General features: G+C 38.4%; 5 protein-coding genes and 1 long non-coding RNA gene across 9 annotated transcripts; 3 read left to right on the plus strand and 3 right to left on the minus strand.

Moving 5' to 3' along the window:
• Positions 1-23,518: 23,518 nt before the first annotated feature.
• Positions 23,519-29,796, minus strand: LOC135081659 (pseudouridylate synthase 1 homolog). 4 transcript variants are annotated; one of them, XM_063976427.1, is made up of 8 exons: positions 29,667-29,796; positions 28,948-29,203; positions 27,050-27,216; positions 26,669-26,942; positions 26,457-26,556; positions 25,732-25,887; positions 24,687-24,807; positions 23,519-24,230 (listed from the first exon to the last, which is right to left on the minus strand). In XM_063976427.1, the coding sequence occupies exons 2-8, from the start codon at positions 29,178-29,180 to the stop codon at positions 23,878-23,880; spliced, it is 1,404 nt and encodes a 467-aa protein (XP_063832497.1). In that variant the 5' UTR covers positions 29,181-29,203; positions 29,667-29,796; the 3' UTR covers positions 23,519-23,877. The 4 variants fall into 4 exon arrangements, with proteins under 4 accessions (XP_063832497.1, XP_063832496.1, XP_063832499.1 ...); XM_063976426.1 differs by having other exon boundaries at positions 29,592-29,796; XM_063976429.1 differs by lacking the exon at positions 29,667-29,796 and having other exon boundaries at positions 27,069-27,216; positions 28,958-29,041.
• Positions 29,797-38,525: 8,729 nt separating this feature from the next.
• LOC135081788 (uncharacterized) lies at positions 38,526-39,109 on the plus strand. The gene is made up of 2 exons (XR_010259268.1): positions 38,526-38,794; positions 38,905-39,109. It is a non-coding gene; the product is annotated as an uncharacterized LOC135081788 (long non-coding RNA).
• Positions 39,110-41,375: 2,266 nt separating this feature from the next.
• Positions 41,376-42,441, plus strand: LOC135081789 (protein tipE). Its single transcript, XM_063976577.1, has one exon. The coding sequence runs from the start codon at positions 41,681-41,683 to the stop codon at positions 42,359-42,361; it is 681 nt and encodes a 226-aa protein (XP_063832647.1). The 5' UTR covers positions 41,376-41,680; the 3' UTR covers positions 42,362-42,441.
• A 1,905-nt stretch (positions 42,442-44,346) lies between these two features.
• On the minus strand, positions 44,347-65,052 carry LOC135081655 (cyclin-J-like). Its single transcript, XM_063976417.1, has 6 exons — positions 64,672-65,052; positions 64,244-64,354; positions 62,709-62,880; positions 61,611-61,892; positions 49,344-49,500; positions 44,347-48,374 (listed from the first exon to the last, which is right to left on the minus strand). The coding sequence occupies exons 1-6, from the start codon at positions 64,777-64,779 to the stop codon at positions 47,882-47,884; spliced, it is 1,323 nt and encodes a 440-aa protein (XP_063832487.1). The 5' UTR covers positions 64,780-65,052; the 3' UTR covers positions 44,347-47,881.
• Positions 65,053-65,541: 489 nt separating this feature from the next.
• On the plus strand, positions 65,542-88,730 carry LOC135081663 (actin-interacting protein 1). Its single transcript, XM_063976434.1, has 13 exons — positions 65,542-65,702; positions 65,835-66,047; positions 70,461-70,608; positions 71,098-71,278; positions 73,048-73,167; positions 74,578-74,742; positions 75,544-75,751; positions 77,462-77,590; positions 78,470-78,576; positions 80,014-80,116; positions 84,762-84,934; positions 86,013-86,163; positions 88,310-88,730. Exons 1-13 carry the CDS (start codon positions 65,687-65,689, stop codon positions 88,417-88,419), a joined length of 1,824 nt encoding a protein of 607 aa, XP_063832504.1. The 5' UTR covers positions 65,542-65,686; the 3' UTR covers positions 88,420-88,730.
• A 9,742-nt stretch (positions 88,731-98,472) lies between these two features.
• Positions 98,473-105,611, minus strand: LOC135081902 (zinc finger and BTB domain-containing protein 24). The gene is made up of 7 exons (XM_063976682.1): positions 105,002-105,611; positions 103,015-103,155; positions 102,157-102,333; positions 101,214-101,535; positions 99,920-100,110; positions 99,252-99,415; positions 98,473-98,656 (listed from the first exon to the last, which is right to left on the minus strand). Exons 1-7 carry the CDS (start codon positions 105,050-105,052, stop codon positions 98,473-98,475), a joined length of 1,230 nt encoding a protein of 409 aa, XP_063832752.1. The 5' UTR covers positions 105,053-105,611.
• Positions 105,612-144,179: the final 38,568 nt, after the last annotated feature.

A 144,179-nucleotide genomic window follows, 5' to 3' on the forward strand; every position in this document is an offset into this window, starting at 1 on the left:
CTGAATTGAAAAAATCCATGTGGTTGCCTTTTTGCGCGAAAACTAACCATTTCTTTGTGAACTCTTATTGCGACTATACGAGTCTGGATGTTTTCTTCAAAAGACCCACTAGAATTTGCGGCTGAAGTATTAAAGCTTCAGGAAAAAGTTCAAATTCTGAGATAGCAGGAACCTATAACTGAAGAGGTTCGTAAAAAATATGAAGAACTAAAGATCGCTCGATATTAATATGAAAAAAAAAAATTAAGAGCTGTGGATTTAAAACGCTCTGCATTGAAAAAATCCATGTGGTTGGCTTTTTTGCGCGAAAATTAACTAACCATTTCTTTGTAAACTCTTAATACGACTATACGAGTCTGAATGTTTTCTCCAGAAGACCGACTAGAATTAGCGGCTGAAGTATTAAAGCTTCAAGAAAAAGTTCAAATTCTGAGATAGCAGGAACCTATAACTGAAGTGGATCGTAAAAAAATATGAAGAACTTTAGTTCTTTAGAACGCTCAATACAAATATGAAAAAAAATTACGAGCTACAAATCTAACACGCTCCGCACTCGAAAAATCCAAGTAGTGGGTCTTATCGCGCGAAAACTAAGTAATCATTTCTTTGTAAAGTCTTAATACGTGTCTGGATGTTTTCTTCAAAAGACCGACTAGAATTAGCGGCTTAAGTATTAAAGCTTCAGGAACAAGTTCAAATTCTGAGATAACAGGAACCTATAACTTAACGAGGTTCGTAAAAAATATGAAGAACTAAAGATCGCTCAATACAAATATGAAAAAAAAATTACATGCAACAGATTTAACAAGCTCCGCAGTCGAAAATCCATGTAGTTGGTTTTTTCGCGCGAAAACTAACCATTTCTTCGTGAACTCTTATTACGACTATACGAGTCAGGATGTTTTCTCCAAAAGACCGATTAGAATTAGCGACTGAAGTATTAAAGCTTCAGGAAAAAGTTCAAATTCTGAAGCAGAATACTAGAACTGAAGAGGATCGTAGAAAAAACGAAGAACTAAAAATTACGAGCTATAGATTTACCACGCTCTGCGGTCGAAAAATCCAAGTGGTGGGTTTTATCGCGCGAAAACAAAGTAACCGTTTCTTTGTAGTCTTAATACGACCATACGTGTCTGGATGTTTTCTTCAAAAGACCGATTAGAATTAGCGACTGAAGTATTAAAGCTTCAGGAAAAAGTTCAAATTCTGAGATAGCAGGAACCAATAACTGAAGAGGGTCGTAAAAAATGTTAAGAACTAAAGAACGATCAATGCAAATATGAAGAAAAAATTACATGCTATAGATTTAACACGCTCCGCGGTCGAAAAGTCCAAGTGGTGGATTTTTTCGCGCGAAAACTAACTGACCATTTCTTTGTAAACTCTTAATACGTCTACGAGTCTGGATGTTTTCTCCAAAAGACCGATTAGAATTAGCGACTGAAGTATTAAAGCTTCAGGAAAAGTTCAAATTCTGAGATGGCAGGAACCTATAACTGAAGAGGATCGTAAAAAAATAAGAACTAACGATCGCTCAATACAAATATGAAGAAAAAATTACGAGCTACAAATCTAACACGCTCCGCGGTCTATTTCATTAAAACTATTTCTTTGTGAACTCTTAATACGACTATACGTGTCTGGATGTTTTCTCCGAAAGACCGATTAGAATTAGCGACTAAAGTATTAAAGCTTCAGGACAAAGTTTAAATTCTGAAGCAGAAACCTATAACTGAAGAGAATCGTAAATAAAATGAAGAACTGAAGATAGCTCAATACAAATATAAAAAAAAAATTACGAGCTGTGGATTTAAAACACTTTGCATCGAAAAAATCCATGTGGTTGGTTTTTTCGCGCGAAAACTAACCATTTCTTCGTGAACTCTTTATACGACTATACGAGTCAGGATGTTTTCTCCAGAAGACCGATTAGAATTAGCGACTAAAGTATTAAAGCTTCAGGAAAAAGTTCAAATTCTGAGATAGCAGGAACCTATAACTGAAGAGGATCGTAAAAAAATATGAAGAACTTTAGTTCTTTAGAACCCTCAATACAAATATGAAAAAAAATTACGAGCTACAAATCTAACACGCTCCGCACTCGAAAAATCCAAGTAGTGGGTTTTATCGCGCGAAAACTAAGTAATCATTTCTTTGTAAAGTCTTAATACGTGTCTGGATGTTTTCTTCAAAAGACCGACTAGAATTAGCGGCTTAAGTATTAAAGCTTCAGGACAAAGTTCAAATTCTGAGATAGCAGGAACCTATAACTGAAGAGGTTCGTAAAAAATATGAAGAACTAAAGATCGCTCAATACATATTATATGAAAAAAAAATTACGAGCTGTGGGTTTAAAACGCTCTGAATTATAAAATCCATGTGGTTTGCTTTTTAGCGCGAAAACTATCTAACCATTTTATTGAAAACTCTTATTACGACTATACAAGTCTGGATGTATTCTTCAAAAGACCGACTAGAATTAGCGGCTGAAGTATTAAAGCTTCAGGAAAAAGTTCAAATTCTGAGATAGCAGGAACCTATAACTGAAGAGGATCGTAAAAAAAAATGAAGAACTAAAGATAGCTCAATGCAAATATGAAGAAAAAATTACATGCTATAGATTTACCACGCTCTGCGGTCGAAAAATCCAAGTGGCGGGTTTTATCGCGCGAAAACTAACTATTTCGTTGTGAACTCTTATTACGACTATACGAGTCTGGATGTTTTTTCCAAAAGACCGATTAGAATTAGCGACTAAAGTATTAAAGCTTCAGGACTAAGTTCAAATTCTGAAGCAGAAACCTAAAACTGAAGAGGATCGTAAAAAAAATGAAGAACTAAAGATCAGTCAATACAAATACAAAGAAAAAATTACATGCTAACACGCTCCGCGGTCTATTTCATAAAACTATTTCTTTGTGAACTCTTAATACGACTATACGAGTCTGGATGTTTTCTTCAAAAGACCGACTAGAATTAGCGGCTTAAGTATTAAAGCTTCAGGACAAAGTTCAAATTCTGAAGCAGAAACCTAAAACTGAAGAGGATCGTAAAAAAAATGAAGAACTAAAGATCACTCAATACAAATATAAAGAAAAAATTACATGCTAACACGCTCCGCGGTCTATTTCATAAAACTATTTCTTTGTGAACTCTTAATACGACTATACGAGTCTGGATGTTTTCTCCAGAAGACCGATTAGAATTAGCGACTAAAGTATTATAGCTTCAGGAAAAAGTTCAAATTCTGAGATAGCAGGAACCTATAACTGAAGAGGGTCGTAAAAAATATGAAGAACTAAAGATCGCTCAATACAAATATGAAAAAAAATTACGAGCTGTGGGTTTAAAACGCTCTGAATTAAAAAAATCCATGGGGTTTGCTTTTTAGCGCGAAAACTATCTAACCATTTCATTGTGAACTCTTAATACGACTATACGAGTCTGGATGTTTTCTCCAGAAGACCGATTAGAAATAGCGACTAAAGTATTAAAGCTTCAGGAAAACGTTCAAATTCTGAGATAGCAGGAACCTATAACTGAAGAGGTTCGTAAAAAATATGAAGAATTACTAAAGATCGCTCAATACAAATATGAAAAAAAATTACGAGCTGTGGGTTTAAAACGCTCTGAATGAAAAAAATCCATGTGGTTTACTTTTTAGCGCGAAAACTATCTAACCATTTCATTGTAAACTCTTGTTACGACTATACGAGTCTGGATGTTTTCTTCAAAAGACCGACTAGAATTAGCGGCTGAAGTATTAAAGCTTCAGGAAAAAGTTCTAATTCTGAGATAGCAGGAATCTATAACTGAAGAGGATCGTAAAAAAATATGAAGAACTTTAGTTCTTTAAAACGCTCAATACAAATATGAAAAAAATTACGAGCTACAAATCTAACACGCTCCGCACTCGAAAAATCCAAGTAGTGGGTTTTATCGCGCGAAAACTAAGTAATCATTTCTTTGTAAAGTCTTAATACGTGTCTGGATGTTTTCTTCAAAATACCGACTAGAATTAGCGGCTTAAGTATTAAAGCTTCAGGACAAAGTTCAAATTCTGAAGCAGAAACCTAAAACTGAAGAGGATCGTAAAAAAAATGAAGAACTAAAGATCACTCAATACAAATATAAAGACAAAATTACATGCTAACACGCTCCGCGGTCTATTTCATAAAACTATTTCTTTGTGAACTCTTAATACGACTATACGAGTCTGGATGTTTTCTTCAAAAGACCGACTAGAATTAGCGGCTTAAGTATTAAAGCTTCAGGACAAAGTTCAAATTCTGAAGCAGAAACCTAAAACTGAAGAGGATCGTAAAAAAAATGAAGAACTAAAGATCACTCAATACAAATATAAAGAAAAAATTACATGCTAACACGCTCCGCGGTCTATTTCATAAAACTATTTCTTTGTGAACTCTTAATACGACTATACGAGTCTGGATGTTTTCTCCAGAAGACCGATTAGAATTAGCGACTAAAGTATTATAGCTTCAGGAAAAAGTTCAAATTCTGAGATAGCAGGAACCTATAACTGAAGAGGGTCGTAAAAAATATGAAGAACTAAAGATCGCTCAATACAAATATGAAAAAAAAATTACGAGCTGTGGGTTTAAAACGCTCTGAATTAAAAAAATCCATGGGGTTTGCTTTTTAGCGCGAAAACTATCTAACCATTTCATTGTAAACTCTTATTACGACTATACGAGTCTGGATGTTTTCTTCAAAAGACAGACTAGAATTAGCGGCTGAAGTATTAAAGCTTCAGGACAAAGTTCAAATTCTGAAGCAGAAACCTAAAACTGAAGAGGATCGTAAAAAAATGAAGAACTAAAGATCACTCAATACAAATATAAAGAAAAAATTACATGCTAACACGCTCCGCGGTCTATTTCATAAAACTATTTCTTTGTGAACTCTTAATACGACTATACGAGTCTGGATGTTTTCTCCAGAAGACCGATTAGAAATAGCGACTAAAGTATTAAAGCTTCAGGAAAAAGTTCAAATTCTGAGATAGCAGGAACCTATAACTGAAGAGGTTCGTAAAAAATATGAAGAATTACTAAAGATCGCTCAATACAAATATGAAAAAAAATTACGAGCTGTGGGTTTAAAACGCTCTGAATGAAAAAAATCCATGTGGTTTACTTTTTAGCGCGAAAACTATCTAACCATTTCATTGTAAACTCTTATTACGACTATACGAGTCTGGATGTTTTCTTCAAAAGACCGACTAGAATTAGCGGCTGAAGTATTAAAGCTTCAGGAAAAAGTTCAAATTCTGAGATAGCAGGAACCTATAACTGAAGAGGATCGTAAAAAAAATGAAGAACTAAAGATCGCTCAATGCAAATATGAAGAAAAAATTACATGCTATAGATTTACCACGCTCTGCGGTCGAAAAATCCAAGTGGTGGGTTTTATCGCGCGAAAACAAAGTAACCGTTCTTTGTAAAGTCTTAATACGACTATACGAGTCTGGATGTTTTCTTCAAAAGACCGACTAGAATTAGCGGCTTAAGTATTAAAGCTTCAGGAAAACGTTCAAATTCTGAGATAGCAGGAACCTATAACTGAAGAGGGTCGTAAAAAATGTTAAGAACTAAAGAACGCTCAATACAAATATGAAAAAAAAATTACGAGCTGTGGATTTAAAACACTCTGCATTGAAAAAATCCATGTGGTTGGCTTTTTTGCGCGAAAACTATCTAACGGCGCGAAAATTGCGTACGTTCTTTCTACAATCCACAACCATTGAGGCGAAAAGAATACTTACCTCCTTAATTGCAAACGGGGATACACATGTTCCTGTAGAGCGTGTAGAGTCACAAAAAAAGCAAGATGAGACTTTCTCAGGTATCTGGAGTGCTTGTGACAGTTTGATTAAAGAAGCAGAAGAGGAGGAACCTTTATCAAACATGTCTAGTCATCCTGAGCAAGAAGAGGTGGAATCTTATACGAGATGTCCAAATATTTCAATGAAACAAGATCCAAAGAACTATTGGAGCAATGAAGATAAATACCCAAAATTGAAAATGTTTGCACAAAAATATTTATCTTACCCAATGAGCTCAGTTGCCTCAGAACGTCTTTTTTCAACTGCAGGCCTCATACAAAATGATTTGCGCAACAGATTGTCTGCTAGTAATTTGAATAAACTTTGTTTCCTTAACAAAAATCTTCCTAAAGTGAACTTTGATTATTAATATTGATTTACTTTTGATTTGATTCATTGATAAATATTACCCAAATAAATGTTGATTAGATATTTCACCTTTTTTTCATTATTTTTAATTTCCATTTTTGCCACACTTTACAGATGGAGTGTCTATTTATTCTATGTAACATAAGTAAGTTTTATGCATAGAAAGTACATCATTCATTATTTACTGGGTGTATTTTCTACTAAGCCATCGATATCGGTATCGGTATCGCCGATTATTTTCCTCGATAATCGGTATCGGTATCGTATCGGCAAATTCATGTATCGTTACATCCCTAATCTAACCATTTCATTGTAAACTCTTATTACGACAATACGTGCCTAAATGTTTTCTCCAGAAGACCGACTAGAATTAGCGGCTGAAGTATAAAACCTTCAAGAAAACGTTCAAATTCTGAGATAGTAGGAACCTATAACTGAAGAGGATCGTAAAAAATATGAAGAACTAAAGATCGCTCAATACAAATATGTAGAAAAATTACCAGCTACAAATCTAACACGCTCTGCGGTTGAAAAATCCAAGTGATGGGTTTTTCGCGCGAAAACTAATTAACCATTTCTTTGTGAACTCTTAATACGACTATACAAGTCTGGATGTGTTCTCCAAAAGACCGACTAGAATTAGCGACTGAAGTATTAAAGCTTCAGGAAAAAGTTCAAATTCTGCGATAGCAGGAACCTATAACTAAAGAGGATCGTAAAAAATATGAAGAACTAAAGATCGCTCAATGCAAATATGAAGAAAAAATTACATGCTATAGATTTACCACGCTCCGCGGTCCAAACATCCAAATGGCGGGTTTTATCGCGCGAAAACTAACCATTTCGTTGTGAACTCTATACGAGTCTGGATGTTTTCTCCAGAAGACCGACTAGAATTAGCAGCAGTTGTCAAGAAAAGTAGTCCTTCACAGAACAAAAACAACAACCAACATTTCTAGCGGCAAAAGGTATATTATTTTAAAGGACGGTTTTATGCCGAACTCATTACTCAGCAGTAGAACTAAATCTGCTGATTATCATGCATGATGACATGAATTTAGAACACTTTATGAAAAGGCTAAGAAAAGGTTACTTCCAAATGTAACTAGGTCAAGTGTAATTGTAATATTCCCTGACATTCATCTCACATGATAAAGTTAGTAAGGATTGGGAGACAAACAACAAGGAGTGTTACTGACGAATGCTGAAGGTAAAACCGCTCACATTCAGTATACAACAATGAAAGTAAAATTGGCAACCCAGACATTATTAAATGAATCTGTGGCAGACGCCCTTGACTTTCGTTATAAGGATCTCGGCCTTAAATAATTTTAATCCACCAAAGGGACTTGAATTTTGTCGGTACATGCCGAATGCTGATGCGGAAGACGTTTGTCTCTATTAAAGAGTCAAAATTTGATAAAGAAAGACGGAATAACGTCATTTTATGAAAAAATTGAAGCGCCAAAGGCTATTAATGGTACACAGCTACAAATTATAAAAGCAACAATCATGACTGGAATGGCGAAAGGAGAAAATGTTTTGATTCCCCGTATTTTGTGGGATGTAATCCCTTCGAGATTTCATCGTGCGATGCAAAATGCATCCATGAATGTTTTGTGATTAGTAAATAATTAAACACATGAGGGATTCAATAATCGTCGTTTTGGCTGAGGGTGTCTCTTAGCAGAAGCGAAAGTGGAAAGAAAGTATTGGCTAGAAATAATTAAAGCAGCCGCTTATCTTAAAAACCGAACATTGACAAACACTTTAGAAAAGAAAACGCCGCATGAAATATTCTTTGGAAATAAACCAACATGTAAATATCTAAAAATTTATAGAAGTTTGTAGTGGCAATAATATTCACCAAACCGAACCTAATTTTAACGACCCTGAGTCCCTCGAGATTGGCTTGGTTATAGTTTCTTAAGTTTTGTTGTTGAAGTCTTAATCTGGATTAGTTTAATAAATTTGTTGTTACAACTTACTAGAATTGTGCATTTATACAACGGAAGAAGAAATAAATTGTGTCCATTGAGAGGGAACTGTTTTATTTATTCTTTATAACTTATCAAGGAACGGCACAATATAAATTTCTGCAAGCCGGACACTATTATTTATCTCGTGCAGACCACTAACCACCTTGTTCGTCTGCACCGGTGGCGGTTCAACTTCAGTCACCAAGCGGCCAGATAAAAAAAAAACAACCCTGCAGCACCTCTATGTGGCATGCTCAAAATGTATAAAATCTGCAAAATATTTAATTATGTCTTGGCAAAAGATGGGAAAACAAATAACGCAGTTCATAAAAACAGGGTGTTCAGTTCAGACGAAACTGGAACAAGCACCGTTCAAAAGCCAAAGAAAGAATTTGCGTCAATATCATCAAGGCAGTTAAAATAAAGTCACCAGTGCTGAGAGAGGCACTTTAGTTACCACCTGTTTCAGCCAGTGGTTGGCTAGTGGTTCAGATTGCAACAGTAACTGCCGAATTTTAAATACTAACGCAAAATATGGGAGAGCTACACACGATGCTTTTATATGGGAAAACAATATAGCAAATAATTACATGCAAGAACTATATCGGCATAATGAACAAGTTTGATAATACGACTGCACCTACGAAGTGAAAATAATTTTATTCATTCGTCAGTCCCTTTAATCATAGTTGTATGTTAATTATGGGTGATTCTGGATATTCTCAGCGGCCCTGGCTAATGACTCCTATGCCTGACGCTGTTGAAGGAAGCCCTGAAGCAAAATATACCCATGTACACGGAAAAGCCAGGGTTACGATCAAAAACACTTTCGGGCGATTAGAAAATCGTTGGCGATGTTTATGTAAGGACCATACACTAGATTACACAAAAAAAGTGTGCGAAAATAATTTTATTCATTCGTCAGTCGCTTTAATCATAGTCGTATGTTAATTATGGGTGATTCTGGATATCCTCAGTGACCCTGGCTGATGACTCCTATACCTGACGCTGAAGAATGCCCCGCCCGCCCCATTTTCGAAAATATTACGTTGGATTTTGTTAACATTGTTCTATCTTTGGAAACAGGTACCTGTTTGTACCAACTAATATAAAAAGTGGATTTAAAAAGATCTGAATAAGTCCATTTGATCTAAACGTTTTCACCGAAGAATATTTCCTTACAAGCGAAATAACTAACAGACCAATAACAGATGAAGACCTGCAACTGCAATCCAGGGATCTTATGACACCAAGTATTCAAAATCGAGGAGCTTAAAAGCTGTGCACTTGGAAGAAAACGATAATCCTCAAAAGTTGCCCTGCTCTACGCACTGTCATGGGATCGCAACTTCCAATTTACAAAATGGAAAAACTGTTAAGGTTAGTGATCTTATGGACATAAACAATTTATCCCAAGAAAAATTTCACAAAATTATCCCAGAGGCTATTTAATTAAATTTATTTCAAAATAAGCCACATTTAAATTGTGATTGTGTATTTACAAACTTAACTCTAAGTTCTAAACCTATACCTAAACTAATTTATATTTATTTTATTACTGTACAACAATGTAATTACTTAAAAGTTAAAGTAATACTTATCTAAAAATTTGCCTACAGCGATTCTTTCCCGTTCGTCATAAATGTATAAAACATTAGAATCGGATGTATCCATGTAACTTTATGTGCTATTTGTTAACTCACGCATTTGGTCACGATTTGAAAAATGGTCACACTCCGATTCTTGCCTGAAATACTCACTAATTGCAATGTTATAACTTCAACATCGCCCAAATAGATCAAAACAATAATAATAATAAACATCTTTGGACAATTTCACACAGCGCCATCTAGCCCCAAAGTAACTAAATAACTCTAACAATCCTTAAGACCTGATTTTACTTTACAGAATCTATCTTCTCATCAAGGACATTTCGATGGAGATACCCTTCAAGATCCCAATACAATCAGTATGCTGAGCTACAACACTGATGGAACACATGAATCTCAAGGTAATCATGATTAGGAAGAACAAGTTGGAAATACAAAGATCTTACGCACAATTTCTACAGTGACGAATCACTGAAATGATAACTAGAAGATTTTAATAAAATTGTATACTTCATCACACTCGTTCTTCAGAAATCCTACAAAACATTATCTACTATCCATCCTATACTCGCAATAATTCTTCATACTTAAGAATTTGTACCGACAAGGTGATATGCGGCTGTTAGCCTTTCTATCCGACCAGCGGGGTTACTCCGAAAAACATGCGAAGTTTCGAATGTTTCCATCCCTCTCACGCAAAGCGAGATGGCAGCATGAGGGACGGTGACAAATAGATAGACCGGAAACTACGTAAACAGCGTTTCGGATTAGCCCTGCTGATGTGCCAGGTTTAAAACTTTTGCCCAAGCTATAAGTTGCCGAATCGAAAATTAATATCTGGTATCAAAATACCAGCAACTAAGATCGCTGGGCCAGAAAGACCCTGGAGTGGAGACCCCGCAACAACACCCGCGGCAGGGGAAGGCCGCCTAAACGGTGGACAGACGACATACGGCAGCAGGCTGGAGTAAACTGGATGCAAGTGGCCAAGGACGGAAGTCGGTTGGAAGGTCATGTTCGAAGGCTAACCTCCTAAAGGCTGATATAGAGTGATAGATAGATCAAAATACCAGGAAAATGTTTATATGGCAAGTCAGATAATGATTTGGTACAACAACGGACTGCTCGACTTCCCTAGCAATGGATGGACATAAGCTGTAACAGCTACTTTTCTTGTAGAATTCGAAATACAACAGTTTTGCTTCATTGTGAACATTTCAATGGGTCACACACAGCTGATGCAATAGTAGCCGTTTTAAAGCGTATCGCAGCTGAATACAAAATCGAAAATAAAATAACCGAGTTTCCGATGGTGATGCCAACGTCACCAGAGCTATTCAAAATACCGGGTGGCCCGGGTTCAAATGATGCTGTCTACATAGTGAACCTTGTGGTAGAAAAGTCAATTAAAGTGATTGGAATTACGGTGTGCCGGTTTGAATGGGGTAGTCATACAACCTGGAAGAAACAGACAGCGAAAACGATAAAAACCCAGATCCTCAGAATCGATGAAATAGTCAAAAGTGCGTATTAAGAGAAAGTTTTACACAATTTAATTTCCAACCACTTCAAGAACTACAACTGTTTTTAATTTGTCATCGATTAATTTTGCTCACCCGATGTAGCTACCTAAAATCGTATGTTAACCGTATATTTTCAGTGAACAAATTAATAACTATACCAATTACCGACTGCCAGAAAATGTCCGACTGACTTACCGACTAAGTATAAAGACTAACTTACCGACTAAGTAAAAACTTCATTTCCTAAAATATTAATTAATTGCAATGTGACAACCTCAACATCGCCCAGAAAATACAAGTTACTCATTTTACTGCCTAATAATCCTATAAAAACCGTATAATTCTTCCCAATGAATAAATAACTACACGAATAATAATATACCATTACCAGAAAACGACCTACTGACTTACGGACTAAGTAAAAACTTCATTTCCTAAAATATTAATTAATTGCAATGTGGCAACCTCAACATCGTCCAGAAAATACAAGTTACTCATTTTACTGCCTAATAATCCTACAAAAATCGTATAATTCTTCTAACTATATTTTATACGAATATATTATACCATGATAATTTTTTAAGACTGATTTACCGACTAAGTAAAAAATTTTTTCCTAAAAATATTAATTAATTGCAGTAGTTAGGTACAACCTCAACATCGCCCAGAAAATTAAGTTACTCATTTCACTGCCTAAAAATCCTATAAAAACCATATAATTATTCCCACTGAATAAATAACTATATTTTATACGAATATATACCAATTACAGACTACCAAAAAACGACCGACTGATTTACCGACTAAGAAAAAATGTATTTCCTAAAAATATTAATTAATTGCAATGTGGCAACCTCAACATCGTCCAGAAAATACAAGTTATTCATTTTACTGCCTAATAATCCTATAAAAATCGTACAATTCTACTAACTATATTTTATACGAATATATTATACCAAGATAATTTGTTTCTCCAGACAATGCCTTGGAGACGGCATTATGTGTACAAAGAAACAGTGGGTACGCTTCAGGCATATAGTGAATTAATGGAAGGCAGACGTGCTCGGGGCAGGGCACCGACGAGATGGTCGGACGCGGTGAGGAAGACGGTGGGCGGGAGTTTGCATCGTGCGGTCCACACAGCTTATGATTGCAGTTTGTGGAGAAACATTATTTGTGATACCGATCCTCATCAGTGAGGGACCGAGGAAAAATACACCAAAACAGACTACCAAAAAACGCCCGACTGATTTACCGACTAAGTAAAAAATTTTTTCCTAAAAATATTAATTAATTACAATAGTTACAACCTCAACATCGCCCAGAAAATATAAGTTACTCATTTCACTGCCTAAAAAATCCTATAAAAACCATATAATTATTTCAACTACATTTTATACGAATATATTATACCAATTACAGACTACCAAAAAACGACCGACTGACTTACCGACTCAGTAAAAATGTTATTTCCTAAAATATTAATTAATTGCAATGTTACAACCTCAACATCGGCCAGAAAATTTATGTATGTATGTACTCATTTAATGGTGCGTCCACACTGGGCGAACGGGCTCGCGCGGCAAACTCGACATCCTGCTCACTCAAAAGCAGGGTGAGCAGGATAACCAGCGTGCCGCGCGAGCCCGTTCGCCCAATGTAGACGCACCATTACAGTTTCCAAGCACGTAACTATTGATATTTGAATTACTGCAGCATTAATTACCAAGTTTCCACAACATAATTTCGGACAAAATGATGAAAAATCTACAACTAAATCCTAAGTAACAATGAAACAATGAAAACATTATGTAGTTAAGAATGTACTATTTAGTATACATTGTCATGACATGACAACTGTAGTGTCCTTATTTTGAGCTCTGGTGAGAAATAAAACGCTGGATAGTTTCTACTCCGCTTCACGTCCGCTCGACTCGGCGGTCGATCAAGTAATGAAGGCCGCCCGCCTTGCGTCCTAACTTATTATTTTTTATTGATACCATTATCTGGCTTCAGGATTTGTCACAACTGATTTCTTTGGATGCTCAATTCTTGGCCATCGTCATGCTCAGCAGGGCCAAATAACTACGATCAGCTCACAATGAACTTTGAATATTCAAGTTGAACACAGTGAATTAAAAAAGATGAAAATTTTATAGTAATGTGGTCAAAAGAAAACAAATTCACAATAAAGTGAATTATTCACAAATCGACCGAATTCAAGAACGACGCAGAACTTTACCCAAATTATCATCTGTACAATATCTTGGCATAGCTACTTCATGCCCACCGATCGAGTGCAGATTGCAACTCAGTGCGTGATTGGGCATGAGATAGATTGCACGCGAAATTCTTCGTCTAGCAGCGCCTGCCTCTGTATAGCTAGCTTTGTTAATGTAGCTGGCAAGCAAAGCGGCGTTATGAATAAATTTAAGTTGCTATAGAAACAATGTTCTGTTGATTGTCACTTGTGTCATAGAAAATAAAAAGAGCTATCCATTGTGTATTCCTACTGTTGTAATAAATTAATTTCGTGGACAAATCTATCTTCTATTTTTCTACTATAAAATCACACTTGCTAATAGCAAGGAAGAAGTCAGTGCTGGGGCGTTTGCTTTGAAATCCAAGAAAAAGGATTTGAGGAAAGAGCAAAGTCAGGAACAGGGTACAGACTTCAAAGGAAGCAAATTGAAATGCTTCAAGTGCAAGCAAATAAGACTTGGACTTAGTTGAATTACCTAAAAATAGAAAAGCAATTCCAAGTAAATGGGTTTTTAAAATTAAACAGAATGCTGACGGTTCAGTAGATAAGTACAAGGCCAGGTTAGTGATCAAGGGATTTGCTCAGAAAAAGGGTGTGGAGTATGATCAGACATTCAGTCCAGTTGCTAAAATGGGAACAATTCGAGCTGTGTTAAGTGCAGCAGCTAGTGAAGGTCTGTCACTGTTACAGTTTGATGTTTCTACAGCATTTTTATATGGCGACCTGGAAGAAGAAATCTTCATGAAGCAGCCAGAAGGTTTTGAAGATGGTACGAATCGAGTCTTTTTACTGAATAAGAGCCTCTACGGCTTAAAACAAGCACCTCGATGCTGGAATAAACGCATCGTAGATGTTCTGAGAAAAATGGGATTCCGTAATAGTGAAGCGGACACTTGTCTTATCTTGAGGAACATGAGTAATGGAGAAAGGATTATACTTGCCCTGTACGTCGATGATGGTCTTGTTGCTGGTACAAATGAAAAGGTCATTAGCGAGTTTATGCGTGACTTAAGAGGTTATTTTAAGATAACTACGAAACCAGCGTCATTTTTCCTTGGTTTAGAGATTGAAACCAGAGAAGATTGTATTAAGATTTCTCAGGCATCTTATACAAAGAAAGTGTTAAACAGTACCGGCGTTAGGGTAGGGCGCGGTTGGGCGACCGCCCAGGGGCGCCGGACTTTGAGGGGCGCCGTTAAGCGGCGCCCCTTTATATTCCCATCTCTGTAAGCGAAAAAAAAAAACGATGTGTTGGCAACACTAGAATGGAACGCAGTGCTCAATCCGTTCGGTCGTAGCACTACATACATACAGTTTATTTTACTGGGAATCCCCGACCACAGAGAAACACATTATCTATCTCTTTTTAACATTTTAGTTCAAAATAGTTGGCGTTATTTTTGATGGAGCGGAACACAGCTCATTCTTATTCATTCAATCGGTGCACGCACTTAAAAACAGTTATCGCAATTACATATTTTAAAACAAACAGACACAGTAATCTGGCGGTCCACGCTAAGTTACGAAGTGCATGTTTTTTTCTTTTTGTCGCCGACTACAGAGTGACATAGGTTTTATCCAAAAAGTTGAAATACAAATAGTGTTTAAGTAGGTAGGTATTTGCTTTATGACGGATTATTTCACTAATTAGGTAAGTACAATTTTATTTTAACTATCTTTACTTATTATACTAAAGAGGTAACATTTGTTTGTTTGTTTATGTTATGTTTGGAGTGGGGTAATCTATTTAAAGTAAATTATATATTATAAAATATCTCTGGAACTGACTATATAATGTTGATGAAATTTTAACACGGAGATAATAAATGAATGTCGAGGAGGTACGGTCAAGTGTAAAAGTGGATGAACACTGTTCATTCGTAAGCCTTTGTGTTAAAGGTGAAGTGTCCACCGACTTTTGCATCTGACTGTACATAGAAGTCATTTTTTCGGGAACGAGTGGATGATCGTGATTTTTTTCATACAAATCTAAGCACTATCACGTAACACAAGCTTTTAAATATAACATTTCACAATTATTCCGCTGCCATGACAATATTACCTTACCTAGATTTTTCGATCGTAGTTCACGTGTATGCTAACGCTTTCCTGAATATAAAGCGTTTTTGGTCGTCCTCACTCAATAGCGTTATATTTAATTAATTTATAGAAATGATCGGACTTACGCAGATTTAATTTGTTGCAGATTTGATTAGTACAAAATGTCTGAACACGTTGATCCTTTCAAAAGCAAACCATCTGGGTCCAAATATAGAAAACGAAAAGCAGAAAAAGAAAAGGAATTTGAAAAAACAAAAAAGTTTATGAATATAGGCAAATATATTATCACAACAAAAAATCAAGACCTTAATGTGGCATCTACATCATCTGAAATACAAGCGAATGCATCGGTAGTGGAGTCTCTGTCTGACAAGTCAGATCAGTTAGCTGTTGAAGAGATTGTGGACGAAGTTTCCCGAAGTGAGGAGACAAGTTGTGTTACAATTACAGATGCTGCTCAGGATGACACTATTGGTGATGTACAACAAATACAAATTCTAGATGACGTTAGTTCTCTTGTTCCAAATATATCGGATCCAGCCACTTGGCCACTCACTCGAAATAGCAAAATTATTGATCATATAATAACTAATGGCCCAGTGCAAACTCACATTGATAATTATCCAAAGAATGATACAGGGCGACATTTCTCAAATTCTCATTTTACCAAAAAACTTGCAAACAATGAAATAATTCAGCGTCGTTGGTTAATATACTCAGTTTCTAAAAATCGAGTTTACTGTTTTTGTTGCCGGCTATTTGATAGCAGCTCAACGTCGAATTTAGTATCTGAAGGATATAACGACTGGAAACACTTATCAGAAATGTTAAAAGTTCATGAAAGTAGCACTTTTCATAAGAAGTTTTACGTACTTCCGACAAACTATATACGCCAAATAATGGCGTTTAGAGGTACTTCCGACAAACTATATACGCCAAATAATGGAAAGTTCTTGGGTTTAGTACAACTACTAGCCAAATTTGATCCAGTTATGGAGGAGCACTTGCGATTAGCTGTAAAGGGTGATGTTTCTGACCACTACTGCGGAAAAGACATTCAAAATGAATTAATAGAGCTGATGGGTGAAAAAGTGAAGTCAGAAATCATATCACGTGCAAAGAAATCGAAATATTATTCTATTATAGCTGACTGTACTCCGGACATTAGTCATATAGAACAGCTTTCACTGACAATACGATTTGTTGATTTATCATCAGATGTCGATAAAATATCAGTAAAAGAGCATTTCATAGAATTTATACCTGTTAATGAGTCGACTGGTGAAAGGCTGACTGAAGTTATTATTGATATTTTAAATAAATACGGACTGGAATTGAACGATTGTAGAGGTCAGGGCTATGACAACGGAGCAAATATGAAAGGAAAAAATATTGGAGTTCAAAGGAGAATTCTGGACATAAATCCTTTAGCTGTATATGTACCGTGTGGCTGTCATAGCTACAATCTCGTACTATGCGATGCCGCTAAGTCATCTGTAAAATCTGTCACTTTGTTTGGAGTACTTCAGAGGTTGTTTACGTTGTTTTCAGCTTCTGTTCATCGATGGAAAATTCTGACCGATCACTTGGGATTGTACACTATAAAAAAACTCAGTGACACACGTTGGGAAGCAAGAATTGGCAGTGTTAAAGCAGTCCGTTATCAAATTAGCGCCGTCCATGACGCTTTAATCACTTTGGCTATTGAAACTCAGAAAACTGATGTTCAAGTCTCTCATGAGGCTACTACTCTAGCCGAACAGCTAAAAGATTTCGGCTTCATAGTTTCATTGGTTGTCTGGTATGACATACTTTTTCAAATTAATGTCGTTAGTAAATCTCTACAATCAACAGACATGGATCTCGGTAAATGCACAGACATGTTGAAAAAATGCTGCAATTTCTTGGAAGAATATAGAAATACAGGCTTTAAAAGCGCCATTTCAACTGCGAAGGAATTGGCTGAAGAGTTAGAAATAGAACCTGTGTTTAGAGCGACAACAAGAATTCGACGTGTTAAGCGCCAAGCTGGTGAAACTGCCCAAGATGAGCCTATAACTTCTCCAGAAAAAAAAATTGAGGTTGAATTTTTCAACTGTCTTTTGGACACGACGTTAACTTCACTCAACGAAAGATTTGAACAGTTATGTGAGTACTCGGAATCTTGGTCTTTTTTGTACAATTTAAAACAGATTCCAGAAAAACACGACCTTATCAAACTCTGTAGTGATCTTCAATTGAAATTAAATGTAAATTCCAAATCAGATATAGATGGATGTATGTTGTGCGATGAACTCGTAAGTCTGAAATCGTTTTTGCCTGATCAGAAAGTGGTTACTCCTGTTTTTGTTTTAAATTTTATCAAAGACCGCAACTTACAAGAACTATATCCAAATGTTTGGATAGCATTACGAATATTATTAACTATTCCCGTAACGGTTGCTAGTGGAGAGAGGAGTTTTTCTAAGCTCAAGCTGATAAAAACCTATCTGCGATCGACAATATCTCAATCTAGATTGACAAACTTGGCAACTTTGTCAATCGAAAATGAAATTGCTGAAAACATCGACTTTGATAACTTAATAAAAGAGTTCGCCGATAGAAAGGCTAGAAAAGTAAAATTTATTAGTTTTATTAGTTTTTTTAATAAATGTTTATTTCTTTTCATAAATGGTTATTTCATTATTATCCTTCGCCTTTTTTCGTATGGGTTTGAATTGCAGTTAGGGGGCGCCGTAGAAATCTCGCCCAGGGCGCTGGTAGTACTAAAACCGGCACTGGTGTTAAAGCGGTTTGGTATGGAAGACTGCCGACCAGTGATGACTCCTACAGTAAAGGATACTGATAACACACAGAAGGATGTAGATGCTATTCTGAAGAACTACAGACAGATAGTTGGAGCATTAGCTTACTTAATGGTTGGGACCAGATCTGATATTGCATATGCTGTTAGTGTCGTATCTAGGAACCTTGAGAATCCAAAAGTGGAAGACTGCAAGCGAGTTAAGCTGATCATGCGATACTTGCAGTATGCTCCTGATACTGGAATAATCTACAAACGAGATTATAAGAAGGTATGATAGAAAGTTATTCTGATGCAGACCATGGCGGTTGTATGATTACTGGAAGGTCAAATTCAGGAGTATTGTGCATCTATGCAGGAGGTGCTGTATCATGGATGAGTAAGCGACAATCCAGCGTGGCTATATCAACCACAGAAGCCGAAACCGTGGCAGCAAGTGAAGCAGCTAAAGAGTGCATTATGGCTGACACGACTTATGAAGGACATCACGAATGGGGATGTTTCAACACCAGTACTTAAGGTGGATAATGAGGCGGCTATAAGGTTAGCAGAGAACCCAGAGTTCCATAAAAGAACAAAGCATATCAGGATTCGACATTTCTTTGTTCGTGAACTCGTGACAAATGGGGAGCTAAAAATAAAGAAGGTAACCAGTACTCTGCAGTTGGCAGATATGTTTACGAAGGCAATTGCTAGACCGGCATTAGTGAAGACCTTGCAACTTATAGGCATACACGCCGAGAGAAGATGTTAATGTAGCTGGCAAGCAAAGCGGCGTTATGAATAAATTTAAGTTGCTATAGAAACAATGTTCTGTTGATTGTCACTTGTGTCATAGAAAATAAAAAGAGCTATCCATTGTGTATTCCTACTGTTGTAATAAATTAATTTCGTGGACAAATCTATCTTCTATTTTTCTACTGTAAAATCACACTCGGCCACACGCTCACACAGTCGTAGTCATAGCCACGGCCCTTGACTTACTGCGTGTTTCCATATTTTGATTCTGTTTTTGCTCGAAGGACCACTTGAACCGTCGTCGTCGTGACGGTTTAAGAAAAAGTCAAGGCTTCGTCGGACTGGTTTATTGTCTTAAACCAATATTAATTGTATTTCACAATTTCCTGATAAAATTACCGTCCATTGTTCGTCGTCTGTCAAATGTCAAGTCCGAGAAAAACGTCGTCTCGTTTGTCGTCAGCCAGTCCTAGTCTATGTCTTTGACCATGCAGGCTGGACGCCGCGACACATATAATAACTTACTTAGCACTTAAGGACCATGTCTCCACACATGGTTTTTCTCCTAAATAAAATATCTTCAGCGCGCTATGGTACATACAGTCAGCGTCATATGGTTCGTGACACTCAAAGTGGCCAAGAAGTTGACAACACAACTTATTCAAATTTTATTGTAACAAAGACGTGTTGCGAACTTTTTGGTTACTTTGGGTGTCACGAACTATGTAACGCTGACTGTATAAAAGAGCTTTAGGGCACGGTAATAATATCATACAGTATTATAACTTCATATAAACCGACGAAACGCGAGCTTTCCTTCGAATTTCAAATCTCGGGACGCGGTTGAAATCCAAAAGTTAGGGTTAGGGGTGTCGCGAATGTGCCGAACGGACGTCGATGGCCTAGCTAGTGTTGAAAATGACTAAGGTGATTGAATTTGACTACCGTCATTTATGGTCAAATTTGTCAAAAACAAGTTATTAACAGTCAAAAATGGTCATTTTCAGCCAGTTTGATTTGAAATAAAAATTATATTGTATTAAACCAGCTTTTGCCCACGACTTCATCCGCCTGAAATTAAAGTAACAGGTCATTAAGTACTCATTATGATTAGTAGATTCAAAATTATTTTAGTATATTTTTTAAAATTAAATCTACTAAGCATGTGAAAAAGTATTCAAAAATTTTTAAGAAAGTTTGCTTCATGGCTAAGTCTTTTAATATTCGGGACAAGATAGGAAACGCCAGTAATAAAATAAAAGAAACTTGGAATGAACCGAGAGACTGGTAAACTAAAACCAAGAGATAATGACTTTTCTCTCAAAGTTCACGACAATTTGATATCTGCAGATAAAGATGTAGCAGAAGTTTTTAACAAATTTTTTGTTAATATAGCTTCAGCAACAACTGCCAACTTAAAGTCATCTCCCTCCGAGGCTGAAGAAATATTGAAAACCCACGTGACACCCTGTGACTCGCACTTCTCTTTTAAACATATTACTCCATTAGATATCACTAAAACTTTTAATCTTTTAAATGTAAAGAGTACAACTGATATCTGGGGCATCTCTGTCAAGATAGTCAAACACATTATTGATATAATTTCCCCACAGTTAGCGATAATATTCAATAATTGCATAGAGAAGGGAATCTTCCCCGACCTCATGAAACACAGTAGACTAATGCCATTATTTAAGTCTGGTAGCAAAACCGACCCTGGCAATTATAGACCCATTTCTATCTTGCCCGCTTTGAGCAAGATTTTTGAAAAAATCATACAGGAGCAACTTATGATTCACTTTGGCTCTAATAAACTATTTCATAGTGAACAATATGGTTTTACCAAGGGTCGTTCCACCACCGATGCCGGGGTTGCACTACTTAAACATATCTTCGAGGCTTGGGAAAATTCTCAAAATGCACTAGGGGTCTTCTGTGATCTCTCAAAAGCTTTTGACTGCGTAGAACATCAAACGCTAATTCGCAAACTGCACTATTATGGGGTAAAGGACTCGGCTTTGGATTTAATACAATCCTATTTAAACTTTAGAGTTCAAAAAGTCGACATAAATGGTGTTTTGTCTTCTGGGTCACCTGTGAAAATGGGAGTTCCGCAGGGGTCCATTCTGGGTCCATTCTTGTTTCTTATATACATTAATGATCTACCATATTTTGTTAAAGACTCTTGCGAAATCGTGTTATTTGCTGATGACACATCTTTGATTTTTAATATTGATAGAAGTAAAAATAACTTTGACGATGTAAATAATGCACTAACAAGAGTTTTAAGTTGGTTCACTACAAATAATCTACAACTGAATGCAAAGAAAACAAAATGTATAAAATTCTCTTTGCCTAACGTAAAAACAGTTAGTACCCAAATAGAACTTAATAATAATGCAATCGATCTGGTAGAATCTACTGTATTTCTGGGAATTACCCTGGATTCAAAACTCCAGTGGGGCCCCCATATAGAAACTCTGGCGGGAAAGCTCAGCTCAGCGGCTTTTGCAATAAAAAGGATACGGTCATTAACCGATGTTTCAACAGCTCGCTTAGTCTACTTTAGCTACTTTCATAGCCTAATGTCATATGGAATCATGCTATGGGGCAAAGCTGCAGATTTTGAAACAATATTTATTCTGCAAAAACGTGCCATAAGATACTTGTATAAAATGAAAGCAAGAGCGTCCCTTAGAGAATTGTTTAAAGAAATTGGCATTCTCACGGCCGCTTCACAATACATCTTAAACTGTATTCTATTTATTCAACAAAATATTAATGAATTCAAAAAGAAAAGTGATATTCACCAAATCAATACTAGAAATAAAAATAAATTGGCTATACCCGCTTTTAGACTTAATAAAGTGTTTGCCACCTTTATGGGACAAGGTATCCATTTTTATAACAAAGTCCCTGATAAATATAAAGAGCTACCGTACAATAAATTTAAAGGTATAGTTAAAGATCACATGCTTAAAAAAGCCTATTATACAACTCGAGATTTTCTTAATGATAAGTCATCCTGGGAGTAGGATTATGGTCCTCTCATGCTCGCACTAAAAAGAATTAAAATCGTGCTATGAAAAGTAATGTATAAACTAATCTAATTTTCTAAAATGTTATAGTGTCATGCTTCTCAATCTGGACTGTTACTTAGCTTTATTATTGGTTTTTTTTTTCTTTAAGAGATAACTTGGTATTGTCATTCTCACTAAAATGTCTCTGGGGTGGTGGCGTAGTGAGGCGGGTCGTTACATTCCCTCTAATATGGTCGAGTGAAGCGATGGCTGGTTCACTCGTCATGTCTGTGAACAGGCGCTGCTTTCGGGGACTGGTCAATCCAAGTTATTCCAACTTATGTATGCGAGTCATTTCTACTAGTATTTAAGTATGTAATCTGTAAGTCTAGATATTAGCACGTCACTACCTTGTTTAATATACCACGCAATTTTGTATACCCATTCTTATAAGATACACTATACAAGAATGCATGGTAAATTCAGTGAACTGCTCCTGAATCGAATGTACCTACTACTGCTATTTCTATTTATTTATATTAACCGGCAGACAGTGGTGACTGAGTTTGTTGCGGCGCTTCTTCTCAGCACTTGCCAAATGTTGGTCTCGAAGCGCTGGTAGGGTAAAAAGATTATGAGACATGTAGAGGCTCCTTAAGAGCAAAATGACGATTTGTAAGAACTATTTATTAGTCTAAACAAATAAAGAAATTTTGACTTTGACTTAACACAAAACAACACGCATTTTTATCCTATTCCATTCACAAAGTATTTTGTTTGTCTAAATAAAAAAAAATTACAATCACAAAACTAGATAGAAATTCTAAGTAGACAGATGTAATTAGAATGGGTACTGTAGGTGAGCAGCCCTATCGCAAGTTGTCATACCGTGACGTACCGCGGGGCTGTTGACATTTATTTCAAAAATATGGCCGAGTTGGAATACTGTATAGATAGTATTACCGTGTTTAGGGCTATATTTCACTGGGGCACCATGGCGGCGCAACCAGTTGCCGCTACCAACAAAATGTATACAGGTCTATCTCTATAGAGACACCAGGTGAGTAACTAGAGAGTTACTCACTAGAGAGTTGCGCACAGCTGTATACATTTTGTTGGTAGCGGCGCTACCAACAAAATGTATACAGCTGTGCGCAACCAAACGGACACCAGTAGCGGCGACTGGTTGCGCCGCCATGGTGCCCCAGTGAAATATAGCCCTTAAAATTACAATTTAATATCTTTTCACTGATACTTATTCAGAACGTTGGATTACATAATATTAACAAACAAATAAAATGTCATAATTACAATAATGGCTCTGCCATGTTTATTAATGCATTACATTAAATGCACCATTTGATCCATGTCAAATAAAAATATCTACTTACTAGATACAACTTAGCATAATTACAAACACTACATTATTCATCATAATTCCTATACATTGATATTATCAATCACATCAACTAAAATAAGTAATATGCTCAGGTTACATTTTCGATTTAAAGTTGACCTTTCCAGAAATTAAACCAGTAGGCCTAAGATGCGCGTCGCGATAAGCGGTTATCACGCCATTTTATCGAATTTGCCCATACATTTTGTCACGTTGTTCTTGTAAAGAGGCGATTTGTAATTCATACATTAATTAAATTAACAAAAACACTCAATTAACCTCTTTTCTCTGCAAACTTGGCTCCTCTTCCTTATTTACTGAGACTTCTTTATCTATAATTTCATTTTCATTAATCAATACTTCCTTTTCCGTATTCAAAATGTCATTTTCCGTATTCTTGACACCATCCGTATTACTATCGTTTTTCTTGTCTTTCACTTGTTTCCTCCGTTTGTTGTCGCTGTCATCATCATCATCGTTGCCGTCGTCGTCATCTTCGTCGTAATTGAGGTCTTTCTCGCCGTCTTCTAATGTTTTATCTACAGGAGCGTCATCGCTGGGCTCGTAGGAATGTTGCGTTAGTTTCTCCAACCACTCGGCCATAGAGTTGCCTTCGACTTCACCTTTACAAAATAAAAAGAGTGAAAATTTTAAAAACCTAGAAAATTTAATTTTGATTGAGGTGCTCTTTGATCCAAATATCTTAATAAATATTAATGAAAATAGTCCACACGAACAAAGAAGGTAACGCGAACGAAGCTAAAACATTTTATTGTACACCACGACTAAAGAGACTGCATAATTTAGGTGTTCTTGTTGTGTTATCTTCTCTGAATTATTTTGCTATCTTTCTATTCCAATATGAAGTTTCTAAAATTGATTACTTGTTTTAAATAACTTGATTTTAAATGGCTTGTGAATTTCAATATGGAGTTTAGCTGGATCCGCAAGGTCGGTTCTTATGGAAATCGTCAGTGGAAGCCTTTTTAGTGCAATAATGGACGTCTTTTAACTAATGAGGGATAGGTTAGGTTGGACGTCTTTTAACTAAGAAGCAGGGATAGGTAGATAGGAGGTACCTTTGACGATGCTGGGGTAGATGTGTGAATGTTTGAACTTGTTGACGGTCTCCTCCTCAGCTTCCCACGTCAAGCTTTCGTGGCTGTCCTTGTACCGAGTATCATACCTTGTGTAGTGAACCTATAGTAAAAAAGTTTTAAGATTACTAATTATAATAATAAGAGTATTATGTTAATCGTTTATAGATAGAAGATGGACTATAGCATCAACAGACTGGAAAGGACCAAAGGGGAAGAGGAATGTTGGGAAGCCCAAGGAAAGGTGGGCTGATGACATAATGAGAACAGCGGTCAGCGGCCAACAATTTGCTTGATCTTAAAGCCCGGTCTGTGAGCACGTAGAATTTTGTCCAATGACCCCTAGCTACCCATCCTTATCGCTCGCCCGTAATTATATTGCTGTCGCGACTGTGCGACGGGCGCCCGCAGTGAGTGTGCGAGCGCGACAGCAACATAATAACGCGCGAGCGATAAGGATGGGTAGCTTGGGGTCATTGGACAAAATGCTACGTGCTCACAGACCAGACTATAGCCCAGGACAAGCAAAAGTGGAGCAAGATGGAGGAAGCTTTTGCCCACACAGGGTGCCAACTGCCAAAGAATTAGCAAAACAAATATTTTAATGAATTTATTTATTGTAGCCAAACTGTTTTTGTGGAAATAAAGCTTTGTATTTATTTTAGCTTTTGCCCATACAGGGGCGCCACAAGAGTGAAGACAAATGCTTCTAACTTAATTTTTATAATTGTAAATTTGTGGAAATAAAAAGCTTTTATTTATTTATTTATTTTTATTTATTTATTTTATTATTATGTGTCATCATCATCATCATCTCAGCCATAGGACGTCCACAGCTGAACATAGGCCTCCCCCAATGCTTTCCATGTTGCGCGGTTGGTAGCAGCCTGCGTCCAGCGCCTTCCTGCTACCTTTATGATGTCATCGGTCCACCTTGTGGGTGGACGTCCCACGCTGCACTTTCTGGGACGCGGCCTCCACTCCAGTTATTATGTGTAATCATTCAAAAAACATAAATCAAACTTACCATGTCCAAAACAAGGCCTAGGCCTGGAGCGGTGGGCACCATCACCCTGTCTTTGGTGAACGCCTTCTCCACAGTAGAGGAGTCTGTATGACCTCGGACTACGGCAATCATCAGCCCTACCATCTTCCTTATTTGGTGCAACATGAAGCTTTGACCCTAAAAAGGCAGTGGGAAAATCAGTCTTGATGAAGGAACTATGTTGCACAAGAAATACAATTTGATTTCTGGTTTCTAAAAAAATCTTGCACACTTCCATACATGTTCATGTTACAGTCAAAACTCATAATCGGTCAAAACCACTTTTGATTGAAAAAAACAGTCAGATTTCGCCTGATTAAAAATTTTACCAATCAGTCATACTTCATAAAGTGTCATCATGATTAGTGAAAATTACATGGAAATATCAAAAAAGTGTTAAAAACCATTTTAAAGTGTAATTATTTTGTGATTTGTGCATACAAAATGATCACACCAACTTAGGTACAACAGTTTTGTTAAGTATTCATCAAGTATTTTTTTTGCATGGTCAAAATCAGTTTTGACTGATTTTTGCAGTCAAAAGTGGTTTTGGCCGATTATTTTGACTGCAACAACACTACTGATTAAAAGCCTGACTAAATTATAGGCCTACAAAAAGTCTGTATTCTGGAAGTTGTTTTGAGTCACAAAAAAAAGTTTTTACCTAGAAAATGATAATAAAGAAAAACATAGTACTTTTCACTAACCTTAACCAATAAAACAGCAAACTCCATGTCTGATTCAACAAAAACTTTATCTAAATTGAAACCCATCATGAATCGTAACGAAGAAGGATCATGGAAGTGTCTGAAATAAAAGAACAAAATGATAGAAATGGCGCTAAAATTCATTCCACACACTCAAAAATGTGGCACATAGTTACGTCAATAATTAAAGTAGATTATAGAAAACATCTTACTTCTTTTGGGTAAAATTGTGATAGCATTTAGTTCCTTTATAATTTGATAAGACTTTGTTTACTTCTTCTATCTTCTCTGGTGTTATTCTATATTGCTTTCTCTCTTCTTCCGTCTCTAAGCTGGGCTCAAAGACAAAAGTGGGAAGAGTGTAGCTATATGTCCGTGCATCACAACTAATTTTGGAATTGAATTTGTTTGTTACTCTCTTTACACCAAATACCCTTATACATTCTGGTAGATTTTTGTTTATTTCTTCTATATGGACTTCAAGTGCTGCAAAAACAATTTTAGTAAGTATTTAATAGTGACTGATATAGTTGAAATTTGTCCAAAATACTCAGGAGCGTTTAAATATTTAGGCCGGAATAAAAAATACTAACGTAGCTTTAATGACACAACCTGTCTGGCAGCCGAAACTCCTTTGTCTGTCCGTGAACTCCTTTGGAACTGGGTGTTTTGCTGGTTGCTGTAATCTTCTTCTGTGATATATTTGGCTTCCCATAATGCTTTGAATAAATCTTCCTCTATTGTTCTAACACCAGGATTCCTAGGAAATAATAATAACAAATGACCATCTGCATTCATCTCGCTTAAAGCGTTGTTTTGAGCATTAAATTGAAGGTTTTTTACGCTTACCCTTGGTTTCTAAATTAATATACACAATGAGGGTTTTCGCGAATGAAAAATCCGCCAGATGGCAATACGTAGACGCGAGGTCCAAATGCTGCATGATTGGTTATTTTTGACATGACATTGACAGATATGTCAAAATCCACCAATCACGCAGCAGTCAGACTCCACATCCACGTCCTGCCGTTTAGCGGATCTTTCATTCGCGAAAACCCTCATTAGGGGCCATCCATAAAGTACGTCACACGAAATTTCATGATTTTTTTTACCCCCCCTCCGTCCTTGTCACAGGTGGTCACATTTCTGAGACCCCCCCCCCCCCTCCCTAGTGTGACGTTACATGTTTTGCAATTTCACATCAAAAAATTATTAAAATCAAAATCAAATCAAATCAAAATCAAAAAATATTTATTCAGTTTAGACCACAAGTGGCACTTATGAACGTCAATAGAAAATAATAAAAAAAGAAAAGGTAGCCCTTATGGGGCACTTTACATGTCTCCTTATCTTTTGGGCCCTACCAGCGCTTCGAGACAAACATATGGCAAGTGCTGAGAAGAAACGCCGGAACAAACTCAGTCACCACTTATTGCCAGGAATTATCTAACGGTAAGAATAGTCAAATTTAAGTACATCAAATATGTGCAGACTGAACTGACCACGCATCCTTGTCATCAATATAGTCTCGAACCTTGTAGTACCCTTTGGACATAAGGGTATTTTTTATATGTATCTTAAATTTGTTTATTGGCAATTCGACAAGGTTGTGTGGTATTTTGTTAAATATGGTAATACATTTCCCCAAGAATGAATTACCTATCTTATGCAACCTAAATGATGGAACAGCAAGTTTATTCTTATGTCTCGTGTTAAATGAGTGGACGTCACTTTTCTTAGTAAATAAATGTATATGTTTACGGACATACATAATGTTATCAAATATGTATTGCGAAGCCACAGTCAATATATTGATTTCTTTAAAAACTTCTCTAAGCGAGTCACGTGGTTTAAGACCGTATATTGCCCGAACAGCTCTTTTCTGTAAAATGAAAATTGATTCTATGTCTGCTGCTGAGCCCCACAGTAAAAGACCATAAGACATAATACTATGAAAATAACTAAAATATACAAGCCTTGCTGTTTCAACATCAGTCAAGTTTCTGATCTTTCTCACCGCAAAGGCAGCTGAACTAAGTCTTCCCGCCAAGGCAGCAATATGGGGGCCCCATTGTAATTTACAGTCTAGGGTAATACCTAGAAAGACAGTAGAGTTTATCAGTTCAATGCGTTCATTATTTACTGTAATATTAGTATTAACTTGTTTGACATTAGGCATAGTGAATTAAATAAATAAATAAATTAACAGCAGTTCCGAAATTAGTTTTATTTCCATTTAAATTAAGTATTTTTTTTATGAAATCAACATTATATCAAATATTTGAAACAATTGAAATGTGATGTCACGAAACTTAGGACCCCTCCCACCCCTTGTCACACCATGTCACACTTTGTCAACCCCCTCCCCCCCTCTTTAAGTGTAACGTACTTTAAGGATGACCCCTTAAGTAGAAAATGAGCATGCTAATAAAAAATACAATTCAGAAACTGGGGGTAAGACCAATTTGTTAAAATAATAACCAAATCTAACCTTTGCATACCAAAATAGTCAACTCCCGAGTAGCCTAACAATACAGCCATTTTTTTCCGCTTTATCCTTTCTACTGGTTTATCACAAATTCTCTTTTCGTCAGTATCGCCGTTTTCTTTTTTGTTAGGGTTCACATCCTCCCACTGTCGCTTCATATATCGCCTTTTGTAGCGAGTAAAGTTTTTGTTTGAGACAATTTGTTCCTCGTTAACTTCTACTTTAGGCACCTCCATGACTGACAATGATTTCAGGGCTCCTAATAAAATGAGATTTCACAACATATTTAAAAGTGTAGAAAAAAAGAAGAGAAAAAGTGTACAAAACAATAACCATGTGCATACAGTACAACAGTCATAATCATAAGGTATTTGTTTATTGAAAGAACAATCTGCCTGAATTCCAACGACTAAAAAGATAGATTCTTGACCCAATATTCATGAATATTTCAAAAAACGTCGTAATACAACATACAATACCTAACCTAAAAGGTCGTTGGAGTGAAATGGTAATTTTAATTATATTCAGAGTGATCATTCATAAATAATGAGTATACAACATAGGACATCTACATAGAACTGATTTACGAGAGTGTAAAGCAAATCTAAACATAGAATTATGGAATTTTTATGCAAATAAGTAGGTACCTGTTATAATAGGATGCCGCGGCAAAGATTTTCTCAATGTATTAACAAACGATTTAAAAAAGGAGATAGACATACCTAAAACTGTTAATTCACTAGCACTATGTTAATTAGTAGTTAGATATATTATTTTAAAACAGAATAACTTCACAATTCAGAAAAACTGACAACATCTTGTGCTCACAGACAAGCCGCCATTTTGAGAAATATTTTTCAGGCAGGTGCTCGTTCTGCCAACGTACAGAAAAAATACATAGTGATGGGTGCGATTAGCTTAATTACGGTTTTTAATCGATTTTAACAATCGAAAGTATTGATTAATGAATTTATTCAATTGAAATACAAAAAATATAACAGAAAAATATTTTTTGTATTAAAATAATTGAAGTACAAAACTTATTTTGTTTATTTTTAGAAGTAAAAAACGATCTTGTAATTTTGATTTATTGTTTAATCAGTTTAATTCAAAATCATAAGCTCATAAGGTATGAAAAGTGATTCCTCGGGGAATTACCGAAAGTTTCGGGTTCGATTCCCTAGATCCATGCCAATGTGATCATGATTTAATCAATGCATTTATTTTTATTTTATTTGTTTAACACTCAGGTCTAATAATATTTCACAAACAGCATTTATTAATAAATTGTCTTCTATTTTTTTAAATGATGAATTTTATTATTCATTATTCTTTGCCTCTTACAATGATATTATATAAAAACAAAAGCAGATATGTTATAAGCGCTCGCGCTGTGAATACTCAAATACGTCCCAATTGGGACGTCTTGTGTTTAGTCTTCGTCACAGAATAAGTAATAGTACAGGTACAGAAGGATTACTCCGCAAGACGATTTAAATAAATGCGAGTCTTGCTACGACGCGATACAGTGGAATTCAGCTCGCACAGCACTACGTACCTACAATTTTATTCACCTACAAGTTTTGTCTCTTTCTATCGCGTGCCTCTGAACTCTTCTTACGCTGTTAGGGTTGCTGTCTAGTAGTGTCTAGTAAAAAAATAATTAATCTACTTATTTGTAATGAGGTACGTATGTAGGTAAGTACGCATTCATTATGGAAAACCTTGGGGAGGCCTTTGTCCAGCAGTGGACGTCATTTATTTTGGCTGAAACGAACGAACGCATTCTGAGCAATAGTCATGGTAGGTTAGGTTCCTATACTATCCTAAGAATTATTGATTACCTACATGGTCAACATACCTTTCAGCATCTTTGGGAAGCGAAAAAAAAGATAAATCCGGTAGATTTCTTTTCGAATTTAAACACCCGAACGCCGCACAATAATATTTCTTTCTCTTTATGTCCATTTTTAAATAATACTTCGATCATAGAATTAGGTACTACAACGCACGCCAGCGTCCTGACGGGCGCGCGCGTGACCAAAGAGCTTAGAAGAGTAAGAGACGGCACTCCATAGATATTTTTTGAGCTCACGCACACATATGCATTTTAGAGAACGACCCGCAAATCTTTACCAACCGCACAAACTACAGGCGGAGCTACCAACATAATGCCTTATTTTCTGACAGTATTAGTGACGTTCGTAATAACTTATCGATTATCGATACTTTGCTAGGGTTGTAATTGCATATCGATATCTAGTATAGGAACCTTCAATATTTTAATGATTACTATTTTTATTTTATACTATGTGTAAGTAAAACGAAGTTTTGTAACGTAAATTATTTATTTCGAAATAAAATAGGTATATTACAATAAGTATTGAACATGACATAGCAGTTGTAGGCATGAGGAATTATTGAAAATTATAACAAAGTACAGAAATGATAATTTTGTAAACTTTTATTTTCACAACTTTTTCTAAGAAAAAATAGGATTTTTATTTATAAACATCTTTAATTTTCTTATCAGCTGATCGAACCTCAGCCTCAAGATTACTTTTCAATGCTTTGTTGCTGTGCTTTTTTACTTTTGTCAGCAAAATTGTTTTCACTTTTTATGAAGCTGTCATTAATGATTTTACAACTTTTTCTTAGAAAAAGGTAACTTAATATTTTAAACATCTTATCATAAATTTCTTTATTATGTTGTTGACATTTAAACCAACTAAAATTACAATTTGTACTCAACATTAAGAAAATGAATTTTCCAACATTTTCCATATATATCTGGTCGGCAATATGGTCATGATAAAATTGTTTAGCTTCATTTACGGTGGTACATAATTGAATTGTTGGATAAACGAGACTTTTTTTATCATGCCACCATTCGCGAAGAGATATATATGCATACAAATCATTGTCAACAGGAGTTTTCACGCTCAAACACTCTTCACAAATTAAACAAGAACTGTTCTGTAATAGTTTGGCAGCTAAATACCCGCTTACATATACTACTGGTTGGTTTTCAAGGCTACACAAATTTTCAATGGGCTGTTCTAAGTTTTCAGGGTCCGGGATAGACAACACAGGATAAAATTCAGTGTCTGTGGAATCTTGAACATTAATTTTTATTTCTGTTGTTTTTAAATTAGTTTTTAAAATGTCTTTATATTCCAGCATATGTTTATTGTTGTCTGCTTCACAATTAGCACTTCTGCTATGAGGCACTTTCAGCCCAGTAACCATGCTTGTTTTAAGCGCTGCAGTAAAGTGCGTGATAGTGGGATTTCTATTGGTTACACTGTGTTGCCTAATGATTCCAAATAAGTTTTCCAGAGAGTCTTGGTTAAACTGTCTAAGGTTCATATATTTAAACCCTTCATTCTTTAACTTTTCCCAAATATCGTTTAAGGATTTGATAGATATTTGATATCCCTTTACGCATTTAACATTTTTTAGTATCGTGTTTTCTGCTGTTATAAATTTTATGGTTTTTAACTTATCAGTATAAAAGGTCCAAGACTCAATGTGATTACTTGATGTGGAAACATTTTCCCGGATCCCTTTCTTTACGTCATTTAAAGATGATGGACCATTTGTACAATCAAATAGTTTATCTAACTGTTCAATCACAAATGCTGTATCATTGCAATCAGAAACTTCTTTCCATGCCATCATTTTTAAAATAGCTGCCACGGTATTACTCAGAGCATGCGCAGCATACTTCACCCTCATCTTAGTTTTGAATGTTGGATTTACAATGGTACTATTCAGTTTTTTAAAATATAAAAAAATTCTGTTGTGTTCTTCTGCAACTACCAAATGCCTCCATTGTGCAATTTTTCCATCGAAAGACATATTTCCACTTTTAAAGAAATTATTTCGTAATGATTTGAACAAGTGAGGGATGTCATAGATTATAAAAATTTTGTCATTATTTACAGAGAAAAAGTTGCTATCTATGCCTTGTCCACAGTTTCTTTTTAACATGTTAAGAGCTCCTATATTTGTAGATCCCTGATCACAAACTGTTGTTAGAACCATAAATCCGATTTCTTTTAATTTTTTGATGATGTCCGATATAATTTTTGCCAGTTTTGCTGTTGATATTGTGCCTTCCACAAAATAGTGCGCAATATATTGTTTGTATTTATGTTTAGCACCCTGTATCATAAACACTAACGCATGGTCTGCAATTTTCTTTTCTCGTCCCATGTTCTCGCCCTCTCCATAATCCACGTAGCCATCCACTTTATCAGCAATTTCGTTATAAATTATCCGTTTCTTTAACGCCATCTCGTCAAATATTAACGAGCAATATTTATTTTCCTTTGGCATACTTGATGCTTTTGCCTCTAACATATCAATTATATTTTTATTTATACCAGGCTCCATTGGTATATTTTTTAAAATCCTTTGGAGCGTTTTAGTGCTTGGTAGCGTAAACAGCTTTTGCATATAGCGGTATGCTTTAGGGGACCGTTTAAATATAGCCAAAGCATATATTTTGTTGGCTAAAGTCCACCTTTTTCCTTGTGACTTTTTTTTGTTATTCTGCACTACATCCTTTACTAACGATGTCAGCACTTCCGAATCTAACTTGTCTAAATTCACTCTTGACTTCGCTATATTCCTTATTGTTTTTTTTGCATTTTGTAACTGTCGCCAAAGCCTCTTCTCTTTAATTGTAAATGTTGATGAAGTGTCTGTAATAAAAACATTTCCATTAGTAAAAAAAACAACATTAAAGCAAATTGAATTGAATATTGGTTAATTAATCAGCAATTTTACTTAGTTTTTTAAATTAGGATGTTTTATCTTACCTTTCATTTCAATGTTTTTCTTAGGTCTTTTATAACTGTGGACTAATATTTCTGCCTGTGCATCTTGATGGCAAATGTTTTTATCATCTGAAATATTATAAATATGCAAATTAGTTTAAAATTTATTTTGTTGTTTTATGAAACATATTATTTCCAAATCAATCAATCATTATCAAGTTTTAAAAAAATGCAAAGACAGGATAATGATAGCTCTTCTCATAAAATATGAAGCGTGGGCCCACCTTCAATAACAATGACATAATATTAAATTAAAGGCATTTAGAGGTTTTAATGTTCTGCATTCTGGATGCGGTCTGCGGGTATGTCAAGACAATCTGTAAGTGGTCGTGATAAGGCAATCAGTCACGTGTGCTTTGCGTTCTTTGTTCGTATCCGCACGGTCAAATAGCATTAATATAAAATGTACAGAAACCTAGAATGTTGTACATATAAGTTCATTTTGACCTGACTGCAGACTGCAGAACGCATCCAGGGTGGCATTCTTTAGTTTGAGGGAAGGCATATTTTAGAAGGTAAATAATTAGTTTGTACACTTACCATGAGTAATGGGTTTATAGGTCATATGTTCTGGTGCATTGGAAGTAGAAGGAAGAGGTTCAAAAGTTGTTTTCGCAGAAATACCAGAATCTGGTATATCCACAGCTCCCAAACATGTTGAATTTAGTTGTTTGGTTGTAGTTGTAAGGGGAACTGAAAGCAGATAATGAAATGTGAATTGGGTAATAAAATGTCATGTTCTTACCCAACTTTAGGGTACAATCAGTCTAGTACATGTCTTGCTCACATTAAAAATTACTAGCTTATAAATATTATTAAACTAGCTGACCTGGCTAATTAATGTAGATTGCTAAAATTTTTCAAATTGGTCCGGTACTTTTTTTGAAGAATTTGTATTACACAAATTACTAAAGTCCCTCTAACTCAACACACATTCTAAGCTAAATTGTGTTACGAGTGGGTTTACTACAATATTCAAGCTGTGGGGTTCTAACCCGCACTTTAGGCTATCTTGGCTTCGAGTTACGGAGCCGATCAAATACAAACAAACAATTAAATATTTCCTTTTTATATTATTAGTATAATTTTAGATAAACATACCTCGTTCAACTGGATTTGACTTCTTTGGAATGCAATATGAATGATCATAAAGAACTGTAACAAAGTATAGATATAATTAATAATTGAAATTATATATTATTTATTGATAAGCATACAACACATGTTTGTGGTTACAAAGAAAGAACCTTGTTAAATTGCATTCGGTTGGTTTGTTTTGGAAACCAAAGAAAATTAATTAAGACATCTAAATAATTCAGAAAAATTGATAGTAAATTAAATTTAAAAAAAATAATTGAAGTCATCATCATACCTGTCTTGAGGTTTTCTTTATTGGAGTCTTTTACATGAAGAGGAAACTCTGTCAAAACTTCATCTGGCAAGATGGGATTGCTCAATTCCAGTGTTGGAATAGCTGAGTTCTTCAGCCGAGTTCCTTTGGCATTGAAGGATTCAGGAGTGAAGTGCCCACCACAAACAAACTTCAGTTGGTGTAACTTTTCAATAGGTACATATGCTAAGTCTTCTATGCCAGCATTTTTAACCCACATTCGACAACTGAAATAAGAAATACCTATTAGAAAAGAAAAAGAATAACAAACTGAAATTTATTCATCAACTAATTTCTTTTAGTATTGTTATGCAATTCATTTACAGAGTACGAAACAAAATACTGAAATTAAAAATTGGTTATGGTTATTTACTGTATGATTAAAAATATTAATCCCAGCCTTTAAGTTTACACAATCAGTAAAATTATCTTGTAATAAATGTGTTATTAGAAACTTGCCAGTCAGAATCCAGAGGAAACCTACTCAAAAGTAAGGGTGATCCACCACGACTTCGCCTCTTATTACAAATAACGCACTTCTTGTTGTTTCTACTCTCCATTATCAGTAGAAGCCTAAAATGAAATAGGTATTAATTAAACAAAGCCTATAATTTCTCTCCAACCAGTGTCAATGCCCTGGTTCATGCATTTACCAGTTTTGAAAGTACATTTACATTTTCATCACATAGGGTTGTTTTTAATGAATAATAGATTTGTAATAGATCTAATATTTCAAGTAAGTAGATAACATACCCATTAAACAGAAAAGTAAATAAGAGTTTAAACTTCTGTAGAAGTTGAAACACAGCTTATTTAAAAGAGTATCTATCTCACAAAAAACATAACACTGAACAGCAAACTTTATCACGCCCGATACGGAGGAACTTAATCAACTCAACGTAAACGACAGAAAAGTTTATTTACAGTAATATTGCACCAAATCTGAGAAAATAACTTCACACGAATCAATTCGCCGGTTAAAAACCAAACTCAATTGACAGACATTTTTTTTCATTTGTCAAACTAACAATACTACCAACATAAGGACACTAACAATTATTTTTAGTATGGTGGTATTGATCCGCGGGTTCCCCTGCTGTAGTGAAATCAATCCAAAATGCACTTTATTGCTTAAGGGATAAGGTTGTATATCAATTGCTACATATAGAGACTAGTTTTTGAATGAGAAGTGTCTACCCACTGCACTCGACTGATATAATACCCGCCGGCGGGGCGCTTCGCTGTAGGTAATTATCGGATGTACCGCGCGGAGTGAGCCAGGCCTGTCTTCGTGTGGCCTGCGTCGAGCGCAATCGCGTGTACCACACCGTAAGTTCCTGTGTTCTTACCAAAATAAATAAAAAATGCCATCGTGTGTGTTTCGAAAGTGTACCAATTATGACTCTAAAGTAATCAAAATACAAGGGATCTCTTACCACATGTGATTATGCAAAATTATTTAGTATTTATATTTTCAATTCAATCAAGACGCCATGCGCCATGTTCAAGTTAAGAAAGAGAAAGCGATCTTGTTTTGACGTTAGAGCGATAAGGATGCGTGCGCTGCGGACATAGATTAGTTAGTGCAGAATCGTTAAAACTATAGCTATCTCTTTCATTTGCGTGCTATTTCGTATCTTTTGTTTCACTTATCAGTTACATTTGTCAATGTGTGCAATTTGGAATAGCTCGGCACGGATTAAAATCGTAATTTCTATGAACGTAACATATCTATAGTTCTATAATATCATTGGCCTCTTATTAAACACTTACTTAAATATACCCCCAGTTTCTAGGTATATTGATATTTTTAGAAATAAAGTTCTTAATAGAATAGAATAATCTTTATTGCCAGAACTGTACGTACAATTTGTGCTGGTCACAATGCAAAAAATATGTAACAGTGTTACCCATATCGGGCATGCAATAGTTAAATACAGTAATAAAGTTAGAGTTTAATTATTTTTGGTACCAAAATATTCATTTAGACTATAAAAAACATTAATTGTTAACCATTTTTTAAGCTCAGATTTAAATTTAGGTTGCTTCAATGCTTTAATATGTGAAGGTAGATGGTTAAATATTTTAGTACCTGTATACAAAGCTGGGCACCGTTAATCAAGTAGTTAACTTCGTTAATCGTTAAACCGTTACTAAAAAAATTAACTTCGTTAAACGTTAAAACGTTACATTTCGGAAGATTTAACGCAAGTTAACGTTAATCGTTAATCCGTTAACACGTGATAATAAAACGAAAAAAATAATTGTATGCAAGGTTCAAATAATATTTCGAAAGCTTGTATCGCGCATGGAATTTATTCCTCTTTTATGTTTGCGATACAAGCTTTCGAAATTATTTGAACCTTGCATAAGTACAATTATTTTTTTCGTTTTAGTACAACTGCCTTTCAGAATAAAAACTTGTTTTTTTTTAAGTGTTTTTTTAATTATTATTTCATTATACACTTTTTAGTTGTATCTCAACTCAATCTCAGAGCCTTGGTACAATTACTATACAATTTAGCACCAAAGTGCTCGCTTTTCGAGCACGTTGGCAAATCCAACATAAACCCAAACTCGATAAGTTTCCACCGTTTCGTTTAGGAATTCCTATGGCCACCTCCTGACTCCATCATCTGGACCCAGGACATCATCTAGTACTAAAGTGCTCAAAAAGACAAATCCCACGAACCCAAATTCGATGCGATTCGGCCGTTTCATTTAGGAGTTTCTATGGCCACCTCCTGACTCCATCATCAGACCAGCTCAATGGTACCATAACATTGTATTGTCATCGTACGTACATGAGTATACCAAATTTCAGCTCAATCGGTTGAGGAGAACTGGTCTTAAATTCAGTTGTAAATAAACAAAAAAAATTGAATTTATTATATTTGCGTTAGTGATCGGTTACGAAAACTGTTGTTTTGGGTTCTAGAAGTTTTGGAAGTTCTGGAAGTCCGAACGTACTTATCAGAATGCGTTTTTCAGCGTGCCTGCTGTATCTTTTTGGCAAATAGTAGGTACTGGATTAACGATTAACGGACTTAGGATAATTTAACGGAAGTTAATGAGTCCGTTAACATTTTTTAAAGTTAACTTAAAAGTTAATCCGTTAATAGAAATGTTAACTTCGTTAATTAACGATTAACGGATTAACGAGTTAATGCCCAGCTATGCCTGTATATAGCACACTTTTAGAGAAAATATAACTATTAACTGAAGGAATACAAATATCATTTATATATTTACTACGAAGATTTACATTGAAATGTAAGTAGGTAAGTACTTAGCTAGGACCTACCTACTAGCAGCCTTGTTTCGTGGTTAATGTTATGCCCATTGTATAGGTGTACCAGAATCTCATGGCAAACAAAAATATTGGAAAAGTGTGTTTTTCATATGGCAATTGTCTATGGTTTAATTGTCACCTGTCAAAGAAAATTATGACATCTGTCAGCCGCTGCAAAAATTTTGTAATCTCTTCTTGACTATTTGTTATTTTTGTGAAAAAGTCGAAAAAGCTCAAGCAAGTCATATTGTTTTCAATGTGAATTGTAAAATAAGGCATAATTCAAAGTCAATCTTTGATTATAAGCGCGTCGTCGAGTTGACAGTAAGTTGGACTGAAATGTTTTGATACATTTAGTTTATTACCCAACTACGTCACAAGGAGGGTTATGTGTTTTATATTATCCTTAATAGCTGCTTTATCGGGGTTTTCAGGTATATCTCACAAATTGGTGCAGAGGAATGGTCAAAATGTTATGACCATGTAAAGAAAATTGAAAAAGATTTCATCTCTTTATCTTGATCATCTATTGAAGAACAAGAAATTGCAAGTGGAGTTCTTAGAATCGTTTTCTAGTTCTGAATGAAGTGATAAGTTAAAAGTATGATGCATAATAAAATTAGTTACTTAAAGTAATAATACGATTTATTTATTTTTCAAGACATTTTCCTATGTTAAAAACCCGATGTATAACAACATTCTTCATACACATACCTACCTAAAATGTATATTAGTACTTCATGTTCATTAATACTAAAGTATAAAAGTAAAAAATTAAACAGTATCAAGATCGTTTATTCCAATTTCCCCAGTATTGCTCTCAACAAAGTTTATTTTCCCTATTTGCCATGAGATTCTGGTACACCTATACCACAAAATATAACAGAAGGTAAACTCCATACTAAGCGCGCTCGAGCCACGCACACATAGACACCGCGTTATCAAGACTGTCTTGGACGAATGCGAGGCGCGACTGCGTTCGCTTGAGTGACGCTGCTCACGCGTTTGTAAAATTATTTTGTTTGTGCGAAAATTAGTGAACAACAAAAAAGGGGTATTGTAACATTTGTTAAGTAGACGGTTGCTTACACTCATCATTAAAAATTAAATTTTCGTTTTTTAAACTACCAGTTGATTCCGGGAGGTAAGTAAGGTATTATTAATTGTATTTCAATAGTTCGTTTAACGTTGACAAATTGAAAGCCAACTCAATTATTAGTAATATCGAATTCATAGCTGGGCATTAACTCGTTAATCCGTTAATCGTTAATTAACGAAGTTAACATTTCTATTAACGGATTAACTTTTAAGTTAACTTTAAAAAATGTTAACGGACTCATTAACTTCCGTTAAATTATCCTAAGTCCGTTAATCGTTAATCCAGTACCTACTATTTGCCAAAAAGATACAGCAGGCACGCTGAAAAACGCATTCTGATAAGTACGTTCGGACTTCCAGAACTTCCAAAACTTCTAGAACCCAAAACAACAGTTTTCGTAACCGATCACTAACGCAAATATAATAAATTCAATTTTTTTTGTTTATTTACAACTGAATTTAAGACCAGTTCTCCTCAACCGATTGAGCTGAAATTTGGTATACTTATGTACGTACGATGACAATACAATGTTATGGTACCATTGAGCTGGTCTGATGATGGAGTCAGGAGGTGGCCATAGAAACTCCTAAATGAAACGGCCGAATCGCATCGAATTTGGGTTCGTGGGATTTGTCTTTTTGAGCACTTTAGTACTAGATGATGTCCTGGGTCCAGATGATGGAGTCAGGAGGTGGCCATAGGAATTCCTAAACGAAACGGTGGAAACTTATCGAGTTTGGGTTTATGTTGGATTTGCCAACGTGCTCGAAAAGCGAGCACTTTGGTGCTAAATTGTATAGTAATTGTACCAAGGCTCTGAGATTGAGTTGAGATACAACTAAAAAGTGTATAATGAAATAATAATTAAAAAAACACTTAAAAAAAAACAAGTTTTTATTCTGAAAGGCAGTTGTACTAAAACGAAAAAAATAATTGTACTTATGCAAGGTTCAAATAATTTCGAAAGCTTGTATCGCAAACATAAAAGAGGAATAAATTCCATGCGCGATACAAGCTTTCGAAATATTATTTGAACCTTGCATACAATTATTTTTTTCGTTTTATTATCACGTGTTAACGGATTAACGATTAACGTTAACTTGCGTTAAATCTTCCGAAATGTAACGTTTTAACGTTTAACGAAGTTAATTTTTTTAGTAACGGTTTAACGATTAACGAAGTTAACTACTTGATTAACGGTGCCCAGCTTTGATCGAATTGTAATAAAGAGTTTTAGGAATTATTGGATAATAGTGTCAACCACTCAACTACATACTACTTCATTCTCGTGTATTTGTTTGCAAACTATTACTATAATAACGTACTAAATATAACATATAAGTTTTAGTTTAAGTTTATTGTAAACTTGTTTGTGGTTCATACAATAAATAAAAAAAAATAAAAACTAAATAATTATACGCTGATATCTGTTATTGTCTTTCTTCCATAGTATTAAGAGTAACATTTTTCTATCATAACGAAATAAACGCAACACATGACAAGACAACCCTAGCGCGACGGCCGAGCGTGCGAGCGAGCGAGGTATGCAAAGCGAGGTACATACATGAGTTTACCTTCTGTTATATTTTGTGATTGTACCTACATGGGCATGCCTTTGCGTATAAATATTAAATACCTACCTATTTATACGCAAAGGCAACCAGTCAAACAAAAGGTAAAAGCTTTGTATTATAAGCCGGTTTTATTAATCTAAGTATAAGCCATTGTGAGTAGGTATACCTAACCCAGTTTTAAGTCGGCTGTTCTGGAAAATTCGATCGAATTCGCTAACCCGCAATGTTGGATCACCTACTTAATTACGTTAGCAAACACTTAGAAAAAAGTTAAAAGCCTATAAAAGTTATTAATTAAGCAATTTTTCCCTAAGCTCTTCAGTATTCTTTACAAAATAGGTCAATCAGCCTCTCGTCCATTATTAAATGCAGACGTAAACAGAAACCTACGCTTCATTCAAGTACCTAGACCGCAGCCAGTCAATCGGCCATCACTGCGCAAGCCCGACCTCCCATGCGCGCGTCGCCTGCCAATACTGCACTGAATACATTCAGTTTAGTTACCTTCCCCAACATGGATTGACAAGTGCTCGCAAAATGAGAGGCGGCAGCTCTGAACGACTGGTCGTGAGGCCGTCTCGCCGCCGAGGCGAGACTCGAGCCACCCTAACCAGATACATAACTGTGATGCTCGCAACGCTACTCGGCGGAGGAGCTTCTGCGTTACTATTCCTCGTTCCATTATACGCAGATCCTGCACTGAGCGCTCTCGCTGCAGACTTCGACCCGGTCCCCGCAGACTGCGTCACCGAAAGACGCGACGACCGCTTAGGACTCGATAACTGCACCTGGGCATCATGCAGAGAAGGCTGCACCAGCGACGCGTACAAATGCACGCAGCTTCACGTGAAGTACAAGGCGTATTCCGAAGATTGGCGTCCGGCAGTGTTATTCGTTAACATAAAGGGCTGCGGGTATCCGCCGTCGGTTGACTGCGACAATTTCACGACGAGCTATGGGTATGTGGGTGCGAAGTACAAGTGCTACTGGTCGAGGGCGGACCATAGTGTGGTGGTGCCGCGATGGTCGCGAGGCGAGCAAGTGGCGACGGTGACGAGGACCCTGGCGCTTCCCCTGTTCCTGTCTGGCTGTGCAGGGATTGGTCTTTGCGCGCTGCACTGCGAGTGCAGGCCACGCAGACGTCGTCGCCCCCCACGCCGCCCCCCGCGCGTTCCCACGCTCTCCCCAGATGACACATCGGTCTACCGTCTAGCTTAATCAAAAACAAAAAAATGAGTGACTATTTTATTACCAGCACACATAGTATGTTCGGTTTTGATGAGAATGTAATGTAAATATTATGTAAATATAAATATTATACTTATAATAATAAATAATAAATAATAATAATAAATCTTTATTGGCAACAAAAACACTTACTTACATGCACAAACATTGTTGCGTTAGCAACTGCATTAGTCAAGGACTGTGGCGCAGTTGCTAGCGCCCACGTCATACAGGCTGACATTGCAGACTTAAAAGTATTTTTATTTTAATTTTAGTCTTAATTTTAACTTCTATTTTATAAATTAAATAGTTAAGTTTACACATTATTTAGAAGTAGGTACCTAACTGTGAGTGATGTGTGTGTATAGTTCGTACTGAGAGTGCTAGTTTCATTATGATTAGATTTATTTTTATTTTAATTTTAATACCAATTTTTTCCAAATTATACAAATTACCATTACCACTACTTTATCAAAGTTTCTACTGCGTCATAATCAAGACCAAGAAGCCATTCACTTAAAAGGATTTTACATTTGAAAGAGGGAAGGGAGTTATGATTTGTATTTATTTACAGTGCCTTAGAAACTGACCCCGTATAACAGTTTAATACAATTATAGTTGAGGTAGACTATGGTACTATATAGATATGGAATTACCTATAGGTCTACCTACCTAAATACATTTATGAAAATAACAGAATCTTCTCTCCTAGAAATCGATTTCAGGATAAAACTTCTAATACCCACTAGCTATGTGATAGAATAGCTAGCTACTCATAGCTCATAGGTAGACCCCATTCTCTGGTAGGTCAGTTGAGTTGAAAACTATACGCCACAAACAGAATTAGCTTAATCCACTAAATATGACGTCCAACATACTTTCGGCAGTATCTAAGTAGGCGTTAGTCAGCCCGAAGGAATGCAGACAATGCAAAAATCAATACTCGTCAGCATGAAGTATGCTATACCGCAATGCAAAATTATTTGACTGTGTCACTTCCCTTACACGCGAGCCCTCCGACTGCTTAGTAGGGCCACAGATAATATGTAGGGCCATTGAGGGCGGTAGGTTAATGTGCTAGATCTATTCTAGATACAATTTAGTTGGCATTCGGAACTGAACACAAACTTAAAACCTTTTCGGGCCATACGTACCTATGTGAGTGACCCCATACAATTTTGCCCTTTCCCTTTGACCAATCGAAATTTTTAAAATTGTTGAACCCTACTGGTGTTCCTTCCCGCAGACTATACTTTCAGTAGACCGATAGTTGGGTGGGCTTTCAGTTTGTACGAGGAATCGGCCGATGCCAAATCGGCGTAACAGCCTAACCAAACTATCGGTCGCCAATAACTGCAGAAGCGATACCGGCAAAAGAACTGGATGTTTCAAAAGAGCCATCTTCTTTTCGGATAAGTAGGTATGTGTTTTAAAAGTTTCTAAAGGGCAGTTTCTATGCTGAGCCGTGTGCGTGGGAGCTCCAACGACATTCTGCGCATTTTAGCTGGTCGCATTGTGTAAAATTTGATAGTTTTTATTTTTATGAACTAGGCTGACGGTTTTTTTGGCTTTTAAATATTTTCCCCCTTACTAATAAAACTTACACGCTCGTTGAACAGTGTTTTAAAGTGACGTTTAGTATGGAAATGTCATTTTAAAACAGTGTTCAACAACTGTACAATATTATGTTCTTGTCAACCCTTACCCATGTGACATGCAATAAATAATTTGAATTTGAAAACTGTGTAACTTTTTATTAGTAAGGGGGTTTCTCTTTAATGTATACTTATGGATTTTTAATATAGCTGAAATAGATTATTATTAATTTAAACCTCCATTCACACTAGCGCCACCTAGCCGATGTAGGAGTGAGGCTTAACCTTGTGATTTTATTCCTGTAAAACTTGTGTAAAACAAGTTCCAGTCTCTAAAATTCCCATCCCCGTAGAATTCTATCAAGAAATAAAACAATAAACTGATGTATTAAATATTTATTTCAAGTTTTACAATGCGTCTTCAACGTTAATTTAGTACAAAATAATCGTTTTTCAGCCCTGAGCCGCTCATACAATCTAACTTTCAGTCTTAACATTAATAGTCGTACATAGGATTTGCTTTTGTATGAATCTTCATGGCCTGTATTACGAACGATGCTCGAATTTCTGTTCAAACTTAAGTGTAGTTTCTGCTCTTATTGGTTTAAATATTTAACTCCAACCAATCAAAGATTTCAACTAAAATAGAGAGAAAATCTTAGAATCAAAGATTTGAAGAGAATTGTGTTTTAAGCGTCGATTCGTAATACGGGCCCATGAATTTTAACGTTAATATTAATCTAAAATTGTAAGGCTCTATTATGGTATTAATTTACAGTAAATACTTAGGTATATTATGTAATCTTTAAATACGACTGCTATAAGCGTCATTTTGACTACTTGATATATTTGTAACAATTTCCAACAATGCAAGCAAAGGTTTGTAGTTTCCATACTTTTTGATACCTTACAATTCCAGAAGAACACATTATTTTGATTATAATCAATAATTTAACAGTTTTAGTTATACATATACCCGTTACTTATGTTGTGCAACATTTGCACTATACAATTGATAAGCATCATAGCTGATTACACAGGTGATTGTAAACCTAATGAATTATTAATATGGTTTCCAGTTAACACCAAATAAAACTTAGCTTGGGATCATGTCAAGAAAATTTTAGCCTCCGAAATTGGTTGGCTCTTTCACATGTAGGTATTCAGAATAAAAAACAGATTTTTTGAGTTCCTTTTATGTTGTTTGAACTGGAAAACACATTATACAGATCAATGAACTTATTTAAATCAGAATGATGAAGGAAGCACATGAATGATTTTTTTAAATATACTAGTCGTTTCTGGCAGTTGTTTATTGTAAAACCGTAAGAAAAAGAAGGAAAAGTATAAGATAAGAATTACTTAGGATTTTCTAAAAATAAGATGAGAAACATTTCTTCGGTTTGATTCACCAGGGAAGTTAAAAATCTAATCACGTTAGAAACAGGGGTAAAATTTTCATCAACAGGGCAACACCATCGTGCGCTTAAAATTTCAACATCATCAATATATTGGAGAAAATTCGGCATTTTAAAATCTAGAAACGTAATGGTAACTCGACGATTTGAAAAATACACCGTAGGCATTATTATCTTTTTAAAATCAACAAAAGAATTTAAAAAAACGTAGGCCGTAAAAATTATAAGAAAATACTTAACCGACATAAAATTACACCCGCGTGAGTCTTTGAGGCCATCTATACACACTTCTACATAATTATACACAAAAAATTACATTTGTCAATTTTACCTAGCTCTCTACACCATTGAATCTTTGTCACATCAAAATAATATGTGGAGTGGTAATGATGACCCCATTTTTGGGGTAAATAAAAAAGTAGTGGTAATGGAACGGAATCTTTGAATTGTATAAAATTAAAAAAATAAAAACAACTTCGAGTAAAAACTGAGCGATGATAGAAATCTATATAAAAAAAGATTCTATTCCATATCACTCAAAGAGAAATACCTCGAAGCAATCAACACTATCCACATAGTCATGGTAATCTCAAAATGTCAGATAAAACACAGAAATTATGCATTTTGCAGATATTTAAATACTAACTTGGCGTTTAAATACTTTGAAAAATATCTGCAAAACTTCAAGGAACATGTAAAAGTAAATACATGACTAATGGATAGGACATTCAACTAAATGCAGGTTCATAAACAACAGTTCACTTCGAAATACTCGCAACAATAAATTAAAACAATCACAACTTATCCAAAACAGCCGAAATTGGTTAAAATATCGAGCGTCCAACTGCTGTTATACATTAAAATTATGTTGAGAACATTTCAAATACCAAGTTTTTTAAAAACAGCAATCGAACACTCAACTAACCGAATAATAATATATTCATTTAAATAGTGTGTATTCGCTATACATAACTCATATACAAAAACAACGCTATACAGACAAGAAGTACATAAAATACTATAAGTTAAAGTAACGCGATGTCCAAATTAAGTATCATTGCAATTAAACTATTTTTTTAGGTCCATACAATCAAGTATATGTTGGTTATCTTACTTTAATTATTTATGAGTATTTAAGTCACTGATATTAAACAAAAAATAATATAGAACGATATCCAGATCGTTCTGATACTACAATTTGAATTAACTTACATACACTTGATTATTTTTGTGTAGTAATTGTGTCTAATACAGGCTACACTAAACAGTCATAAGGCAATCGAGACAACCACAACATCAACATGACATGGTAAATTTTTTATGGTCAAATAAGCAGTTTCTGTACGAATTTTTGTGATATTTCGCGCTTAAAGCCGCCAAACGGGTGTAATGTGTAATGTAAGATTACGTGTAATGTAACAGAAATTCTACTTGTACGAGCATTACATGTATAGTGCTGCCCACACTTTTTCCATTATATTACACGATACATTTCATTACGCGTTACACCCGTCTGAACCCGGCTTAAAGAAAAACGCGCGAACGAAACATCAGCGATTCGTGTACACGAAAATGAGCAAGTATACACACAAAACCGCACTTATACGCTTATTTGAAAGTGACCTTATTTTTGTTATTTTTTAGTTTGACATCAGATTTAACAGGAATGTTGGATAAATACTGTTGTGGACATGTTCTGTTGATGTTTGCGGAACTAATTAACTAATTAGAGGAAAATGTCATCACATTTAAACCATATTAGAATAATTTGTAGGATCTTATTGAATCTTATGAACAATCTCGTTTCTGGTTTATAAAATAAAATCGTTGCTGCTCTATTTCGTCTGTGTTAAAATCAAAATCTAATAGTGCAAGGTTTATTTAAGATATGTTTTAATCCATTCTAATTTAACAAATTCAAATACGATGACATTAACCTAACAATTTGTTTCTAACTACACCTACAGTTTCGTACAAAATTACAATCGAGAAGGTGTCCTTTTCGATTACTTAGTATCACAACCACGTTCAATAGTCATTCTTTAGTCATCAATTCCATTCAACATAACACTTCTCAATTGCTTTTCGTTTTACTGTCAATTTTAAACAATACAGATTAACTCGGTACCGCGGACACTTCAGCTGATTAAGATTTCGTGTACTGTGTAAGTTTTAGAATAAAGATAAGTATACTTATTATGCAAATTAGGTATACTTATGTCGTATTAGATATGCGATATCTAGATGACGTAATTTCTTTCGCAATAATTTCAAAAAGCATCTAGCTGCAGCGTTACATGTATAAATAGCATATTTGGAATACACAGTTGAAATTATCCTAAGTTTCGATCGCAAATACCGACAAATAAGATGAAAAGGAGTAAATAATCGGCACGTATTCGCAATCGTGCGTCAACATTCACGAATAGAACAGCACACGATATGTTTATATCGTTGCCATGATACATTCGTGAACGAAGACCTGGGACTAGATATAATCATAGAACCACTTGTGACATTTGAGTGGTTAATCTGTACCGTTTCCTATCTAATTCTACGTTGTTTTCGAGGCCTCGTTTCACTGCCATACTGGTAGACGGTTCGACAGTTTCTAAACTAGCTTCTACAAGTCTACGGGATCTACAATACCTGTACTCCGATGGGTTGTCGACCCTTTGCAGTGTCATGTCAACGGCTGTGGGTAGTTGGTAGTATTCTTGTACGTTCACGGTTGGTTGGACGTTTGTGTCGTCTAAGTCTAAGACGGAGTATGAGGAGTCTGGTCTTCGTTCTGTGATTGGGTGTTGGCGGTAGGAAGAGTCGACGTTGATGTAACTTCTGGAGGAATTGCTGCAAGTGCTGGAAGCTGGAGATATGTGGTACCTCGGGGAAGTGCACGGAGTGAGGTTGGGAGATGTTCTCGCGCTGCTATACCCTTGATCGGCTTCGGAATCGCCGCCGTTCTCGCGGGATTTCAGTATTTGCATCATCCTGCAACAAGCAACAATGTTTAGTTGTGTGATAATGGGAATGTGTTGGTGTTGAAGGATTGAATGTGTCAGAATTTCGCTTCTTTAGTATAACCATGGGTGGGATATCGACCATGACGGGATATCAACCGTCTTTTCGGCCTTTTTTGTCATCATTATATGCATGTTAGTCGCGATTGTGGTTTGAACATTGTTCAAAAATACTTTGCAGGTTCCAAAACAGCTGTAATACAGCTGCACTAGCCACCACCTGTCACAGGTGTAATCTGCTTGTATGTAAGGGGTAAGATATACAAGAAACTGGTGAAAAGACGTTATGGCACACCATAGGCGTCAAGCTCAGACTCCCATGACCACACGGTGGCGTCACTCACCGCTGCAGAAGACGCGCTAGGGGCGCCACGCTGGAGGGTTTGCGGCCGGCGCGCTCGTATCAATTTGTCGTAATGGGCAATAGCTGCTATGTAAGGGGTAAGAAATACAGTAAACTGGTCAAATAATATGGCACACTATAAGCGTCAAGCTCAGACTCCCATGACCACACAGTGGCGTCACTCACCGCTGCAGAAGGCGCGCGAGGGGCCAAATAATATGGCACACCATAGGCGTCAAGCTCAGACTCCCATGACCACACGGTGGCGTCACTCACCGCTGCAGAAGACGCGCTAGGGGCGCCACGCTGGTGGACTTGCGGGTGGCGCGCTTGTATCAATTTGTCGTAGTGGGCATAGGTGCTATATAAGGATTAAGAAATACAGTAAACTGGCCAAATAATATGGCACACCATAGGCGTCAAACTCAGACTCCCATGACCACACAGTGGCGTCACTCCGCTGAAAATCGGTGTCGATTCGAGGCATGCCCACGGCATGCCCCGATTAATGCACAATGTTTCTTCTTTTTGTAATTTATGTAAATGTGATGTCGCTCTGTTTGTCAAATAAATCATTTTTTACTTTTTTTTACTCACCGCTGCAGAAGACGCGCGAGGGGCGCCACGCTGGTGGGTTTACGGCCGGCACGCTCGGCGAGCCACGCGGGCCACGCGCTCAGCCCGAGGTCGGCGCGCGCGCACGCGACGCACGCGCAGCCAACGTCAACAGAGTCCACCACTTTGAGGCGCACGTCTGGAAGGAAAGATGCGGTTCAATCACTTCTAAATAATAAACAAATATATTAATAATAGGCTGGTTTTAGAATCGCGCTGACCGCTCGCTGATCGTCGGCGCTGACAAATCAAGATGTGTGTAATTTAAGGGAACGTTCCTGAGTGACGCTGATCGCTCGGCGCCGACGCTTCATACATTTCGGCTGTCAGCGTGCATCAGCGTGATTCTAAAACCAGCCTTACACTGCGCCTCTAGTCCGAAACTAAGCGAACCGGATAATTTCTATCCGCTGTTTAGTACCAATTACTAGCTTTGCTTAGTTTAAGATTACAAACTTGTAAAAAAACATTTCTGAGTGAAAAACTTTCAACACTGATAGAATCTACGACTTTAGGTAGGACTTAAACCCACTACCTTTCGCCACAGATACCATAGCCTATATGCAGTGGCGGGGCAACAACTAAATTTGATGTGGGCAAGACAGATTTCGCGAGGCCCTGTTCTATGGCGACCTGAAGACGGATTTTATAAAATAACTAGCTGACCCGGCGAACTTCGTACCGCCTTAGCGTAGAGATTTTCTTTATATTTTTTTTACCTTGTACAGAGTATTAGAAAACTACAAAAAAAAATCAGCCAAATCGGTCAAGCCGTTTTCATGTTATGTCGTGACAACGTAAAACGGGTTTCATTTTTATATATATAGATAAAAACAAACAAAACAATTAACACTGCCAAGTTTTTATTCATAAAAATACAAATTAGATTAATAAGTATTAAATGAAAAATTACAAATCGTTAATATAAAGGTGGAGATATACATTTCTTAAAGTGTATCTCAAAAAACATTAAATTTCTTTATTAAAGGAACAGAAATTTCCTGCTTTTAACGTTACTAAATTCCTTAATTGTGGTATCGTAATCCAGCCTAGATGCCAAATCTGATTCAATTGATAAAACAGCCAAAGCTGAAAGTCTTTCTTGGCTCATTGTGTTTCTCAAATAATTTTAATTTTGAAAAACTTCTTTCAGCAGAGGCTGTACTTACCGGAATTGTTAATAAAATTCGGATGAAATTTTGGGGGTTTCCTGAAGGGGTAATGAACTTTAGCAGTACTAACAATGAGTCCTATGATATTTGCAATATTGCAAAAAATCAATTATTTATTCAATAGTTTCGTAAAATGTTTTTGAGTTATACATCTTGAGGTTCATAATTAATGATTAAACGAACTTAAAAAGTGAAGTTCTATCATAATTATGCGAGGGCTTTGTCCGAAGAGATTAGAAATAAGAACTATGTAGTATCACGTACGGTGATGCCAGTTTACGCACTGTTAGTTGAGGATATTTTTTTTTTTTTTTGTGGGTACTTATCTCAGTTTACATCCCATTTGACATTGGTATCCGTCGTCAGTTAGTTTGGAGTAGTAATTTGTATTTTTTATCATTTCACTAATATGGGGGTTTGTGTTTTTAATAATATACCTACATATATGATTGTTAAAGACGGGTGGGAGGGTTTCTAATCTCTTCGGACAAAGCCCTCGCATAATTATGATAGAACTTCACTTTTTAAGTTCGTTTAATCATTAATTATGCTCGTGCTTTGTCCTCGAGATTAGAAATAAGAACTATGTAGATTTTGAGAGAACTGATGTGAAATGATAATAAAAACAAAGCTGTTTATTACTTTGCAAAAATAATAAATCATTGGTAAGAATACATTGCTTGTTTTATAATTACTATTAAGTGTGACATAACTGTCATAGTTACCCGAGTGAATACTTTCGTATAATTGATAATTAAGGGTAAGTAATTAAAGGCAAGTATAATTAGCTGTTATATTAGCCATAATGTAAGTGGGAAAGTTAATTATTGTTTCCCAAATCAATTGTCAGTATTAGGTTCTTCTGTCAATTAAATGTTGATTGTTATTTCTGGACGCAATAGGCATTCTGTTAAAGAATTTGCCCAAAGTACCTATTTGAAATAACGCTCCAACCGGGGGTAATTCTGATAATCAAGATTAATTCCTAATGTATATGCTCTAGACGAGGCAGCATGCCTCGTGCTGTGAGTGGTGAATATCAAGGTGTCAATATCACAAGCCTGCAATGTTAATTGAACTAAACTTGTGACTAAACTAAGTGCTCTTTGTTAGAGCGGTAAAAAATTTCGTAAGCAACACTTTGCACAAAATGCTTGTATATGACATAAATTGTCAAGACAATACCAAGATTGATTGTTGTGCACTTGGGCGCGATGTCGTGATTAGATTGAATATTTGTATGCATAATATTTGAATGCTTCTAAGGAAGGTTTGAACAATGTGTGTAATAATTACACTAACTAATGACAGTAAAATGGCTAATTTCTAAATATTTTAAATTTTTCGGAAACCATAATATCTGATTATGTTTCCAATATGACAGCCAAATTAAAAGACAAGCTTATTACAGCTATCGAAATTCACAATTTTTTATTAAAATAGTGGAATCTAATACCTCAATGAATGATAGTTATGGCAAAAGTAAAACAATTTCCTTGAAATTGTTTAAGGAAATTGTTTTGTACTGCTTGATCATCAGACAATGATGAAGATATAATATCCATAGATAAATGAAGATGTAATCTTCGTTTTATATGAGACATTTAGACACGTGTAGCGTTTTTATTTTTATTCAATTAAAGAAACAAAGCTAGACTACGTTATAAGGGTACTGCTAGTATACCCGTCGCTTGATCACATGTGATTTTTCGCAATGTATCTATGTGTAATACAAAAAAGGAAGGAAACCGCAGAAATAAGCTTGACCTTGTTGTCTTAAAATTTTTAATTGCGTATGCATCGGGGTACCTATCTAATTTGGGGTATATAACGATAACGAATTTAGCTAAATTAACGATGCCACGTTCTCCAAATGTAAAAATGATAAAATGGTGAATTTGGTAATGTCGAGTCCATACTAATATTGAATGGACTCTTCAAGATTCGGTATCTACCATGCTATTATCTAGATAAGATAGATCATTAGATAGGACACATCATTGTGTATTGATGATTATAATGATTTTTCTAGTTTCGCATCATTGCCACAATTATTTTTATTTGTGTTAAGTGGGGGGAAACTGCACGCCACCTATGCGGTGTACAAAACTGAATTTCATTCTGAGAAACTGAGAATTTTGAAGATCCTTAGTAAATACTTTAAGGCCAAGAAAGGTCAATGTTTGGAATCTTTGCAGATTAATTCTTATATTATGTTTTTAATATTAGATAATATTAATAAAATAAAATAGATGTTGGACCATGGGTCCCCAGAAGTTTCCCCGTAACATGCCGCCCCCCATCCCGTAGTTGAGACATCGGAGTACTATATTTCATGACACTTAATATAAGTTTATGAATAGCCTGATATAATTGCAATTTTTCTATGTCCGAATATAATCATGTATTATGTGATTTATACTGACATTTATTATTGGTTGTGAGATTGAAATCACATAACTCTATCCTAGTACAACAGAGTCACTTATTACTAGTGACCACTGATGGTAAAAATTTAAAAGCCAACCGACATATTTTACGAGATTCAACTGTTGCGGTTCTGAGCTGGATGCGGCTGGTGCGCTCACGAGCATGACACGTGATGACTGTTTTGAAAGTCAGGAGGTCAAGTCCTCTGTTTTCATCGGTTGTCTGCCTTTCGGGGAAGTCCCTTCAAGGTTAAATTCGTATAAGAAAGGACTTTTTTGGTGGCTGCTGATTTGATTTTGGGATTCAATTTCAGATCAGCCCCAAACTTTGAAGTTCGCTAGGCAGTTTTTAGTGTTTTGGAAAGTTTTTATCAAAAGACATGGAGTCAATCTTCGGTGTTTGTAATAAATAAATAAATAGATAAGTTTTTAGAGAATAGATAATTCTTTGAACAATTTCACACAGCGCCAGCTGGCCCCAAAGTAGGTAATAATTGATCTTATCTTTAATGAGTCTAAGTAGAATTACGTTTTTTCTGATAAGGAATTCTTAGTAGACAGTCGAAAAAATGCGATTGGCATCGATAAGAAATTCATATTAAGGTAATTGTGTTGAGGCTTGTCCTACACAGGATCATCACCAATATTACAATCTCATCATGAAGGGGCGCAGCTGTTTCAGACCAACAGCGTTGCAGGGGTCGAATCTAATTGATTTCTAGTTTCAGCAGCAGCGGAAGCGGCGCAGATGGCAACGAGAGCAGCAGCGTCGGCGGCGGCAGGGTTCGAGGCTAAGGGTTCTGAGTCCAATGTTTCGATAGCTACTAATGGTTTTTCACCTGCTAACGATTTGGCGTGTATCATAATTATCACCGCCCCGTAGTGTGGATATGAACCCATCAAATCATGTCTTATTAAGACAACTCCCAATTTCTAAACAAGTAGGTATGCATTATTGCATTTTTTTTTTATGTGATAATGTACTTTTACAAGTATGGAACAGCCCTTTTGACTGCCTGCTAAAATATGTAGCGGGTAGGTAATAACTTAACACGAATTTTCTGCATGCCTAGTAATATTAACGTTTATATCAATTTAAAATTAAATATTATCGCCAAATTGTTATCACCGAAAAACTTAGACTTGAGCTTACTTGACTTGAAGAAGTAAGTAGGTAAGACAGTAAAATTACAACCCGTTGTAGTTGCCCGCAATACCGTAAGTATCGTAATATTTTTAGGATTCTGGGTCTGATTTAGAGGGTAGGTATTGTTGATAATACCGCAAACCATCATATTATAAAAATCACACAGCTCCGCAGTATGGTAGTATGGGTAATTATTATTTAAAAAAATAATTAACTTCGAACATCTGATTTAGAAGTAGGTTATTAATGCAAAGTTTTTAGTGCCGCAAACCCTTAGATATAGATAAATCATTACATTACGAACGTCTGATTTGGAGGCAAGTATACAGTGTGAGTCACGTTAAAGTGTACATATGAAAATAGATGAAACTAGACCTATTTTTATCGACAAAAAAGAGGTCAAATTTTTTTTGAGATTTTTTTTAAATTTTTTATAGAATTTTTTTTCTTCCAATTACTTATTGTAAAGAAAACGTAATAACTTTTAAACTAAGCGGTATATCCTGATAAAATAAAAACAGTAATAATGCTTAATAACAGGCAATACCCAAAAAATACATAAAATACACAAAAAATGCCAACAAATAATAAAAAATGATACTTTTTGAAAAAAATTTGCTTAAAAATTCGTATTTTTTTGGTTATTTGATAAATTTCTCCAAAAAATGCCCCTATAACAGATGGTTTTTATTACTTTTTATTATTCTCTATCGTATCACCTTTGTAAAACCTAAAATCGCATGTCTCTATCCCTATCACAACATTTGCTATGATCGTTTGAACAAAGGCCTGCCACCACATTTTTCTCCGCTACAGGTAGAGACAATTTTAATTTTAAATAAAATGCTTATTTTACTTCGAAATCTTTTGTTTTTATTTGAAATCTAACTTGTCTTTATCAAAATTACAAATCTAGAGTCACTTTCAGTTTCGTTGTTAACGAAGCGTTGAATGGCGCGCCCGGAGAGGCTTAATTCAAACGATCATTGCAAACGTTGTGATAGGGATAGAGACATGCGATTTTTGGTTTTACAAAAGTAATACGATAGAGAATAATAAAAAGTAATAAAAAACACCTGTTATAGGGGCATTTTTTGGAGAAATTTATCAAATAACCAAAAAAATACGAATTTTTAAGCAGATTTTTTTCAAAAAGTATAATTTTTTATTATTTGTTGGCATTTTCTGGCTATTTCATGTATTTTTTTTAGTATCGCCTGTTATTAAGCATTATTACTGTTTTTATTTTATCAGGATATACCGCTTAGTTTAAAAGTTATTACGTTTTCTTTACAATAAGTAATTGGAGGAAAAAAAATTCTATAAAAAAATAAAAAAAAATCTCAAAAATTTTTTGACCTCTTTTTTATCGATAAAAATAGGTCTAGTTTCATCTATTTTCATATGTACACTTTAACGTGACTCACACTGTATATTAATATCGCAAACTGTCAGACAAAAATAACCACACAAATTAAATAACGTGACAACCCGTGTACGGTTGCCCGCAATATGGTAGTATGTGTAATGATAATATTGTATTAAGTAAATAGAATTTACTGTATTCGTCTGAATTAGAGGTAGGTAATAACTTAAACGTTAAAACGCAAATCGTCAGACAAAAAACCACAACTAGCATAACGTGACAACCTGGTATGGTTGCCCGCAATATGGTAGTATGTGTAATGATAATATTGTATTAAGTAAATAGAATTTACTGTATTCGTCTGAATTAGAGGTAGGTAATAACTCAAACGTTAAAAACGCAAATCGTCAGACAAAAACCACAATTAGCATAACGTGACAACCTGGTATGGTTGCCCGCAATATGGTAGTATGTGTAATGATAATATTGTATTAAGTAAATAGAATTTACTGTATTCGTCTGAATTAGAGGTAGGAGTAGAACTCGAACGTTAAACCGCAAACCCTCAGACAAAAAACACAACTAGCATAAGGAGACAACCCGGTATGGTTGCCCGCACCATGGTAGTATGTGTAATAATGGATAGAACTTACTGCATCTGTTTTCTTCTTCGTTTGGTTGAAGGCGATGAACTTGCGTTTTTTCTAATTGTCTGAATTAGAGGTAGGAGTAGAACTCAAACGTTAAACCGCAAACCCTCAGACAAAAAACACAACTGGCATAAAGAGACAACCCGGGATGGTTGTTCGCATTATGGTAATGTGTAATGATGATGTTCTTCTTCTTCTTCTTTTGGTTGAAGGCGATGAACTTGCGATTTTTCCAACTGTCTGAATTAGGGGTAGGAGTAGAACTCAAACGTTAAACCGCAAACCCTCAGACAAAAAACACAACTGGCATAAAGAGACAACCCGGGATGGTTGTTCGCATTATGGTAATGTGTAATGATGATGTTCTTCTTCTTCTTCTTTTGGTTGAAGGCGATGAACTTGCGATTTTTCCAATTGTCTGAATTAGGGGTAGGAGTAGAACTCAAACGTTAAACCGCAAACCCTCAGACAAAAAACACAACTGGCATAAAGAGACAACCCGGGATGGTTGTTCGCATTATGGTAATGTGTAACGATGATCTTCTGTTGAACCGCTTGAACGACGTTCAGCACCCAATATCTTCTGCTCCAATTTATTTATTTTCTTCAGCAAATGTTCCTTATCCTCATTTGACGTTTTTCGTTCGGCATTTTGACGACACAAAAACACTATTTTTAACACTGGGTACTAGTCCAGTCATTATAGTAAGTTCACCTCGGAATTCGAGATACCCAGCTGTAAGTCTGTAAATACGTGTATATTGACACCCTAAAAGTTGTCTTAAAACCTACATATGGTAGGGTGTAAGCAACTATTAAATTTCAAGGTCAACGGTCACAAAAATCGTTTTTTTGCGCTTTTTTTAGAAATATCTCATTTCCTGTGGGTTTTTTGCTATTTGTATTTATTATCAATATTGTAGAATACTAAATTCTCTACAAATTTTGTTTAAAAAATTTTTTAATACGGTGAACCGTTTTCGAGATAGAGGGCGGAGAGCGCGCGGTCACTGCATCACTTCAGGTCTACTTAAGCGGTTTAGATTTTTCATACAAAAGGATTTTCCCGCTAATTCCTGTGGGAATTTCGGGAATTCCTTGTTGTAACTAAGCTTTGAGTTTACTAAGGTACCTACATGCCAAATTTCAAGCGTCTAACTTCCGTTAAGCGTTTAGATTTTTCATACAAAAGGATTTTCCCGCTAATTCCTGTTCCCGTGGGAATTCCTAAGTATACTATAACCTGCCCAGGTGTATGAAGAATAATTGTACCAAGTTTCGTTAAAATCCGTCGAGTAGTTTTTGTTTCTATAAGGAACATACAGACGGACAGAATTCTATACATGAAATATATTTTCAAAATAACTATCAGGGGGTGATTAGTGATCGATACTGATGCCAAAAATGCTATCAGTAAAATTTTTGTCTGTCTGTCTGTCCGTCTGTATGTTCCTTATAGAAACAAAAACTACTCGACGGATTTTAACGAAACTTGGTACAATTATTCTTCATACACCTGGGCAGGTTATAGTATACTTAGGAATTCCCACGGGAACAGGAATTAGCGGGAAAATCCTTTTGTATGAAAAAACTAAACGCTTAATTTGGCATGTAGGTACCTTAGTAAACTTAAAGCTTATTTACAACAAGTAATTACCGAAATTCCCACGGGAATTAGCGGGAAAATCCTTTTGTATGAAAAACCTAAACCGCTTAAGTTGACCTGAAGTGATGCAGAGACCGCGCGCTCTCCGCCCTCTATCTCGAAAACGGTTCACCGTATAAAAAAATTTTTTAAACAAAATTTGTAGAGAATTTAGTATTCTACAATATTGATAATAAATACAAATAGCAAAAAACCCATAGGAAATGAGATATTTCCAAAAAAAGCGCAAAAAACCGATTTTTGTGACCTTTGACCTTAAAATTTAATAGTTGCTTACACCCTACCATATGTAGGTTTTGAGACAACTTTTAGGGTGTCAATATACAAGTATTTACAGACTTACAGCTGGGTATCTCTAATTCCGAGATTCTTACCTAATTTAAGCTTAAATGACTGGACTATACGTATTTAAGTAGAAGAAATGCGAACTGGCAGAGCACTGAATCGTGACTGACGACGGATACCAATGTCAAATGGGATGTACAAACTGAGATACCCACAAAAAAAAAAAAAAAATCCTCAACTAACAGTGCGTAAACTGGCATCACCGTACGTGATACTACATGGGTACTTCTCATTTACACTCAAATTTGATGGTCACACGATAATAGTTCATAAACGGTATAAGTTAGAACAATAACTTTGAAATCAGATGATAAAATATCTATTTAGCTACATACAAAATAAATTTTATCGTAATAGAAGCAAAAATAATACGAAAAAATCACATGGAACGATAAAAAACGGGGTCATTTTTCGCATTCTCATCGTGTCACACCTTCGGTTGCAATGAAACATTTGGTTACTGCATTCACAATTTTCATTCAATTTGTGTGTAGCATATACTAAAATCATCGTAATGAAATATACTTTCCACACAACAGTCAAAAAAATATCTTCTTACAATTATTTTGAATTGAGAAAGCGAAATACGTTGGTCACACGATTTTAGGTACCTAAAATTTTGAGTAATAATACAAGATTGCCGTTAAACCGAACACCAGCAACCAATCACAGCGTTCTATTCGGTTAACGTCAGTCGCGCTTCGACCATTGGGGAGGTGAGGTAGGTCGATCGTCGTTCCGCGAAAAAAATACGTAACTTTTTGTGATTATCCATAGATATACCGTCGCTTGCTTGAACAATATTTTCTACCTCTAAAATTTAAACAATTTAATTGAAACTTTGCCATTGAAAACTCAACATGTTAGACTTGTTTGTGTAGTATTCAACTTGCACCGTTAAATTCAAATTTAAGGATAATTCATAAAAAACTAAAATTTTCGTCACCTTCGTGGCATCACCTTCGTGGTGTTTTATACACGAAGGTGATTTTAGGCCACGAAAGTGATTTCTTGCTTTGGTTTATTTTAAAATATAGTGACTGGTGTTTACGTTTTTACAATATTTTAATAACTAATAAATTATACGTGGTAAGTAGAGATCAGTACATCAATAAATAAATAAGGGCCTCGTATTTTTGTTGTCTGTCTGTATGACTGTATGTATGTCTGTATATGTGTTTCTGTTTGTAAGATAAATTTGATCTGAAGTTTGAGTTAAAAGTTGTACAACAAAAATACGAGGCCCTCTGGCCTAAATAAAAAATATATTTTTGTTGAGGGACTGATAATCAGTTAAAGTTCTTTTTTATTGAGGTACCTACTGATAATCCGTTTTTTGCTTCTTTTCATTTCAGAATGCCACCAGTGTCACCCTTAAAACCAATTGCGTAGAATCTTGTAACTTAGTAGGTGACGTAATCGGTAAAATTTTATCTTGTACTAGCGGCCGCCCGCGACTTCGTACGCGTGGACGGGATCCACGCGTACGAAGTTTACCCCCTAAGTTTAAGTTTTACCCCCTTCATCTATCTTACGCTGTTTAGATTTTTTCATACAAATGTTTTTTCCCGCTAACTCCCGTTCCCGTTGGAATTTCGCAATATCCTGTTGTAACTAAGCTTTAAATTTACTAAGGGACCTGCATGCCAAATTTCAAGCGTCTAACTTAAGCGGTTTAGATTTTTCATACAAAAGGATTTTCCCGGTAATTCCTGTTCCTGTGGGAATTTCGGGAATTCCTTTCTTAGTGCACCTCTACGGTACCTAAGCTACGTCCCTTATAAATTTCAAGTGCCTAGGTTTAGCCGTTTAGGCTGTGCGTGGGTATGTCAGTGAGTCAGTCATACAAAAGGAATTTCCCGTTAATTCCAGTTCCCGTGGGAATTTTGCAATATCCTGTTGTAACTAAGCTTTAAGTTTACTAAGGTACCTGCATGCCAAATTTTAAGCGTCTAACTTACGCGGTTTAGATTTTTTCATACAAATGTTTTTTCCCGCTAACTCCCGTTCCCGTGAGAATTTCGCAATATCCTGTTGTAACTAAGCTTTAAATTTACTAAGGTACCTGCATGCCAAATTTCAAGCGTCTATCTTACGTGGCTTAGATTTTTTCATACAAATGTTTTTTCTCGCTAATTCCCGTTCCCGTAGGAATTTTGCAATATCCTGTTATAACTAAGCTTTAAGTTTACTAAGGTACCCGCTTGCCAAATTTCAAGCGTCTAACTTAAGCGGTTTAGATTTTTCATACAAAAGGATTTTCCCGCTAATGCCCGTTCCCGTGGGAATTCCTAAGTATCATATAACCTGCCCAGGAGTATGAAGAATAATTGTACCAAGTTTCGTTAAAATCCGTCGAGTAGTTTTTGTTTCTATAAGGAACATACAGACAGACAGACAGACAGACAGACAGACAGACAAAAATTTTACTGATTGCATTTTTGGCATCAGTATCGATCACTAATCACCCCCTGATAGTTATTTTGAAAATATATTTCATGTACAGAATTGACCTCTCTACAGATTTATTATAAGTATAGATTTAAGTAGGTACCTATTTATATTATGTTATTGCTATTTATCTATGAAAATAAGACAAAATATATGTGTTATAAACACTTAAGAGTCATATACAGTTGTAAAGTTTGAAAAAATTATTGCTGTAAAGTACAGAATCACTTTCGTGGCATCAAAAAATTCAAAACATTAAAGCTTCCAAACGAGGCTCACTATTTGACTGATTTACTGAGAATACAATCTTCACATCAAGCGCTACAATTTTTGTTTACAAAAAGTTGAGATAAGTTAGTAATTAAATTCGCCACGAAGGTGACGATGAGAACCGTGGCGATGAGAAATACCCACATAGTTCTTATTTCTAATCTCGAGGACAAAGCACGAGCATAATATATGTAAGTACGAAGGACTCCCTATAATATTAATCGTATCGATACGCGCAGGTCATTTGCACACGCAGATATGTCGAAAACGGTAAGTGATACGGCAAAAATAATGGAATTTTGGGGACATTCCAGAGGAGAATGAATTCCGGCAGTACAAACGTTATGTATCAAAGAATTTGCGATATTCTGGAAAATCAACTGTAAACATCGTATAGTCCCGGGAAGTTTTTGCGATTTGCCATTAGGCAAGATGCCACCAAACCAGAATCACATCCATAACAAATAATATACTTTGCAGAGTCACACCCATCCAGAGTCGCACCCATTACGGCTTATTTTTGTTTTATTCTCGCTTTAAACATTTTTGAGTCGCGAGGCCCCTTGTACCGCGAGGCCGTAGGCGGTGGCCCACATCGCCCACGCTTAACGCCGCCTCTGCCTATATGGTAAAGAGTAAATAATTTATTTTACAAAAAGTACAAAATTGTTCTAAGCGCCGAACTGAAGAATTATATGGCTGAGCGCTCAAGACCCAGCAAGAAAAACATAGAGGCTACAAAATCAAACTTACCAGACAGCGTCAAGTCCAGATATCTTTCCAGCAACCGAGCCGCGTCTCTGCGGAACCGTCTCACGAACTTCGGGTGTCTGGTGGTCAGGTCGCCATCAGTCACCACGTACTGAGACAGTAGCGCTGCGAAGGACACAGGAGTTGGTGCCAGCAGCCTCCAACGCACGTGTTGGCCGACCATCCATTCTAGCTGGCGGAATGTCTTGCCGCAAAGCTGGACGCCGCTGATCTTGGCCAAGGTTTTCAGTGTGGGCGCGAGACCGATCTTCTCTTCGCCTTTTGCTGTGGATGGTGATTGTGATTACGTTAATGATGATTTAAATATCTGATAACTGGCCGACACAGGCCGTCAATATTTAAGCAATAGGCATTTTAAAGATATAGTTGTTATGATATTTTATAGTCAACCCATAGGCCTCAGCCTCGAGTTTAGCGGGCAGCGGGGCGGGAGCGGCGGCGGCAGGATCTTATGCGTAAAATCAAATAGACCGGTTCTCGAAAACAGCGGCGCGGGAGCGGGCAACGAGCGGGCAGCGCACTCCTTTTGCCCACAATAAATCGAGCTAACACTCGATAAATTTGAATCGAAATAAAATTGTCGCCGTTGTTCAGACATTTCGTTTGCGAATAAAAACAAATATCTCGACAACACAACCCCGATCACAACACTTCGCCGCTAAAGCGCCGCGCGAGCTGCCCGCTTGTTTCGAGAACGGGTCTGCGTTGCCCGCCCCGCTCCCGCGCCGCCGCCGCTCCCGCCCCGCTGCCCGCTAAACTCGAGGCTGAGGCCATACTGTTACCACATAATGTCTTCCCCAATAGATTTTGACCTGAGAAAATAGGCAACAAAATCATAAGGCCATAATGAAGTTATTTGAAATGTACACAGTTTATCTGATCTACTTTAATCAAAACTTGTAACAGTAATTATTATTCCAAAGCAACGGTGTCTCTGCATTTGATTGCCATTTTGAGGAACGCTATTTCAATCCCCATCGACTACTATATTTGGCTTACTTGGAGGAGTTAACAGGTATTATTGGTAATTTCTTTACGTCAACGAGTAACCTTTAAAAAATGGTCTCAAAAAGCACTCACCAGCTAGACTAAGGCAGGCCAGCGCTACATGAGTCAGCCGGTCCGCTCTGAGCCGGTGGGCGTCCATGAACAAGTCGAGCTGAGCGACAGCTGAGTGGAGTGTCGCGATGCTGAGGCAGAGCTTCTTGGTGACGTCACGCAGCTGCTGCACTAATGTACCGCGGAATTCCAGCTGGGGGCAAAGAGGTTGGAACGTTGAGGCGATTTGTAGTAACAAAAGAGACCTGAGTAGAGCCCCTTAAGGTCTACCTTTTTATTGTTATTTTGTCGTTCTTATGTCCTAAATATTGGACTGAAAATAAATTACATTTTCATTTTATTCTATTCAAGAATATTCTGACGTTTTGTGCAAGAACGAGCAGCACCACTCAAGTGCGGCCCGACCTTTAAAATTTACAAATAGTCACATAGTTTGCAATAAAGATTTAGATAAATATCTAAATATCTTATAATATAACCAGATTTATTTAAGCCTAAAATTAAAAATACCATAACCAAATTGAAAAACCAAACAATGTGTACTACCTGGGAATTGAACCCAAGTCTAGTCTTAAAAATATATACCACTACACCCTTAAGGCATTAAGTGTAGTGAAAGGGACAACACAAAGAGCTATTCTATTGCAACATAATATGATGCAATGCATTTTCATATTGTCATATTGCATGACATTTCATCATCCACCCTATATGTGTGGGTCTGGGTACTATCTATTGTTAAATTCTATCCTATTTCTTGATTATTTATATCATATTTTTTCCTTAAATTGAATTTGATTACTGTAAAAAAAATATGATTTATTTATATGCAAAAACATCTAGTTCTTATTTATTTTTTCAGTCTTCCTTGTTAATAGAAATATTTTTTTTAGCTTACATTAAATAAACAAATTATAAATTACTTTCAATTACAATTTATTATTGTTTACAAGTCTTTGTAACCAATATTATATCAAACAACAAAAACAAAAAGGTACTATTGCTCATTGGAATAATGCTATCTAAAGTTACATCAGTAATATGAGTGTCCATTGTGAAATATTTTGAAACACTATTGCACAAGTCATTAAAATTCCTTAACAATGCTGCTGGTGCAGTTATTTGTTATTAAATCAATTTGTAGCACATGACTTAAAAATGTTATCATCAACATTTCTTATCAATTCTTTTAAAATGACTTCCTTATTGCATTTAAAATACCTAGTAGTAGTATTTTTAGTCTGTCTAAACAAAACATACACTATTACAAAGAGGAACTTAAGAGGTATAAAGTTTTCCAGGACAGCTAGTTTCAAATAAAGTTGTTTTGAAACATTGGTTGTAATATCAGAACTTGCTGCAAGCGATTCCCAATTATCATGGTATTTTTCAAAATACCATGGTAACATTCACAATAATTGTGGTATTTTTGAAAATACCATGGTACTATTCACAATAGTTGTGGTATTTAAAAAAAATACCATAGTACTATTCACAATAATGATGGTATTTTTGAAAAATACCATAGTACCTCTCGCCTTAAATTTCTAAATTACCTGTGGTGATTGCAGGTGGATTGTGGGCTTCTGTGACTCTTGTTCAAGCAGGCTCTGCCATATGTCATCTCTGTATTCACAATGATATTCATCGTCGGGGTCAGTTAGCGCCTAAAAAAGAAATTAAATAGTATTATCTAACTTATACCTCCAAGAAAAGAATTATAAATTAAATCTGCCTTAGAATAGGACTATTATTTGTCCTTCACGTAAATTTATCTTCATGACAATCTTTGTTTCACACACAATGTAAGACAATATCTTTATCTCTCTTTATTTGGGCATATGAAAAATGATCCTATTAAAAATATTGTTTTATGAAGAACTGATGGTAATTAATTATAATGTAATTTATAATAAATCTCTGTTACGTTTATAAAATAATATTTTTAAATACATGCGGATTCCATTGAATGAAACAAACTTACGGTGGTATCCAGTTTAACTTCGAAGGGTTCAGCCCGTGCACTGTTTTCGTTGGACGTGTTGCCTCGCACGCTGGACAGGTTTAACTTAGACATATTCAAGGACTCCATTTCTTCGTAAAATGCGGTCAAGAACTTAAAATATGTGAAGTTCCTAACACGTCGACTAAAATCTGACGTACACCACGTGGAAACAAATGTCAAATAAAAACGTTTGTTCCTCCCACAAAGTCACAAATAAAAATACAAATGATTACTCCTGTCGCTATCATCACTCCTTGCATTTACATTAAACACAAGACATGAAAAATATCGCCAAGAATTAATGCATTTTCATTTCATCACATGACGCCGTGTTTCTTTCAAGACATTTTGACAAGTGAATGAATTTCCATTCTTTCTTTGACCAAGAGAAGTCACCAGAATAATATTATTGGTTCGGCTTCAACCAATGAAACTACTTCTTCTTTTATGTAACCAATCATAACTCGATTTCACGTTGACACAACACTGATAATTAAATACTCGTCTACGATTGGTCGAAAATATTGTGAACTGTCATTTGCTAAATTCGGATTGGTCAGTTGCATTTTTTAAACAGTACTCAATAGTGATGTCATGACTTATGAAAAACCGGTAACATTCAATTTATAATTAAATTGGTATCAATTAATTGATTGATTTAACTTTTAATAATTACTAATTTAATTATTATAAAAAATATTTTTCCTGAAAATTCATTGTCTAGGAAATTTTTAAATAACTGATACATGTTTGTAAGAAAATAAATGATTCAATAAAATAAATAGAAAAAATAAGATAGCGGGTGCCCATATATGGGCATTTCTAGTAAGTTACCAACCTAAAGAAAATAACAAATCTTCATACGTCACTTTTTTGGGAGGCTATGAAGTGTTAGCGGCTGACTGTGTTTTTCTAAATAAATTGGAAAGTACTGATTAAACTGTAGTCCTAGATTAGTCAGCTTAGTTTATAGTTAGTAAAGTGTAAGAAGGAAATGTCTTATTCGAACAGTAAGTGGCTGTCGTGTTATATTTATCACATGCTTGGTCGTATTCTGGTTCGCTGGTTATCTGTCGATTATTTGGTTTATGTTTTGATATAATTGTGTTTATTGATGTGAAACGGTGTCCGTGTGCCCACAGAATATACTTTTGCGGCTCTGCCGAGGACTGCGCGCGGTACGCCGTTGGTTCTTGGTGGTGACCCAAAAGGCAAGACTTTCCTGTATACCAATGGGAATTCGGTGATAATTCGCGATATCGAGAACCCGGCTATATCGGATGTGTACACGGAGCATTCCTGCCAAGTAAACGTCGCCAAATACTCGCCCAGCGGATTCTACATTGCATCTGGAGGTAAGGTTATGCCATATTTGATTTACCATATTTCCTGTTTATAAATTATTTTAGACTGTACCACTAACTGTTCAATAAATTCATTTATCAGTTAAATAAATGAGAGACATTATAACAAATTAATCTTGTAACATTAGACGCAACAAAACAATCAAGTAAATAAATATCTTTAAATAAATTGACAGCGCTGATTAATGAAATATTTTTGTAGCAGACCATTCAGAAGTAATGACATCACTGTTATATTCTGAGATTGTAGTAATGAATCACCTTATTTGATAACAAATGTGTATAAATAAACATATTCAAGGTTTAATACTAATAACTCATTTTATGGTAGAATTTGGACATTTTATGAGGCAATGAACCATTTTATATTTAGTTTCCATAACATACTATATTTACTTAAATGTAAAAGCCGAGAATTTTGATTATTTTACTTAACACTGTTACTGAGAATTTCTGACCTTTCATTGGTCTTATAAGACCATAATACAACTTTTTAAAGCTTTGTCAAAATAAAGGAGCAAGCTGCTAAATTAAAACATTGCATATTGTGGGGCAGTGGGGGTCTCCAGTGAATCCCAAGCAATAGGTTTCTATTGTGTCTAGTATCTTAGTATAAATGTGATAGATTTATTGATAACAACTATTTTGAAATACTATGTTATTGTCAAACAACCAATCTTATCTTGCTATCATTAATTACAAAACCACTCCTATTCTTTGATAAGGGTCATTTATTCAGTTATGTTGTTTCCTAGAATTTGCACACAAAAATATCTGATTAAAAACTTATCCCAAAATTGTTATTTTATCCTGTTAACTAAAAACTTTATAAATGTTTTGTCTGTCTTCTTTTACTGTTAGATGTCCTTTTATTGTTATTTTTGCAAGAAATGTAACTGACATTGTTTCTGAATGGTACCTACCCAAGGTAGTTTTTTATGTATTGCACAAATTACTAATGGTCCCTTTCCCTAACTTATTTAAGTCGTGCCCCCCATTCTCCATTCCAGATTATTTATTGTTTGAGCATCTGGGATGTATTCTCTCAGCGGTCGCAAGTTTTTTAATACTAACTACACATATGGCCCGCATCCCATTTAATGGTCTTAACGCCTCTCCTGGGGGGCTCGCCCACCACTTTGGGAACCCCTGCTTTAACCGCTCATACAAAATGCTATATGCTTGTGTTATGAGGAGTAGATTCACCGCAATAGTCCAGCGGCGGCGAGGTTCGAATCAACGTTCCTCGGATCTCGAGTCTGCCATATTTTTCTTTTGATAATTTTTTTATTATCTCCCTACCTAGTATGTCACTTAGATAACAATATGTTTAAATAGATACAATTACATGTGCTTCATAAAACACATAAAAAAACTTGACCAAAAGACCTTGAGCCAGCCCTCACCCTAATCTGCCGCGAAATAAGGGCGATTATTGCAGTGCAATTGTCACGCTTGACGTGCCGCCTATTCGATGTATTCCAAAAATAGCTCACCGCAAGGTGTCATGCGTCCAGCAGGATTCATGCTATTTAAATACATTCGCAAAATGCAAATAATATGGTAATGTACTCATTAACATTATTTCATGAGGCAGGGATCCTATAAATGCTAGAAGACCGTCAGAGCGTTAAGTTCATTGTGCCTAATAAGCATGCATCCATGAATGGATTTGTGTATTATTAGCACAATGTAAATAGACACAGAAGAATTCAACGTTAGATTGAAGAAATTTAATGTATCTAAAGCCCGGTCTCTGAGCACGTAGAATTTTGTCCAATGACTCCAAGCTACCCATCCTTATCGCTCGCGCGTAATTATATTGCTGTTGCGCTCGCACACTCACTGCGGGCGCCCTTCGCACAGTCGCGACAGCAATATAATTACGCGCGAGCGATAAGGATGGGTAGCTTGGGGTCATTGGACAAAATTCTACGTGCTCGGCGACCAGACCATACATGGCGACTATAAGTGCCTTTTTCCTGTGATGAGCGTGCGTGTAGCCCGCATAATAGGAAAACATGTATGAAATTCGGGCAACCCGCATGCGGACTAGATCCGCACGCCTGCCAAAATCCGCATCACAGGAAAAAGGCACTTATGCTTGTTCAAACAAGCGCGATAACCGTGCGGTTTCTGGTTGTTTCAATTCAACCAGTGATAGTATAGCCAACTGCGCCGATTGGCTTAATTTAAAAGTCCCCTTAGATCCCCCCTTTAGGGGATTTGTAGACTTTTTGGGCTACTTGGCTATTACATACTTAATTAAATCAGCATTCCAAAACCCCGCATGCGCCCTTGGCACCAGTAGTTCCTATTATAGCAACTTTTGTAAAGTATCTTGCGTATTGAAGTCCTTCTGTGTGTTTTTACTTTATGGCATATGAAAAGGAGGACTATCTTTATGTGTTTTGAACACGATATTTTTATGCAGTTTACCTCATACGCCAAGCTTGTTAAGTTAAAAATAGCACAGCGCGTTTTATGGTAATATGACCTTAATATTTTTTTCCTATTTTTCTGGCGGCAGAATTTTTCCTTTCCTTCTTACCAAACGCATTTTTTTTATTTGATTAATTTATTAAAGACAAGTCTTTTTTTTAAATTGTCTTGAATCGAGGTTTCTTATTAGTTTTAAACAAGCCAAGCGTCTTATCTACTAGCTGTGCCCACGACTTCGTCCGCGCGAAAATAGTTTGAATAATTTTTTCCGTTTTTGCAACATTTTTCTTTACTGCTCCGCCCCTATTGTGCACATATGAAAATGGGGGAAACAAGACCCATTTTTATCGAAGGAAAAGATGCCAAAAAAAGTTGTGTACTTTATCGCTATATTACTGTATAGCGTTCCTCGATAAATGGGCTATCCTGAGATTAGCGCGTTTTGAACGAAGTCGCGGGCGCAGCTAGTGTCAAATAAAATGTAATATTTATGCGGCCTATATCCAGCCCAGCAACGTTTTATTAGTATTGTGTAATAGGAAACATTGGCGAGCCGCCAGGCGTGCGAACATCTCCAGATTTAACGTAACTTATGTTTGGAGAACTATGAAACTGATCGTGTTAACTGACAACACAAGTGTTGCTTGTTACTGCCTTGTATAACTGTATACCAAGTAGTGTATAAAGGACATTAAAGAACGAATCTATGTCGTCTCAAAGATCCAAAAGTCCCGCAGATTACAGACATTTTATCGGCCCATAGTTTGGTCAGACTTTTATTTAGTAAGAGTGAGTAAATATGAAAGTACTCAGACTACTTACATCGGTTTGGTATCGGCCGATTTCTTACACAAATTAGATGCCGACTAAACTATCGGCCGACAAAAAGTCTGTCAACACAAAAGACGGACTCTGTGCTTCATTTGGCCGGACATTTTACATTATTCTGTGGCTCGACTTTCGCCTGGCGCGGCAGCCAAATAAAAAGCCGGACAGGACAATATTTGGCCGAACAAGACCGTAAACTTAAAACGGACACCTGGCAACCCTATCTCGGACCCTTTAAGACTTGAGTGATAAGGTGTCTAGATTTTAGATCTCTAAACTTTACTACAGTTAATCTAGTTTGAAATGTTTAAGTATCATTACAATCCCATCGGCTATTTCGTTGGCTACATCGGAACTTGAAATTATCGGTTAATGGTGTCATCAATATAAACAGGAAAACTCGAAAATACATACATCATTTGGTGGATAATTTCTTGGCCAAATCCCAAGTAGATAATGGCCGCTAAAGCGATCCCTTGATGCGGGTAACGACTCGTCCAAATCGTCACAGGTCGTAAAAAGTGGCGGTTTATGCCAAAACCTGTGTAGGGCGCCCTTGAATTTATGGTAATGAACTGGTTGAACAGTAAAGCTAAGCGTCCACATGTCGGTATCGTACGCATCGGACGTATCGCACGCAACGGAGCGTAGTATTATTTATATTTAAACTCATATAAGTGCGTCCACCTGTCCGCATCGTACGCATCGCACATCCGATACGATGTGTTTCGTACGATGCGTCCGTTGCGTACGATACCGACAAGTGGACGCTTAGCTTTAGGCTGTTTTGCTGAAAACTCAATTCAAATTAACAATCTGTTCAAGCCCGTAATCAAAATATTTAGGAACCAGTTTGAGCGTAGATTTGGATAGGAACGCTTGCGGTTGCGTCAGTAGTGCAGTGTAAATAGCAAGAAACCGCGAAAATTGCAACTTAAAAAATACTGCTGGATGACGACCCTCTCTAATTTGCCAGAGGTAAATGAAAGACTTCGCCTACATACCCACGCTGTCCAGACGGGTTGGGAAGGCCTGATGTTCGCACATTTCTCCCTTAGTCACCTCCCTCTGACGACATCCATTAACTTTGATAACCATCTTGACCTTCCTAATTCTATTTTTTTTTTCTTTCAGACGCGTCAGGCAAAGTTCGCATCTGGGACACTGTGAACAAGGAGCATATCCTCAAGAATGAGTTCCAGCCGATTGGAGGGCCTATCAAGGACATCGCCTGGAGCGCCGACAGCCAGAGAATGGTTGTGGTCGGCGAGGGACGGGAGAGGTCAGTTCACTCTTATATATTATAATGTTATAACTGTGGTTATAATGGTAAAGGAAAAGCATAGTATTTTATTACCAACATAACGTTCAGAGACAAGTTTATTCTAACTAATAAATAAAACCTAAAGAAACAAAATTACACTAAATTGTTGGGGTCTACATAAAGTAACAGACGTGGCATGAGTAATTTCGTAATCGCTTAACTTTTTTTAATAAAACCAGATGGCACCACTGTGGATTATAAGGTCCTTACCTCTCGCTAGTTGCTAAGACAGTGGCGCCAATTGGTAAACGCCGCTGCGGTAGCAGAACTATCGTATTTGCACCTAGCCTGGTTGGCGCCATTGAAGTAAGATTCTGTCACTCGCCAGGGGTGCCAAATGTTAAGTTTAAAAATAACCATAATTAATAATATTTATCTTAAGGTCAAAATTAATTATAAGTCGACTACTAAGGTAATTTCACTCATGACATTGTCATTTGCCTCCAGATTCGGCCACGTATTTATGTCCGAGACCGGTACCTCAGTCGGCGAGATTAGCGGCCAGTCCAAGCCGATCAATTCCGTGGACTTCAAGCCGACGCGGCCGTTCCGCATCGTCACCGCTTCGGAAGACAACACCCTGGCCGTGTTTGAGGGACCGCCGTTCAAGTTCAAGTGCACTAAACAGGTATGATAACTTACTAAAGAGGCGCATTACAGATCTTAGCAACACCAGTTGCTATTTGTATGTTTTAGCCCGACAAAGTAAGACGGTCCAGGTTATAATAATTCGCATAGAGCTGAAAATTTGTGTGAATGTTCAGAACACAATCCTAAATGTAATGTGAAAGTCCCCAACGATCCGGCATTTAAAAAAAAGTTTTCGAAGTCCCAAGGTTTTTGGATTTTTCCGTCAAGTAGTAAACTTATCATAAGAATATGAGGTAAGAACTAGCCAAGTCAGACCTTAAGCTACAATATATTATCCTAAGTTATAAGAAGAAATGATATTTCATGTTGTTAAAAAATTTAGGATTGACCATTGAACTTGGCACCCATTTAGATTTCACTTCTTTTGTCGTTGAAGTCAACAAACAAGGCATTATATCATATTGTTGAACTTGACTCTTATTTCACATTTAAGGCCGAGTTGCACCACCTTATTTTAACCGTAACAATAACAATAACCGGTGCTTTTTGTATGGAATTTGACGATTTTTGACGTTTGTCAAAGTTAAAGTAAGATGGTGCAACTCGGCCTAAGTTTTTGATGGGATCATATTTTACTGACAAAAATGTTTAAGAGCGCTTTCACATTTAGGCGATTTAGCAGCGCGACAAACGCGCGACAGTCGTGCTGTCGAAAATTTCATTCTATGTGACAGCGGATGCATGCCTTCACATTATAAAAACGCCGCTGCCGCGCTGCTGTCGCGCTACTAAACGCCCTAATGTGAAAGCGCTCTAAAGCAAATAAATTTTAAACAGTCAGTAATAATTCTCAAGTGTATATCTCAAAAACATCTCACTTATAATCTATCTATCTATACAGGGTGGAAACGTTAAGTGATCTCACTCGACTATTTCTAAACTTTACAAGATATTGAAAAACTGGTAACTGATCCTGAAAGTACTTCATGAGCTCTTTCAAACGGTACCAATAATAGGGTACAGAATACACTGGATCTATCTGAAAATTCAATGTTTCCAGCTTCCATACTAAATGTATGCCAGCCACACAATATTAGAAGTGTAATTTTTTTTATTTAATAATAAACTTTTAAAATAAACTCGTAAATTGTATTTTTATTTAAAATTATTCATGGAAAACATTGGTTTTAGGCTTTACTTGCTATAATATTGTCAAGAGATGAGTGTCATGACTGTGGTAGTACTAAATGTATGGAAGAAAGAAACATTGAATTTTTGGATAGATCCAGTTTATTCTGTAACCTATTATTGATACCATTGGATAGAGCTTGTGAAGCACTTTTAGAATCAGTAATCAGTTTTACGATATCATGTGTAGTTTTTAAAATAATGTGACTTTACCAAATGTATGGAGCTGGAAACATTGAATTTTCAGATAGATACAGTTTATTCTGTAACCTATTATTAATACCGTTTGATAGAGCTCATGAAGCACTTTTAGGATCAGTAACTAGTTTATTGATATCTTGTATAGTTTAGAAATAATCGAGTGAGATCACTTATCGTTTCCACCCTGTATAAATAAAAATGAATTGATGTTCGTTAGTCTGATTAAAACTCGAGAACGGCTGGGCCGATTGAGCTGATTTTGGTTTTAAAATGTTTGTCGTAGTCCAGGGTAGGTCTAAACGGTGAGCAAATACGGGCGCGATATTGTTTTTCTGTGACAGACAAAATTCCACGCGGGCGAAGCCGCGGGCGGAAAGCTAGTTACTTATAAATTTCAAAACATGTACAATTTTCCAGGAGCACACCCGTTTCGCCCAAGCGGTGCGGTACAGTCCCAATGGCAATCTGTTCGCGTCGGGCGGCTTCGACGGCAAGATATTCCTATTCGATGGCGCCACTTCCGAGCTGAAGGGAGAAGTGAGTACCGTAGGACAGTTGACACCAGTCGATTGGGTATTTGATATCAGAAAGAAAGAAAGAAACATTTATTGCCATGGACATCACAAAAGACAAAAGAGGTAAATAAAAAAAAAGCAAACAAGACAGGTGACACATAAAACATACAATTGAAGAGAAAGTAAACTGAACAGTGCCACCCTGTCGCACAGCGATGCGATTTGCGATTTTCTGCAAATAAGCGCTTTTACACAGTCCAATATATCTAGACTAAGAGCTGGTGAACGTCACGCGCCAGACCTAAAGTCCGATTTTTAATTCGACGGAATTCTGACAGCTGTCATTTTTTGACAATACAGATGTAATAAGCCTTTTTTGCTTTGAATTATTAATAAATAATATGAAATGAAATTTCATCAAGTACAACTTACAAGAATGAACTATTGTTTGTTTTGTGAATTCAATGTACACTAATTATTATGTACATTTTAGAGATTAAATAGAAAAAAACGTGTTTTTTAACACAGTAAAACAACATATTAACATAAACGAAAATATGTATTGATCATCAATCATCATTATCGTCATCATAATCAACTTGGATTATAAAATTGGCATCTTGTTAAATTGATTATTTTATGAAGCTAAGATTTTATTAACAAAAGGATTTTCATGAAAAAGGTTTGTAACCCATGGATTATTGGCCAGGGAGTCCAGTAATAGAAAAATAATTTCCCAATTTTTTTTGTAACTTCAAAAATATGATAATAAAAATTCAAATAACCATTTTGAAATGATCAGTACATTTTTAAGCCTTAGTTTTTCAAGTGAAACCTTAAATTCAAGAAAGGATTATTTTTTAATTTGAGAAAATGCTCTCCATTCTTAGTGGGAATGTTTTTGAATGTTGGCAACACTTCTGAAATGTCATAATTCCGTCGAATTAAAAATCAGAGTGTACGTCATTTTATAAAAGTTGAAAGTTTGTCAGCGTATGCTCCCAATATAATATAATTTTCGTGAATTATGAAGTTTGGGTCTAGGTGGCTTTGGAACCGAGCTGTCAAAACTGTCTAGCTGTTGGGGAAAATACTTCTAATTGTTGCCCAAATATTATACATTATAATCAGATTTTATAGTATAACGTAAGTCTAACTTTTACGGTGGCTTTTTCTGTATATTCAATGGACTGTAATTCTACTAACGTAGCCACGTAACGTAACCCATTAAATCTGATTTTTATGTATAATATTTGAAGTGAAGTGATGACCCGAACTTCATAATTCATCAACATTATATCCTATATTGGGTTGGGAGCATATGCTGACAAACTTTCAGCTTCACTAGCTCTTAGTCTATTACCTGCTCATGATAAAAAGCGCTAGAAGATTTTTTCTTGGATTATAGTTTCATTGGTAATTTTCTTTCCAGATCGGCTCCCCAGCCCACAAGGGTGGTGTATACGGTATCGCCTGGTCACCAGACGGCACACAGCTGCTCTCTTGCTCTGGAGACAAGACCTGCGCGATATGGGACGTGGAATCCATGCAGCGGGTCACCCTGTTCAACATGGGAACTGCTGTTGAGAATCAGCAGGTGAGATTGGACTTAAATTTAGAAGTTTTAAGGGTGAAAATTGTGTGCTATTGGCCAGCAGGTTAGGATGGAATTTAAGTTGAGAATTAAGGATAAGAATATTTATTTCAGCAAAAGTATACATTACATTATTCTTTAAATGAGTATAAAAATCTTACTTCTTACTAATATTTGTATTATAAACGCGAAAGTTTGTATGGATGTCCGGATGTCAACATGTTTGTTACTCTTTCACGCAAAAAGTACTGAACGGATTTTGATGAAACTTCACAGTATTAGTGTTTATAATCCAGAATAACATATAATTTATGACGATCTGTGACAAAATAAACTTCACGCGGGTGAAGCCGCGAGCAAAAGCTAGTATTGTAATAAATGGGGTGAAGTATGAAACCGCAGATTTTTCCTTCAAGATTAGATATTACATTAGATTTTGATCAATATGGTGTCAATCGATTCGTTATTATGGCGCTGGTAATATTAATGGCTGAAATACACTAGGGCAGTGTTTTTAAACTTTTTTCATGACAGGAGCATAATCCCCCTAGTATGAAAAAAATATTTTGCGGCCCCCCGACCGCTCGCTTTTTATTTCAGCGTTGACACGAAACATGTTCTGGGTCACGTAGAAAATGCGCGTAACACTGAGGGACAGTTACCGAACGTTGCTGCTACAAGTATACTCTGAGTTGCATGGGACGTTTGTCCCTTAGTGTATCCATATGGTTACATTTTAATAGGAGTCTGTCGATATTTTCCGTAGTCAGGTTACAGTTTTTAAATTGTTTTGAATTCTTACAGGTATCCTGCCTCTGGCAAGGAAATCACCTTCTCTCCGTGTCCCTATCGGGGGCCATCAACTACCTCGACGTGGCCAACCCGGATAAGCCTCTCCGCATCCTGATGGGACACAACAAGCCCATCACGTGTCTCGCGCTGCATCCTGATAGAGCCACCGTGTACACCGCCAGCCACGACGGCTGCGTCTCTTCCTGGGACGTCGCCACCGGTACGTAGCGGGACAGTCCCCGCGCGCTGCGGGACACGTGTCCCATCACGTGTCTCGTGCTCCATCCCGACAGAGGCACCGTGGACAACAACAGCCACGACGGCTGCGTCTCTTCCTGGGACGTCGCCACCGGTACGTAGCGGGACAGTCCCGCGCCGCGCTGCGGGACAGTCCCGCGCCGCGCTGCGGGACAGTCCCGCGCCGCGCTGCGGGACACGTGTCCCATCACGTGTCTCGCGCTGCATCCTGATAGAGCCACCGTGTACACCGCCAGCCACGACGGCTGCGTCTCTTCCTGGGACGTCGCCACCGGTACGTAGCGGGACACGTGTCCCATCACGTGTCTCGCGCTCCATCCCGACCGAGGAACCGTGTACACCGCCAGCCACGACGGCTGCGTCTCTTCCTGGGACGTCGCCACCGGTACGTAGCGGGACACGTGTCCCACCACGTGTCTCGCGCTGCATCCCGACAGAGGCACCGTGTACACCGCCAGCCACGACGGCTGCGTCTCTTCCTGGGACGTCGCCACCGGTACGTAGCGGGACACGTGTCCCACCACGTGTCTCGCGCTGCATCCCGACAGAGGCACCGTGTACACCGCCAGCCACGACGGCTGCGTCTCTTCCTGGGACGTCGCCACCGGTACGTAGTGGGAAACGTGTCCCATCACGTGGCTCGCGCTGCATCCCGACAGAGGCACCGTGTACACCGCCAGCCACGACGGCTGCGTCTCTTCCTGGGACGTCGCCACCGGTACGTAGTGGGAAACGTGTCCCATCACGTGGCTCGCGCTGCATCCCGACAGAGGCACCGTGTACCACAACAGCCACGACGTACAGTATGTAGCGGGACACAGGACTTTCCCATCTCTCGTTCCCACCGCTGCAACTCCTGTGTAGCCAGGATCTACAGCTTGACCACCAATAACCCAACCAGTGAAGGTCAAGTTTGACCCGGGGGAAAGTTAAACTGTCATGAAGCGGGACAGTCCCGCGCCGGGCGCTGTGGGACACAACGAGCCCATAGTGTGGTTAAATGTAGAAGAAGCTGTATGACTCCTGTATTGGACGAAACTGAAAACTTTAGTATTCAATAATGGACAAAAGTGACAGGTATGTAATCAAAATTGGACAGAAGTGACTGGTATGTGATCAGAAATTGACAAATGTGCCTGGAATGTAATTAAAAATGAACGGAAGTGACTGCCAAAGTTAGCGTCAAATAGTTGGTAACACCCAGTGACCAAAAAGTTGACAACACAACCTTATTCCAATTGCAACAAAGATTATGCTGTGAACTTTTTGGCAACTTTGGATGTCACGAACTATTTGACGCTGACTGTATGATATCACAAATGGACGATACTGGTGTAACTGGGAATGAAAAACGAAGCTGGTTTGTTATCAGAAATAGACAAAAGTGACTAGCGTGTATAGTTTGGTCCGTGAGCACGTAGAATTTTGTCCAATGACCCCTAGCTACCCATCCTTATCGCTCGCGCGTAATTATGTTGCTATCGCGCTCGCACACTCACTGCGGGCGCGCGTCGCACAGTCGCGACAGCAATATAATTACGCGCGAGCGATAAGGATGGGTAGCTAAGGGTCAGTGGACAAAATTCTACGTGCTCACGGACCGGGCTTTAATCAGAAATGTCCTAAGATAATGATAATCGGATTATTTTCAATATAATAATTCTTATTCCAGGTGAAGGGCGCCACTTCCTCGGGCAAGGCCACGGCAACCAGGTGAACGGCATGCGAGCCAGCAAGGGTGGCTCGCTCCTGACTTGCGGCATCGACGACTCGCTGCGGAAGGCCGTGCCTGCTGCTGAAGGTACAATCATATTCCCTTACCGAAGACCGAGAGATTTTGGAGTCTGTTGTGCTTACTTGGCAGACCAGGTGGGAAAGAGAGTGTCTGAGAGACTCATGCCCGTTTTCACTATCATTCCCTAATTTTTAGGGGTCACTTAAAAATTAGGGGTTGATGGTGAAAACGGGCATCAGCCGTGTCATAGTCATTTATTCCATAAACAATAACATTCTCGTAATGGAAATTACAAAAAACATGAAAAATTCAAAAAAACATCGCACCAAATTAAGTTACATATGTAATCCTGCCCTTTGTACAAAGACCTACGTCAGGATTTACGACAGGAAATTGAGCTCGAGACACACAGTCCCGCTTATGTTGGTGGATCGATCATATACTCCCAGTGAAGGCCACTCCTCGGGCAAGGCCACGGCAACCAGGTGAACGGCATGCGAGCCAGCAAAGGTGGCTCACTCCTGACCTGTGGCATCGACGACTCGCTGCGGAAGGCCGTGCCTGCTGCTGAAGGTAGAATCATATTCCCTAACCGAAGACCTTGAGATAGATTCCGGACCATAGATTCCGTTGAGAGACCACACATGACGCGACGGCTATGCGACGCGATGGCAGAAACTTGATGAAACTCAAAAGTAACTAGAAGTTGCAGTTTCGTTGCAATTGCGTTTCACCGTGTGTTCTGGGCCTTACACCCAGGATGAACTCTGGATTAAAAAAACATTTCCATACCAAATGACAATTTAAGCCAGACTTCAACTAGTGTGTAACTTTTATTAATAAGGGGGTGAGTGTGTAGACAAATGAAAAAAGCAGTGCAACATCACTTCAAATAATCTCAAGAAGTCCACATAAGTTCTCTGAACTGATATTTATTTGTTATAGGGGACGTGCCAACATACACCGACGTGGCGATTGCTTTAGGCTCGCAGCCGCGTGCCATGGATCATATCCCAGAGGATGACACCACCATCGTCGCTACTGTCAAGGAGGTATGCTACAATAGCTTTTGACGTAACTTCGCTTGTTTTAAACTTTGGAAACTCCACTTCATCTTCTGCGGACTCTTACATAAAAATAAAAACTATTCAATGACAATAAATCCGACGAAACAGCCGCGCTTGAGTAGCGATGCACGTGGCAGTCAAGTTTATATCAATATCCGAATCGAAAACGCGAGGGAAAAGAAGTTTGTGTCGATACAAACCCATATTAATTCTCTATCGCATTTACTTCGATGCTGTAACACGTTTAAATCGTAACTTAAAGCAGCTACGCGTCCATCGATACTGTATTGCGTTTTTTTCGCAGCAAAAAGTCTCAATTTAAGGCCCTTTATGGAATATAAATAATACCACAGAATAATAATAAGTACTACCACAGAATAATAATAAGTACTACGTACAGAAGTTTTACTTCGCGAAGGTATTTAAAAAAACGTATGCTCAATGTCATTAACAATATGGTGTAATTTAGCCTGTCTCAAGAGTCAAGCACCATTTTGTTGACAAACGTCAGTGATCGGCACTGCGCCGAAGCTATAGGGCTGACTTCGGTAAAATGATGTGACGTGAGGTGCCAAACTGCGGAAAATGGCGGAGGAAATACATGATTTAGCATGAATTATCATGAATAATATTAACTACTTATTTACCTCTCAGTGTCTTGAGGCAACTTAAAAAAGTACATTCTGTGTTTTTATTATTATTTAGGCAGTTAAATACTGCACAGTATTTAGTACACCATTTTTTTTATTTTCTTCCATCATACACAAGAATACGCGTGCGTGAGTCAATGTTCGCTCGTATGTGGGGCCTTGTCGAATAGTCTCCTGTAGGTGGGCCATCGTGCGTGTTTTGTTTTCGATGTAAACTCGCGGAGATGAACAGGCCTGGTACTACGTACAGAAGGTTTACTTCGCGAAGGTATTTAAAAAAATGTATATGCTCAATGTCATTCACAATAATAATATGGTGTAATTTAGCTTGACTCAAGAGTCAAGCACCATTTTGTTGACAAACGTCAGTGATCGGTACTGCGCCGAAGCCATACGGCTGACTTCGGTAAAATGATGTGTGACGTGAGGTGCCAAACTGCAGAAAATGGCGGAGGAAATACATGATTAAGCATGAATAATATTAACCACTTATTTACCTCTCAGTGTCTTCAGGGTAATTAAAAAAGTAAAAACAGTTAAATACTGCACAGTATTTAGTACACCATTTTCTTTATTCTTTTCCATCATACACAAGAATACGCGTGCGTGAGTCAATGCTCGCTCGTATGTGAGGCCTTGTCGAATAGTAATCCTGTAGGGTGTCATCGTGCTTGTTTTGTTTTCGATGTAAACTCGCGGATATGAACAGGCCTGATAATACCTACATTAAATAGTTCGTAATAGTGGGCCTCAAGCTATATCTTCTTTACAGTTGGCAGTAGTGATCGGAGGCAGCAAGCAGTCTACGCTGCCTCTCTCATACGAGCCTACATGCGTGGCCATCGATCCCAAGTCCAGACACGTTGCGGTCGGCGGTAAGTAGAAAGGTTCTGTCATCATCATCATTTATAGCCTGGTCCGTGAGCACGTAGAATTTTGTCCAATGACCCCAAGCTACCCATCCTTATCGCTCGCGCGTAATTATGTTGCTGTCGCGCTCGCACACTCACTGCGGGCGCCCGTCGCACAGTCGCGACAGCAATATAATTACGCGCGAGCGATAAGGATGGGTAGCTAGGGGTCATTGGACAAAATTCTACGTGCTGACGGACCGGGCTTTAGATGGTTGGCAGTCCACAACAGTACGTTTCTCTAGAAATTTCCTGCCCCGTACAACCAAACTGTGGAATGGACTGTCGTCTGCGGTGTTTCCGGACCGATACGACCTGCAAGTTTTCAAGAAGAGAGCGTATTTTCACCTTAAGAACCGGTGTCTATGGGCGACGGTAATCACTTACCATCAGGTGATCCGTCGGCTCGATTGCCTCCAGTCACATAAAAAAAAATTTCAGCCACAGGACGTCTTCTACTGAACATATGTCCTATGATTTCCATAGTAGCGGCCTGCATCCAGCGCCTTCCTGCTACCTTTATGACGTCGTCGGTCCACCTTGTGAGTGCACGTCCAACGCTGCGCTTTCCAGTACGTGGCATCCACTTCAGAACCTGAATGCCCCATTGGGCAGGGAAGGGTTCAAATGACTGCTATTGCTCTGATTGAAAACAAAGGAAAAGTGCCTTAAAATGAGTAACGATGAGATTCTAACGTTGTATGACGTTATGAAAATCACCAGTTTTTACGTTTCTGGATAACGAGTGATCACTATTCAGGCTAATCACTCGTTTAATAACCAGTTATAGCTAATAACACTCATCGCTAAAAATAAGGAAGCAAGGACTCGGGTCGGCCTACATGTGTGGTCATCGATCCCAAGTCCAGACATGTTGCGGTCGTAATCCGACGATGTAGATTCGGGTCAATTTGTCATCGTCGCTCATTCTGCCATCTCGCTTTGCGTGAGATGGATGGCAACATTCGAAACTTCGAATAACGTTTTTCGGAGTATCTCTACTGGTTAAGCAGGAGTCGGGCTATCACATGAAAGGTGATATTGACACTGACGAAAGAGCAAATAAAATATGTGAACGGTATTTTTCATAGACTACTACAGGGTTTCCCAATTTTTTTTGCCAAGGAACCCTAATTGATTATACTTTTCCTAGCGGAACCCCCGTACTACTCCGCCCGCACGCCCTGCCCCTCCCTTGTGCGTAAACAAGTCGGAGCGCGCGAACAACGTGGGTCACGAAACGTGGGATAATATTTTTTACGGAACCCTTGCGGCCTTTCCACGGAACCCCAGGGTTCCGCGGACCACCTTTCAGGAACCGCTGGACTACTAGACGTCCACATTAATCTTCTTCTTATCGTGTTGACATCAAACCTATACAGTATCACCCCAAAACTTCGCTACAAAAGTGGCGTTTTCAGTAGCATACATTGAATCTTCCTGCGTGCTGTTGTTTGGGCACGCAGGGCACGACATCATGTGCTTCATCGACATTAATTTCTAACGCGGAAACTTGGTCATAGACCTTATCCCATTGTCATAAGAATCAATTTCCAACAGGCGCGGACAACAAGGTGCACATGACACTGACACACTTGGGCGCCGTCACCGACGTCGCTTACAGCCCCGACTCTAAATACCTTTGGCTAGCATAATAATATAATAGACATGGACCGTATGCCATTGACTTACGGTCCAATTTCCCACGTGCACAATAAAGGGTCTAGCCGCCCATACCTCAGGCATTGATTTAGTAACTGAGTCAATGCCTTAGATCGCTAAACTCTAGAGCTGGGGTGGCCGTTCGGTCGATCGTGAATATTAGTCCAGTCGATCGTGGCAAGGCAAAAGATACTACATGATTGTGTACAACTATGCTGTTTCATTTAAAATTTCAAGAAGTATGTAAGTGGTAGATCGCCCAGGGTTTCGTTAGTAAACAGTAGATCTTATGTCTAATCAAGTTGGCCACCTCTGCTCTAGAGTCTAGCGCGAACTAGCGTCTAGGAACAGGAAATATGTCAATGACATCCCATATTATGTCGTTACAGAGTATATACATCTGAAGTAGGTATATCTGTAGTCCCGCTGACGTAAACACTCGTGCCGCTCACTGTTCAAAGCTAGACCCAACGCTTATAGTAAACTTAGCTACTATGAACCTTATACCACTGACTTACGGTTCAATTCCCTCAGGCGCGGACAACAAGGTGCACATCTACACGTTGGACGTGCGCACTCTCACGCCCAGCGTGGAGCTGACACACTTGGGCGCCGTCACCGACGTCGCTTACAGCCCCGACTCCAAATACCTTTGGCTAGCGAGACTTACGCCCGTATTCACAAACATTACTATGAGGTCTCACAGTGCGCGTGGACGCACAGAGTGACACACGAACCAATAACAGATCTATTCAACGTTGTGCGTTCGATTTGCTGCTTCACTTAAGCAAGCATTTGTGACTACGGGCACACAGTTTGTGAATACGGGCGTTAGACCTTACACCATTCACTAACGATTCAATTACCCACAGCGTGCACAATAAAGGGTCTAGCCGCCGATACCTCAGGCATTGACTCAGTTACAGACTAGAGTCTAGCGCGAACTAGCGTCTAGGAACGGGAAGGGGTTTCATTGACATATTATGACGTGACAGATCATACATATTTGAAGCATAACTGTAGTCTCGCTGACTTTGACATCTCAACAACACTAGTGCCGCTCACATACCTAAGCGTTAGAGACCTATCGTCAAACACCCAACGCGGATAGTAGTAGATAGTAGTTGTGAACCTTATCCCATTGACTTACGGCTCAATTTCCAACAGGCGCGGACAACAAGGTGCACATCTACACGTTAGACGTGCGCACTCTCACGCCCAGCGTGGAGCTGACACACTTGGGCGCCGTCACCGACGTCGCTTACAGCCCCGACTCCAAATACCTTTGGCTAGCGAGACAATAGACATGGACCTTATTCCATTGACTTACGATTCAATTTCCCACAAATAAAGGTTCTAGCCGCCCATACCTCAGTCACTGACTCAGTTACAGATTAAGGTTGAGTTGCACCACCTGATTTTGACCGTAACTTTAACGATAACCGGTGTTTTTTGTATGGAGTTTGCCAGATTTTTGACGTTTGTCAAAGTTAAAGTAAGATGGTGCAATCCAGCCTAAGAGTCAAGCGCGAACTAGCGTCTAACGGAATGGGAGGGGTTTCATTGACATATTATGACGTGACAGAACATACACATTTGAAGCATATCTGTAGTATCGCTGACTTTGACATCTCAACAACACTAGTGCCGCTCACATACCTAAGCGCTAGAGACCTATCGTCATACACCCAACGCGGATAGTAGTAGATAGTAGTTGAGGACCTTATAGCATTGACTTACGGTTCAATTCCCCACAGGCGCGGACAACAAGGTGCACATATACACGTTGGACGTGCGCACTCTCACGCCCAGCGTGGAGCTGACACACTTGGGCGCCGTCACCGACGTCGCTTACAGCCCCGACTCCAAATACTTTTGGCTAGCCAAACTTACGCCCGTATTCACAAACATTACTATGAGGTCTCACAGTGCGCGTGGACGCACAGTGACACACGAAACAATCACAGAGCTCTATTCAAAGATGTGCGTTCGATTTGCTGCTTCACTTAACAAGCATCGTTTATGAATACGGGCGTTAGACCTTACACCATTCACTAACGATTCAATTTCCCACAGCGTGCACAATAAAGGGTCTAGCCGCCCACACCTCAGGCATTGACTCAGTTACAGACTAGAGTCTAGGGCGAACTAGCGTCTAGGAACGGGAAGGGGTAACATTGTCATATTTGTCGTGACAGAGCATACACATTTGAAGCATATCTGTAGTTTTGCTGACGTTCGTTCGACGTCTCAAAAACACCCGTGCCGCTCACTGTTCAAAGCTAGACCCAACGCTAATAGTAAACTTAGCTATTATGAACCTTATACCATTGACATAAGAATCAATTCCCTCAGGCGCGGACAACAAGGTGCACGTCTACACGTTAGACGTGCGCACTCTCACGCCCAGCGTGGAGCTGACACACTTGGGCGCCGTCACCGACGTCGCCTACAGCCTCGACTCCAAATACCTTTGGCTAGCATATTATAATAGACATGGACCTTATATCATTGACTTACAATAAAGGGTCTAGCCGCCCATACCTCAGGCACTGATGCCCGTTTTCACCATCAATCCCTAATTTTTAAGTGACCCCTATGAAAACTAAATTCCTGTAATGTGTAACCATAGGGGTCACTTAAAAATTAGGGATTGATGATGAAAACGGGCTTGACTTAGATACAGACTAGAGTCTAGCGTATTACTAAGTGCCTGAGGTATGGGAACGGGACCAGAGGTTTGTCATTGACATATTATGTCGTGACAGAGCATACACATTTGAAGCATATCTGTAGTATCGCTGACGTTTAACGTCTCAGAAACACCGGTGCCGCTCACAAACCTTAGGCTCTGACTCTCTTAAGTACTAGAGACCTATCGTGATACACCCAACGTGGATAGTAGTTGAGGACCTTATACCATTGACTTACGGCTCAATTCCCTCAGGCGCGGACAACAAGGTGCACATCTACACGTTGGACGTGCGCACTCTCACGCCCAGCGTGGAGCTGACACACTTGGGCGCCGTCACCGACGTCGCCTACAGCCCCGACTCCAAATACTTGGTGGCTAGCGACGGCAACCGGAAGGTTATACTGTACTCGACCGATGAGTATAAGGTAAGTTAAGATTCATCATCATCATTTCACCCACAGAATATCCCTTGCTGAAAAGAAAGCTGTGGTTTTCTGAATAAAGAAAAATAAAATAAAATAGGCTTCCCGCTATGATTTCCATATCGCCCGGTTGGTAACGGCCTACATCTAGCGCCTTCCTGCTACCTTTATGAGGTGACTAAGTTAAGATTTATCATCATTATATCACCCACAGAACGTCCCCAGCTGAAAAGAAAGCTGTGGTTTTCTGAATAAATAAAATAAAATAGGCCTCCCCCAATGACTTCCATATCGCCCCGTTGGTAACGGCCTGTATCCAGCCTTCTGCTACCTTTATGAGATCGTCGGTCCACTTTGTGGGTGGACATCCCATGCTGCGTTTTCCGGCACGTGGCCTCCACTCCAGAACCTTGCTGCCCCATCGGCCGTCAGTTCTGCTTACTATGTGCCCTGCCCATTGTCACTTCAGCTTGCTAATTCGTCGGGCTATGTCAGCGACTTTAATAGACTTTGTCGGCCGATAGATTGGTCCGGTTAATCAGTATGAAAGTGCACGCAATACACCGCTTTGGTATCAGCCGATTCTTCAAATAAATTGGAAGACAACTAAAGAGTCGGCCGACTAAAAGTCTGTGTGCGGTAGGTTAACATGACTCATTGCTGCGGTTTTGCATTTAATTCAAAACTGACACAAAATTGTCTATGAATTACTGTAATTTTACTTGACTGCCCTAGAGTAGGGTTATTTTTTTGGCTTGATAAGTTTAAGCTTGAGAAACGTCGATATATTTGTCTGAATTCTGAATAAGAGCGCTTTCACATTTAGGCGATTTAGCAGCGCGACAAACGCGCGACAGACGCTCTGCCGAAAATTTCATACTATGTGACAGCGGACGCATGCCTTCACATTATAAAAACGCCGCTGCCGCGCTGCTGTCGCGCTTCTAACGCCCTAATGTGAAAGCGCTCTAAGAGTGACTCTGAGTATAACAAAATTACTTATCAGTTCATTTATTAAGTTTGAAATAATTCTGTTTACGTACAATTACGACAATAAATATTATATTTGGTAATCTTCCAGCCGGCCCACAACAAGGAATGGGGCTTCCACACAGCTCGTGTCAACTGCGTGGCCTTCAGTCCCGACTCCGAGCGCGTTGCATCTGGTTCTTTGGACACCAGCATTATCATCTGGAGCGCGCTGCAGCCCGCCAAGCACACCATCATCAAGAGTGAGTGTCACACTGGTGGCCTGTGAGGCCTCACGGTCCAGGGCTCCACACAGCTCGTGTCAACTGCGTGGCCTTCAGTCCCGACTCCGAGCGCGTTGCATCTGGTTCTTTAGACACCAGCATTATCATCTGGAGCGCGCTGCAGCCCGCCAAGCACACCATCATCAAGAGTGAGTGTCACACTGGTGGCCTGTGAGGCCTCCGGTCCAGTAGGGCTCCACACAGCTCGTGTCAACTGCGTGGCCTTCAGTCCCGACTCCGAGCGCGTTGCATCTGGTTCTTTGGACACCAGCATTATCATATGGAGCACGCTGCAGCCCGCCAAGCACACCATCATCAAGAGTGAGTGTCACACTGGTGGCCTGTGAGGCCTCCGGTCCAGTAGGGCTCCACACAGCTCGTGTCAACTGCGTGGCCTTCAGTCCCGACTCCGAGCGTGTTGCATCTGGTTCCTTAGACACCAGCATTATCATCTGGAGCGCGCTGCAGCCCGCCAAGCACACCATCATCAAGAGTGAGTGTCACACTGGTGGCCTGTGAGGCCTCCGGTCCAGTAGGGCTCCACACAGCTCGTGTCAACTGCGTGGCCTTCAGTCCCGACTCCGAGCGTGTTGCATCTGGTTCCTTAGACACCAGCATTATCATCTGGAGCGCGCTGCAGCCCGCCAAGCACACCATCATCAAGAGTGAGTGTCACACTGGTGGCCTGTGAGGCCTCCGGTCCAGTAGGGCTCCACACAGCTCGTGTCAACTGCGTGGCCTTCAGTCCCGACTCCGAGCGCGTTGCATCTGGTTCTTTGGACACCAGCATTATCATATGGAGCACGCTGCAGCCCGCCAAGCACACCATCATCAAGAGTGAGTGTCACACTGGTGGCCTGTGAGGCCTCCGGTCCAGTAGGGCTCCACACAGCTCGTGTCAACTGCGTGGCCTTCAGTCCCGACTCCGAGCGTGTTGCATCTGGTTCCTTAGACACCAGCATTATCATCTGGAGCGCGCTGCAGCCCGCCAAGCACACCATCATCAAGAGTGAGTGTCACACTGGTGGCCTGTGAGGCCTCCGGTCCAGTAGGGCTCCACACAGCTCGTGTCAACTGCGTGGCCTTCAGTCCCGACTCCGAGCGTGTTGCATCTGGTTCCTTAGACACCAGCATTATCATCTGGAGCGCGCTGCAGCCCGCCAAGCACACCATCATCAAGAGTGAGTGTCACACTGGTGGCCTGTGAGGCCTCACGGTCCAGTAGGGCTCCACACAGCTCGTGTCAACTGCGTGGCCTTCAGTCCCGACTCCGAGCGCGTTGCATCTGGTTCTTTGGACACCAGCATTATCATCTGGAGCGCGCTGCAGCCCGCCAAGCACACCATCATCAAGAGTGAGTGTCACACTGGTGGCCTGTGAGGCCTCCGGTCCAGTAGGGCTCCACACAGCTCGTGTCAACTGCGTGGCCTTCAGTCCCGACTCCGAGCGCGTTGCATCTGGTTCTTTGGACACCAGCATTATCATCTGGAGCGCGCTGCAGCCCGCCAAGCACACCATCATCAAGAGTGAGTGTCACACTGGTGGCCTGTGAGGCCTCACGGTCCAGTAGGGCTCCACACAGCTCGTGTCAACTGCGTGGCCTTCAGTCCCGACTCCGAGCGCGTTGCATCTGGTTCTTTGGACACCAGCATTATCATCTGGAGCGCGCTGCAGCCCGCCAAGCACACCATCATCAAGAGTGAGTGTTATACTTGTGGCCTGTGAGGCCTCACGGTCCAGTAGGGCTCCACACAGCTCGTGTCAACTGCGTGGCCTTCAGTCTAAACTCGGAGCGCGTCGCGTCTAGCTCGGTGGACACTAGTATCATCATCGTCATGTTCATAGTGGTCTGTAAGGCGACAATCAATGAGCATAAAATAAACACAGTAGTCTTCATTAAGATACTTACACACACAGATAGCAAAACACTGTCTATACAAATATTGTACGTTACTTTTTGGTTCTGTTTTTCAATGTCAGCCGACTGATTTATAGCGATTACTTTTTTTTTAAATCGACATTTTATTAGTTATAAATTGTTATTATATTATTGTGTTATTATAAATTGTTACCTTATTTGTGTGACACCGTTACTGCATCACTAACGAATATTTCTTTCTTTCAGACGCCCACCCCCAAAGCCAAATCACTGGCTTGGCGTGGCTTGACGACGAGACCGTGGTGTCTGTGGGCCAGGACGCCAACACGCGTATTTGGAACGTGCCCAAAGCCTAAGGCCAGCAAGCGACAGGCCGAACGCCTGAAGATTGGGTTTAAAGGTTTGTAAAGGAATATTCTTTATTTTGAGATTTTATGATATGTCCTGATCGCTTCAAGCTGACGAGAATAATTGTAGTTTTAGGGAGTTATAAATGGTCGATAATTCGTGTTCAACCATAGACCATAGACACATGTAAGGGATGGCTCTGTCATAATGACATAAGTCTTGTTAAAATTAATATTTATAGTTCCAAAATACTGAACTGTCCTATCCATGACATTGACAGTGGGGCGCCACCGTCAATACCGGATCGCTGGTTCCGATTTTTGCCTGGTAGCTCCCCCCTGTCATTGAGTTTGGTGGGACAGTTCAGCGTGGGTCATCTATACTCAATAAAATTATTGAATTACTTCCTACAATACAGTATCCTACAGTACTGATGAAACTAAAATTTTGATGTGGTTTTTATTTGAGAAAAACAAATCTTTGAACTAAATAAAATTAGTCATTAAAAAATAAGGAATATTTCTCTACAAACCAAACACTCGAAGAGTTAAATGAATTTAAGTCATATGAAATTCTAACATATTTATTTTGCTTCTAACTTTAAGTTGTATAATTTAAATGCTCAGTTAGATAACTTATTTTGTTACTAACCAGAGTTTTGAGTATTGCTTTATTGGACTGAGGTGAGATTTTGATAGGTAGATCTCAAAAACATTTTGCATTTTTGCCCCGCCAATAACTTTAGTGTAAACTTTGTGTCTTTTGCATTACTCACTCTGTTTTATCTTTTGCTGTTAATAATATAAACTGTTAAAGATAGATATTATGTTTTTTCACTTAATAAAATAGACGTAACTATGGGAGAAAATGCTGTTGAGTTCATTATCGTATGAAATGTAAGTTTAAATATCGGCTGCAGTTTGCTTCTTTGTAATGCAATAGCAAGTTATTTATGCATACTTTTATTATTACTATTTATTATTCATTTAACGTTAGCCGTCTAACATTTCATAGCGATTCCAAAAAAGTCCGAAATTTTCTATGAGAGCAAGTCCATGTAAAAATTGAATTTTTAGTTATATTGAAATATAGGCCTATTGTAAATCCTCTATATAATATTTGTGTATATTTTGTCAATTTAATACACATCGACGATGATGGGGAATTAAGTGCTTGACAGACACCACAGCGAATTGATATACTTTTGTGAACTGTCAAACGCACTATATTTTGTATAGCAATTCTGAATTATGACGTCATATTCCGGCCAAATCAATTGACATTTGATTTCAACGCTACTAAAAATCTAATTATACAGCAAATTGTAAATCAACTCGATTTTCACGGCTACATTAAAGTTATAAAATACATAGTTGGATTTTGGAATTATTGGATAAATGGTGTCAAGTATACAAATAATAATTCTTTCTCATATTTATTATGTCCAATGTCTACCTAGCCATTTCTTAACGTCGATGTAATATATCTTGGCAGACACTGCATTTTGTATCTTTATTGGCTCGTATAAATATAAAATGTGTATATCGTATAATCAGTCCCAAGCATTTGTCTGTACATTTGTAAATTGTCACCGTTTATTTGATCTTTTACTAACGTGTGTTGACGCATTTTGTAAAGGTCCTCTATACTGGTATGTTCGATGGTAAAATATAATAATAGTTTGTATGTATAGCGATAGTTGTATGTATTGTTACATCATCAATGTAATATAATTGTTAGTTGTCAAAATATAGTGAAACGATTCTGAAACGTCAAGTGGCAAAAATCGGAACTAACCAGTATTGATTACTATCGCTACTGCGCCCTACTGTAAATGTCATAGCTGGGATAGTTTTATTGTTGGACAATTTTAACAGGTTTTGAATTTAAAATGAATGTCAATTTTGATGACTTATTTATAAATCCAGTCTTTATTACGTCCCTACGTAGTACAGACGGCTGCTCATCGTGCTTAACTTTGTGGCACCCAATAGATTTGGAATTAGTGCTATTGTTTAAAAAAAAATGTAGTGTGTGTGTTGTCTACTCGCTTCACTTGCTCAACTTTTTTCAAAAAGGTCTTTGTTCCTATTAATATCAAATAAGTACTTATATTATTATTATTTTACCATTCAGCATATACCAGTATATTTTATGAATGGTATACGCGATATTCAGAAAAAATATATCCTTCTAATATAGTATATCCTTTCTGAATGACGCGTGTAGCTTTTCTAAACAGTATTTTTATACTAATTTCTGATATATTTTTCTTTTTTTATATCTTTTCTGATACTAATGGAGTATGTAAGATGATAAATAAATTGTATACACTTGTACAATATTGGCTTTTTATTTTTGAGAATACATTTCCTATTTCTATTTTTTTAAATTAAAATAAAACAGAAATAATAAAATTCAACTATAAATATTTATTGTCTTTAAATAATGTCTTTTTGTGCGTTACAACGTAAATTATACTAAAACAATTACTAACATTAAAATAAATAAATGACTAGATCAGTTTTCAACATTGTGAAAAAAATATGAGACAGATGTCATGATATAGGGTGTATAAAATAAGATATTATTATAATACAAATTTTGTATCCACTAAGGAAATAAATTGTATCTGAATTTAGAAAATTGTCGTTAGTGTCGTCTCTGTCGTTTGTATAAGCGTAACAGAGACAACGACTTCACAAAGAAAGTTATTTTGATTTTTCTTGTCGGATACAATATTTCTTTCATCTCTCTCACTTTTTACACCGTGTGAGCGAGCGTTACATTAAAAATCTGTCTCATTGGTACACTACAGTCGCGAACAGGTCAACCTGCCAAGAATTTCCGAAACAAATTCTAAACTAAATGAATATAAGGTTCATAGTTGAGCAAACTGTAACGTCTCAAAATCACAGGTCTTTTGGTAGGTTGACATGCTAGAGGCTGTAATTTGACAGGCATAATAGGTTTCAGGACGTAGCACACTTATCAATCCGGAAAGGGATCGTAACCGTACGACTCGAGGCGATCAGTATTTGTATGAAACTCCATACTGCAACTAGAGATGGGTAAGTGCTAATAATCCGGTTAATAGCAATTGGCTAAAAACGGATTAAAAGCAGTTATTAGCCATTAATAGCCAATAATAGCCGATTTCAGATGGTAACCCTGCTATTAATGTTAAACTAATGATTAAACATATCCCTTCATAGTTTACAAATTTAGCACTTGAAATTTGAAAGGGACGTTAGCTTAGGTACCGTAGAGGTGCATTAAGGAAGAAATTCCCGAAATTCCCACGGGGACGGGAATTATCGGCAAAATCCTTTTGTATGAAAAATCTAAACCGCTTAAGTTAGACGCTTGAAATTAGGCATGCAGGTACCTTAGTAAACTTAAAGCTTAGTTACAAGAGGATATTGCAAAATTCCCACGGGAACGGGAGTTAGCGGGAAGAAACATTTGTATGAAAAATCTAAACCACTTAAGATAGACGCTTGAAATTTGGCAAGCAGGTACCTTAGTAAACTCAAAGCTTAGTTACAAGAGGATATTGCAAAATTCCCACGGGATCGGGAATTAGCGGGAAAAAACATTTGTATGAAAAAATCTAAACCACGTAAGATAGAAGCTTGAAATTTGGCATGCAGGTAACTTAGTAAACTCAAAGCTTAGTTACAACAGGATATTGCAAAATTCCCACGGGAACGGGTGTTAGCGGGAAAAAACATTTGTATGAAAAAATCTGAACCGCGTAAGATAGATGTAGGGGGTAAAACGGGATCCACGAGTACGAAGTCGCGGGCGGCCGCTAGTCTAAATAATTATGTAAAAGGAGATTCTGACTGGCTTAGTGACATATCAACATTATCAACGCACAGCCTAAACGGCTAAACGTATGCACTTGAAATTTGGAAGGGACGTAGCTTAGGTACCGTAGAGGTGCACTAAGAAAGGAATTCCCGAAATTCCCACGGGAACGGGAATTAGCGGGAAAATCCTTTGGTATGAAAAATCTAAACCGCTTAAGTTAGACGCTTGAAATTTGGCATGCAGGTACCTTAGTAAACTTAAAGCTTAGTTACAACAGGATATTGCAAAGTTCCCACGGGAACGGGAGTTAGCGGGATAAAACATTTGTAATCTAAATCGCGTAAGATGGATGAAGGGGGTAAAACGGGATCCACGCGTACGAAGTCGCGGGCGGCCACTAGTACAGTATGAGTCTTGAAAAAGTGCACATATGAAAATAGGCGGAACTACTAAACCTATTTTTATCGACAAAAAAAGTCAAAAAATATCTGAGTTTTTATTATTTATTGACATTTTCTGGGTATTTTATGTATTTTTTTAGTATCGCCTGTTATTAAGCACTAGCGGCCGCCCGCGACTTCGTACGCGTGGATCCCGTTTTACCCCCTTCATGTATCTTACGCGGTTTAGATTTTTTCATACAAATGTTTTTTCCCGCTAACTCCCGTTCCCGTAGGAATTTTGCAATATCCTGTTGTAACTAAGCTTTAAGTTTACTAAGGTACCTGCATGCCAAATTTCAAGCGTCTAACTTAAGCGGTTTAGATTTTTCATAAAAAAGGATTTTCCCGCTAATTCCCGTTCCCGTAGGAATTTCGAGAATTCCTTGTTGTAACTAAGCTTTAAGTTTACTAAGGTACCTACATGCCAAATTTCAAGCGTCTGACTTAAGCGGTTTAGATTATTCATACAAAAGGATTTTCCCGCTAATTCCCGTTCCCGTGGGAATTTCGGGAATTCCTTGTTGTAACTAAGCTTTAAGTTAACTAATGTACCTACATGCCAAATTACAAGCGTCTAACTTAAGCGGTTTAGATTTTTCATACAAAAGGATTTTCCCGCTATTTCCCGTTCCCTTGGGAATTTCGGTAATTCCTTTCTTAGTGCACCTCTACGGTATTTAAGCTACGTCCCTTCCAAATTTCAAGTGCCTACGTTTAGCCGTTTAGGCTGTGCGTTGATCTGTCACTAAGTCAGTCAGTTTCTCCTTTTATATATTTGGATTCTTTTTAACTACAATGTCGTTTATATAAATTACATTGATGTTTTTTAATATTTGAGTTCTTTTTTGTTTCTTTGAGTAATATTTGATTTTAATATTGATTTGATTTTAAAGGTGGAAGAAAAAACGTAAGAAACTATTAATAGCAGGGTTACTAGCCAATGGATGGCTAATAATGGCTATTAATAGATAATAATCAGTTATTATCCAAACTAGCTGGCTACAAACCCATCTCTAACTGCAACGCACACTTATCCGCAACGTAACGTAAACGCTTCGCCGCGCGGTTGACAGCGCGCGAAAGGTGATATGGTGTTGATCACTTTCTGAGTTGATAAGTCTGCTATGACCTTTCAGCGGCAGTGGACTAGTAAGGGGAGGGATGACATATGACGTAATAGAGCTGTCACAAGCTGACGTACACACGCCCACACTGTTAACTATCCATTTCCGTTTTTGCTCTCGCTCTAATCAAATGGTGATTCTTTGCGATAGAACGAGATGATATGACTTTCAATGGGCAGTTAACACTGTTGGCGATAGTACTTGTATGAAGTCTTGCCGCCTTCGACGTAAAAAAAATACACCCCTCCCTCCTTTATCCACTATACTGCAATAATCTATTTAGTTATTTGCTATGCCTGTAACTGACTTATCACAGAATATTATAATTAAGTGTTATATCGTTAAAAAACTATAGCTAAATCTGTATAATATAAATAAATAAAAGAACAGTCCATCATGTCTTTATAAATTGGATACAAAAGTTTAAAATAGAACAAATACAAAATAACGAAATACGCATTTTTGCGCTACATTCATGATTGTAATCATGCGTTCGGTGGGTACCTTCATTATACGAAAAGGCAATAAAGTGCTAAGAAAAATTTGAAAAAAAAGGTCATGGCGGAGCGTGTAACGGGGAGTTTTTCAGTTGTCCGGGCTCGGAGGTAATGGGTTCGATTATGCCCCTTTTTCCCACTGGGCACTAAGGTCCAGCAATCCAGGGGGCCCCTGAATGCCCTCAAAAAAGCTTTTTTTATGAATAGGTTGATCCTCATATACCCAGAGCAGGTACTAAAAGTCGGCCCTGGGTTCAATTCATAAGTGAGATAGACCAAAGTCACTGGTTTGTTTGTTAAGGACATTTCTTCTGAAATTTCGTGTAAAAAAATAATGAATTTTTATTTTTATGAGGTCATGTTAAGCTATCTTCATGATTTTATGACTAGGGTTGTGACACTTGTGACCTCAGTTGTTATGACCCACACCTTAGAGGTCAAAGGTCTTATGATATGACGTTCCGTTACACGCCCCGCCTGTATAGAAAACGTGGCCTTAGGCATTGAAACGTTCCTACAAAAGAAGTGGGAGCTTCACAACTCTAGTGGCCTTCAATGTAGCTCCGGGAACAATTAACCAATTTGCCAGCTGCAAAAAGTTAGGTTATTAAACTTTTTCATCATACCTACATTTTCGGTTCAACTGCAGTTGTAGCTTAGATATCAAAAGCAGTTTCTGGGTTTGGGTCGGGACAATGTACTCCTCGGTATAGTTTAAGGCAATTTTCCTACTCATCCGACCCCAAGCCTGGTCACAAGTGGTGAGAGTCCCGCGGCGGTGCATGTCTGTAAATAAAAAATATACATCATTGTTTTACTTTTACTGTAGGAGTTTTTTTATGTATTACCCTCACTTGCTACAAACTGCTCAGCAACTAGTACAGGTTGTACTGGTTGCTGAGCCGCCTGTGGCAGATGCCTTAAAAAGAGGGGTAGAAAAGAGTTTCTGGTAGTAAATAGCAATCTAGATTGTAATGCTCAAACTGACTTACTTGCCTGTACACTGCATTCTTGGTTGAAGAAAGAGTGGGTTAAAAGGGTAAAATTGACAAACCTGTAACCAGCATAGCGGTCTTCTTAAAAGAAGAGAAAAGGGAGAGAGAGACCTCCTCTATCCGTATCTTTCTGTCATCTTATTGGCACTTGCCAATAAGATAGAAAAAGACTAGCCTGTAAAGGGCAAAAGTGTCTGCCTGTTTGCTGCATTAGGGCTTAAAGGAAAAAGTCAATAAGTGAGAAAGAGACCGAGAGAGGGATAAGTGACTCGCCTGTAAGCCACGTGCTTCCTGAGCGCGTCCCGCGAGCGCGACACGTGGCTGCAGGCGGCGCAGGCGTGCCGGCGGCCCGCGTGCGTGTCCATGTGCACGCGCAGGTTGTACTGGTTGCTGAGCCGCTTGTGGCAGATCGTGCACACTGAGCTTATGTCAGGGTTTAAGAGAAAGAGGGGCCATGTTCTTACTTACATTGAGAGGTTAAGATTCATGTCAGGGCTTAAAGAAGAAAAAGTAGCTAAAAAGTGTCTCCAGCAACCTAAAGTCGTACTTATCTTGAGACTCGTGGCTTGACTATAGGACTTCAATGTTGCCACTGCCTTAAAGACAGAAGAAAGAAGGTCGTGGTAGCAGGTTTTAAGATTACAGAGAGAGGGAGAAAATAGTCCCTGATAACAGATACTCAAAGCGGCTGGAATAGGAGAAAGGATGAAATGATTTATTGACTCGTTTGTACCTACGCTGCGTTCTGTTTTGAAGTAAGAGAGAGGCTAAAAAGGGTGAGTGTCTGTACCAGGGCTAGGGCCTAAAGCAAGAAAAAGAGAGGGAGTGAGAAAAAAAAAGAGAGAAAGTGACTCGCCTGTAGGCCACGTGTTTCCTGAGCGCGTCCCGCGAGAGCGACTCGTGCGAAAGTAGTGCCTTGTGGCAACCTAAAAGTGTTTGAAGCAGAGAGGCTAAAAAGGGCAAGTGTCTTGCCTGTTGGCTGCATCAGGGCCTAAAAGAAAAAGAGGGAGAGAAAAAGACAGAAGGTTAATAAGAAAGAGACAGAGGGTTAAGTGACTCGCCTGTAGGCCACGTGTTTCCTGAGCGCGTCCCGCGAGCGCGACACGTGGCTGCAGGCGGCGCAGGCGTGCCGGCGGCCCGCGTGCGTGTCCATGTGCACGCGCAGGTTGTACTGGTTGCTGAGCCGCTTGTGGCAGATCGTGCACACTGAGCTGCTCAGCCGCCACGGGACTTATGCCAGGGTTTAAAGAGAAAGGGACGCCATGGTCTTACCTACATTGAGAGGTTAGGATTCATGTCAGGGTTTAAAGAAAAAAGCTAAAAAGTGTCTTCAGCAACCTAAAGTCGTACTTATCTTCAGACTCGTGGCTACAGTTGACTGGTGGAACTATTATATCGCCACTGCCTTAAAAAGAGGGGTAGAAAGGAGTGTTTCATAGCAATAGCAATCTAGATTGTAAGGCTCAAATTAACTTACTTGCCTGTACACTGCATTCTGGGTTGAAGAAAGAGAGGCGTAAAAGAGTAAAAGTTACTTGTTACCAGCATAGCGCTCTTCTTTAACCCTTGGCATGCCTGGTGGGCATAAGTTACACGCTATGCCTGGTGGGCCTGTCAGACCCCGATTTTAAAATAGCTTTTTTTTCTATAAATTTTATTATGTAAGGTGATTTAATGATTCAAGACGCATGCTTAAAGGGCAAAAAAGAGATAGTAAAAAAAGTCACTTTAGAAATTAATCAACTTTATTTAAATATGTGAAATTAAACTTTAACTCACATTTTTAAGCAACATTTCGAGACTATAACTTTGTTAACATATAATTAGTATCAAAAGTAATAAGATCTTAATCAGACTTTAATCCAGTGTAAGGCTCTATCATATACTTAATCTAAATAACAAAATAATTAGTCTTCATCACTTTGTAAGGCTTTGGTTTGGTAACACTTTGCGCATTGAAAAATCGAGTGGTCAAGACAAATGTGACTACTACATGTCTCACAAATGTACTGGGTTTTCCGATCTTTTTTCGCGGGACAGACGTGGCATCTGCGCTTTATTCCAGGAGTTGATTTTTTTAACGGTTTTCTTGATTGCAAATATGGTGTGTAGTCGCAACGATGGACAGAGGCACATCCATTTCAGAATCCGAAGAGGTGGAGCCTGCATCATTTTCTTCCTCCTCAGAAACAGCTTCTTCATCCTCTAGAGCAGCGGTTCCCAAACTTATTTGGTCTACTGCCCACTTTGAGAATAAATTATTTTTTAGCGCCCTCCATTTTTGTAGTCAAGAGTCGAGCTCAGTCGGTGTCTAAGAGTCCTCCTAGTAGATGACGCCTCCCAAGCCTCTACACAACGTCCCGATTTTTTTTCTGGGTCTCTTACCGCCCCCCTTTAACCCTGCAGCGCCCACAAGGGGGCGTTATCGCCCACTTTGGGAAACACTGCTCTAGAGCAACGTCAAACTCTTCTCCACTTGAATCAAATGCAACTAAGTCTTCCTTATTCAACTCTTGGAATAATAAACTAGTTATATCCTCGTCTGTTAGTTGTTTATTCATGATTAAACTGAAAAAAATTAAATATGATAATGTTATGTACAAACTAATATTATTTAACGGATAAATGCCAATATTCATAAGAAGAAAGAAAAATAAATACTTACAAAATAAAGTCACGCCGTATGCCTGGTGGGGTCTGCGGGACCCGCGCGCACTTTATGCACTTCCTTTTACGCTCGTAGCTCGCCGCGGACTGGGGAAGCGGGCGGACTGCATTCCGCGGTTAGTAACAGCCAGCTACTAAAAACGGTGAGGCGAAAAATTCAAATTTAAACGAACTACAACGGTTCGCGCGTTGGTATGGGTCTGACAGACCCTACCAGGCATGCCAAGGGTTAAAGAAGAGAAAGAGACAGAGAGAGAGAGTAAGAGAGGGGATCAATAAGCTTGAAATTGACTCGCCTGTAAGCGACGTTTTTCATGATCGAGCGACACGCGCAAGAGCGTTCGGAGTTCAAAGTGACTCGCTTGTACGCTGCTATATGGTTTGAAAGAAGATAAAAGGGCTAAAAGAGGCTGTAAGTGACTCGCCTGTAGGCCAAGTGTTTCCTGATCGAGCGCGACGCTCGAGCGTGTTTGATGTTCTGTGTCTTGCTTTTACGCTGCCAGAAAGAAGAGAAAGGTCCTAAAGAAAGAGAGAGAGAGAGAGAATGACTCGCCTGTAAGCCACGTGCTTCCTGAGCGCGTCCCGCGAGCGCGACACGTGGCTGCAGGCGGCGCAGGCGTGCCGGCGGCCCGCGTGCGTGTCCATGTGCACGCGCAGGTTGTACTGGTTGCTGAGCCGCTTGTGGCAGATCGTGCACACTGAGCTGCTCAGCCGCCACGGGACTTATGCCAGGGTTTCAAGAGAGATGGGCGCCATGTTCTTACATTGGGAGATCAAGATTCATGCTAGGGTTCAAAATAGAGAATGGGGCTGAAAGGTGTCTCTAGCAACTTAAAGTCCTACTTATCTTCAGACTTACGAGTCTGAAGATTCGGCTACAGGCGGCGCACGCGCGCCTGTAGGACTTCAGGTGCCACTGCCTTTAAGACAGAGGAAGAAAGAAAGTCCTGGTAGGCAGAGGAAGAAAGAAAGTCCTGATAGCAGAGAAAGAGAGAAACTAAACCGGTTCAAAGTGACTCGACATGACGTTGCATTCTAGTTTGAAGAGAGAGACTAAAAAGGGCAAAAGCGTCGTGTCTTTTTGCTGCATTAAAGCTTAAAGGACGAGAAAGAAAGCGAGAGAGGGAGAGAGAAAGAGATGGAAGGGGTCAATAAGGTTAAAAGTGACGTGTGATCGATCAGCCGAGCGCGACGCGCGAGCATATTTGATGTTCAGTGTCTTGCTTATATCCTGCATTAGGGCTAGAAAGAGAGGAAAAGAAAGAAAGAAAGAGACAGCAAGAGCCTAAGTGACTCGCCTGTAAGCCACGTGCTTCCTGAGCGCGTCCCGCGAGCGCGACACGTGGCTGCAGGCGGCGCAGGCGTGCCGGCGGCCCGCGTGCGTGTCCATGTGCACGCGCAGGTTGTACTGGTTGCTGAGCCGCTTGTGGCAGATCGTGCACACTGAGCTGTTCAACTGCCACTGGACTTGTGCCAGGGTTTAAAGAGAGATGAGGCGCCATGTTCTTACTTACATTGAGAGATCAGGATTCGTGTCAGGGTTTGAAGACGAGAAAGTAGGTCAAAAGTGTTTCCAGCTACTTATCTTCAGACTCGTGGCTACAGGCGGCGCACGCGCGTCTGTAGTACTTCAATGTTGCCACTGCCTTAAAGACAGAGAAAGAGAGAAACTAAACCAGTTCAAAATGACTCGCTAGTAGGTTGCATTCTAGTTTTTAAGTAAGAGAGGCTAAAAAGGGCGAAGTGTCTTGCATGTTCGCTACATTAGAGCTTAAAAAGGAAGAGAGAGAAAGAGCGAGACTGACAGAGAGAAAGAGACCGAAGGGGTCAATAAGGTTAGTGGCGCGCCTGTAAGCAACGTGTTTCCTGATCAAGCGCGAGGCGCGAGCGTCATAATGACTCGCTTGTACGCTGCTATATGGTTTGAAAGAAGAGAAAGGTCCTAAAGAAAGGGGGAGAGAGTGACTCGCCTGTAGGCCACGTGTTTCCTGAGCGCGTCCCGCGAGCGCGACACGTGGCTGCAGGCGGCGCAGGCGTGCCGGCGGCCCGCGTGCGTGTCCATATGCACGCGCAGGTTGTACTGGTTGCTGAGCCGCTTGTGGCAGATCGTGCACACTGAGCTGTTTAGGCGCCATTTTCTGTCGTACGGCTCGGTATCTGAAAGGTTGCGAAATTGTTCATGATTTTATCAGATCAACTAAATGCTCAGTTAAAGAAAGTGCCCGGAAAGCTGTAGTCCGCGAGGAATGGCGTCGTATTGCGAGGAACATCTTTCGTTTCAGCCGAAAGACGTCCACTGCTGGACAAAGGCCTCCCCCAAGGATTTCCACAAAGACCGGTCCTGCGCCGCTCGCATCCAGGCACCTCCCGCGATCTTCACCAGATGGTCGGTCCACCTAGTGGGAGGCCTGCCTACGCTACTACGTCCATACGTCTTCCGGCTCGTGGTCGCCACTCAAGAACTTTCCTGCCCCAGCGGCCATCAGCTCTTCGATGAACATCACTCATCGTGATTCACAATGATGACCACGACCTGACAAGAGTGTACCGACTGAGAAGAAGATCAGGTCATTTACTGTCCATTACAGCACGACTCTTTAATTTTTAATTTAATAGAGGCCAATCAAGGAAATATCCTATCGTGCATACTGAGCTGTTTAAGCGCCATTTTCTGTCGTACGGCTTGGTCTCTGAGGTTGTGAAATTAGGTCATCATCAAGAAACGTCTCCACTGCAACACTCTCTTAATTTGTCAGAGGCCAATGGGGAATTTGCCCTACTTCCCACCCTGGCCTGATGTTTGCCGGGGATTTGCCCTACTGATGTTTCCCTTTTAGTCCCCTTTTACGACATCCACGGGAATAGTGTTAGTGGGAGTCGTACTAATCTAATCTGTCGGAATCAATACTTCGAAATTGGATAGTTGACACCAATAATAAAAAAAAACAAACACACTTCATTAGGGTTCCAAAGGTTCCTTTTCCAAGTAAGCTATCCCTCGACATTATTGGAAAAAATGAAATTGACTATTGAAATTGAAAATTACTTAACAATGCTTCCAGAATTTTTACAAGTTTCAATCCATTAAGTATTTCCAGAATTTTACGAAAGTTAATTCCAACAAGAAATTAAGGTTGCCAGTTAGTTAATTATTTATTAATTTCTGTATGAATAATTACAAACTTTGTCTTTAAATCAGTTCTTCTTCGAAAGTTCAATCAATCGAGTCGCTTAAAAACTTAGAAAAAGAAAAAACTCACCTGGAGCATTCGTAGTCGGACTAACAGGAACGGTTGGATTCCCAATTTTATGCGTGCTGTACAAATTCTGGACTATCTGGTCTAATTTACTAAGTCTATCCTTCTCGTTTCTTATAAAATCGTTGCTACTATTCACTATTGAGTCTTTTATATCGTTTGTCGGTGATCTGACGTCATCGAAGTTCTGTTTGGAGCTGCTGTTGGAATTTTCGTTGACGATGAAGTTGGAGTTCTGGTCGCTTTTGAGTTCTAAGTTGACTGGTGACGGCGGTTGCTCGGTTTCTGGAGTTGCATCGGTATCCGTGGGTGTTAGTGTAGAGTTCTGGAAAAAAAACTACATTATTTGCATTATATGTATTTTACAATGTGGATGACGTAACAAAGGTTCAGGAAAATTAGAAGTTTATACTGCAAAATAATGAGAATTAGAGAGAAGTGTAAAGTCACATCATAAGGGACACTGTTATGATTCTTCATTCAATTAGGTAGGTAGACCGACGATCTGGTAAAGGTCGCGGGAAGAGCCTGGATGCGGGCGGCGCAGGACTGCATTGTGGAAATCCTTGGAGGAGGCCTTTGTCCAGCAGTGTACGTCATTTGGCTGAAACGAACTAACGAACGAACGAACAAAAGCACCAAGATATCTCTAACCATAGTTTAAAGGTAAACAAATTGGTATAGGTATTCCTAGGCTAGTTTCAAGTATCTTTCTCTCTCTCCAATAGCCAATTTTTTAAAAATTATTCTTGTAGGTACGGATTCCAGTCCACATTTCTTTAAATTGAAAACCAATTAAATCTTTCAGTGACAGCTAGGTAGTCCAATTTCTTCGTTCGTTTCAGCCAAATGACGTCCACTGCTGGACAAATGTCTCCCCCAAGGTTTTTCACAATTAACGGCCCTGCGCTGCCCGCATCCAGGCTCTTTCTGGCCAATTTCTTACCGTGTCAGCATCAGTCAGCCCCGAAACCTTCAAGGTCTGCGCGAGCCTGAGCAGCGAAGGCAGGATCTTCTTGGAAGCCGTCACCTCTCCCGTATACATGAAGGTAAGCAGCAGCCTCAGCTCCGCCGCCTCGCAGCCGAGAACCACCACCACTGTGTTGTTCTCTGTGTCTAACTCCTGGAAGGATCAAGAATAGTATGTTGATTCACTATCATCATTTCAGCCACCTAGGAGGACGTCCACTGCTGGACTTAGGTCTTCCCCAATGATTTCCAGATTGATAAGTTGGTAGCGGGCTGCAGGCATTACTTATTGCCTATAGAGTTCTCTTAATGATTTGCATACTTTTTCTATGACATTAATAATAATTTTCAGTTAAATGAAAATCCTCACATTTTTCTTGGTCTCTTTTTTTGCTATACCAACAAAATGACAACGGTTGACTGGAAGATTAAATGGACCGACATCATGCGCGTATATAGCGCACTGTTCTGTTGCCCCAGGATGTTGGGCTACCGATTGGAAGATGATAGTAAAGTACTAACTTATGGTTTGTCAGGGGCTAGGCCCCCTGAAAAAGAATTCTAGATATGCCAATGCTGACGATGAAGTGAAAATGCGGGCAGCGTAGGACCGGTCGTTCTGGAAATCCTTGGGTAAGGCATTTGACTAACAGTGGACATCCTTCGGTAGAAACAAACGACAGTCGACATCAAGCACCCCTACCACCACAGATACCTACCACCCTGCGGCATCTTTTATTGATAATAACTATAAGTAAGTGGGTGCTATTTACGCTTTCAACAAGGTGTGTAGCCATGCGTTGTAGTCATCTAATTTAACAAATTATGGCCTTACCTTAAAAAGCTGCGCAAAGTACTGGCTGCAAGACGCCAGGACCAGCCTATGTGCCTTCACGGAGGTCCCGCTGGCGCTGAGGGTCACGTCAGTCAGGGCTCCTGTGCTCAGCATGCGACCCAGGGCCCCTATCACGCTGTTCTGTGGACAAACAGGCTTTAGATGGATCCCTGGACAATTTGGGTACTCTGTGACACGCAATACAGCCTTTGCGAGGCTGTGGAAGACCCAATAAATTCATTATCAGCATCAGGTCATTGAGTCTCCATTGCAGAAGGACGATCCTCTAATTTACCAGAAGCAAATAGAGGACTTGGCCTATTATCCCCCACGTTGGCCAGACGGGTTGTTGGGGACTTGATATTCGCATTTCTCTCCCTTAGACTCGCCTCTTGCGACATAATATTTTAATATTCATCAGATTGAATATTCACAACAGCGGATGATCACAATTTTTTAAGAAAGTAAGGCCCGATTCGGCCAAACTTTTATCCGAGAACAACTCCTGGTATAACTGGCACATTGACAGTTTCAGTATGGGCAATAATATGTCAAAACTGTCGATTTATTCTGAGATTAATATTTACTCTGGTCGAATCCACCCTATGTAAGAGAGTATTTTAACCCCGATTAAAAACTTTTTTTATTTTTTTTTATTTTTTATGCATAACAAGGCAGATATTTTACCACAATCGCACCTGATGTTAAGTGGGATGCAGTCTAGGATGGTACCATCGGCAACAGCAGTGTGGCCGTGTGTACTGTACATATCTGCCCTGTAAGTGCCTATTGACTCTCGCCTTGAATATCTCATTCGGGAATTGAACCCGCGACCTTTCACTTGCCCGGCGACTGCTCCAACCACTAAGCTACGGAGACTTTGGTAAATGTAAACACTAGGAACATAAACGAAAAGTGTATTTATTTGTGTACTTTTAAAAAGGTAGATCAGCAGTGGTCTGAAGAGTTTATTATTATGATAAAAAATGCATTTTCGTACGCACTGAAAGTTGTAAGTATTTGTGTAACCCTTTTCGTTTATGCACACTTATGCCCAGAACAGACGGTGAAACGCAACTGAAACGAAACTGCAACTGCTAGTTACTTTTGAGTTGCATCTAAGTTTCTGCCATAGCGTCCGTTGAGAGACCACACATGACGCGACCAGTTTGAAACTTTCAGTCTCAGTTTCATTCATCAGAATCAGAAAGTTGCAGAGTCGTTGCAGTTGCGTTTCACCGTCTGTTCTGGGCCTTACAGAACATCAAGTGTAACAGTAACACTACAGATAGATTTTATTCCGCAGGGAGTAGTGTGTGTGTGGCACATTGTTAGTGTGTGTGAATAAGCGTAGAAGCGAGGTGCTAGATTACTCCATGTATGTACAAGCTGTTCCAATAGTTTTCTTATTGCGCTGAACATAAGGTTCTTTATTCATTATTTATGTTTCAAGTAGCTAATTTAATTAAGATCTATATTTAATATTAATTACTCCTAATTATTTACAATGTAAGTATCTTATTTACGCATGAGCGGTTTGTAAACAAGGTATCAAACAAATTATTCAACACTTAATAATATCTAATCAAGTAGGTAAGTAGAATTAAGTACTTTAATAAGGATTTTTTAAATATTTTTTTATTTTAATATTGATAATAATATGTTAATATCAGTCTTGAAGTTTTACAACAATTTTTGCTGCTCTGTAAAAATAAGAAGTTTTCTTAAGTTTTAGTTTTAGTTCTTACATTTTCTTTTAAATATGCGCTTGTTGTAGTTGCAAGATTTTTTTAACTCTCAACTTTAGAAGTTTTTTAAAACAAAAGTTCGTAAGTATTTGAATTTTAAAAAATAAACAAAAGATTTCTTTTATATTTTTTTTTATTGTCACTTGTTTTTAGTTTCATTTGAGTATTAACAAAAAAGTTTGTGTACCTGTGCCATAGATGCTGTGTCGTGTTTTAAAAAGTAAAAATTACTCACCTACCTGGTGTTTATGCCAGCGCAATGAGAATTGTTGAATTTCATCGTCATCCATAGCGTCACAATAAAAAAATAGGGAGAAAAGCAAAGCGAAAGACTAAAACACTCACTATTCAACGCCACCCAACCGGCCGAGACAATAATATTGTTTAACGGATCCAGGGTACTTTATTTTCGTTCGTACGCCTGGAAAACCTGTAGCTACCTATTTCTGGAGCTGTATCGTATTTATAAATCCAATGACATTCGCACTGTGACGCGTCTCACATACCAAAAGTCATCCAAAAGTAGATTTAGTTCGCTCGAGACGATTGGCATCATTGTTCGACTGTTTGTACTAATTGTTCGCCGAGTTATTTTATTGTGGCCGATCCGATGATTCAGACCTCCTTTTTTAGGACTCAACGCACTGGCCGTCGGTGACGTGAATTTTTAAAAAGTTTACACGAGTTCCCGCGTTTTTTGGACAGTTGACAAAAATATTGAGATCCGGGAGGTGATAAAAATCAAGCGTTGATGGAGTGCTTTACAAATGGTACACAAATGCTGGCACGTGGATTTGCGTACGATTTTAATCTAATAAGATAACATTAATTTTGTGACAAAGTAAGAAAAAAAAAGTAAAACTTTTAATTTATTTTAATTAAACTTTTGCAGGATTTTAATTCAGTTTTCCGAACAAAATTATGAAGTTTGAAAAACGAAATTTTAAATTACATTTATTTTTTTAGTTGTAAGCGGAATAAACACCATTAATTTTGCTTTCGGAATAAAAATTAAAAAAAAAACGAAAGCGCGCGCTTTAGGGTTTAGCGACCTCGACGAGAAAAAAACTGAGTTTGAACAAAATGGAAAATATAGGATTGGATTTACGAGTAGATGATCCAGATATTTTTCAGAATATAACAGCGAACATAGAAAAGGAGCTGTCCAATTTGAAAAAGATTGTAGATAATGTTAATCAAATGAGAGGTAAGATTGAAGTTTTTTTTTCAAGAGAAAACCTACAAGGGTTAATGATGTTTTCAACCAGCAAACTGTTATAGCTAATTCAAATGAAATAACTTCTGTGCCAATGTTTTCCTTATCTAAACGAGCGAGGTAGAGATGTTAATTTTTTTTCACAATACTTTTTCGTAAGTAAATCATGAAAGTGTGGCGCCGAAAGTTATGTTAGAAAGTTCAAAATCGCATTTTGCTCGAATTTAACCACTAGTCATAAGACAAATTAACTACGGATTAAAAAACTGGCCTAGAACCTATCTATCATCGGCTGAAATTACGTGGCTTTTAGCAAATTCCTATTTTTTGTGAGCAAATGTTTTCGCGACGACATATTGAATGACGTAGACTACCGAAAGCTCGGTAGGTGTGTCGCTACACTAAAATAGCTTGAAAATGTGTAACTTCTTAGGTAGGTATAGGTAATTTTTACACTCTAGAATGCTTTTAAACTCAACTGCACTGCAATTAGTACATCATCATCATTTAGTTTCTACTGTAGGACCCTCTCTAACACAGCGATTCCCGAATGGTGGTCCGCGGAACCCTGGGGTTCCGTGGAAAGGCCGCAAGGGTTCCGTAAAAAATATTATCCCACGTTTCGTGATCGACGTTGTTCGCTCGCACCGACTTGTTTACGCACAAGGGAGGGGCAGGGCGTGCGGGCGGAGTAGTACGGGGGTTCCGCTAGGAAAAGTATAATCAATTAGGGAAACCCTGCTCTAACATAGGTACAGAAGCAAATGGAGGATTTAGCCCACACTTCCCACGCTGGATTGCTTTAATTCCACGGGACGAGTAGGGTTGGTTGTAGATTGACCACCGGGGTGGTAAACACCACCAATCAGTGCCAACCACCACCCCGGGCAAGTTCGAAGGGGGCAGATGAAACTATAGGTGCCATTTACCACGGGTTTGGTAAACCGCCTATAGGTAAGTGCCAATCACCACCCCGGTGGCAAGCCCGAAAGGGGTAGATGGGAATAAAGGGTCTATACTCTGTCGGAACCACAGTAACACACTACACTATGCAGTTTTTTTTTATCCACAACGAGGAAGCTCTTGGCCTGTATCTCACCTGATGGTAAGTGACGATCAGGCCGAAGGTGGAAGCGAGCTTCACCCGGAATCCTCAACCACGGAGGAACTGACTATCTTACCTTAATTTCGAACTCCTCCTATGTTCTTCTGATTAATTTCGTTGCGGGTCCAATGACAGTTTAACTTTCCCCCGGGACAAACTTGACCTTCATTGGTTGGGTTTTTGTGGCGGTCAAGCTGTAGATCCTGGCTACACAGGAGTTGCAGTGGTGGGAACGAGAGGTGGGAATAGTCCCGTATCTTACCTCTAACTGCCGGAACATAATAATGCTGTCAATAGTTATGCACTATGCACCATAATCTTACCCTTATTTTCAGTGGAGGCTGCATATTTGGAGTCCGATTTACTGATGACAATAAATGCTTCGACCTGGCGGAACATATCCGAACTCATCGGGCTGACTAACACAAGCATGCTGGACGAAACTAAAAAGGAAAAGTGACCACCCAATTTTAATTAAAAACTACTTAATAAAATTTTCATAAAACTTTACTGTGACTTTTTAAACTAAACATTTTACATCTACGAATTTTTTTTTTAAATAAGGCTTAACCAATTAATACATACATGCAGATAAGTTACATAAAAGTTTACATTGTTCAAATATTATTTATTATTATTATTTCTTTATTCATTTTTATTTCTTATTTTTAATTTTTTCTTTTTACAATGTAATTGTAATTGTAATGTCATTTGGCTGAAACGAACGAACGAACGAACGAACAATGTAATTATCAAAAAATAAAAATACATTATAAAAACAAAAATCTTAAAAATAGTTAACCCGCTGGCAGCGGAGCAGGGCCCCAAGCTACCGGTGGTCAGGGTCACAGGCTGAGGAACCTCCGGACAATGCGTGCCGTGCTGAGGATCACCGCCTTTTGAATCTGACCCTTGAGCCAACCATCTAGCGAGAGCTTCTTTAGATGTTGGTCGAAGCTCTTCGCTATTAGCCCGTTTGCCGAGACAACTATCGGGACAATGATCGTCGAGTCAACATCCCACATGGCGGTCACCTCGTGGGCCAAGTCAAGGTATTTGCTTTGTTTTTCCTTCTCGGCCTTCACGAGGTTTTCGTCATGCGGGATGGTGATGTCAACGAGCACTGCCCGACGATTATTATTATAAAAAGCACTATAGGCTTTTAATTTTTTTCACTGAGGTTAAAAAAATCTTTAGGACTTAAGGCCGGGTAGCAGAGAAAATGGCGAAAATGAGGTTTTCATTTTTCATTTTTGAGGTACTAAACAGTAAAATTAAAGGCTAAGATTTTTATTGGGCATAGTTGAGGATATTTTCTAGGGCTATTAACGGATGGAAACACGATTTGATGAAGTTGACTCGATAGAATAAATTCCCAAAGTTACCTCTATTCGTTTTCTATTTATGGTTTTATTTTTAAAATAAGCGATTTGAGATTCTAAATCTTTTACTAAACTAAAGTTCAGAAATAACTTGAGGGCTTTTAACGGATGAAATTTTTATATTGCGTCTTATTTAGTTACTATGTTAAAAAATGTGGAAAAAATCGTCCATGACGGCTTGGACAATCTCAATCAGTCGCGCGGTGGCGCTTACGGAGGACGGACGCGTGTCAGTTTTTTGGTCGTGACAGTTCGCGATTTGTCAATATTTTTGACAATGATGACTTTGATGAGTCACAGTATAATAATATCAGTGTTACTGGAGAAAGCTTAAACATTCAATTCAATTTTGTCTACCTATTGAAATTTAAATCGTTCGCATCCTTTTAAACGAAGACTCTACTCATGATACATAGTACATTCCTCAAATATGAGACAAAACCAATGAGTTAAAATTACATTTTAATAGTACCTACATACAATCGTCTTACACTCTTTACAAGAGCACACTGACACAAATAAATAATAAAAAATACTGTCTAAGGTCTGTAGCTAAAGGTCTAAGCTGTAAGATAGAAGAATCTTCTAGCCAAAAAGATGGCAGATGCAGCAGATGTCAACGGATTTAAAACTGGAGTTCATGTGACTCCTTGTAGACTTGAGTGTCTAGAGCGTCCTTTCCTCCACCATGCATAAGAATTTTCACAAAAATACTGTCTAAGGTCTGTAGCTAAAGGTCTAAGCCGTAAGATAGAAGAATCTTATAGCCAAAAACATGGCAGATGCAGAAGATATTAACGGATTTAAAACTGGAGTTCATGTGTATCCTTGTAGTTTTGAGTCTCTAGAGCAGTGGTTCTTAACCTTTAAGTCATGAGGGACCATTTTACCAAATTTCCGTCTTGTCAGGGACCACCTCATAATCGGTCAAAACCTGTTTGACTGCAAAAATCAGTTAAAAGTGGTTTTGACCAAGGTGTGCAAGTGCACATCGTGGACTACTTGGAATGCCTCCAGGGACCACCAGTGGTCCGCGGACCACCGGTTAAGAACCACTGCTCTAGAGCGTCCCTTCCTCCACCATGCGTAAGAATGTTTCAAAAATACTGTCTAAGATCTGTAGCTAAAGGTCTATGCTGCAAGATAGAAGAATCTTCTAGCCAAAAAGATGGCAGATGCAGCAGATGTCAACGGATTTAAAACTTGGAGTTCATGTGACTCCTTCTAGACTTGAGTTTCTAGAGCGTCCCTTCCTCCACCATGCGTAAAAGTTTTCCAAAAATACTGTCTGAGGTCTGTAATAAAAGTCTAAACAGCAAAATAGAAGAATCTTTTAGCCAAAAACATGGCAGATGCAGCATATATCAACGGATTTAAGACTGGACTGGCACCACCTTGCAATGTCATCCTCTCATTGTTATTTGTAATGTAAATTATTTTTAAAATGTATTTAAAAAATAAAATGTTCGTTTTATTATTTCAATAATCTGACCTCTCAACTCAACTACACTACACAAACACCTTTGTTCGCAACTGTACTGACGAAACCTCGATATTATACAGTTCATTTAAGATGGCAAGCTTTTTGCTGCGTTAATGCACTCCAGGTAACCGTGTGTGTGATGCTTATTGCTCATAGTGATTTTCGATACAGAGCCCCGTACATACGTTATACATAAATTATGGAAAGAAAACACCCAGACCAATACAAACAAATACTAATAGGTATGCAATTTTAATATGATATTTTTATTTATTAATAAACAAAAAGACTGAACAAAATTGATGCGTGTACTGATTAATGTAATTAACCACATGCAAAGCTTTGTGAATTGCAACAACTAGAATTTATTATCCAAGCTCTAAATAATCGCTACTACGAGTAACTGATCATAAAATGTTTTTCCAATCGCTCAAGCTCCCAAGGATCTACCGATAGGTCGGGTGACGTAATCTTGAAATTCTTTTAGCCGGCGCGGAACTTACGGAGGGTCGGGTGACGCCACGCCTCTTTGAACCGTGTTTACTTTGGCAGTTATATTCTATGTTTATTCGATTCTAAAATACAGGGTGTTTGGCGCATCGTGTGCCAAATTGATTTGGTGGATAGAATGGGTCATTTCCTATATTTTCAGCCCCCATAACACGTTCCATGCCAGGCGGCTACTTTTATATTAATTTTTTTAGTAATTTCACCAAAATACCCAAATCGCATCATTTAATTTCGATTTAAAAAAAAACTACTAGGCGTAGCTTCAAAGTAAATACTTTGTTTTGACGTGCATTGATATAGGGTTGCATCAAATCTAAATTTACTGGCAAATATCATCTAGTTTTTTTTTAAATCAGCTTTGAAGTTTTCCGACAAGTTAAAAATGGACTGAACATTTAAGTTTACATGGCTATAAAAAAATAAATGAAAGAGATAGCGATCTTCGGATTTTATCAAAACTTCTCTAGTCTATCCCCATTCAAATGGTATACTAATCTTGTTTAAATAATAACAACAACTTCACAAATTCCTTAAATTAGTGCATTGACTCTACTCGGACTGATTTGCGAAATTTGTGTTTATAGCCCCTTTTTTGTGTGAATAGCACGTTATTAAACACCTAACAGGTAAAAATTATTTATCTTATGCAATGTAAAAACCTTTTCCCTATCGTTTTTCAATGTGGATTTCTTGAAATTAAAGGCGAAAATAATTATTTTGATCGTTTATTAATTATTACAAATTTTGTTCAAAATGACCGCCTCGGCGACACGTATACACTCACGACATCTTCTTCTAATTTTGACTGTTGTCGTATGCAGCCACATTTCTCTTTTTATTACTACAAAGGCGTTTTATACTCGTGGATTGGAAGAGATGGCCCTATACAGTGGCCTGCACGTTCTCCAGACCTAATTCCGTTAGATTTTTACGTCTGGGAACGAGCTAAAGAACTGGTGTACGTAACGGATTCAAACAATAGAAGAACTACAACAACGAATAGAAAACGCCTTTGTAGTAATAAAAAGAGAAATGTGGCTGCATACGACAACAGTCGAAATTAGAAGAAGATGTCGTGAGTGTATACGTTGCCGAGGCGGACATTTTGAACTAAATTTGTAATAATTAATAAACGATCAAAATAATTATTTTCGTCCTTAAATTCAAGAAATCCACATTGAAAAACGATAGGGAAAAGGTTTTTACATTGCATAAGATAAATAATTTTTACCTGTTAGGTGTTTAATAACGTGCTATTCACACAAAAAAGGGGCTATAAACACAAATTTCGCAAATCAGTCCGAGTAGAGTCAATGCACTAATTTAAGGAATTTGTGAAGTTGTTGTTATTATTTAAACAAGATTAGTATACCATTTGAATGGGGATAGACTAGAGAAGTTTTGATAAAATCCGAAGATCGTTATGTCTATTATTTATTTTTTTATAGCCATGTAAACTTAAATGTTCAGTCCATTTTTAACTTTTCGGAAAACTTCAAAGTTGAATTAAAAATAAACTAGATGATATTTGCCCGTAAATTTAGATTTGATGCAACCCTACATCAATGCACGTCAAAACAAAATATTTATTTTGAAGCTACGCCTAGTAGTTTTTTTTTAAATCGAAATTAAATGATGCGATTTGGGTATTTTGGTGAAATTACTAAAAAAATTAATATAAAAGTAGCCGCCTGGCATGGAACGTGTCATGGGGGCTGAAAATATAGGAAATGACCCATTCTATCCGCCAAATCATTTTGGCACACGATGCGCCAAACACCCTGTATATTCCCAAAAATTTTGAAAGTTGTTTTAATTTGTATCACTTGGATATGATTTGTATTAGAAAGTGCTGTGAGTGTGACGCTTGAACGGAAGGAAGTCAACCTAACCTAACCAACTGCGTATTTCCAAACTGCGTATTTCTATACTGTGTAGCCGCGAGAGCTCTTTGGCGCGCTGTCTTCGGCGGCGTATTGCGCGCGCAGATTTTGACAGCGCGAAATACCTACTTTAGCAGAAATACCAAGCCTTAACACTATTATACAATAATAATCCAATTTTACCCTGGTAAATTCACAAAATGACGCTCAATAAGTTATGAGTACCGAGTATGTCCTTTTTGGGATTCTAATTAGGTAATGTAAAAATGTAGAGACTATTGAGTTTTTGAAGTAGACTTCAGTTTTATTTACCTTTGTAATTAGGTATATTATGCTCCATAGGAAGCGGTATTTAGTATCTTTTTATCTTTTTTTTTTTTTAGTATAATAACAGTCTCTAACTTTCAAAGATATTTTAATGGTAAGAAGTAAAAATATACCGTATTTTCAAAATAGTAAACACTTCAGTTTCAACTGATTTTAAACCAACTTTAATTGGCTCTGAAAACACCCGAAAGATCCTGAAGTTATTACTTGGAATAGTTTTACGATTTATCGGCGAAACTTGGCCGCACTCGCCTTTCAAATTCAAATGAAGAGGAGTATCATGAGCCACTTGAAGCCACTAATTTTGGCTATAGGCTGATGTTTTTCCACAATATTTCAGCTACTCAAAAATCTAATTTCTTTTAAATTATGTCTAATATTGCAAATTGTAAATGTCCGCTTATGAATGAAATTCAATGGCAAAATTGTAACTTATCAAATCTCCAGTAGGCGACATCACTTAGCTAGCTGTGCCTGTTGGAATAGAAATGCTATTTTAATTCAAATTAATATACGATTCAATAGTTATTGGAGTAATCCCTACTAATATTATAAATGCGAAAGTAACTCTGTCTGTCTGTCTGTGTCGCTTTCACGCCTAAACATGGAACCGATTTTGATGAAATTTGGCATAGAGGTAGTTTGAGTCCTGGCAAAGGACATAGGATATAGTTTTTATCCCGGTTTGTGAAACAGGGACGCGTGTGATGAAGTTCTTTTGTGACAGACAAAACACGCGGGAGGGTGGAAAATCATGATAAAGTCTTTCTATGACTGAAATACATAGGGCTGATGAAGCCGCGTGAAAATGTAATGTACAGTCACGGAATGAAAAGGTTCGTCAGTTTTCAAATTGATTCCTTCAACGAATCGCGAGCACATATTACCTTTTGAAACTATGTTACAGAATAATCTCGAGTTAGAGAAAATAATCTTTAACTGTTCGTCAGTAAAGTTCAAAATTATTCAGATCAAAGTTGTTTGACGATTTAACTTGTCAAGATGATTATTATGATTGATAAACTAAAACCTTCTTGTTGGTTCAACCTGCCATTATCTATTAAATTAAAAAACTACATTTTGTAACACTGCACTGATGGGATAGAAAAATAAACAAGCAAAACCTTATTAATTAGCAAACGTCATATTTATTTAAATGTTAGCAGCACTGTTTCTTGACTTTGACTCTTACAGTACCTAGTGCAAGCGAAAACCGACATTAAGGTGACGAACCTTTTCATTCCGCGACTGTACATTGGAACGGAAAATAAAACCCCATTCTCTAAGGTGACCGAGTCGAGTCAAAAATTAATACACCATCATTCTTACACATTTATATGATGTCACACCCTGTATATACCGCCTTTGCATGTGAGGTTACCTAGCTGCAGTTTGTCCCAGAAAGTTACCGTCGCACATCCTTTGGGAACTATGTAGAGACCGGGATCACAATCCAGGAAATCTAACAAAAGACCCGTTCAACTGCTAAAATAAAACTTTGGAGATACCTAGTTAAGTACATATGTTTGTAAGCACTCTTTATTATAGTATGTCGGACGAAGTCGAATCTTAACTTCGAACTCCTCCTATGTTCTTCTGATAAATTTCGTTGCGGGTCCAATGACAGTTAAACTTCCCCCCGGGACAAACTTGACCTTCATTGGTTGGGTTTTTATTGGCGGTCAAGCTGTAGATCCTGACTACACAGGAGTTGCAGCAGTGGGAACGAGAGGTGGGAATAGTCCCGTATAGTGCGTCCATAGAACACCTAAGACTATATTTTCGTTGCAAATTAGAATCTATTGCAACCTCTTAAGGTGCTAGTGTTAGCTTGACGTGCCACCCACCGTAAATAGTACCTAAGTAACTGACAATAAATGAGAAAATCAAACTTCTTCGGAAAAGCCGCACAAAGGATGCGGTCTATTCCAGACTTAGTTTGGGAGAAAGAAAACAGTGTTGTAGTTTTGACGCTTAAAAGAATATGGACCTATTAAGTAATAAGTATAAATTGAGGACACATTCGATTTCTTTCTTTCCTCTCCTATTCTTAAACTGACGCTCAATGCATACGAAGCCGCCAACCGGACAATAAATCTCCAGTCATTTATAAAATCCCAAGAAATATTTATTATTTTTATTAAACTTCAGTCTACACGCGCACTACCTTCAGTTCTTTTAAAAGGATTTTCAATGTGGCTGCCTCCAGCCGGTTCCAGCTTCTCCGCGTTGTTTCAACTGAAAATGGACTTTAGGGCTTCAGTAATAAAGTCTGTTACAGTCCCAGCAGTTTTGTCTCAAGCTCTGTTGAATTATTTCGGTTCACAGCGTTTTGTAGTGTCGGGAATGGTCGACAGGGGCGCGCGCGTCGCTAGGTATTTTACGATGTCGACAATGGAATTCTTCTCGATTTCGCGTCTAAAATCGAATTGAATTTGTTGCGGCGTTGGGTCGCTGTTTATTTGCCTATAAATCCTCCGTACACCTTTAAACCGCGGGTAGCACTGCTGGTTTGAACAAGCAATTGTTTTCATTAGTTTTGAGTAATTTTTGTGCTAATATTGAGAGCTCTCTAAAGAAATTATATTTTTTTCTACCTCAAAGTAAGTACGAGTAGTAAAAGTAGACTATTTATATTCAACTTATCTACACAAGTAGGTAACAGTCGACACTTTTGTAGCAAAAAACCCCTATTAGGTACAACTGTATAAAAAGACACTCAGTGTGTACTCACCTTGATGTACCGAAAGTACCACTACATTTTGGTAACAGTTTTGCGACATAATTATAAGTACTTAAGTTAGATACTAAGTAATATTAAATATTATTACTTTGATATGATGATACGTGAGAATGTTCTATCAAAATGCAGTGCTTGTTTCAAGTGAAAAATCAGCAAACGCTGAAAAAAGCTTTCATGATGAGTTTAGTTACTCTTATAAAGTGTCGAATTGTAGCAAATTAACAATAGCTCCTTAGAGAGATACGCTTATACGGACGTAAGTTAGTAGGCAGTAAGAATGGAAGATAATGCAATCATGGCATTAAGTTTGTCTTTTGTACTCTTATAATATTGAATCCAATAAAGTTATGACAAATAAGAATATCCCATTGAAACTTGTCACAGCCAAAGTAAAGTTCACTGCGTATCGTTTGTCAACTTAACACGTTGCAGGTTAACGCCAGCGTCGCCAGCGCATATTATGCAAAGGCAAATACGTTTTCCCACATGAAAAATAACCTTACGAGACTCGCGAGGAGATGCGTTCTCAGCGGCAAATCGGCTTTGCAACTGTGTTGCCAGTCTACTGCTTCCGTACTAAATTCGGAATATTATGGCAGTCTTGAAAATTTTGTTAAGTACGTAAAGTGCTGTCTAGGTAATTCGAGCATTAAAATGAAATTATTAAAATTTTAATTGTTTTTTAAAATTGACTTTCATTGACGATTTTTTTACAATTTTTATTTTTAACTGAAACTAAAAAGGAACAAAATGCTTACTGCTGTCACTGCTGTCAAATGCTCCTAAATCCTAATGTATCTAATCCCCTTTTGAGAAATATGGCGTAAACAGAAAGTAACTGTGCATAACTAACAAGAAAATATTCTACCAGTGAAAAAGCCAAGGTTTAACAGTAAAATTAACTAAGTATTTTCTAACAGTATAATAGCTAAAAAGGAGTTGTGTTTAAGTTTTTTTTTAGAATTATAATATTACCTACTTATCTAAGCGCTGGCAACACTGCTTTACTAAGATAGCGGGCGTCACTCAAGGTAGAATTGGAATTTGTTTATTTACGCCTTTTCTCATTTTCACGGCCACCTTAGTTTTGGAAGAGAAATTATATTCCTAGCTTTTCGAAATGACGTGTTTTCCTTTTTCAGGTGTAGAGAGTACGCCATCATATTTTCCCACTAAATAATACAATTTCACAAATCTCTTGTATTTTCATCGGCTCTCCACCAATACATCTGCTGTATTGTATTCCTCAAAGGGCCTTGACAAAGTAACATTTGTGACAAAATCGCTTATAAACTAAGCGAAGTACCTAAATAAGTACAACAAAAAACAGGTCGAAACGATTTCGAAATTACTATCACATTAATTTGTTACATTGTCTAGGGGAGATGCTTCTACAGCTTGACCGCTGTTAAAACTCAGCTCTGGGGTTTTGCTAGAAAGTGATTTGCCATAACTGACTTAGCATTTCCCTAACTTACATTTCACAATCGACTAAACAGTACTCAGAATGTCAATAAACCCAGCCAATCTGTCGCGTTTTATACAAAAATATATTTACAATAGAAAGGATTGGCTTTTTATTTTACGTCCCGTTTTTTATTTACCCGGCTGGTCCCGCGTTATCGGATTTGGGAGATAAACGCGTTAGTGCGTGTTTACGACTCAGACGCACTTCAATTTGGATTTCATTTGCATTGCGGAGTCTTGTCTCTGGGTTCGAGACACGGTTCTACGGCTTTGACCTATTTCTTTCTGTAAACGTGTTTGATTTTTTTAAATATTTATAAAAGCGAATGGTCACTGACTGATTGATTCACTCATTTATCACGAAATCTCAGACTCTACAAGTGCTAGGAGTCTCAAATTTTTCATGGGGGTTCCTTTTAGAAGGTAGGTGATTACTAAGACGGGATTTGCACAATTCAACCCCTAAGGGGGTAAAACGGGGGTTGAAAGTTTCCACGCGTACGAAGTCGCGGGCTTCCGCTAGTTGTAAATATAGGTAGATTCTTTTAAGTTTCCTTAATGGATAGAATATTTTAGTCAGTAAATGGGTCAGTCAAAGGCATCCCCCAAATTATTTCCAAACTTCCCGCGACCTTTACCAGATCATCGGTCCACCTAGTGGGGGGCCTGAAAACGCTGTTTCTTTCCGACTCGTGGTCGCTACTGTAGAACTTTTCAGCCCCACAACGAAATGGGTTATTGATAGTGGCTCAAAATTCAACATAAGTGGATAATAAAATCTCTCAGCACATCAGACTTCACATTTTTTATGCAAACTAGCCTATATTACAACGAGATAAGAGGTCACTGTGTTTAGGATGTTCTTACGTCCGTACATAGACTTGGAAGACATTTAATTTTGAACACTTCCTTTTTCAAAACTAAGATAAACCATATCTAAACATTACCCGCTATCAAAACAGTGTTAAATAACCAGACATTAATTTATTTGTTTATAACTTTCTGCCAAAACTAAACTTTCCCACGAAATAATAATATTGATATTACCTTCTAGACTTAAGTTGAAAAACAACAGCCGATCCAGACACTAATTAATTTAGTAGGTTAATGAATTCATCGTAATTTTATGTTTAGAAATTAATATTTTGTGAAAATGTAAGTACGTACCATTTTTCATCAAATTTTGTCTGTCTCGGAAAAAACTATCGTATGTCCTTTCTCGGGACTCAAACTATATCCATACTAAATTTCATCAAAATCGGTTCAGTGGTTTAGGCGTGAAAGCGTAACAGACAATCAGAGTTACTTTTGCATTTATATTAGTTACTTAGAGATGATCAGTGTTCTTATTATTTACTAAATGGTGTACCTACTGAACCGATAGAATGTGTGCTTGCCACAGCCATGTCCTTATGGTCCTGTGCAAAATTTTTGTAGACCGCAAGTCAAACACCATCAAATTACAGGTTTCAAGTTAGCACGTATTTTATCCATCCTTGCAAAAGGGCTTGTTCCCATGGCTATCCAGTTTTGCAGGAAAACTGGACTGTCGTGTGAACACACATGTGTGTTTAAACTTTTTGGATTATGTATAAATTCGAATGGATCGCTTATTTGCAGGACACTGCACACAGAATGTTCGAGTAAACGTATTATTAAAACATTAAAGAAAGAAAGAAACATTTATTGCCACGGACATCACAAAAGACAAAACAGGTAAATTACTACCATAGTATAATAATGACTGTTACTATTAAACGGGATCCTGCAAAAAACGGGATATCTCTTTAAAAGTCATGTCCATCCTACGATCCTGTGGTAAATTTTTAATAGACCGCAAGTCAAACAGCCCGGCCGAAGCGAAGTGTCAGACCGTGTCTTATCAGGCAGATAGTGCGCGTGCCCACCAATTAATTGGAGTCAACCGCCGATCAAACTGTTTGTTGAATTAGCGTTGGCCGTGGAAGTTTTATGGTGTTTTGGCAGCAGCGAAGTACCTACTTTAATTTGAAATTGGAAATAAGCTTGCTAATTAATTAATGAACGCATCTTAGCGTGAGATGATTTTGATTTGGTTCTGGGTTAGATTTCTAGGTACATAGTGCAAAAATTATGTAGCTAGAATCATCCTGATGTTCTAAAACCAAAATCTGAATTAGTGCGTCTTTACATTTGAAAGGTAGGTAGAAGTTTAGTAATTTATTGAAATAAAATTAAATATTTCTAATTTATTAATTGTGTTTAGTGACACAATTAGCAAAAAGTTTTTCATTACTGACTTACGCCCGTATTCACAAACATTACTATGAGGTGTCACAGTGCGCGTGGATGCACAGGGTGACACACGAACCAATCACAAAGCTCTATTCAACGCTCTGCGTTCGATTTGCTGCTTCACTTAAAGCAAGCATCGTTTGTGAATACGGCTGTTAGATTATTAATGATTTTTAACCTCCTTAAAAACCTCTACAAGTAAATAACTTTCTCTTGACCAGTTATTTTATTCAATATAATATAAACTTGCAAACCAAGAATTGTCTTGTAGCGTCTGTCAGAAGACAGCAATTACAATAAATCGTAGAGGGCGCTGCTAGCTGCAAGCTCCTTACGGCGCCCTGGAGACTGCTGCGACGCTCGGCGACGAAAGTGTTAAGAGTTTTTTGAGAACAAAAAAACTTAAAGTGTAAAATATACGGCTTGGCCCTAAGTTTTATATACTTACATTTTTATAAAGCATGTTATGGGACTGCTATGAATTCAGTTTTATATGTTAATCTACGAATATCTTAAGAGATCTATTTTTCTGTATGTTACGGCCCCTAGATACTAAGGCATGATATTTACAATAATTTTGACATTCAAAATGTTTTTATTTTGTGGTTTTGAAGACATTTTAGGGTCTTAAAATTAAAGCGAACTTTTAAAAAGTTATTGGAATAAACAAACCAAACACGAACAAGACGAAAGTTTTCTTCTACAAATAAATTTGTCTGCCTACACACAGTATTAAATAGTCTTATTAAGATACTTGCACGATAAAAAACCCCTTTAAAGTTTTACTAAGTGAAAAGTTTCAGCATCGCAGTTAAATGTTTACATCTAATTAAAATTTCGCCATACTAAATACGACAAATTATGTCAGCATGAATGTAATATTAGCAAATGCCAGTACAAAACAAAAGCATAATAAAATAGGGCATTTGATGCAATTTCGACTAACTGGATTAAACATAATGAATGTGTTATTAATGCCCACAACCAGGTGTTGAATATTGGAAATTCGATAGCCTCGATATTGGCAATAACAGGCTTTGATACCACATGTTATTATAATAGTTAATTAGGGTAAGTTACACTAATGAGTCAGAGTTCGCAAAAAGCTAGAGAAAATAAGAGAGAGACACATAGATATCACAAAATACTATCAGATCGCACGGCTCTGTTACTGAAAAGAAGAAAAGAATTACAAGAAACAAAAAACAAATCCCGATCTATGAAAAATGAACTTTCTGCTCTTTAAAAAATAACAAACAAATACATAAAAAAGGATTACGCTAAATATAGAGAAGACACTATAGAAAGTCATTTACAACACACAGGAAGCACAAAGAAGGCATTTAAGGAACTTAGAACGAGCAAGACTTGGATAGAAGGACTTAAAACACAAGATAGAACTTTGTGCAATGAACTGATATTATAAACGCGGCATCAGACTTCTATAGAAAACTGTACAGTGACAGTGACAGGTCTCAAAATAGCAACATCTCAAACATGAATGAAAATAAAAACGAAAGGTATGTAAAACCAGTGGATGAATCGGAAGTCATAGAAGCAATAAGAAGCTTGAAATTAGGGAAAAGCCCTGGATCGGACAACATCACAAATGAAGTATTGAGACTAGCACACAAAATATTAGCCAGACCATTAGTAGAACTATTTAACTTAATACTACAAACCTCTGAAACACCCACACAATGGTCTGAATCAGACATCATACTTATCTACAAAAAGGGTGACCCGAAGGATATTGGCAACTACAGACCAATAAGCTTGCTACCGAGCCTCTACAAACTCTTCTCTACCATTATAAATAAAAGAATCAGCAGTACACTGGAATTAAAACAACCAATAGAGCAAGCAGGTTTTAGGAAGTGATTCTCAACAATTGACAATATCCACACACTAGAATTAATCATAGAAAAGTACCAAGAACATCAAAGACCGCTATACATAGCATATATCGACTATCAAAAGGCTTTTGATACAGTAACACACTCAAGTATATGGAACAGCTTAAGACAACAGGGTGTGGAAGACATATATATAAAAGTCATCCAAAGCATATATAAAAATAATAAAGGCAGAATTAAGCTTGAAACTCTCGGACCAAGCTTTGCTATAGAAAGAGGCGTGAGACAGGGCGACCCCTTATCTCCAAAATTATTCATAGCCATCTTGGAGGCTATCATCACCAAGATAGACTGGAGTAAGTCAGGCCTGTATATAAATGGCGAATACCTAAGTCACTTAAGATTCGCAGACGACCTAGTGTTGCTATCAGAATCGAGCACTCAGTTACAGCAAATGATGGAAACTCTACATTTGACAAGTACCAAGGTGGGATTGAATATGAATCTCTCAAAGACTATGGCAATGACAAATAGACAGAGAAGGATATTAACAATAAATGGAGTGCCACTCGAATATACAGATTCATACATATATATGTCGTAGAATATTGATTGTCATGTAATTACTTAGTAATCATTTTAATAAAACCAAATAATAATAACAACATTAATTTTAAATGTAATAAATTATAATTTGATTTGTTGTAAATGTCTAGTTATGTTATAAAATAGTTTGCAGTAAGTAAAAGGAGTTGTATTGACCGTACCGAGACAGGTCGGGCGCTACCTGCTAGCCGGTTTGGGTGGGGATGGCTGTATAAAAGAACGAGCACGACCGTAGTCGTGGCATTCTGGCCTCACCCGCCGCTCGGTATTGTTGTCTCGGTCCTGTGTGTGAGACTGCTCGAATATTATTATTGTTATTATTGTATTCTTACCGAAATACAACAATCTATAGTGTTAAAACTATACATCGTTTTATTTAACTTCCTGGTGAAACATAATGTCCTGCCCCTTCTGACCGTTCTCCGACACATATATCTAGGGAAGCAAATTAGTTTTGATCGGAAAAATAACGAAATGGAAGTAAAAAGAAGAATACAACAAACTTGGAACAAATATTGGAGTCTAAAGGAAATTTTTAAAAGTAACTTTCCTATTACCATCAAAACGAAAGTTATGAATACCGGCCTTCTACCAAGCTTGACGTACGGTTGCCAGACGTGGAAATTCACTGCAAAAATAAAAAACCTAATTACCACTTGTCAAAGAGGACTGGAGCGCAGCATGCTTAAAATAAAGAAATTAGACAAAATACGACACACAAAAATAAGGTCAATAACCAAAGCAACAAATGCGTTAAATTACGCACAGAAACTTAAGTGGAAATGGGCGGGTCATGTCGCAAGGCTTAAAGACCAGAGATGGACCATAAAAGCGACCTTCTGGAAAGGACCTCCAGGTAAAAGGAACAGGGGAAGACCACTGACACGCTGGGACGACGAGATCAAAAAGACAGCCGGCCCAAACTGGAAACAGATAGCACAAGACAGAGATAACTGGGCATCTTTGGAGGAGGCCTTCACCCAATAATGGGGTTCCTACAAACTGTGACAGGTATTTGAATAGCTATTCATAACCAATTAATGCTAGCTAAACCAACGGTTAATTAATACTTAGTTATTAAATTAAATAAAATTAGTAGTATCTAAATATACTTAGTTAAGAAACCTAAAGTCATTGTAAAGTTAATTTGTAGGAAATAAAAGGCTTTTTTATTTTTATTTTATTTTATTTTATTTTACACTAATGAGGCTTCCAAACGTTCACATCTGTAGTTTTTATTCGTAGGTAATTCAATTGGTAGAGTACTTTTAACTAAGTCTCTCATATTACATAAATTATTTTATTTTGCCCCAAAGTGGGATTAGGGCAAGGTAGGGCAAGCTATACTAGTTGGGACGTGTATCAGTGCCCTCAACTAGGTACATGCTGAAAAAGAAACCTAATCTGAAAAAAAAAAATTAAATCTAGGTCATATTACGTACGATAGCACATCTGACTCTACATTATTTTTAACATCTTCAAGCTAAATTGCATTATATTTTGTTAGGAGTGGGTTCACCACCAAATTCTGGACAATAGTCCAGCGGATAACGAGGTTGAACTACCAACCTTTGAATCTGCAATCCAATACTAATATCGTTGGGCTATTTTCTAAATTTAAAGAAACAACAAAACAACTTTTCTCATAACACTTGTGTGCCCACCAGTACTTCCACGTACAACTTAAATTAACTTCTCGCATTCCAGGTGCCGTTAATCCGACATCTACATACGTCGCCGGAAGAAATCGCTCCGGAGTCAAGTGAGGGCCCAAGTTATACGTGGGCACCCGCATCTAGGCAGACCGAGGGGAATCTGGGCCTTGGAACTTTATCTTTTGTCATAGTAAGATAATACTAATTTATCTAGGTGTATGATAGTATAAATGAGAAAGTAATTCTCGTCTAAATAACCTAACTATTTACGTAGATAGTGATATAGATAGTTTGAGACCCTGGAAACAACTTAACTATGATAGTTTTCATCTTGAAAATTATCAGTTAATTAAGTCAGTTTGTGGGGAGAAACAAATGTTGCTGATATGAAACTATAAATAGTGTTTTTTGTTGGAAGATGTGCACAAGATGAAGTTCTGTGACAGACCAAAATTTACGCAGGCAAAGCCGCGGGTAAAAGCTAGTAGTACCTACTAGAGGTGGGCGCCACGCCGGCGCGCCGCCGCCGCCGCGAATTTTTTCACGCCGCCGCCGCCGACGACCAACTGTCGGCGCGCCGATACTGATATTGTACCAACTATTTTCAATTAATTCCTCTCCTATACTGTACTTTCTGGATTTGTGTTTCGAACGCAGAAGAACTTTATTCTTTAATGCCGTATAAATTGGTACACAAGGCGAAGTTAAAGCCGTTGATATACTAATAAATTGATTGAATAACTTAATACTAACTATATTAACAGTTAATCCAGTACATCATTCAAGTTGCTGCTTGGTCTAGTAAATAATTGATCGCGACAGGCGCCGCTCCATCTTGCTATCAAGAAAAAAATCGCCGCCTTCATCTGGCATGACTATACTTTAAGAGAATCACTCACATAGAGAATGCAAATGGGAACCACAAACTCTGGAAGGCAACAAAGTACATCCCTCAAAGTGTTCTCCGCCTATTAGGTTCGGTAATACATCAGTGCGAACTGACAAGAAAAATCTCAGACCTTTGCTACATGACAAGCTGGTTTATTAAACCCAACGACACTTCGATTCAAAAAATAAGATCAAGTATTGAACTTGATCCGAGGCTTGCAGCTATGCCTGCCCTTAATTTCTACTGATAATGATGATTCTTTCGACCGATTTTTGTCAAAGTGACCACTTCGTTCGACTTAGCTGTCTTGGCGGCGCTGGTGCGCCCGAAGATAGCTTACATAGCCGATCTTCGCGGCAAACTCCTCGCGCATTGAGAGTATCTGAGAAAGTCGCCAACATAATTATAGTGAATGGCGGCAGATGGACGAGATTTGCATCATCGCGTTTCGCGTCGAGTTCAGGTGTGCGCTGCACTTTGAACCCGCGGACTCGCCTCTTCACAATCTCCCGTCATTCTAGGCGCTATGCTCCCAAACCTTCCCATTGTAATTTGAGAGGGCCCATTTTGAATCTTTTCATATGCTGCTTCTGGACATCTTTGTACCTCTCTGAGAAGTTGACCGCCATGTTTCCGCTTACCCTCCTCAAATTAAAAGTAGAAGATTGATTCCTACTACGCTAAGAGAGGACAAAAGACGCAGGAGGACCAAAGTGACTGACATAGCCCGCAGAATCGCTAAAATCGCTAAAAGTGGGCGGGGCACATAGCTCGTAGAGCTGATGGCCACTGGGGCAGGAAAGTTCATGAGTGGCAACCACGAGCCGGAAGACGTAGCGTAGGCAGGCCTCCCACTAGCTGGACCGACGATTTGGTGAAGGTCGCGGGAGGTACCTGGATGCGAGCGGCGCAGGACCAGTCTTTGAGGAAGGCCTTTGTCCAGCAGTGGACGTCTTTCGGCTGAAACGAATGAACGAACGCTAAAAGAGTTGGCTAAGCTAAAGAAATAGCCAAAATGGACCCTCGTAAAGCACCTTTATTTGATCTGATCACCATGCAGTCCATGTTCTTGACAATGACACACTGAGTGAGATCCTCGCAAGTCTCTTAACTTTGGAAATGATCCATAAGCCTGGCAAGTCGCCTTACGAAATCTCCTCCTATCGCTCAATTAATCTGACATTTGTATTATTAAAATTATGGGAAAGGATCATTCTTGCTCGTTTATTCCCTGGCCTAAGTATGACCCATGTAATATAGTATACCCGACGATAAATTTTGGCAGAAACCATACCAGTACGGCTGCATAAAGGACTACTCTAAAAAATTAAAAAATATCTTCCAACACACTTCTACTACCTACTGATGGAGTCTTATCTCAGTGACAGACAGTTTTAAATCAAAATCCGTGACAAAATCTTCTCTTTTTAGCTGCAGAGTTGGAGTACCCCAGGTCTCTGTACTTGGTCCGGTACTCTACAACATTTACTAGTAAAGCAAGACACCAGAAAGCTGCGGCTTTCCTCAAATGTAACTGTGATCTTAAAGCGACTACACTGTTGCAAAGTCAGCTAAATGCCAATAATGCTTGGCTGACCAAGTGGCGCATGTAAGCAAGCCCCGAAGTCTCACCATATTATCATTTAAGACGTCGTCAACTTATCTTCCGGCCAATTTCAAATCAAATCTCAAATCTCTCTCGACACATTGCTGCAATCAACCTACTTTAAAAATCTGGACCGTAGGATGACATGGAAAGACCATAAATATAAATAAAACAGATCTGAACATAATATTATGGCATCTAACTTTGGTCGACCGACAGTCAGCTAATCCATTATTAACTGTGTGCTTCAAAAGAGCTCAAAAATACATGCTAAGGGCACATTGGTACGCTTGCCTTTAGGAAATACACGAAAACCTGATTTCAGCCAAACCTGCTATCCAAATATCAAAGTATCTATGATCAAGAGAGCTGATTTACTAGGGTAAACCATTGCTCTAGTAGCTCTACCGTGTCAAACCCCAACCAACTGCAAATCACCTGATTAGTCTTGACGACACATACTAAAAAAGCAGATTTAAAAAAAATACCTAATCAATAAAGGTCAAACAAGGTCACGCCGCCGACGCCGCCGCCGCCGAAGTCAAAAAGTCGGCGCGCCGCCGCCGGCCAATTATATATCGGCGCCCACCTCTAGTACCTACTAATAACTACTACTATATTTATAAGTAATAAAAGAGCAAATCAGTCTGTGTTATCTTTTCACGTCTAGACTGTCACGTTTTTATTTAAGACTTATTTATTTTCTCCAGTAATAATAACATTCACTCTACACTTCACTAATCCTATCTCTTGCAATACAGTATAACAGATATCGCTCCAATCCCTATCCCTGGAACCTGAGACAATATTCACAGCTGGATTCCACTGGAAACTTCAAGTTGGAATAGTTGGGTCGTAGATGCGATCCAACTAAACTAATATAGGGCAATAAAAAGGGCCCTTTGTAGAGACATGCTTTGATATGGTTAATGATTCCGAATTGGCTTTGTTTGACCTACGGAAGGTACTTTATTCAATTGGCTGACTGAATATTTTGATGACTGTTGAAATTTTTGGAGAAAAGTTGGGAATGGCGGTTTGCGGCTTAACTTGTCTTAATATTTATATTTGCATTCGTATATTTTGATTTCTTTGAAAAATACTTAAATCTATTCACATATTGAACAATTACCTAAAAATATGATCAGTAGAGATATGTATTTGTTCACATCTTTTGAAGCTCTATATTTTCCCAAGATAAGTACAAGCTTATTTTTAGATTAGTACCTGGGTGTCCTTTCGTGAGCCTTTTCTACCGAAATTCTAAACCGTTGATCCAAAACATTTCACTATTGGACACATTTTTGGACATTTCCAAGTAACAGGAAAACAATATTGTATCATTCATCCTTTTTCATCCATCAAAATCCCATTCCACCCACAAATGACATCCGTTCAATTTCATCCCTGAGCAAAACCAGGAAATTGTCGATATTATTATACGTCCATGATAATAATTACCTGGATTTAAGCGGGAACAATGGGTTGCCATATTAATAGTGATGTTGTCACAAAATTACACAGGTGTTGCCAGTTTAATCATTGTTACTGAGATAATTAACTACGCATGTCTGTCGTCGAGCTACGAAACGGAGCGGGAATAAGGAAGGCGTTGTTTTTGTTACGTGGGTAGTTTAATTAAATGTTGTTATGAAAGACGGTCAGTTGGACGTCTCTATTGTCCATTCTGTTACTGAATTACGTAACTTTTTTTGAGGGTAATCGCATGAGGAAGTTTTTGTGACGTGTAGGCTGTAATTAGGGTTGCCAACTATACTGTTTTAACAGTATTATACTGTTTTTCACTAAATTATACTTTTTACTGTTGAACAAAAAAAAGTATATAAAATACTACTGTTTTCAGCAAGCATCACTAGTATCCATAGATATTTTTAAAAGTAAATGCCCAAAACTATATTTTAGGAACGCAATGTAGAGCAAAACTGTTTATTATTTTAAATACTGATTGTTTTCCTTCTCCGACCTTGTATATACTTTTTATTTTGAAAAAAAAGTTGGCAACCCTAGCCGTAATAGAGTTTATGACTGTTCTAAATTAACTTATGTGAAAGGTTCTTGTAGAGACGATAACAAAAATAGCTCTAGTCGTCACATTTCTATTTCTAAAATACTTCCATCGTCTAAAAGAAGTTCTGGATTAATATTACGAGTAAAACGATTATACGGCGTAAATAATGAAGTAGGTATATAAATACTTTATAAAAAGAAACACAAGAATAAGTATTTATTTATAAATAAAACACGTTAATAAGTGAGTGAATCGACGAAGCGAGTTGCCGGATCTGTCGTCAGTCGATACACAATATTAATAGACATTTTAATTAAATTATTGTTGTAATTGAAATTATTTATTAATTATGGCTAAATAAAAGCAATTTTATGAATTATCCTAACACATCATTATGAAATTTAGTCCTTATTGAAGGAATACCACCCTGTCAAAATTACTCGTAGTATTTCTTTGTGGATTTGGCCTTCATTGCAATAAAATCCGGTTAATAAAATAAGAGCCAATAATTTTAACAATGAATATTATGTAACCTACTTAGGGTAAACTGCCAGTCATTGGACACTTAAGAAAGTTATTGGACAGTTATTTACTGAATTAAAAATAGCATTTCTATTTCAATAACCGAGAGATTCCGACTGATGGAGATAAAAGGGCGTTTTTTTGAAGGAAGATTCATTGTATTTGAAGGAATATTTATTTTAAGAAAATTCAAGGGTTGTTTTGTCCAATGACTGGCAGCGTCCAATGACTGTCGGTTTACCCTACGTATTTTTCTATTCTATGTAGGTATATTTAAAAAAAAACAACCGAATTGAGAACCTTCCTTTTGTTGAAGTCGGTTAAAAATAGACTTATTGTCATACGCTTCTCTTCAAACATCTTTCATCCTTTCCTTAACATTATCTTATTCATATATATTTTTCTTTGTTTAACTTCCCCGTAACCCCCGTAAAACCGATATAACAAGGTATAACAAAATACTAACCAAAACACTAGACGATACACAAATGACAGATGTAACACTTAGCACTAACAATATAGAGCTAAACATACAATACCTCACAACTGCTCTAACGAAAAGCTACGTAGAGTCATGCCCAGAAGTTACTCCCAAAGTTGCGAACAAAGGTTCCTGGTGGGGGCCGGAACTTGAACGCCTTCGGAAAAAACTCAGGACACTTTTCAACCGAGCGAAAAACACCAGAACCAATGAAGACTGGAACAAATACAAAGAAGCACAGAAGCACTACAAGAAGCGGATCAGATTTCGTAGTAGAGAACACTGGCGCAATTTCTGTAGTAGCATAAACTCAACAAGCCAGGCTGCTAGGATTAAGAAAATCCTATCAAAAGGTGATCTCAATCTCCTGGGCTTCCTAAAGAAGGAAGACGGCACCTACACGAACACGGAAGATGAAACAAGCACAATGCTGCTAAAAACACACTTTCCGGGTTGTAAGATCACATCGATCGCAAGGTGGCAGGATGAACAACAAAGCACACCGACAAACGAAGAGTGGAAAATCGCCAATAGTATAGCAACAGCGGATAAAGTAAAATGGGCGCTAAATAGCTTTCAACCCTTTAAATCCGCAGGACTGGACGGAATCTTCCCAGCGCTATTACAATGGCAAACAGCCCAAATACTAAAGTACCTAGTACAGATATACCGGGCATGCATAGCTTTCAAATACATACCCAAGCCATGGAGGGAAGCAAAAGTAATCTTCTTACCGAAACCGGGAAAAGAAGACTACACACAGGCAAAATCCTTCAGACCAATTAGTCTAACATCGTTCCTACTAAAAGGACTGGAAAGATTGGTAGACCGACATCTCAGGGATGGCGTGCTGAAAAGCAAACCACTACACCCCCAACAACACGCCTACAGGAAAGGCAGATCAACAGAGTCGGCTCTACACATGGTAGTACATAAAATAGAGTCGGCCATCACAAACAAAGCGTCAACTCTTGCTGTCTTCATAGACATAGAAGGAGCGTTTGATAAAACTATGCACAACAGCATAAACCACGCCCTGGAACAATTCAACGTAGAACCAGCCGTAAGAAGCTGGGTCACTGAACTAGTTAGTAAAAGGGCGGTTCAGGTGGTGGCGAACACGACTACCAGAGCAGAGGTTGTCAGAGGATGCCCTCAAGGAGGCGTCCTATCGCCACTACTATGGAACATGGTAGTGGACAGTCTGTTAAGGAAACTAAATGACAGAGGGTACACGGCCATTGGATATGCAGATGACATCACCATACTGTTAAACGGAGGGGCTGAAAACGTGCTATGTGAAATAATGCGTTCAGCCCTACACATTGTTGAAAACTGGTGCAACGACCACCAGCTGTCAGTAAACCCAAACAAAACTGAACTAATCCTTTTCACTAACAAAAGGAAACTACCAGAGCTCCAGCTACCAGAACTCTTTAAAACAAAACTCTCCCTCTCAACACAAGTGAAGTATCTGGGCATCACCTTTGACCACAAATTGAACTGGGCGAGTCACATTGAAAACAAGACAAAGAAGGCCTGTATAGCATTTTATCAGTGTAAAAGACTCATTGGTAGCAGATGGGGTCTTAACCCTAAGATAACACTTTGGCTCTACACATCAGTTATCAGGCCCTCTATCACTTATGGATCAGTTGTCTGGTGGCCCAGAACAAAACTATCCACAGTAAGATCAAAACTCCAAAGCCTGCAACGTCTAGCAAGCATAGCGGCCACTGGTTGCATGAGAACCACACCATCGGCATCACTTGAGTACCTTCTGAATCTTAGACCCTTAGATCTCATCATTCAGGAGGAAGCGCAAGCAGCCGCTCTAAGACTTAAAGGAAACGGCCTATGGAAGCAAAACAAGGAGACAGGACACTCTGCGATCCTGCAGAAAACCATAAAAGAAATACCTCTCACTGAGGCACCCATCGACAGGATACCCTGTGAACACATTTTCGACCGAAGATATAATATCCAACTTACAGCGGAGACGCGAGATTACTCTGGAATCAATGAAGTTAGGATATACACGGACGGCTCCAAAACTCAAACGGGTACAGGAGCTGGTGTCTTCTCGAATGATCTTAATATAAGAATATCAACAACATTAGATAAACACAATACAATTTTCCAAGCAGAATGCATTGGAATTACCAAAGCAGCACAGGCGGTAACAGCCAGAGACATCCGAGGTCTAAACATAAGAATTATCTCGGATAGTGCATCCGTACTGCAAGCGCTAAAAAGCAACACAATAACAACGGCCCTTATATTGGAATGCCATGAAGCGCTCCAAGACATTGCAGCTGTAAATGGAGTTACCCTGCAATGGATCAAAGGGCACAGTAACTCTTTAGGCAACGACGCAGCGGATGAACTGGCAAAAAGAGGTTCGGACACAACAGTATTTGGCCCGGAATCAATACTGCCGATACCACAAGCACAGATCAGGAACTGGCTGCGATCCAAAACAGAAGAAAAACACCACACAGAATGGAAAAATAGCGAAGGATGCAGGCAAACAAAAGATGCGGTTCCGGACGTATCGAAAAAGTTCTCCCGTAGCCTCATCAGACTAAACAGGGACAGCATCCGCAAGGTCTTAAGTGTCATAACCGGACACTGTATGCTAAACAAGCACCTATACAATATAGGTGTCACAGACAGCCCACTATGCAGGGGGTGCATGGAGGCGGAGGAAACACCGCAGCATGTGCTCATGGAGTGCAGTAGCGTGGAAGAACAACGGGCTCAATTTCTTCGATCACCGTCGTCGCTACAGGAAGCCTGCAGCAGCCTGGACGGGCTGCTCGCCTTCTGGGGGGATCTGGGGTGGTTGGAGTAGGAAGATAAACCACAAATCGCGCACAATGGCCCTATCATGAGGCTAAGTGCGGTATTCGATTGCCCTGCAAAACTAACTAACTAACTAACTAACTTCCCTAATTGGTCATAAACATCTATTTTCGTACCATTAAGGTATAAAATATCTCTTCCCTGCTATCCCGTATGTTAATGCGACGGGATCACGGGATCGCAGGGAAGAGGGAACACGTGCCACTCTATACGCTACTGGAACTCTGCTGGGAAATACTGAACTCTAGTTTTGGCTCTAGTAGATACATACTAGGAATGTTCAGTTATTGGGGGAGGCTTTCATGTGTGTCTATGTCAATATAATTCAGATGTGATATCGAACTAGCACGATTGGCCAATGACAGTTTAACTTTCCCCCGGGACAAACTTGACCTTCATTGGTTGGGTTTTTATGGCGGTCAAGTTGTAGATCCTGGCTACACAGGAGTTGCAGTGGTGGGAACGAGAGGTGGGAATAGTCCCGAACTAGGTCGATTGGCTTTTAAAATTAAAAATACTATTATGAGCTTCCATCCGAGTCGGACAATTTACCTCTACAATAGATATTATTTTATTTTCATATTGTCTTATTAATATTTTAAGTGGTCTCAAAAGTCTTGAAATGGTCTCAAATGGTTCAAATTCAAGATGGCCGAATTATTTAACTTCTACAATGAGCAGCTCTAAAGCGCATCTATTCCTTGTCCCGGCGCTATGGTAATGCGATGGGTCCCGGGAACAGAACACGCGCCAATCTGCCCGATGCACGCTGCTGGGACCTATGTGCTCACAGCTCTATATCTAGTCTGGATCTAGCGTATTGGGCGTAGAATCTATACTTATCATTTATCATACTCGTACATAATATTTGCGTATCTACTCGTATGTAAAACTCAGCGTGCTATAGCGTCCTCAAAATATTTTATTTGTTTGATTTAATGATATAATTTTGAAATCAATCTGTTATTTGAAGCGCGATACCGAAAATGAGTACGCTGAACACCAGTGTCTTGAAATTATATTTGCGTGCATATCATGGTGCCTAATTTAATATTGTCAGAGTTTACAAGAGTTTAAAATTCCAACAAAATGCTTTCAGTTAGCAGTCACGGCCGGCACAAAAATCTTGAATGAATAAATTCAACATACGCAGAATGTTTTCATGCTCTTTCCATTAGTGTTAAAGATACCTACTTTCTTTAGATAGACCGGTACAACTAAAGTGACAAAAATTATTTATCTTGCAAAATGTAAACGATGCGCAAAGCGATCCCAAGTTATTGACCGAGCGGAGCGCTTAAGATCTGTGCAACGCGGAATACCTACTCGTAATCGCACCTTGCAGCTACGTTTTATTTTTGCGAATAATATAAAAATATTGTAATATATTTCTGTACAATAGTTTAACATCAATTTTAAAGGTAAGCATCAACGTAATTAAGGTAATTGTGCGTTTATTTTGATACGCAGCACCGCAGCCGATTTATATTCCGGTCCCGAGTCCACAATTTATCAACATTGTTGTGGTGTTTAATTTAATTACGTTGCACTTGATAGTGTCGCGGCTTATTAATGACGTCACCGTTATAAAGGTGGGACGTTTTACTTGTTTACTGCGGCTTGACCTGGTTTTGAATAACTATAATTATTTTACATCAATTGTTTATAGCTGCGAAAGGCTATTCAATCGATTAAGGGACCTGTTATGTAGTGTCCGAATCAGATGAGAAAAGCAGGTTCGAATCCCGCCGCCAAAAATGTGTCGTGATCCGATGTGAGATTTTCTCGAATCGGAAGTTCTGGGGTTGATTCCCAGAAGCCCCATAATTGGAACACGGTGGTGAATTACTCAGTGTATGAGCAAGAAACCTGAGTGCTGACTTTGGATGGGAGGGCACTTTTGATTAAGTCCTATCAAACATCTATTCATGCCATCATTAAGTCAGACACAAAGAATGTGTTTTGTTGACCTCAGTATCAACCGGACCAACAGAATAAAAGATGTAAGTAAGATGCAATTAGACGCATTAGGGTTGCCAACTCTTGAAAGGACCAACCCGGGAGAATTGTGGGGGGGGGGGGGGGGGGGGGGGCTTGCTCCATAGTTGCTCCAGTTGCTCCATCACGCTGAATACGCGCTCGAATGAAGCATTAATAGAGACAGGAATGGAAAGAACAAACGTGACCATATTTTTCAATTTAGGACAGGGATTTCTGTCTTTCGATTTCGTAAAGAAGTCAACCCAGCGTAAATCCACTCGATTTTCTTCAATAAGATGTGGTTGCACCTCACGCAAAAGTCCAACCTCATCGTACAATTTGTCACTATCTATGTCAATCCCAACTAATATTATAAATGCGAAAGTAACTCTGTCTGTCTGTCTGTCTGTTACGCTTTCCCGCTTAAACCTCGCAACCGATTTTGATGAAATTTGGCATAGAGATAGTTTGAGTCCCGGGAAAGAACATAGGATAGTTTTTATCCCGGTTTTTAAAACAGGGACGCGCGCGATAAAGTTTTTCTGTGACAGACAAAATTCCACGCGGGCGAAGCCGCGGGCGGAAAGCTAGTATTTAATAATTCCTGGAGTTTAGTAATGCTGGTCCATGTGATTGGTTCTTTTAAAGATAAAATTTATAAACAAGTACGAGCAGCAATGGATGCATTTAATTTTTAGAAATACCGGAGAAAATATCGGGAGGTCGGGAGGTTAACCATTATTTCCGGAGTCTCCCGGGCAATCCGGGAGGGTTGGGAACCCTAGACGCATCCCCTTTCTTCCATTGTATATAGCGCCGTTTTTTAAGTTCTAGATCGCATCCATAGTCACACCATGATATTTGGCACACAAACACATCCACATCGTGTGAGCTATCAAGGGCATAACAAAGAGCACTCTTCGCTCAAGCGTTACAAATTCGGCATTATAGCGACGAGAACTTTCAGTAAACATCGCTCTATTGTTCGCTAATTCGTTTGCGTTCGGCGCAAGCGATAAGATTCCTATTCTACCTCTATCTAAGAGATCTGCTATCTTCAGAACAAGAATACTAAGAAAGAGTGAATAGGCACTTACAGGACGATACCTATGTACCTTCCTAGATTGAATCTCACTTAACATCAGGTGCGATTGCGGTCAAATACCTGCCTTGTTCTGCATAATAAATATTTTATTAAGTCTATGCTTTGTATTTCCTGTAGGAAAAAATCTGGAAGAAAGTAAAAATAAGAAGTTTTGGACCTTGATGGACCGACGATCTGGTGAAGTTCGCGGAAAGTGCATGGATGCGGGCAGCGTAGGACTGGTCGTTATGGAAATCCTTGGGGGAGGATTGAATCCATCAGTGTACGTCGTCATTCGGCTGAAACGAAATGTGGTAGTCTATATACGGGACTATTCCCACCTCTCGTTTCCACCACTGCAACTCCTGTGTAGCCAGGATCTACAGCTTGACCGCCACAAAAACCCAACCAATGAAGGTCAAGTTTGTCCCGGGGAAAAGTTAGACTGTCATTGGACCCGCAACGAAATTAATCAGAAGAACATAGGAGGAGTTCGAAATTAAGGTTCGACTTCCCTCCATTGCAAAGCGGATGACAGGTGACAAACAAAGGTTTAAAACCTTTAAGAAAAGATTATGCACCACGGACAATAAATTAAATTAAGGGGGTCTATCTTATGAGCAATTAGCAACTATCTGCCAATAATATTTTTCACAAAATCGCTTAAAAGCACGGAAATTTTTCCTTGTCAGGTAGTCTGTAACTTGTCCCAAACACAGCAAAAGACGAGTCAGCGCGGCTGCAATCAGGCATCCCTGCTGCGGGTTTGCCCACGCCCACTTTGCCCAGAGCACCGCATTAGAACCACGTTTGCCGTCTTATCCTCACGGCCTTCTTTCCACCGCACATAATGCGCCTTGCATATTTTATACGGCAATTTTGCAGCGCACACCCGGAATTATGAAATTGTGTAATTTATTTGAGCAGGCACCGTTATCTTTACGTTACGTTTTAAACTGAAAATGAATTCATTATTAAGGAGTTGTACTCAGGTTTATATGCGGAAGTGATTTTATCGCTCCTTAAATTAAACCTTCCATGGCAAATGAAGACGACCGCATAACATATAAGACCAATAAACAGGTCACATCCTAAAGCTTTACAATTGTATGATTACATTAAAAATATGTTATATCTAGTCTTTTCTTTTAATAACTAAATATTCACCACAGAGTTGGTTAGTCCGCCGAAGTTTTATATGGAATCATAAGCCTTTTGTGGAACAGAATCCTCTTCATTAGGATATTACTTCAGGCTTTTAAATAAAAACAACGATTTTCCTCGGCTTTTTTCTTAACCATACAAGTAACTTTCATTCAATCTCATCACCAACGTTTAGACGATATAGTCGGGAGCTCTCTTCGTTGAGCAATTGCGTGATATCCTTAGATCCTCCACTTGCGTTGGGCGTTATGGGCACCTAAAATTGAGTGGGTTCCATACTGCTTTCTAGGGTTCGGCTGTTTGGGCAGATGAGAAAAGTCTTTATTACTTTTTATTTCTACGAGTACTTTATACGATGGACTGCGAGGCGCAAAGTACTAATTAGGTTATTGGAGTAAATTAAACTAAATTAAGTACGATTATTAAAATAGTGTTAAGTTTGTCAGCTAACTAAAGATATTATACCCGGTCACCTAAAATAACTTAAAATAACTTAAAATCACGTAAGTAAACAAGTTAATATCTCAGTTCAGTTCAGCACCAGGTAAGAAAGTTTTAAGCCTAAATAGAGACTTAAATAGGCTACACGTTTTGTACAATACACGTGTCGTTATTAATCGTATCACCACATGTTTACTCCTTACAAAGTTAATCAGCAATACAGCGAGCGCTCCAATTTGCGGCAAAATTCCCGTCAGGCGCCAGAGTCTGTTCCGGGCTGATGGCAGAACTACAAATCCCGATAAAGATCGCACTTTAATTAGCTTTTGTTTTTACACTACTTAGGAACTTTGGGGCCTCAGTGATAGCGACTTTTAGGAATAAGCGTCCTTACTTAGTAGTTCTGCAAGAGTGAGTTGGTCTTTCAGAAAACTGTGTCAATGTGTCAATTTGTCATTAAATAAACGCGAAATTTGAAATACCTACTCATTGATTAAACTCAGAAACTATAACACCTACAAACTTGAAATTTGGCAGATAGGTTCCTTATAGGATGTAGACATCCGCTAAGAACGGATTTTATCTACCCCTAAGGGGGAAAAGGGGGTCCATGCGTACGAAATCGCGGGCGGCCGCTAGTTTGTCAATAAATGGTTGTCCTAAACTGAAATCATACTAAATAGAGAAGAATTCTTAGGCCGAGTTGCACCACCTAACTTTAACGGTAACTATGACGATAACCGGTGTTTTTTGTAGGTAGGTATGGAGTTTGACAGATTTTTGACGTTTCTCAAAGTTAAAGTAAGATGGTGCAACCCACCCTTAGAGAAAGGCTATTTAGGTGATTTTCAAAACACAGAAGTCGATAAGCTGTTTAATGAACTGACTATGTAATTAATTTTGGTTTTCATATCTTAGGTCCGTTTTCTGAATTTAGATTTTTAATCGTTTAACCCCAGTTTCCAGGGTATATTGATTGATGGAACTTGACAACGAGAGGGGCGTCAGAAATAATCTTAAATCGCGCAGAGTATCAAAAATCTTTAGATAGCTGTTCACGGCGAAAAGAAAAGTGTTGGATAATATCTACTTTAACGCGCACCCTATCTCTCCATTTAGGTTCTATCAGCTACTTATCTTCAGAGGTTAAATTTTTGGAGAGATCATGACGTCTAAAGTAGAAAAACACGGGTCTCATCGGGACATTTTTGTATGAGTTACATTAGTAGGTACTCACAGCTTGAGTTTTTTTTTATGCATAACAAGGCTGGCATTTGACTGCAATCGCACCTGGTATTGTAAGATGCAGTCTAGGATAGTACATATCTGCCCTGTAAGTGTCTATTCACACGCCTTAAATAGGCCCGGTTTATAGTGTTCGGGAAAGACAGCCAGCAGGCAGCGAATTCCAGTCCCTAGCTGTTCTTTTCGGCTGTGTTGCTACAGCAATTTTTTTTTTTTTTTTTTTTGCGTCAGGAAAATGTATTGAAATGCATACCCACCGGTCCGGGGGTTCCGGTGGGTTATGTGGGGCTCTCCCTGCCAGAAGGGCAGGGCCTACCCACTAAAAACCTGACGGGTCCCTCGGGTGGCGCTTAGTGGAGTAGCACGTAAGGCGCTGTTAAGTCGTTCACGTGCGTACCCCCACGCTTTGGCCGCAGCCTCACTCAAACTATCGCCCTTAGAAGGGCAACTCTCTCCGAAGCGCGCGGGGACTCCGCGCGCACTTCGGGCCTCAATGTTAGGAGGCAGACGCCCCCGCGTCTACCTCCATGAGGCTCGCCGTCGTGCCGGCTCGCTGCGCCGGCTTCGGCTTTTGCGCCGGCTGAGGGCAATCTTTTGCCCCCAGCATGTGCTCCACGGCCTTACCAGCTGCTGCACACAACAAGCAGCGGGGAACCTGGGCCGGTGTTGCTACAGCCATAGTATAATAATGAGTATTACATACAACAGCCTTTAAGCATTGTGTATAAGTGTATAAATAGAACACAAAAGTTTAAAATCTTAAGATCATGACGTCGTCAGAAGCATACCCCCAAACAGCTGCTAAACTTGTGCCTAGCACTATTATAAAATGTGAGTTTATACTCCCTGCTACAGTTCGTAACTCAAACAGATCGTAGAGTTCGCATCTAACTCTTATAACGGTCTTAGTACGGGCCGAATGTGGCACCAATCATGGTGAAGAACGTACAAGAATTTGATTCCAAAAGAATATTGTTCTTAATAGTCTGATAAAGGTAGCTGGAAGGCGCTGGATGCAGGCCGTTACCTACCTGGCGATGTGGAAGTTACTGGGGGAGGCCCATGTTCAGCAGTGGACGTCCTGTGGCTGAAATGACGACGATGATGATTGTTCTTAAATTTTAGATTGAACGAAATTATTCACTTTTACCATACATAGCAAATGAAGTTGGAGCTAAAATCTTTTTGACTGAACTGTCTGAGTGATAAAAACATTGTTTTACTTTTACCAATATGTACTTACTAGGGCCATAGTGTGTAAAGATTGTACAATGTACTTGTACGTACAATGTACATAATATAGCGTGAACTAACTAACAGAAAAATAAACTTAGATAATTCTTATAAGATCATAATTTGTTACAATTCGTTACAACAACAAAAAAATCGAAGGAAATTGACCGTATTTATAATCGTAATAAACGCATGGTGCCAAAAGTTTTCTACTGAGGCAAGAAACCTTACGACTCCCAGACAAATGTATGGACTTCACTGGCGCACTTACGTCCAAGTTAGCATCGTTCGGAAATTCCAAAGATGCTATAAAATGAGGGAAGTGGATTCTCGAATAGAAAATTGAACGAGTTGTACGAGCGCCCTTTCTTTTATAATTTTAAGCTATCAAAGGAAACGGTTGCAGATGCTGAAACAAAAAAACGTCTAGAAAAGTTCTATTAGTTTCTAACACAGATGCCCGGGCAGGATGAAAGATGTGAGAGATGAGACTTTAGGTAAGTAATAAATAAATGTTTTTAGTCATCATTTTCTCTTTTTTCCTGACAATGAGGACAAAACACAGACAACTCTTGTTAAGCTGAACGAAGAATATTTAAGAATTCATCATCTCAGCCATAGGACGTCCATTGATGAGCATAGGCCTCCCCAAATGCTTTCCATGTTGCACCCAATTTGTAGAATCACGATCTAATTTTAGTGGACTTGTATTAGAATTTAAAAATGTTTCCTATTTTTTTCACTCTTGGAGCCATGGGGCCAATTGCCCATCCTGACTTCATCATCATCATCATCTCAGCCATAATACGTCCAATGCTGAACATAGGCCTCCCCCAATGCTTTCCATTTGCCCGGTTGTTAGCGGCCTGCGTCCAGCGCCTTCCTGCTACCTTTATGATGTCGTCGGTCCACCTTGTGGGTTTAAGAAGATTTAAGAATTAAGAGAGTCCAAATACTGGACCATAGAGATTCCACCATCTGGTCATCATTCTAAAACAGAGCAAGTGAAAACAGTAGGGCAATATGAAAGACTGATCTGCATACTCCCAAAGGCTATTTCCGAATTTTCGGATCTGTTTGCTTTTACTCTTAGAGCGCTTTTACCTTTAGGCGATTTTTATTTAGGGGAAATTTAGGCAAAAATTTCATACTATGTGACAGCGAATGCATGCCTTCACATTATAAAAACGCTGCTGCCGCGCTGCAGTCGCTCTAATGTAAAACCAGCGTCGTGGCTTCCCTCACCGGGGGCCACGGCATATGCTGAGTGGGGTCCCATTGCGATGGGCATCGCTGTGCGACAGGGTGGCACTGCTTAGTTTATTCATTCATTCATTGTATGTTTTATGTCACCTCTGTCTTATTTGCTTTTTTTTTCATTTTACCTCTTTTGTCTTTTGTGATGTCCATGGCAATAAATGTTTCTTTCTTTCTTTCTTTCTTTCTTTCTAATGTGAAAGCGCTCTTACTATGAATATAACTATAGCTTTCCGAAGTTTCCTTTTCAGTAAGACAAATAGATACATTCGAAGATACATCCATACCCCACTGCTAAAGATCTTAAAAATGCTGACTCAAGAAACACTCAGAGTCAGAAGCGCAGGATCGCGACAAATAGCGGTGACTCATCAAGGAATAGCTATATCGACAGAAAGCTAAACAGCGCCGCACTCTTACGTAGTGGCAATAGAAGCTATTTTGCAACAAACATTGTAGTCTGCTGTAATGTAACCAGGGATGTTATGGATATCCGTAACCGTAACCGAAACTTTCGGATATCCGAAATAAAAAATATCCGAAACCGTAACTGATTCAAAAGTTTCGGATGTAAGTAGTTTAAAAATAGTTTTTTATATATCATTGTAATATATAAAGGCATAACAACCTGATTTACCTTTATAATGCCATCTAGTATCAATTTTTATTTTTTTATTACTTTAATTGGATGTAAAGTGTGCGGCCATTAATGAACCGTGTTGGACAACCATTGCAAATTGCATTCTAAAGCACAGAGATTTGTAACCGTAACCGAAACTTTCGGATATCCGAAATAAAAAAATATCCGTAACCGAAACCGGAATAATAATATTCCTATATCCGTAACCGTATCCATAACCGAAAATATGTATCCATAACATCCCTAATGTTAACTGAAATGTAATACATTGTATAGAAGGGGTCCTAAATACTCAACTTTGAGGGACTACGTCTAAATGATTGAAGAAACAATGAAATTGTAATGTAAATGGCTAAAAAAGGACACAACAAAAGTAAGTAACAAGTTAGTAAGTCTTAAACTTGTTTGGGGACTGTCCTTAGCATAAGAAAGTTAGCTTAGACTTTAGGTTTATTTTAGACGGTGAGAAATTTTTCGTCTCTTTTTCAGAAAATAAATGCTTAAAATAAATCCGAGTGTAGAGCCGAATGAATGAACATTTGTGTTTAAGTTCCTTTTAGTTATATTCATTAACCGACTTCAAAAAAGGAGGAGGTTATATGTTCTCAAATAGGTATAACACTGCTTTGGATAGCCCTAACAACACATATACTCATTAATTCGTTTGTCAGTAGGTACGGCTAAGGCAATAATCCCTTTACAAAACTAAGGATAGTGTCAAGTAATTTTAACATAATTTTAAATTGAGTCAAAAGTCACCCTTTGATTATGACCCACATACTCTTCCTTTTGTTGCAAAGAAAGGGGTTATACATATAGGGCATGAAAATTTTGAGTAAAACCCATAATTTCTTCAGTTATGAAAATTCAAACCTACTCATTTTGGTAATAATTGAAGAACAGTTTAGATTTTTATAAAAATTATCTGTGACATCCGAACTTGGAAGCAGTGAGTTCGCGGGCTAAGCTAGTCCACAACAACGCACATTCATCATGCTTGATATAATTTTCGGCAAACTTTCGGGGAAGTACAAACAGAAAATGTTGCCATTACTTACAGAAAGGGTCTAATCAAAGTAAACGAATCGAAATCGATGCGAATGCGCACGGACTCATGCGATCCGAATATTAGAGACACAAATATCGGCTGAGAACTTATTCCGAGTTATCCCGCGATCGAAAACTCAAGTGGGTCAAGGCGTTCGATCGGGGTTGCCACTTGGTTGAAAACTATTTATCTATGATTATAAATAACTTGAAAATATCAACTGCATAAGGAGGGAATGGGACCCACGAGCATTCACTTGCCGGATGAATGCTATCTGAGCTCAAGTTATTTATAAATTAGTTTGAGAAGCGACTCTAATCGCTAAGATAATAACTATTTATCTAGAGTAAGTAAATGATGATCTAGTCAAGACAGAAATCTAGACAATCTTTAGTCTACGTTAAGTTGATTGTCGATGTTCCTTCGTATTTTTTGTTTCAGCTAAACAACGACCGGTCCTGCACCGCAAGCATCCTGGTACCTCCCACCTCCCACGGCCTTCGCCTGATCGTTGATCCACCTAGTGGGAGGCTTGCCCACACTAGTCTTCCGGCCCGTGGTCGTCACTCGCAAACTTTTAAGCCCCATCGGCCATCAGCTGCTACTAGCTATATGCTGCCCCTTAAGTCCGGAAATTCTGCATGCTACGAGTTTTTTTTTATCTACAACTATCTTGGCCTGTATCTCACCTGATAGTAAGTGACGATCAGGCCGAGGGTGGAAGCGAGCTTCACCCGGAATCCTCAACCACGGAGGAACTGGCTATCTTACCTCTAACTGCCGGAACACAACAATGCTGTTAACATTGTTGTTATGGCGACAGACTTAGGTAAGATGTTGGTAGCTAGCCAGGCGGACTTAGAACAAGCCCTACCACCAACCAAACCGAACAGAAAAATCTGACCCCACTGGGAATCGGACCTCTGCGTCTGAAGCGGGTGGTCTTATCACTAGACCACAGAGGCGGTTAAATGTCGGTTACTTCTCATTTCTGATTCGATCACGCAATGAAATTCCGAGGAAAGCACGCTCCATCGCTCTTTGGAGTTCTCACCTTCTTATGAGTAAGTGACAAAACCCTACGCAAAACAATTTCGCAGCGTCAGGTACGAGTAGGCTAGTCAAAATGTAGGATAGTGAAAACTCTTAAAATACATTTCCTTCAAGTGGCAACCCTGGGCCAGTTCCAGCGCTTTTACCTTAGTATTTGAGCAGAATATCTGCTAATGCCAGCGTCACCAGGCTGCCCGGGAACGGGAAAAAATGTAATATTCCCACTTTAACTTTGATAATTCCAGGGAATGGCCCAATAAAGTTCTTTGAAGTTCCGAAAGATGCAATTATAACGCAGCGGGAGAGATCTGTGGGAAAATGCAGGAGCAGTTACTATACTTTATTGTTTTGACGATTTGGCGCAGTGGTTATGGAGTTGGCTACTACGCAAAAGGTTGCGGGTTCGATTCTCGCATGATAAGAATAAGAATAACTTTAGAAAGAAAGAAAGAAAGATACATTTATTACAATGGACATCACACAAATACAGGCAATTACATAGACATGACAGTAGCACATAATAATGGAAGAAGAAAAATAAAATAAAAACAAGAGAAAACTAAGCAGTGTAAACTTTATTAGCACACATATATAACAAGAGAATACAAAATGTTACATTTAAAAGAAAGAAAGAAATGCATGTTAATAGTTCGCCCGCTCAGTTTTAGTTGGAACAACTTTTAGGATGTCCCGACACTGGTTTTCAGCAGGAAGCCCTATAGCTATTGAGCATCGCCTATAGCATAGCATAACATTATGTACAGTATTTGAATTGGTCTACTCTCGGTGTTTTTGTAACGTATGTATTTAATTCGTTCGTTTCAGCCAAATGACGTCCACTGCTAGACAAAGGCGTCCCCCAAGGTCGTACTTATTTATTTTTGTATGAATGTTTTCGTACCCATGGTTTCATGCTTAATTTCGAAGTGGATGATGCTAGTAATAGGTAATTTAACGTAAATATCACTTCATTAATGCTACAAGAAGAATATTAATAAGCACGATAATGGACACCGACTACATTAACGAAATTACCGCGAAATTGATGCGAATTTACACTCTGTTTCTCTCTTGAATAATTTTGGTAAGATTTTTCATTATTTCCTGAATTACGTCCAAATAAGTATAATTTAATTTGACACTGGTTATATTATGTGCAAACCGCACGACGCCACATCGAAAAAGAAAAAAGAACAATAGCTAACGGCGTTAAGGGTATCCAAATACAGTTTCTTAGAGTGGATTGGCAGCATATTTTACCCCATAGCCCTTTAACTGTTATGGTTTTCCTCACAAACAGGGATTGTTCGAAGCCAGTATGTGATTGGTCTAATACTCTAATATACGGAATACGTAGCGAAAAAAGGCTTCCA

This window comes from Ostrinia nubilalis, chromosome 20 (genome assembly GCF_963855985.1).
Source record: "Ostrinia nubilalis chromosome 20, ilOstNubi1.1, whole genome shotgun sequence".
NCBI lineage: Eukaryota > Metazoa > Arthropoda > Insecta > Lepidoptera > Crambidae > Ostrinia > Ostrinia nubilalis.

Coding starts and splice junctions, on each gene's coding strand:
- LOC135081659 (XM_063976426.1), bottom strand. CDS start 29,664: ATGTCTATCTCCTTTTTTAAATCGTTTGTTAATACATTGAGAAAATCT. Junction 26,557..26,668: donor CACAATTTTACCCAAAAGAA/GTAAGATGTTTT, acceptor CTTTTATTTCAG/ACACTTCCATGATCCTTCTT. Junction 24,231..24,686: donor CTACCCCAGCATCGTCAAAG/GTACCTCCTATC, acceptor TATTTTGTAAAG/GTGAAGTCGAAGGCAACTCT.
- LOC135081789 (XM_063976577.1), top strand. CDS start 41,681: ATGAGAGGCGGCAGCTCTGAACGACTGGTCGTGAGGCCGTCTCGCCGC.
- LOC135081655 (XM_063976417.1), bottom strand. CDS start 64,779: ATGGAGTCCTTGAATATGTCTAAGTTAAACCTGTCCAGCGTGCGAGGC. Junction 64,355..64,671: donor AAGTTAAACTGGATACCACC/GTAAGTTTGTTT, acceptor TTTCTTTTTTAG/GCGCTAACTGACCCCGACGA. Junction 49,501..61,610: donor TCTGGACTTGACGCTGTCTG/GTAAGTTTGATT, acceptor CTTTCCTTCCAG/ACGTGCGCCTCAAAGTGGTG.
- LOC135081663 (XM_063976434.1), top strand. Junction 84,935..86,012: donor ACTCGACCGATGAGTATAAG/GTAAGTTAAGAT, acceptor GTAATCTTCCAG/CCGGCCCACAACAAGGAATG. Junction 86,164..88,309: donor CAAGCACACCATCATCAAGA/GTGAGTGTCACA, acceptor TCTTTCTTTCAG/ACGCCCACCCCCAAAGCCAA.
- LOC135081902 (XM_063976682.1), bottom strand. CDS start 105,052: ATGGATGACGATGAAATTCAACAATTCTCATTGCGCTGGCATAAACAC. Junction 103,156..105,001: donor TGCGCTGGCATAAACACCAG/GTAGGTGAGTAA, acceptor GTTTGTCCACAG/AACAGCGTGATAGGGGCCCT. Junction 100,111..101,213: donor TCCGACTACGAATGCTCCAG/GTGAGTTTTTTC, acceptor GCAACCTTTCAG/ATACCGAGCCGTACGACAGA.